At 42.0% G+C, this 144,179-nt stretch overlaps 3 protein-coding genes and 1 long non-coding RNA gene across 5 annotated transcripts in view; 2 read left to right on the top strand and 2 right to left on the bottom strand.

Moving 5' to 3' along the window:
* Positions 1-38,254: 38,254 nt before the first annotated feature.
* On the top strand, positions 38,255-43,411 carry lhfpl5b (LHFPL tetraspan subfamily member 5b). The gene is made up of 3 exons (XM_034172293.1): positions 38,255-38,895; positions 40,743-40,979; positions 43,228-43,411. The coding sequence occupies exons 1-3, from the start codon at positions 38,487-38,489 to the stop codon at positions 43,236-43,238; spliced, it is 657 nt and encodes a 218-aa protein (XP_034028184.1). The 5' UTR covers positions 38,255-38,486; the 3' UTR covers positions 43,239-43,411.
* Positions 43,412-43,470: 59 nt separating this feature from the next.
* On the bottom strand, positions 43,471-97,910 carry srpk1a (SRSF protein kinase 1a). 2 transcript variants are annotated; one of them, XM_034172292.1, is made up of 16 exons: positions 97,810-97,910; positions 97,142-97,196; positions 80,932-81,059; positions 76,493-76,601; positions 76,280-76,367; positions 75,954-76,041; positions 67,108-67,214; positions 65,763-65,928; positions 62,718-62,743; positions 62,360-62,582; positions 61,879-62,271; positions 61,611-61,711; positions 55,585-55,692; positions 54,209-54,278; positions 50,206-50,298; positions 43,471-44,684 (listed from the first exon to the last, which is right to left on the bottom strand). In XM_034172292.1, exons 1-16 carry the CDS (start codon positions 97,820-97,822, stop codon positions 44,500-44,502), a joined length of 1,953 nt encoding a protein of 650 aa, XP_034028183.1. In that variant the 5' UTR covers positions 97,823-97,910; the 3' UTR covers positions 43,471-44,499. The 2 variants fall into 2 exon arrangements, with proteins under 2 accessions (XP_034028183.1, XP_034028182.1); XM_034172291.1 differs by having other exon boundaries at positions 61,879-62,274.
* A 611-nt stretch (positions 97,911-98,521) lies between these two features.
* Positions 98,522-103,357, top strand: LOC117511640. The gene is made up of 3 exons (XR_004561013.1): positions 98,522-98,537; positions 102,044-102,053; positions 103,072-103,357. It is a non-coding gene; the product is annotated as an uncharacterized LOC117511640 (long non-coding RNA).
* A 38,308-nt stretch (positions 103,358-141,665) lies between these two features.
* The window catches only part of elapor1 (endosome-lysosome associated apoptosis and autophagy regulator 1), a 62,333-nt gene continuing 59,819 nt past the window's right edge, over positions 141,666-144,179 (bottom strand). Inside the window, exons 20-22 of the mRNA XM_034172295.1 lie at positions 142,229-142,407; positions 141,901-142,066; positions 141,666-141,818 (exon numbers count right to left, since the gene is read on the bottom strand). Of these exons, the coding sequence (XP_034028186.1) occupies positions 141,732-141,818; positions 141,901-142,066; positions 142,229-142,407 (432 nt within the window). The 3' untranslated portion in view covers positions 141,666-141,731. The remainder of the gene's footprint in view (positions 141,819-141,900; positions 142,067-142,228; positions 142,408-144,179) is intronic.

Consider the following 144,179-nt stretch of genomic DNA (forward strand, 5'->3'; position numbering starts at 1 on the left):
CTAATAAAGTTGCCGGTGAGTGTATACACCTATAGAATATCGTATAACCATGAAATCAACTGTTACACGACATCATGTCTGCAATAGTAGCAGGCACCCAATGCCAATGAAAAGCAGACGTACTTCTTATGCCTCCTACACAAGCGAATGTCATGCGCTTAGGTACAGCTTATACTTATCCATAGGGAGCTTCCCCACATTTTAACACTACAATCAGTCATTTACATAACATAAGACCACAACAAAAACAGCATAAAACATTTATCTCCATAGTCACGTTCCTCGTCCTTTCATCGGAATCTCTGAGGACCCATAAAGCCTTGACCCATCTGAAAAGTCCTCAGAGTATCCTTAAGTCATGACACACACGGTGAGCATGAACAGAAAGTTCTGCCTGTGGAGAACTGATTGATGACTTGAGACATGACATGAAGATCTTATAAGTCAATACAGAACAGTTTATTGCACCACTTTATTGCATGACTGCTTTTTACAATCTAGCCTGTTTTTCCACTGTGATTTCTTTGTATGATTTTCAAATAAAACCTTTTTTTCACGGTCTTCAGAGAGTATTTTTACAAAAAAAAAAAACATCTTGCAATTGTGACTGATTAAATCCCTGAGCTTTGGATTGTGAACAAAGATGAGCTGAACACCAAAGCTGTTCCTCAGATTAACTCCATACATCATGTGGAGAATCAGGTGCCAACATTGTCATGTATTGTCCTTTCACACATGTAGCACACAGCAGGAGATTGTTTGTGACACAGGTTCAGATGCACTAGCCAGATTTAGCCAGTTTAGCAAGTGGCTGGTATCTGGGTAGAGTATGCAAGAGGCAAACGATGATACACTTTGGGATTAATAAAGTTCTTCTTATTCTTACCCATTCTTCCCATTTGTTGAATTTGTCTAACAATTTAGCCTTACCGACAAAACATCCAGAATCTCACCATCTCTCCAGATATGCATTTTTGTTGGTGTCTATGTGTAAATGGACCTTCTTCTTCATCCTCGGATGTCTGTGTTATCCCAGGTTTGAGTCACTTCCATGACAGTAACATCATCAACACTTGCACTAGCTCACTGTGAATCCTAACGACAAGGATGTCAGTCCATCTGAATCTTATATATTTATGTTTTCACATACAGCTCCTTTGGGTAATATCTAGACACATTTAGGGTGCAGTGCACGTGTGAAAGATAAGACTTGTACTGGGTCAACATGAGTCTAATAAAGTTCTTTGATCCCAAGTCATGCTATCAACTATTTAGCAGCAGCTACTACTTCATTTGATGAAGCACCTCTCCTTTTGTCTGTGTAAAGCAGAAACAGCTAATGGCTCAATGCCCAGTGGTCTGAAGCAATTTAAAACTAAACTGGTTTTTCTACGCTCCTTTCCGCCATACGACTATTATAGTGATAAATCACCTCACAAGGCTCATTCAAAGTATAAATCCCAAGACAAGAAACCTGGGTACAGATAATATACAGTAACACCAAATACTACTCAATGTAAATTGTTACAAAAATGAAAGAGCATATTATTTGCAACCACTGTGATTCAATGGAGTCACCGAGTGTTAGTACACAGTCAATTTACATCAGCTGGTATCATCCACAATCACTGTTTCATCATGTTTGATGGAAATGTGTGTTTTTAGTAAATCTGAAGCCTTCCTAAAAAAATATATATATATATATGTGTGTGTGTGTGTGTGTGTGTGTGTGTGTGTGTGTGTGTGTGTGTGTGTGTGTGTGTGTGTGTGTGTGTGTGTGTGTGTGTGTGTGTGTGTGTGTGTGTGTGTGTGTGTGTGTGTGAAGGAGGGAGAGGAAGCAATATGAACGGCCGAGCACAAAGGAGTGCACAGCGCGGTGCAATAACTGTTGACACCCAGCGGCCACATAGTCTAAATACTGAGAAGAATTGCACTCTTCATTTTTACACCCAAAAACGAAGCGTGCTCACACTGATGTACTGGTGTTGTCTGGGTGCAGAATGTGAATGCATCATAGATGAGCAAGACCTGGTGTAAAAGCCATTCTGCTATTCAAAAGGACTCAGGTATCGCATATTGGGTTCATTATGCACATAAACTCTGCACACAGGTGTGTGCATGCATCATCAGACCATGAAACTGAACTAAAACAAAAATTAACAACAAAATAAAAGTAATACGTTATGGGAAGATGCAAAATTAGATGTCTTTGGCACTAGGTTTCTGATCCCTAGGTCATGCTGGAATGGCTTTGTGTCAAGCAAATGGAGCAAGTGTCATCCAGCTACAGCAGATAGTTACTTTTGAGAGGTGGTGAGGGGCCGACGGTCTCTCTGGATGGTTATATCCAGGATCATAGGTGGTTTATTGGGGTTGGGTATGTAGCAACACGTAGCAACAGCATGTGATTCCAGACCTGACTGACCTATTTATGCCATACCTTTACCTTGCTTTTATTCAATTCAGTTCAATTTATTCATTTTATATAGCGCAAACTCACAACAGTGTTGACTCAAGGCACTTCACACAAAACATTAAAAAAAACAAAATTAAATGAATTAAAAGATTTAAAAAAAACAATAAAAAAATAAAATGCATAGTAACACAATATGCTAGCCATAATAAAGAGAAAGCAAGTGTGTCTTAAGTCTAGACATGAAAGTCTCTACAGAATCTGACTGCTTTATTGACGCAGGGAGATCATTCCACAAAACAGTTGCACGATAACAGAAAGCTCTGTGACCCACAGACTTTTTATTCACCCTAGGGACACAAAGTAATTCTGCATCCTGCAAATGCAAAGCCCAGGCCGGTACATAGGGTTTAATTAGATCAGCTACGTAGGGAGGTGCCAGTCTGTGAACAATTTTATAGGCTAGTAGCAGAAACAAAATCTGATCTCACAAAGACAGGAAGCCAGTGAAGAGATGCCAAAATGGGTGTAATGTGGTCAAACTTTCTGCTTTGTGTCAAAAGTCTGGCTGCAGCATTTTGAACCAATTGGAGAGCCTTAATGCTAGACTGCGGTAAACCAGAAAATACGAGTAGAATATTTCAATATTCCAATCTAGATGAGACAAATGCATGAATCAGGGTCTCGGCATCAACAGGACGGGACGAAATCCTGTTTATGTCTAAAATCCTGTTTATTCATCTCTGATGCTAGCAGTCTGGAGGTCAGGTGGAAAAATGGCAGAAATTCAGTTTTCAGAGACTACAACCCCTGGCAAAAATTATGGAATCACCGGCCTCGGAGTATGTTCTTTCAGTTGTTTAATTTTGTAGAAAAAAAGCAGATCACAGACATGACACAAAACTAAAGTAATTTCAAATGGCAACTTTCTGGCTTTAAGAAACACTATAAGAAATCAAGAAAAAAAGATTGTGGCAGTCAGTAACGGTTACTTTTTTAGACCAAGCAGAGGAAAAAATATGGACTCACTCAATTCTGAGGAATAAATTATGGAATCACCCTGTAAATTTTCATCCCCAAAACTAACACCTGCATCAAATCATATCTGCTTGTTAGTCTGCATCTAAAAAGGAGTGATCACACCTTGGAGAGCTGTTGCACCAAGTGGACTGACATGAATCATGGCTCCAACACGAGAGATGTCAACTGAAACAAAGGAGAGGATTATCAAACTCTTAAAAGAGGGTAAATCATCACGCAATGTTGCAAAAGATGTTGGTTGTTCACAGTCAGCTGTGTCTAAACTCTGGACCAAATACAAACAACATGGGAAGGTTGTTAAAGGCAAACATACTGGTAGACCAAGGAAGACATCAAAGCGTCAAGACAGAAAACTTAAAGCAATATGTCTCAAAAATCGAAAATGCACAACAAAACAAATGAGGAACGAATGGGAGGAAACTGGAGTCAACGTCTGTGACCGAACTGTAAGAAACCGCCTAAAGGAAATGGGATTTACATACAGAAAAGCTAAACAAAAGCCATCATTAACACCTAAACAGAAAAAAAACAAGGTTACAATGGGCTAAAGAAAAGCAATCGTGGATTGTGGATGACTGGATGAAAGTCATATTCAGTGATGAATCTCGAATCTACATTGGGCAAGGTGATGATGCTGGAACTTTTGTTTGGTGCCATTCCAATGAGATTTATAAAGATGACTGCCTGAAGACAACATGTAAATTTCCACAGTCATTGATGATATGAGGCTGCATGTCAGGTAAAGGCACTGAGGAGATGGCTGTCATTACATCATCAATAAATGCACAAGTATACGTTGATATTTTGGACACTTTTCTGATGTTTAAGGATGATGAAATCATTTTTCAAGAAGATAATGCATCTTGCCATAGAGCAAAAACTGTGAAAACATTCCTTGCAAAAAGACACATAGGGTCAATTTCATGACATAGGGTTAATGTCAATGAGCAGATGTGATTTGATGCAGGTGTTAGTTTTGGGGATGGAAATTTACAGGGTGATTCTATAATTTTTTCCTCAGAATTGAGTGATTCCATATTTTTTTCCTCTGCTTGGTCTAAAAAAGTAACCATTACTGACTGCCACAATCTTTTTTTCTTGATTTCTTATAGTGTTTCTTAAAGCCAGAAAGTTGCCATTTGAAATTACTTTAGTTTTGTGTCATGTCTGTGATCTGCTTTTTTTCTACAAAATTAAACAACAGAATGAACATCCTCCGAGGCCGGTGATTCCATAATTTTTGCCAGGGGTTGTATAAATGTGGTTTCACACAAAATGTGGACTGCTGGTAATTTATCATTAAGCACAACCTGAACATTGATACAAAAACACATTACCAACACTAATCATACACTCCAACCTGAAGTGAAAAAGATAGCTCACTCACTCTGTCAGTGCACAGAGAACACCACAGCTCATTTCCAGTTAGTGTCAAGCTTTTATGTCACCTTTAAAAGTGCTGCAGGCAACAGGTCTTGGTGTGTACTTCATTCAAGAATTGGTGCGTGAAGTTGAGCTCAAACACCTTAATTGTGCCACATGCATGTTGGTCAGTGAACAGTCACAACAGTGGATGCAACAGATGTTAATCCAGCTGTTGTCACTACAGCAGAAACTCTGTAATGTGCTTCCTCCCTGCAAACCTTTCCCAGGGCACCATCACCTCCATCAGTGTCATCTGGGTGTTGATGTTATGTCCTCTGGGCAAGTCAACTCTGAGCTGACAGTAAGAGACTGATTCATGGAAATCTGTCCTTATATTTGGCTGTAGTCTGAGTTTTTCTTCAGTTTTGATAAAGGAGAGGGTCATCTTTTAAGGATTTGGGGATTTTCAGATGTTGGTGTCCATAGTAATAATGTCAGTAACTGTGTTGAGTACCTTTGTCTTACCACCGAGGCTAATTCCTAGCTTGTTACTTTATGTTCATAAATAATCAGAAAACAAACCCCTGAATGCAGGCAGCCAGACTCAAAACTCATGACTTATTTACAACTAAATGTCAGGTGACAATAACACTGGTCAACACTATTTTTCTTGCATGGAGTTTTTCAACAGATTTTGGGTAATTTGGGGGCGCTGAATCCAAATCTGCTGTTAGTTTTTGCCAATCACATCATGTTTTTGAGATATGAAAACATATTTCTCATACCAAGCAATGATGCAAAGCTGCAGTCTCGCACACATCTAACGATATTAACGATATTATGGCTCTTGTTCACATTTCACAAACCTGGTTTAACCCCCTACCACCCGGCTCATTTTGGCTTGTCAGTATCTCACAAATAAAAAGTGAATTTTCCCATCGATGGGATATACAGTGACTTGCAAATGTATTCAACCCCTTGGCATTTCAATCAACTTGACATTTCAGGCATTTTAATTTGTTTAAGGCATTTCAAATACAAAAGGTAAATCAGGCTTCTCAATATAAACATTTCTAAAATTATCTTCTTTAGACTCAAAATGAAAGTAAATCTCTGCAACTTGATATAAATTAATTAAAAATATAAAAGCTAAGATGATGGGTTGCATAAGTAATCAGCCCCTTTGGTCTAATACCTGTAAATAATCAGTTTAATTGCCACTTTTCTTCAAACAAGTCAAGGGATGGATACATGAACATTTCCAAGTCACTGAATATGTCTTGACCTTTATTTACATCAGTTATGAAGAAATACAAACAGTATGGCACTCTATGGTAAATCTGTGTGGAGTAGACAGTTCTCAAACACTGAGTGCAAGAAGGAGAAGAGTGAGGAAAACCACCAAGACACCCAGACAACCTAGAAGATGTTACAGGCTTCTGTGGCTGTGATTGGAGAAATTGTGCATAGTGCATATTTTGCATTCTGTATCCCCAGTTATACAACTTCATGATGAAGTGGTATTGAGGAGGGTTTTATAAAAAAAACAAAGACCTGAAAGTTCAGCTACAATTTGCCCGAAGGTACTTCTGAGATGCAAGCCTGGATTTGATGTTTTGGTGAAAGAAATTCCTTCTCTCTGGTTTTTCCTTACCACTGCTGCTCTGGGGGTTGGTAAGGTTAGACCTTACCTGTGTGAAGCGCTTTGAGGCAACTCTGTTGTGATTTCACGCAATTAAAAAACTGAAATTGAAGCTGTATAACTGGAGATACAAAATGCAAAACATACATGCCAACAAAGAGAACATGCAGGATGTAATCAAACAGAATTCTTTCATCAAAGCCAATATTAGTCCAAGAGAGTCATGCTCAAAGGATCTGTCAAAAAGTCAAACAAAGTTCAACTCTCTGAGGCAACCACACAAAATTTGTCTGGCAAAACTCAGGAGTCACAGATAGGTATTGTAAGTCTGGAACTGGAAATCTAATTTGGAGAATATAAACTACTGGAAAACACAAAGGTAAAAACAACTGACATTTCAGCAACTGGGAATACAAAAGGTGGGGTTTAAATGAACTGGGAGGTGATTAATGATACCTCATACAAGAAGTACAGAGAACACAATGTCAAAGTAAAACAGGAAGTGAGCTTATTAGGCAATTTGAATTTAACCGCAATTAAAACGACACTTTGAATATAATCAGGACTAAATAAACACTAAATAGAAACTTTGAAGCCAGATCTAATTAGGCATTTATAAATAAATACTAAAACAGACAGCACATAAATGAACCAAGGCTAGAATCACTTAAGTACATCCAAAACTAGAAGCATCAGTGAAGTGAATCATGACAGGCTCGTGGACTAACTGTCAATAACTACTGGCTTTGGCTCAGAGAGTATCCTGACATGGACTTGGCATCCCATCCAGGTGCACTCACAGAATCTCATCCGCTTCACTCTACAGTCTTTTGGGGATAAACACAGGCCCAACAGGCCTCAGAGTGTGAATAGAACAGATTCTGTCTTACATCCCACGTTGCAAAGCAGCTGGCTCAGTGTAATAGGTCTGTGTTGATCTGTCGACCTGAAGATTGGTGGTATGAGTACAGGTATGACCATACGGGGCTACCTTGGACAAGACACTTTATCTGCAGTGTCCCAGTTAAATCAGTTGTAAATGTGGACTAGCTGCGGCTGGGAGATAACAACCAATAGACCACAGTCCCATCCAGAGGGAGTCACAGACTCTCATCAGCTTCATCCTGCAGAATTCAGATATAAACCCTGACTTGTAAAGGGTTACTCTGTATCCTGACCTCTCCTTTTCAGTCACCTTTTAGAGGTACTTGGACTGCTATAATGATTTGGACTTTGCTATAAAATACTGACTTACAACAAAAAGGACCTTCTGAAACTGATGTAATGTGATTTCGGTTTCATTAGTTATGCCATTTTTCAAGCTAACATAAGTTGCTGGTCCAGAGGGGATTCAGTATTGTTGCTTGATAAATGACTCCAAGTACCGCAGGTTCCCATCTGTGCTTGTATGGACCTCCTGTCTTCCATATTTTCAATTTCCACCAGCTTTCCCCACAGGTGATTAATCAAAACAGCCAATCAAGAGCTAGGACAGGCAATCTCTTGCACATAAACATGTTCATCAATAACATTTAGTATGAATGGAATTGGGACACAGCTATAGATAGAAAGAGGCGGGGGAGAGAACATGCTGCTAAACTCGTACCATTTTGCAGTCTATGGGATGAAAACACATGGAGTGGGGGCTGAATGTGCTGTAAAAATCTTTCACAGTCCAATTAACAGCAAGAATTTCCCCATAACACCCCACAGTGCCGCCTCACCAAATTTTACTGTTGAGGGAGAAAATTTCTTCTTGCTATTATGCAGCTACAAGGTTATATAACCACTGGAGCATAACTTACGCCAACACAAGACATAGTCATGCTGATCAAAACAATAACATCTCAAAGCTACGTGACACCAGAGGACACATGCACTGCTCACACCTCTCCACTGGTCTCTTGACAGACATAATGATGAGGACGATGACATTTCCAAAGGGCAGTGCACATCATGATTGAAATGATCGGTTTGAGTGTTTGAATCAGTGCAGAGCATCTCATAATATGCAGACAGGGGCCAGACCACAGTCAAAGTTCAGAGCCCCGGGTCTCTGTGCTCTGCCAAGTCAACCAGACAAGGTTAAATGGAGAGAATACAGATGAGATGCGCTGCTGTGATAAATATACCTCATCGTAAAGTGTGTTCTCGTGTAGCCGCAGCCCTCCCTGATATCTCATGCAGCACGCTGGGAGTGCTCAAATGAATGTACACCAAGGCCATTTGTCAGCTGTGTTGGGAGAGAGAGTGTTTTTACAGAGATTTAGGACTGACTGATGACCATGTCTACCTGTTTGATATCATGTTCACATTCTCACACAGTCACTGGGATCACATCCCAAACAAGGAAGGGAATCTGCAAGACTCCAAGGGAATGAATGCAAATTAATTTGTGAATATTCATGAATGCAAAACCATAAAGTGTGTCCTAAGGCTTTGGTTTTGCTCTAGGTCATCTTCTCACTCTGGACAAAAGTGAATTTCATTGGCACATTTAGAATGCAAACACTGTATCAGCAAGCAGAAGCTGACCAACTAATTAATGTTACTGAATGTGGAAAAAAAACTCAGAGTTTAGCACTTCTTTTTACCATTGAACAGGTGAAAACGTCATTAGAAGTGTTCAGCTGCACAGGTCACTTCAATGTGAAGCTAAACATGTATATGTTTACCTCAGAAAATGTAAGTATTCAGTTTGAAATGACCAGTTACACAGTTAGCTGATTACCTTAGCCTTGCTATCATCATCTGTTGTGGCTGTCCATAGAATGCTAATAAGTTGAGTGCTAAGTTGGAGCTCATTCTGTAATGATGCAGTCCAGTTGTACTCAGAAATAAAACAAAATTCCCAGTGACACCCCCATGAGCATGAACAGTAAATGAAACAGCTAAGAAGCGTGTGTGTCATCTGGCCTCTTCTATAAGGTTCCTTTGTTGGACCATGTGTTTTTATTGCACTCTATACTCCAAAATCATGGAGGAATTCAGCTTTTTTCTGACATGCAGTGTTGTGTGGAAATTGGAATGCATTTACCTCTGGTGTGTTGTTGTTCCCAATCACAACTGATGACTTCCGAGGAAAGTGGAAGGTGCCATATGACCCAGGCCCTCCTCCACAGTCAAGTCATAATCACTCATAGTGGAAAGCCACTGCAGAAGAAGACAGTTAGGGTAAAGCAATGCTGATTGTATAATTGATCTGTCTACAGTGAGGTCACTGATGATGTAGCCCACATGAAATCCTGTGGTGTTATCACAGAGTTACCATTTCAAGGTATATACAACAGTGCACAAAACATCAGAAGTGGCAAAAGTGGCATGCCATAAAATAGGAATAATGCCCAAATAGTGGTGCAGGTTGATGTCTGGTACTTTTTGGGACCATTTTTGGTAGATGTCTGGTTGACCCTGCCCCTCCGCAGCTGTTCGGCAGACACACACACAGAGGAGTGACCTCTTGCCTGTGGGGCAATAGGAGACCGTAGTCTCGTGTGAACCCTCCGTGATATCCCAGGATTCAACCACTTACGGGGACCGCCATTTAATATATACACAGTATATACAATATATACTTCACATGGATAAATGGTGTACGTTTTTCGGCTGTAATCATCAAAGCAGTTGCAAAGTTTTTTTTTTCAGTACCCAGTGGACAAGAAAAGGCGAGGAGGTGAGAGACGTTGTGTCGGTAAGTGTTAGCCTACACAGCTAACCAGAGTAGCTCTGTTCTCTCGCCTGCAAAACCGCATTGACACGTTTGTGCTCCAGATCAGAAACAAACCTCAAGACGTCCACTTTCCACGGCATCGCCACTTTTTTTTTTTTTTTGCATTTTCACATTGTTTGCATGTAATTTGCCCAAAACCCCATTGAACATGTTGTGGCTTGTACCATGGAAGTAGAGAAATTACGTCATATGCGTCATATTTTACCCCTTTAGTGCCCACCCCCAAACAAGACTGCGCTGCCCTATTTTTGGAGGGAATGTTTTAATAGCCCCCCAGGGTCACATACTGCTCCCTACTGACTGCTACTGCTTCATCGCTGGTGTTTCGGCGTGCAACAACAGAATGGGTCACGCCTTACTTCGAAATCTACACAGCAAGTCCAAGAAGCCCTGTCTCTCTCCCCTGTCATCTGTTGGAGTTTGCTGCACCCCAGCAATACCAGGCTGGTAGAGAGAAGGGAGCGTTTGACTCCATCAGAAATATCAAGATTGTGGTCATATCTGTCCTTGGCCTGTGGTGAGAGTTCATTATAATACTGGTTTGACACCATGACACCAGTGGTGAGCTCTTGTTATTTGTATCTTTATTTGTTTGTTGGATTGTTTGTTTGCTAATGTGATGTTTGCATTCTAAATTAAAAACAATGTGCTGATTAAATTCGTTTGTCTCAAGTGAAAAGATGACCCTTAAAACATCAAATAACAGAGCTTACATTGTAATTTCCCAGAAATCTTCTTTAATGTATGTAACTCGGGAGGGTTCAACAGCCTCTTCAAAGAATACTGCAATACAGGGTTTATGCAAAATACACAAAGGGTCCATATCATCATCAAAAGAAATCCTGTGCTCTGCAAAGGGAAAAACACTGCAGCGCTCCCACACGGTGTAATTAACGCTGGGTTTCCTAATGCAGCGGTAATCATTTTATGGTAACACATGTGAAAACAGTCAGAACATTCTGGTCTCTGTCTTTATGTTTCTACTGAAGTAGAAGAGCAGTGCACTTCCTTTGTGCATGTTCAGAAAACAAAGACACACTGCCCCCTCTTGGGCAATCTGGACCATCAACAGAATTTCTCTCGCTCATGAGTGCTCACAAATAGAGAGAAAGCACTTTGAGGCATTTTCTGTATTTTTATTTATTCTGTTTTGGACAAAACAAGTGTGGAAGAAGTTTTATTCGAGCATCACCATCCACATTACCATATTTTGAAGGCGGCACAGCTGGTGTCCCACATGCAGTATGTGATTGTGCAGACTGAAATAACAAGACACGGATGTGTGAGTGCACTCCTGCTTTCTGCAGCCACTCCACACAGACACACATTCTGACAGAAATGGGATGAAAGCAAAATTGGCCTCGAAGCTACCCAGACAAGCATCTTGTAAAACGGTGCTATAATGAAGAGGGGAAACATTAGATTTGGATCAGCGAGGTGAGGATAAGGTATGGGTTCTTTCGAGAGAGGAGGCTGTTGTTTTTGAGAGAAGCAAAAAATAAAATTAAATTAAATAACTATGTGGATGTCCTGGAGCATTGTTCTGTGCAGAGCATCGACAGTTATAAGAACACCCACGATGAAGTTCAGGAGGTATACAGCCAAAATACAGCCAAGGTTCAGAGTGAGTTGGGAATATTTATGTAGTCATAGTAGAGCTTTTGCTAACATTTATTTTCCATTATCAAACACATGTACAATATATACAGTTACAACAGAAGTTTTGATTTATTTATTTATTTTTGGCCATTTTTCAGAGAATGATAACACAAAAACTTTTTTTCACTTATGGTTAGTGGTTGGGTGAAGCCATTTATTGGCAAACAATAGTGTTTACTCTTTTGAAATCATAATGTCAACAGAAACTACCCAAATGAACCTGATCAAAAGTTTACATACCCCTGTTCTTAATACTGTGTATTGCCCCCTTTAACATCAGTGACAACTTGGAGTCTGTTGTGGTCGTTGTGCCACTGAATATGTCTTGGACTTTATTTACATCAGTTATAAAAAATACAAACAGTATGGTACTCTATGGTAAATCTGCGTGGAGTAGACAGGTCTCAAAAACTGACTGTGCAAGAAGGGGAAGAGTGAGGAAAGCCACCAAGACACCCAGACAACCCAGAAGTTATAGGTTTCTCTGGTTGTGATTGGAGAAATTGTGCACAGTGCAAATTTTGCATTTTGCATCACCAGTTATACAGCTTCATGATAGAGCAGGATTTTCTTAAAAACCAGACCTGAAAGTTTAGCTACAAATTGCCAGAAGGTACATCTGAGGTGTAAGCCTAGATTTGATCTCTCCTGGTGAAAGAATATCCTTCTCTGCTCTACTCCACCGTGAAGCTAAGAGTTGCAGTAACATGTTGCAGCAGTACAAGATGGTAGTTGTTTTATTTTTCAATTTAAAATCCTCCATACATTCTCTGTTAGGGACAGTCAGGACTGCAGGTAGCCCAATTCAGTATCCGCAACCTTTTCCTCCTCAGCCATGTATGTGCAGAATGTGGTTTTTCATTGTCTTGCTGAGAAATTGATGTACATCCCTGAAAAAGATGTCATCTTGAAAGAAGCATGTGTTGCTCTAAAATCTCAGTGCACTTTTCTGTGTTCATACTGTCATCACAGAAATGACCTTTGGCAAGGGCACTGACATAACCCAATACCATGACAAACTCTGGCTTTTAAACTTAATGCTGATAACAGTAGGAATGGTCCTTTTCACCTTGGTTCTGGAATCTACAGTGTATAAAAACGTAATACTGGAATATTATGTCATCTGTTTGAAATAACATTATTATTATTATTATTATTATTATTATTATTATTATTATGTCCAAGGTTGGGTAGGATTACATTGAAAGAATACATGTGGATTACATGTATGTATGTACATACATTTGGATTACTTGTAATCTGATTACTTTTGGATTACATTTCAAAGTAATCCTACCCAACCCTTATTATGTCATTACTGGCCCTAAATTGCCCCTGTCCCAACATTTATTGAATGTGGCCTGAAATGCTGAAATTGATGGACCGTTAACAAATGAAGTTGACCACACACAATATGAAATATCTTGGGTTCACATTGTCTGCAATGTAGAGTCACATGCCTACATAGAGTGAATACAAAAATCATGGTGGTGGTGGTCAGGTGGTGGGGGGGGTTGTGGCATGTTTTATATTGTCACATTTTTTGATTTGGGGCTGTATGTAGTTTCTAACTAACAACATGATTTTTTATTTCACTTTTTTATAAGTTACTGAAGAGCCATTTATATTTATTTTATTTCAGTTTTTAATTTGTGAAGTATTTTGTGAACAAGTATTTCAAGCTACATGCAATTCAAAACACACACACGCAAGGGATGACTGAGAAAAGCCTGATGCAGAAAAAGTAGGGTGTGATTCTCCATCGTTTGCATTCTGTTACGGTTGGGGACCGGGTTTAGGAGTTAGACTCAAATGCAGGAGCAGTAAGGCAGACAAGGAAGTATAACCAAAGGTTTACTGAACAAGGGGGACTGCGCAGTAGAAGAACTAAACCAGGAGGGCCTTGACTGATGGGACAGACAGGGCAACAGGACCAGAACCAGGGACTGACAGGACAGAGACCAGGCGAAGCGAGCCTATGGAGCTACTGGGACTGGATGAACAGCTTGGAGCGATGGCATGGCACAGCTGGGAACCCGTGGCAACTGAGTTCCAACCCAGAGGAATGTGGAGGGTCTTCAGGAGGAAAGCAGCAGATGTAAGCTGTGGTAAGCAGTAGATTATGGCAAAAAACCAATGACACGTCTGGGGTTAAATCTGGAACGATGATGAGATGAGATGAACATCAGCTGTGAACATCCACTTAGCGGAAATCCTGATCAGCCATGAGACGCCGCTCAAACAAAGCCACATGCAGTCTTGACAGATGGGGTGGAGCCCATGAGCAGCTTGACAGTCTGGAGCCGAGCCCTGACGTCACACAAAGCATACGAACCCAGCCACCAGCAACTTCACCCAGTAACTCCACCTCAGCTTTACCTGAAACACAGACAAACAGAAACCAGCAGACCAAAGGTGAACCACAACAGCACCTCCTCCCCCCTGCGCCCTCAAAGGGAGACCCCCGGGAGACTCACCAGGCCAAGCCAGAGGCAGACATCCCACAGGAGAGAAGGCAGAGCTGGGCGAAACCCCAAAGCCTCAACAAAGACAGGGCGGGAGACGAAGACAGGGCAAGAACCATGTGACCCCGTCCAGAGCCCACAGCGGAGAAGATGCCGTACGACCCTCCAGGGGCCACGGTGAACAGGATCTGAGGCATGTGACTCCTCCAAGCCCACGACAGGAACACGGAGGCTGTGCACCTGATCAGAGTCCATGGCGGAAACAGGATGGAACCTCACAACCCTCCAGGGCCCACGACGGAGAACAGGTGCCTTGTGACCCTCCTGGGCCTGAGATGAAACACTTAGAGGATGAGGTCTGATTGCATTAGAGGTCTGACTGGTAGGGACAAAAACCCCACTCAGGGAAGGTGGAGCGGAACTCGACCAGAAGACATGACTAAGGGATAGGGATAGGCCTAGGCTGGAAGCAGGATTCCAAAAGCTAGGCAGTCAGGCGAGACATGGAGCAAAACACAACCAGGGATGAGGAAACATGACTGGGGCTAGAATAACTACCCATGCTACCCAGAGGACATTCGCATTCAAACCCTGGAGGAGCCGAGGGAAAAAAATCAGAAGTTCCAAAAGAATAACCCACACTACCCAGAGGATATTCACAATCAAACCCTGGAGCAGCCGAGGGGGGAGAAAAAAATTAAAAACATAGGGTCCAGAACAGTAACCCCCTTTACCCAAAGGACATTTACAATCAAACGGGGGCCAAGGTCACCTGTGGGGTTAATCCAATGCTTCCCAGAGGACATTCACAATCAAACCTCGGGAAGCATCCCCATGACGTAGGACAGCGAGTTCCACGGTCACCTGCAGGAATGGGAAAACAAACTGTCCTGAATAAGGAAATGGAAAGCCAGGGAAAAAAAGCATAGAACTGGTCTGGGAACCAGGGGAGAAAAACCCTAGGGACTGGTCTGGGAACCAGAGGACAACAAGAAAAAGAACTTGGAACTGGGCTGAAACCCAGGGGAGAGGCACAGGACCCGGACACACAACCGGAAGACATGACTAGCGACCGGAACAGAGTAGACTAGGAACAGACTTAGGATCTACGAACCAACAGACGAAGGAACTAGGACAGGCTAGGCACTGACTAGAAAAAAATCACTAGGAAACTACACACAGGAGACTAGGAACTAGGACTTGGAGACTAAGACTAGGGCCCCTTACCCCTTATCCCTTCACCTTACCCCTTCAAAACAAGGGGTAAGGTGAAGGGGTATGCCTCTAGCCCTATGAATTGAGACACCCCTCCGCCTTATGGGGAAAAAAAACTGCCCATCTCAAACTGCCGTCTTCACTGTTTGTCAACATGGCAACCGAAGTGAAACTTGTTGCAGTAGCCTGTTTGCTCTTTTTATTTTGCCTTTCTGCATAAATGCAAAGAAATAGCAGAAGTTGCAGATTTCTTTCATGCATCACAATCATGTCGGAGAATTTTGTGGTATTAATAATGAATTTAATTAATGAATAATTTATAATAATAATAATAATTAATAGTATTATTAATTGATTAATTAGTAATTAATTAATGTTAATAATACTAATAATAATTAATAAGCTATTGTAAATAATAGTAATAATTAATATTGATAATTGATTAATCATTAATCGATTGATTTGTAATTAATTAATTAGTAATTAAAATAAATAAACACTTGAAATATATCAGTCTGTGTGGAATGAATGTATACAAGTTTCACTTTTTGAATGGAATTACTGAAATAAATCAACTTTTTCATGATATTCTAATTATATGACCAGCACCTGTATGTATGTTATGGGCTGCATCTAGTTCTGTTATCCTTATATTTCTTTTTCAAATTCTCCCATTTTTCCCATCCAGCCCTATTTCCTTTAGAAATTTCCTTGACAAATAAAAGCAGTCTATACTGTATATTTTCCACCTTAAGCTTATTAGGAGACGAGTGTGCTCAGGGCTCCCTGTTTGTTTACAAAATACACACGTTACAGACCTTGAAATCCAACAGCAGGGATTGATATTATCCAAAGCTTTATGAACATAACTTGCTTATCTTTTATCATGATTTTCTCCATTGTGAGATATAAAAGTGTCTTATCGTAGCATTTGTGTGTATATGCATTATAACGCCTCAGCACACAAGCGAAGTTACGATATTCTTCAGAACGACAATATACGAAACATGCATCCAGCAGCATACACGTTGCTGTCATAGGCAATTGCCTGTAAAGTTTTTTGGCAAGTTACAACTTTCTAAACAGTGTAATTTGTAACAAAAGCCGCTTACATTTCTGCGACTCTTTCGGCACCATGTTTGTTTCTTTGGAGACAGCGGTAAGCTCCTCCTACCCCTCCAAACACAGTGTGCATCCAGATTCCCTCCATTTGAAGGGGTTTGTAGCCCTCCACCTACCCCTCCGCCTCAGTCCAAAAAGAGAATTGAGACACCCCTCTGTCTCTCGTGCCCGCGCAAAACAGAGGGGAAGGGGTAAGGGGAAGGGCCGAGGGGTAAAATTGAGATTCAGTCTAGGAGACCAAAAACAGACTAGACTAGGAACTAAAGCCAATACTGCTCCCACTGGGTCGTTGTTATGGCCATAATCTTCTGTTACGGTTGGGGACCGGGGGATGTGGTGGAGCCCATGTGCAGCTTGACAGTCCAGAGCCGAGCACTGACGTCACACAAAGCAGACGCACCCAGCTACCAGCAACCTAATCCAGTAACTCCACCTCAGCTTCACCTGAAACACAGAGACAAACAGAAACCAGCAGGCCAAGGGTGAACCACAACACATTCTAAGAAACCAGCATCTCAACATTGCACCCAGTGAGTCAAAACTTCATACATTCTCCATAAATGATGGTTTATGTATAAATGTTGAGTGAGAAAGACGTTTTTGCTTTCGCTATATACAGTAGTGTTCAGAATAATAGTAGTGCTATGTGACTAAAAAGATTAATCCAGGTTTTGAGTATATTCCTTATTGTTACATGGGAAACAAGGTACCAGTAGATTCAGTAGATTCTCACAAATCCAACAAGACCAAGCATTCATGATATGCACACTCTTAAGTCTATGAAATTGGGCTATTAGTAAAAAAAAAAAAAAAGTAGAAAAGGGGGTGTTCACAATAATAGTAGCATCTGCTGTTGACGCTACAAACTCAAAAGTATTATGTTCAAACTGCTTTTTTAGAAATCCTGTGAATCACTAAACTAGTATTTAGTTGTAAAACCACAGTTTTTCATGATTTCTTCTCATCTGCGAGGCATTAATTTTGTTGGTTTGGAACCAAGATTTTGCTCATTTGCTAGTGTGCTTGGGGTCATTGTCTTGTTGAAACACCCATTTCAAGGGCATGTTCTCTTCAGCATAAGGCAACATGACCTCTTCAAGTATTCTGACATATCCAAACTGATCCATGACCTGGTATGCGATATATAGGCCCAACACCATAGTAGGAGAAACATGCCCATATCACTGACTGAATGCCACATTACTATTATTGTGAACACCCCCTTTTCTACTTTTTTTTTACTAATAGCCCAATTTCATAGCCTTAAGAGTGTGCCTATCATGAATGCTTGGTCTTGTTGGATTTGTGAGAATCTACTGAATCTACTGGTACCTTGTTTCCCACGTAACAATACGAAATATACTCAAAACCTGGATTAATCTTTTTAGTCACATAGCACTACTATTATTCTGAACACTACTGTACATACAAAACCCCTTCCATGGGGTCATGTGGACTTGTGACCATGTTATTTGAGTTTAATCACTGGTTAGGGCCCCTTCACACATAGTGCGAAGTTTGGACGAAGTGCACATTTAGTGCACGTGATGAAGGAATCGTGCAAACCGTGTAATGTTGTCCCTGCCTCCAACGCCTCATACACCTATTGCTACAACTATTTGCACACACAAGCACCTGAAAGACAAAGTGTGCACTGTGTGAACCCATCGCACCCTCTCACGGCAGGTGTCGGCCAAATTCCAGGTGACACACATGAACATCTAACACCGCTCGCATGGCACTTAGAAATTGTGTGGCCAATCACACTCTTGGCACGACAGCAGACTGCAGAGAATCACTTTCGTACATGCAGAGAAATTTGTCTAAGTTCCACATGAGTGTGGCTTTGGTGTGTGCGCTGAGATGACAGGAGGTGTGTCCTCCCACTGAAGCAGCTGTGGAAATCTGTGGATCTGGACATTCTAGCTGGACAACACATACTGTGTTTGGACGGACATGGACAAACAACTGCCAACTGTGATATGCGTGTGTCTGCTGTTATCAAGTGGACATAAATAAAAACATAAATCAACAAGCTGCAGTGAGCGAGCGCGTGCACGGCGCGCACATGAACAGGCTGCTCTCAGGTTGAAATGGACAGTCAGATCAGAACACGTAGCAGGCGATCTTACTTCACGTGAGCTCTGTTCTACATGATGCGGTGTCCTGCAGCACATCATCCACAAGACACGCGCGGCCAGTTGGAGACACACCAGCAGATGTGGACATGAATGAGACGAGCGAACTGCTTTTCATTCATGTCATTTCATGGCTGTATGTCTGTGACAATGGGTCATTAACAGAAGAACAGACAGATCGTATTTGTATTGCTCGCTTGATAAATGTGGTGTTTTTATATGGTGTGTGATGTTTATTTTTTTGTAATACTTCCATGTCCTTCCTGATATGAGGCAGATTCCTGCAGCTTTCAAAAAGCAGCTCTGTAGCTCAGTTGTAAAGTTTCTGACTGGCAACCAGAGTTTTTCGATGGCACAGGTTTGCGTCCAGTGAGTTGTATGTGTTTGTTTTGTTTTGTTTTTTTTCCACATAAGCAGTGCAATGTGGTCCCACAGGTACTAGCAGGTTTTGTGTCTCAGCTGGCACTGTATTTCTACCCGAAAGACACCGGAGCATGCATGAAGTCTCGTACCAGGTTCGTGCACACCTGACGTCGGCTGTTTTGCACTGTTTCACCGGTTTCATCCAAACGCTGTCCAAACTTGGCACTATGTGTGAAGGGGCCATTAACAACTATTTATTTCTTGGGATTAAGCAGTTTATTCAGGAAATGCATGCACGCTCTCTCTCTCTCTCTTACACCATTGTCAGGGTGCTGCCATACCCATCACCTCCCCATAAATGGTTCTTCATAAATACACTTTAATGAATTGGTTTCTGACAGTTAGTCTGAACTAATTTAACTCAATAACAGTGAAACACAACTAAAATGTGGTTTGAAAATTACTTAAAGCAGGTCTTCACAATTTAAACCAATCTATCCTTGATTACAACAGTTTGTTTGTTTTTGCTTTTGTTTTGTTTTTTGTTTTGTTTTTGTTTTGTTTTGGGGGGGGTTGTATTTTAAGACATAAGACATTTTATTATGACATAAATCTCTTTGTCATTGGAAAAATTTGATGTACTTTTGGTTAAAATAATTTTGAACAAATGTAGTTACTGTAAAAGCATTTAGAATAATTTTGCCTCCCTCTGTGTAAAGCAGTTTGAACTATTTATCTAAACTGAAACTGAAAATGAGCAAACCCACACATTGAGGAAGCAAGTCTTTTGGCTTTCTTGATAAATAACAAACATTAAGTGAATTATCAAAATAGCTATTTTTCTTTTCATCAATTAATCATTTAAGTGCGAAACTAGAAAATCTGCTCAAAAGGTTTGCACCTTTATTTTTTAAAATATATCCAATATTGATTAAATATTAAATTTTTAGTAGATACTGGATAAACTTATTAAATTAAATAAATTAAACAGTGAAGTTTGGGTAAATCTTGTTATTAGCATCAAACCTCCATCACTGGACATCATCTTCCTCAGAGACAATCACAAAAGAAAATCAGTGACTACTATTAAAAATTAACAACAATAATAATAATATCCATCCATTTTCTATACCCACTTACTCCAGTAGGGGGTCACGAGGGGTTGGGGGGTGGGCTGGAGCCTATCCCAGCAGTCACAAGGCGGGACAAACAGGGCGCCAGTCTGTTGCAGGGCCACATATAGATAAACAAACACATTCACACTCGCACGCACATCTACAGACAATTTAAAGTTTCCAATTCACCTAACTTGCGTGTCTTTGATTGTAGGATGAAGCCAGAGCACCCAGGGGGAACCCACGCAAACACGGGGAGAAGATGCAAACTTCACATAGAAAGGTCACAGGTGGGAATTGATCCCACAACCTTCTTGCTGTGAGGCAACAATGCTAACCATTAAGCCACTGTGCTGCCAATAATAATAATAATAATAATAATAATAATAATAATAGGATGAGAAGCCTCTAATTAGCACTGTGACCTATATCCATTGGAGTAAACTGAGTGAAGATGATTTTGGAAACATTCCAGTGGAAACAATACAAATCAATATGTTAAATAATAATAATAATAATAACAACAACAACAACACAAGAAAATAGCACACTGTGATGATCACGTGTCTGTCACAGTTTTCATATATGATGATGTACTATGCTCTGTCTTTCCCACCAGACCTCGTTGGACTGCAACTGCATCAAGGAATAAGCACGTCACTCATTTTATGAAAGCTGGCAATAAATGAAATAAAGCTGCAGAGGTTATTGGAACCGCCAGAGGCCATTTTACAACAGCTCTCACACCTCAGATTGGATTATAGAGAGAATTATGATGAAGCAAGGAAGCAGAACTTCCAGTGGACATTTAATGGTGTGTGACCAAATCCATTCATACACATTAAGGCCTGCAGCAGTGGCAGCATGTCATTGTATGTATCTGCTTTGTACAAGCCTGCAGACATGCAGGTGAGCTGGACTTCAACTGCTTAAAAATAAGGATAAGAACAAGAAGAAGAAGAAAAAAATCTATTTTGTGCCTTTCAAGAGACCCAAGGATACTTTATGAAAAGGGGAATCTGCAGTTCTTCTTCTTCTTGCATATGAAGCAGCTATGCAGACTCCCACAGGCAGCTCTCTGTGGTAGGATTGGGGTTTGTTTGGTTTGTGGTTGCATTTTCAGGTGGGCACACGGTGGGGCACTTAAGGATAATATGCTGCATAGTTTGTTCCAGGGAGCCACATATGCAGGCTGCAGGTGATCACAGACCCCAGCCATGCATGCTGGCATTTAAAGATCCAGCCCTATTTGTAGCTAGTTCAGGGTTACCCATTCTTTACAGGGTCGATCTGCACCTGGTGGAAACTCTGTATTTGGGATGATGGTGAATTGAATAGGTTGGGGGCGGGGTCTGCTGCCAGCCAGCTGAAGCCTATAATTACCAAAAAAGGAAATACTGCAGCAGTAATATAAGAAAGGGAAGGTGCATGGCAGACAAAAGTGGACCACCTAAATGTGTAAGACCACTCACTCACTCACTCATCTTCAACCGCTTACTTTTACTTTAAATATTTAGTAGATACTGGATAACTTTATTAAATTAAATGCTAAACAGTGAAGTTTTGGTAAATCTTGTTATTGTCATCAAACCTCCATCACTGGACATCATCTTCCTCAGAGACAATCACAAAAGAAAAGAAAATCAGTGACTACTATTAAAAATTAACAACCGTAATAATGATATCCATCCATTTTCTATACCCCCTTACTTCAATTAAGGGTCGGGGGGGCTGGAGCCTATCCCAGCAGTCATTGGGCATGAGGCGGGGCACACCCTGGACAAGACGCCAGTCTGTCATGGCCACATATAGACAAACCTGTTCGAACCCAAATGCACACCTACAGACAATTTACAGTTTCCAATCCACCTAACCTGCATGTCTTTGGATGTGTGAGGAAGCCGGAGCACCTGGAAGGAACCCACACAAACACGGGGAGAACATGTAAACTTCGCTACACCACTATGCTGCCCATGTGTGAGACCCAACATTTCAAATTTAATGACTACTGATGGGATGTGAAATTGTTTAGAAAAACCTACATATTTGAAGAAGCCTCATTCATTTTACCTGATTTAACAGAGTGAAAGAGGAAACACCTTAAATAATTTCAAATCAAGGAAAGCCTTGATTTATGAATGCTTAAATAGGCAGAATGAAAGGGTTACCTGAAACATGATTTATTGTATGAACTCAAGGAGTGCTTTTTTGACAACTGCACCAGTGTCTCCTAAGATAATAAAGACAAGGAATCAACCACTCTGCCAGATAGCCAGCATGAATAATTTAACTAAAATAACTAACTTAGTTAAAATAATGAACAGCCTATTGGTGTCTGACCACACTGCCTTGAACATTGTCAGGAAAAATCATAGCCTCCTCTTCTGTAAAATATAACCATTAATCAAGTCTGGCTGTTATTTTGTTGAAGACCAGGCTAGCTGTACGGAATATATCTCAAGAATTTATAAGTTGTTTATGTTTGGGTGCATTTATGAAACTGAGTCACAATCAGCCTGGATTACTCACAAATCCCAGTTTAATCCCCTATCAAGCTTTTGTGAAATGTCCCTTGACCTGTTATTTGCAATGCAGGTAAAAACAAGGAGACACACTCGTGTCAAGCATCATCAGCAAGTAATTAGTATTATATAATACCCCTAAATAAATGCATGCCATTTTATTGGTGGATGGTATGTCATCGATTGTACGTGGGATTAATTATTTGTCTCTTTTTATAGGAAAATAGTCCAGAGTGTGTGTGTGCGTGTGTGTGTGTGTGTGTGTGTGTGTGTATATATATATATATATATATATATATATATATATATATATATATATATATATATATATATATATAATGGCTGAGTGGATCCTTGTCATTTGATTGGTGCTTTGTATGTCACATGACACAGATTATTCATCCCATTTGTGATTTGTGTGCATTGCATTTAGCGTGCAAATTTGGTTCCATATATTTGGTACCATTGCACTCTGCACACACACACACACCTACACACTCGCACACGCACGCCCACATGCACGCATGTGCACATACACATACACAATATCACCATTTCCCTCAAATACTGTTCACAAACCAGTCTAAATCTGTGATAGTGAGCACTTCTCCTTTGCTGAGATAATCCATCCCACCTCACAGGTGTGCCATACGAAGATGCTGATTAGACACCATGATTAGTGCACAGGTGTGCCTTAGACTGCCCACAATAAAAGGCCACTCTGAAAGGTGCAGTTTTGTTTTACTGGGGGGGATACCAGTCAGTATCTGGTGTGACCACCATTTGCCTCATGCAGTGCAACACATCTCCTTCGCATCATCCATGAAGAGAACACCTCTCCAATGTGCCAAACGCCAGCGAATGTGAGCATTTGCCCACTCAAGTCGGTTACGACGACGAACTGGAGTCAGGTCGAGACCCCGATGAGGACGACCAGCATGCAGATGAGCTTCCCTGAGACGGTTTCTGACAGTTTGTGCAGAAATTCTTTGGTTATGCAAACCGATTGTTCCAGCAGCTGTCCGAGTGGCTGGTCTCAGACGATCTTGGAGGTGAACATGCTGGATGTGGAGGTCCTGGGCTGGTGTGGTTACACATGGTTTGCAGTTGTGAGGCTGGTTGGATGTACTGCCAAATTCTCTGAAACGCCTTTGGAGATGGCTTATGGTAGAGAAATGAACATTCAATACACGAGCAACAGCTCTGGTTGACATTCCTGCTGTCAGCATGCCAATTGCACGCTCCCTCAAATCTTGCGACATCTGTGGCATTGTGCTGTGTGATAAAACTGCACCTTTCAGAGTGGCTTTTTATTGTGGGCAGTCTAAGGCACACCTGTGCACTAATCATGCACTAACCAGCAAATGCTGGACAAGTTGGGCCATGCCCAGCTCTCCACAATTTGTCTTATACTCACTTGACTGGTAAGCACTGAAAGCCGAGATTGGCATGTCCCAACTTGTCCTCTAACACTCCGAAACGGAGGTGTTCCTTTGTCTCGCTTCATCAGCGAATCGGTCGTGACGCGCAAAGCCTCCACACGGCTTTCCATGACAAAATCTCTTGTTAAAAGTGAAATCTGACGGAAAATGGTTGATGTCCAGCTCTTGTGATAACCAGAGAAATTGCACACGACAGTCCCGGCTCCACACAGCCATCCGTTTAGAAATGATGTGGTGGTTTCTGCCTCTCGATGGCGGCTCGGAGCGCGGCGCGCCGTGCGCCATTGTGGGCCGTCCTTAAAGCTGTAGTAACTGTTGTGTGTTGGAGGGGGTTTGGCTGGGCATTTTGGTGTTTTTTTCTTTTCTTTGCTCTCCAGGTGGTATGCAAACTGATTTATTGTCTGTGGAGGAGGTGCTGGCAGAAGAGTCCTTCACCCTCATCAACGTAATGTGCAGCACCTGTGGATGGTGCTCACGTGCAACCTTAAAGACTTTCAGCTGAAGCAGATAATGAGATGGCGTTCTGCATTTAAGCCATGTGTGATTCAAGCAGAGTTGCCGGGAACTCGACCTTGTGATGTTCGTTTGTGAGACGCTGAGGACCGCGCCTGGGTTTGACACATCGTGCCTGTGAAGGAGGACGGGTGAGGGACACATGCTGTCAGCACACATCAGAGGTGATTGATTGTCTGAATAATTGTTAACAGTAACTTGGTATTTTGTTACGCAGTATATTTGAATATTGATGAGAATTGTGCAGCTCGCTTCTCACTACCGTGGCGTGCGGACTGATGATCCTCCACCTGTTGTGAGAAGCTGCTCATTTACATAAAGCTTAAATTCAGACCTGAATGTGTTGCTGATAGTGTGTGCCTTTGAAGGATATTAGTTGTAGCTGCTGACTTACCTCACCTTTTCTATCCTTCGCAGAGTCGGTTTGTCGTGTCCACCTGGGGGGTGTTTGGCGGTGAACGTGGGTCCAGAAGCGCCGGGCTTCGATCCTTTTGGGCGCTGGAGAGCGTGCCATCCTTCACTCCGCCAGACTGACGCAGTTTACGTTTGTACACTTTGTATTGCACAGAAGGGGGAAAAATAAAATTGTTTTGTTATTGGAACCGCTTTCTGGTTGTTTTAGCGCTGGGTTCCGTCAGACGCAGGTCCGCTCCTCAACCCGCGTCGACACATAACAGTAACACTCCTTATTCTCTGTGAAACCCGTAAAATTTTCACCGAAAGCCAGATAAATTTTTCGAATGGTTTCCAGCTGCCTGTCTCTAACAGTTTCTGAAAAAATTCTGATGGAAAAAAAGCCCAAATCATTCTGCCATTTCCTCGCAATGAAACAACGATGAGAGGGGTGGAGCAGTGCTCACTCAAAGCCTGCCCACAGGCGAATGACGCAACCGACAGGCGTGGAAAAACTCACGCATGCGCACGAAGGTTCAAGCTTGGCTGACGTAAAAACATATGAATCAAATCCATATAGTTTTTGAAAAAAATAAAAAGGTACGATACTTTTCTAACAGACCTCATATATCTGTTTTACACACTGTCCCGGTCCGCCGCTAAGCCGCAAATCCCTGTCAGTTGCGGATATCAGCGGTTAATGGCAGATATACAGCGCATAGAGTGAGCATGTATTGTGTATGAATTGAGTATATATGGAGTATGTAAGGCGGATGTCATCCGCATTCAGATTTTTGAACAGCTCAAAAATCCTGGCTGCGGACATGTGCCTCTGCGGATGATCATGGGTGTGTTCGGATGACGGCTGAGTCATACAGGCATGTTACACGGATATTGCAGATGTTTGGTGAATATGGGCCAATTTTGTGCGCAATCCATACGCCAGTGGGACAGGGCCCTTAGAATGAAAAGCTGGAATAATTTCTGACGTGATTTTTTTTTTCATTACACTGAAGATTTACACATTCTTTTTTTTTGTAGTACACGTGCGCACAAGCGCTGACCCGGTTGGAATAGAACTCACAAGTGGCGGAAGTATAATAGATAATACAATTAATGATTACAATCTGGTAAATCAAACTACAGGCTGGACAGAAAATAAGTGATAAACAGAAAACAAACCCCTTGACTAAAGGAACACAAATAGATTATCAAACGCTGAAGATCAGAGAGGGAGGCATGGATACCGGCATGAGACAAAAACTGTAACAGGAGCCCAGGACAGGCAGGATCATGACAGAACCATTTGTCCTGTATCATAGCTACATTTATTACATTTGCAGAAAAAATGTGTGAAAATCAATTTAATATTCAGAAAGTTACGATGGATTAAATGCGCTGACACTTGATTGCACTGCCAAACAGCACTGAGTAGAGTATGACCGGTCTAAGATGGCGGCCTCACGGCTCTTTAGAGCTTAGGCAGTAGCGGTCGATGGTGCATCTACTCTTAATAATGTCATTGCTGAGAACACCTCTGGAGTGATTTACATGACATTTTGTGGGCGTTAGTGTGCACGCTAACTCCCTATGGAGTTGACTTTGTCTCATTAACACCTGCGAATGCAAAGAGGGTGATCTACAAATTTTCCTTAATTTGCACAACTATCGTTCTTAAGACATAAATATTGTTTTTGATTGATGGAGGGCCTTTATTGAAAATGCACAAATTGTACGTAAGACAATAGGATCTTAATAATTAATTAAACAACTGCAAATTATAAAGAACACAATACTCATACGGCCGAGGGTATTTTAGCACTGCGTTATATTTATATTCAACAGAGTGCCGTGCCTAATAAAGCTCTCAGTGCATAAGAAGAAGAAAACCTTTAAACACTTTATCCATTTGCTGATGTTTGATTCTGCATGATGGAAAACTAAAATCAAAGTGGGTTCAGGGTAATTTTCTGTGTGCATCTGGGATAACTGCGGCTTTAACACTGACCTCACCTTTGGTCTTCATTTGGGAGCAGAGCACTGTTTCAGCAACATGCTGATTTATCTTTTATCTCATAATCCCAGGTTGTAAATGCAACAGGATGGGATGTAAGAGCTGATATCTTAACACAGATAGATGTATTACAGCAGAAAACAAATGAAGGCTTTCATTCTCCCACTGGGGTATGGCTTATCTGTGTTTGTGCGTCTGCGCAAAACCTTCTAGGAATAGTCCTAGAAAAAACCTTCAGACATTTGTTCGTTTTCTGAAACAAGCAGAGCAAGCTGCAGGCTTGATGGCAGCCAAGCTTGAAAGATCATCCAGACTCCTCAAAGAAACATGTATCAGGGATTATGCTTCATTACAGCAGCATTCTGTGCAGCTCGACCTTTTTTCCCCCCTCAGAATGGCTTTGGTTGACTTTTATACAACTCCTCTTCCTCTCACTCCTGCTGTTTCCCTCTTTACTGTTCTGCAGCCGGCAGCTGATTTTCCTCCTTGATCTATAGTAGAACCTTCAGGCAGTCTGTTTTTCACTTCACATGAATCTATGACATGTAAGCGGCCTTCGAGCTCCTTGTCACGTGTACCGATGTAAAGTTGAAGGCCACAGGTGGCTGCAGGCTGTGTTCAGCCGCTCCAGCCACCTTTACACTTCACCTGTCAACTCAAACACACCACAATAACACTTTTAGCCCTTTAAAGCGAGGAGCCATACAGTGTTTTATTATTTTATTATTTTTACCCACGAGCGAGTATGTGTGTGTGTGTGTGTGTGTGTGTGTGTGTGTGTGTGTGTGTGTGTGTGTGTGTGTGTGTGTGTGTGTGTGTGTGTGTGTGTGTGTGTGTGTGTGTCTTGTATCAAAATACATCAAAAACTAATTAGTCTGGAATTTTAATCAGATTTTACATATTAGTTAACTCCCAGCCAAGAATGAACCCATTAACCTTTCGGGTCCAGGGGACAAAGGTCATGGTCACAGTGCAAGGTCAATTTTTTTGCCAGGTGCGAATAGGTGGAAAAATTTATGAAGGTTTGTAACTCTTGAATCAGAGGCAAGAGACCCGTGGTTACTATGAGACAGGAATAGGAAGTCATATGTGCTGCGGGCCATTGCCATTGCATTTGATCTTGCAGTTCAAATTCAAGGTCACTCAAGTGTTGATCATTTATAGTGGCTACACCATGCCAAATAGGCGCATGCTTGGTATTAGATGTGAATTTATGTGAAAGATGAATTAGGGATGGCACAATACCAATACAATACTGATACTGGAACCTTCAGTATTTGCAGATATGATGCCAATCCAACACCCTTTTCCCTGTCTTAAAACAACTAATCATTAAAAAAAACACATTTGTCTGTATTTACTGTATATGCACTTTGCTAACATATCCATCCAACAAAACATCACATCAAACTGTGAAATATATATTCTACTACCCTAAAGGAGAATATATAACAACCAATCTATGCATTTCCATCAATAATGGGCCGATACTGACATATACATATTCAAGGTCAAACCCAGATTTCTGTAATGAAGAAGAATACACTTTCATCACTGATGGGCTTTGCACTCACTTGAGTGTCTCTATATATACAATTACAACACAATATTTCCAATACAATATTACAATATATTACATTAAACATTTTAGACCCTGTGATTGACTGGCGCTCTGCCCAGGGTATACCCCGCCTCACACCCTATGACTCCTGGGATAGGTTCCAGGGTGTACCCCACCCCACCTCCCATGACACTTAATTGGAATAAGCGGATATAGAAGATGGATGGATTATACATTAGATTACAAATACAATATTACAAGATATACAAAATATATGATTTCTAATTTTAAGAAAAATTGTTAAAAATGTCTCCTTTTAAAGAAGCAGTTGAACCATAACAGTTTAAAAAAAAAAAAGGACCAGTGGGGAGAGAGAGATTTAAGGATGCTTTTCTTTACCATCCAAGTCATTGATGGCACTGCTCACCTTTGATTCCACCGTTTGTGAGAAATCCTTTTATGAAAAATTTGCTTCAGAAGAAATGAATGCAAAAGCCCTCACAGGAGTTACAAAAATCCACATCACATTTAAAACACCAACAAAATAATACAACCAAACTACTTTGTAATCATTGATATATTAGTTTTCCAGCAACTGAAGAGAAATGAACACGCAGTACAGAAACAGCTGAATAAAACCAAATCAGGCAAAATAAATAACACAAGCATCATGCATGCTAGTGGATGCACAGCCCCTGCACTGACTGCAATTGTTCATTCACTTTTATTATGTTCATAGGTTTCATTATGTTTCAGCATCAGAGGGAGCAAATCAAGTGGAGCATTTTGCAGCAACTGCAGACTACAAAACAATGTTCCAAAACACGGGTGTTGCAAAGGTTGCAAAACATTGTCAGACCATGTTTTGTGTTTGCCATCACTAATTTGCAGTACCAAGGAAAGGCTTTGGTGTCATTGTCCAGTCATATGTTCTGTCCATTCTTTAATTTGGTTTTTACTTTCCATTCTGAGAATGTGCCCATGTACCGGGCGTCATGATTCTCCCCACAGTTGATAACGTAAGTTCTGAGCAGACACATGAAGCTAGGCACTGGCGGACCAAGCACATGGGATGATACCAGTTTTCTATATCCATCCAGCATCCAACTATCCAGCAAGTGGCAGACATGTCTATGGGATATTACGTACAGTAGAACACATACACAATGGTTCAGGCCACTTTTTGCGTACACTAAAATTATGTAGGTACATATACAAACAGGTAGGAGGGGAAAAAACAATCAGCAACATGTTCTCATCCAAAATCATTCTCAAAAACAGCCACTCAAAGGGTCCTCAGCCTTCTGTTGCACATGCCAATGAGGCATGACTGTTCCACAAAAACAACCAGTTTGCTCCTAACATCATACCAGTAAGACTTATCAAAAACAATGATGATTCTTTGGGCAAACAGGAGTAGGTCTTCAGTGGTGGTGTATCTAAGATTCAAATCTGATCTCACTGTTTAATTGTCCACATTATATACAGCAAGTGACCAGATCTGATCTACGTATGTGTCTGTGTGACAATCCTCACTTTCCGTCTTGTCCACATTGGTTGCTATAATGTGTCATCAGCCCTCCAGGACATCCGAGCAGAGAAGGTGCATGTTTACAGCTGCATATTTGCAAAAAAAAAAAAAAATTGGAGCATCACTGTAATCTCTTGCACCATCTTGCTCCACTTTCACATCACTTCCACATTCCACAGTGACACCAGACCCACTTACAGTATGCAGAATGTAATATGTGTAATATTAAGCCTTAAGCATGTTGGATATGTGCAACACACACACTACAGCTGAATATAGCTGCTGCTCAATCATTCCACAATATTTGCCATTGATAATTACTTTTATTCCACATTCTGTGTCTTCTATAACTGTTTAGAAAAATGCAATTTGAATTGGATTTCAAATTGCATTTTTGCAGTCTCTGACCTCTCTGCTTCCAGAGACTGGGGACTCAGAGGCGGACTCATCCATTACCCAGGCCGAAGTCACCGAGATGGTGGCAAGGGTCCTGGGGTGGATGAAATCCATCCTGAATACCTTAAGTCTCTGGATGTTGTGGGACTGTCTTGGTTGACACGCCTCTGCAACATCGCGTGGTGGTTGGGGACAGTGCGTCTGGATTGGCAGACCAGGGTGGTGGTCCCTCTGTTTAAGAAGGGGGACCGGAAGGTGTGTTCCAACTACAGGGGGATCACACTCCTCAGCCTCCCCGGTAAGGTCTATTCCAGAGTACTGGAGAGGGGAATTCGACCAATAGTCAAACCTCAGATTCAAGAGGAGTAGTGTGGTTTTTGTCCTAATCGCGGCACACTGGACCAGACTCCATCGGGTGCTCGAGGGTTAATGGGAGTTCGCCCAACCAGTCCAAATGTGCTTTGTGGATCTGAAAAAAGCTTTCGACCGTGTCCCTCGAGGTGCCCTGTGGGGGGTGCTCCAGGAGTACGGGGTCCGGGATCCTTTGCTAAGGGCTATGTATGACTGCAGCAGGAGCTTGGTTCACATTGCAGCTAGTAAGTCAAACCTGTTTCCAGTGCACATTGGCCTCCGCCAGGGCTGCCCTTTGTCACCGGTTCTGTTCATTACCTTTATGGACAGAATTTCTAGGCGCGGCCAGGGTGTAGAGGGGGTCTGGTTTGGGAACCACAGAATCTCATCTCTGCTGTTTGCAGACGATGTGGTTCTGTTGGCTTCGTCAAACCAGAACCTTCAGCGTGCACTGGGGCGGTTTGCAGCCGCGTGTGAAGCGTCCGGGATGAAAATCAGTACCTCCAAATCCAAGGCCATGGTTCTCAACCGGAAAAAGGTGCTTTGCCCTCTTCAGGTCAGTGGAGTGTCCTTGCCTCAAGTGGAGAAGTTTAAGTATCTTGGGGTCTTGTTCACGAGTGAGGGACAGATGGAGCGTGAGATCAACAGACGGATCGGTGCAGCGTCTGCAGTGATGCGGTCGCTGTATCGGACCGTCGTGGTGAAGAGAGAGCTGAGCAGGGGGGCAAAGCTCTCGATTTACCAATCGATCTACATTCTGACCCTCACCTATGGTCATGAGATTTGGCTCATGACCGAAAGAACAAGATCGCGAGTACAAGCGGCCAAGATGAGTTTCCTCCGCAGGGTGGCTGGGCGCTCCCTTAGAAATAGGGTGAGGAGCTCGGTCACTCGGGAGGAGCTCAGAGTTGAGCTGCTGCTCCTCCACATTCAAAGGAGCCAGCTGAGGTGGCTCGGGCATCTTTTCCGGATACCCCCGGACGCCTCACTGGAGAGGTGTTCCGGGCACGTCCCATCGGGAGGACGTCCCGGGGAAGACCCAGGACACGCTGAAGGGACTATGTCTCTCAGCTGGCTTGGGAATGCCTCGGGGTTCCCCCGGAGGAGCTGGGGGAGGTGTGTGTGGATCGGGAGGTCTGGGCGGCTTTGCTTGAGCTGCTGCCTCCGCGACCTGACCCCAGATGAAGCAGAAGAAAATGGCTGGATGGAATTGGATTTCAAGCAATATATGAATGAAACTTTAAAAAATTGTTTTTATGTGGCTTTTGATTTATGAAACGTGCAACATGGAAGCAGATTTATATCAAATATGCATATAAATCTAATATTTCCTGACAGTATGAGCAAAGTCTAAAACAACTTATCCAGAAGTAGTAAGCCCTATATCTGCCCTGAGGCCCGTTGGTGCTTGTTTGTGAATTCCAAACATTAAAAATGAATGAGATCTTTGTTTTTGAAATCTGCGTCACTTCGTTCCCACTCTAGGCTCAAAGCCACAGTCCACTGGATGGTAGGCAGACACTCTATCCACCTGCTGGCCTCCTTAACACTATCTTAGAAAATCCTCCACTGCTTTTCTGAGGTTGCACATCTCAAACTGCCTAAGTAGTCCACAATCACAGCACACACACCATAAAAATTAATAAGTAAACAATAAGGCCTACACATCAGCCAGCACAGAAACAACACAGCAACAGAGGAGGAGCTTTACCAGCATCACTATCAGTATCACTGCAGCATCTCTGCTGCAAAACAGTAATTACAACTGCCCAGAGGGTTATGGGTAGTAGCCTACCAAAATTCTGCAAAGTCTACACCATCAGATGAAGGAACAATGATCCTTTGCAAGTTGTTTACAGGCCACATAGAGGAGTTGAGGATGCCACAGTCACTTTGATGAACACGGTCCTTAAACATCTAGAAGGAAAAAGAACCCATGCTCAGCTTTTATTTATTGATTTTCCATCTGCTTTTAATGCAATCTAACCCCACATTTTAACGGAGAGACTTTTAGAGCAATTTGATTGACACAATAACAGGACACAAAGAGTGCAATTCAATGGCACATTGTCTGATCAGATCCATTTGTCCATTGGTTCCCCTCAGGGTTGCTTGCTGTCCCCTCTCTTGTTCATCCATTACCATTATACAAACATGTGTCACAGCAGCAGGAAAGACAGATTTATTTTAAAGTACACAGATTACTCTGTTATCGTGAGTTTGCTTCATGAGAAGGAAACGCATCATGTCTCAGTCACCCAGGACTTTACTGAATGGTGTGATGGGTTCTTTCTTTTGAAACAAAAGGCTTGAATACTGTCTTTAGAAGACTCCCCAGGGCTCAGGAACCCACTCTTATAAAGGGTCAGACAGTAGATTGTGTGTAGAAATATGAATATCTCAGCACAATCATTGATAGCAGTGCATAGTGCATCCAGAAAGTATTCACAGTGCTTCATTTTTTTCCCCATATTGTTATGTTTGCAGTGAATTTAGCCACAGACATATCTAGAATCAAAAGTTGCCTTAATTTACCTCTTTTAACAAAGACCTGACTCTCCGGATATTTGGAATGTGCGACAGTGGACTGACTCTGTGTTATCACCCTGCACCAAAATCCTCCCTTTTTACAAAGTGACCAGTCTTCCCAAACATTCCCTGACCAAATCTGCAACGCCTCTGGAAAGCTTCAGTAAACAGAAGCTCTATATGTCTATATGTCATTCACTGTATCTGATGTGTTTTTCAAATAACTTTCTTGTGGGGAGAAACCTGACTCAAGTGGCCATGTTAAAACATTATTCCAAAATGGATGAAATTCTTTTTTTTTTCCCTCAACATTCTACACACAATACCCTCTAATGACAATGTGACAAAGGTTTTATGAGATTTTTGCAAATTTCTAAAAAAAAATAAAAATAAAAATCAACAACAACTAAGAAATCACATGTGCATAAGTATTCACAGCCTTTGCCATGAAGCTCAAAATTCAGCTCAGGTACATCCTGTTTCTACTGATCATACTTAGATATTTCTACAGCTTAACTGGAGTCCACCTGGGGTAAATTCAGTTGACTGAACATGATTTGGAAAGGCACACACCTGTCTACATATAAGGTCCCACAGCTGACAGTGCATGTCAGAGCACAAACCAAACATGAAGTCAAAGGAATTGTCTGTAGACCTCTGAGACAGGATTGTCTCAAGGCACAAATCTGGGGAAGGGTACAGAAACATTTCTGCTGCTTTGAAGGTCCCATTGAGCACAGTGGCATCCACCATCCTTAAATGGAAGATGTTTGGATCCAGCAGGACTCTTCCTAGAGCTGGCCACCCGTCTAAACTAAGCGATCGGGGAGAAAGGCCTTAGTCAGGGAGGGGACTAAGAACCCAATGGTTACTCTTTCAGAGCTCCAGTGGAGAGAGGAGAACCTTCCAGAAGGACATCCATCTCTACAGCAATCCACCAATCAGATTGGTATGGTAGAGTGGCCAGACGGAAGCCACTCCTGAGTAAAAGACACGTGGCATCTGGAATTTGCCAAAAAGCACCTGAAGGACTCTCAGACCATGAGAAACAAAATTCTCTGGTGTAATGAGAAAAAGATTGAACTCTTTGGCGTGAATTCCAAGTGTCATGTTTGGAGGAAACCAGGCACCATCCCTACAGTGAAGCATGGTGGTGGCAGCATCATGCTGTGGGGATGCTTTTCAGCAGCAGGAACTGGGAGACTAGTCAGGATTGAGGGAAAGATGAATGCAGCAATGTACAGAGACATCCTGGATGAAAACCTGCTCCAGAGTGCTCTTGACCTCAGACTGGGGCATTCATCTTTCACCAGTACAATGACCCTAAGCACACAGCCCCGATATCAAAGGAGTGGCTTCAGGACAACTCTGTAAATGTCCTTGAGTGGCCCAGCCAGAGTCCAGAGCTGAATCCGATTGAACATCTTGAGAGAGATATGAAAATGGCTGTGCAAAGAGGAATGGACAAAACTCCCCAAAGATTGGTGCACCAAGCTTATGGCATCATATTCAAGAACTAAAAAACTTTATTTTCATGTTGTCATTGTGAGCAGAACTTTCAGGAAAAATGAATTTCATCCATTTTGGAATAAGGCTGTAACATAACAAAATGTGGAAAAAGTGAAGCGCTGTCAATACTTTCTGGATGCACCATGTTTATAAAACTCCAGCAGACACACACTGCACTGTTCAATCTGCATGAGTCATTCAAGCACCTTCAGAACACCCTCAGCAACACCAAACATAATCCATCCATGTGAAGGGTTTTTTTTTATTGTTTTAATTGACAAAATTGCTGCCTACTCTAGACAGATTCACAGTAAAAATAGCAGTAAAACAGTAAAATACCGTTTGTATTTCTTAATGGTGTAAATTAATTGATGTAACTCCAAGACATATTCAGTGACTTGTAAATGTTCATGTTTCCATCCCCTAACTTATCTAAAGAAAACTGGCTGTAAAGGTTATCCATCCATCCATCCATCCATCCATCCATCCATCCATCCATTTTCTTCCGCTTTATCCGGAGTTGGGTCGCAGGGGCAGCAACTCAAGCAAAGCCGCCCAGACCACCCGATCCACACACACCTCCCTCAGCTCTTCTGGGGGAACACTGAGGCATTCCCAAGCCAGCCGAGAGACGTAGTCCCTCCAGCGTGTCCTGGGTTTTCCCCGGGGCCACCTCCCGATGGGACATGCCCGGAACACCTCTCCAGCGAGGTGTCCAGGGGGCATCCGGAAAAAATGCGTGAGCCACCTCAGCTGGCTCCTTTCGACGTGGAGGAGCTGCCATGGGGTCATGGCCATGGGGGTCAGGTGCAGAGAGGATTGGGTGTAAAAGTTATGATTTGTATAATTAATGATCTTTATACAGTTGTCTGGTTATTTATGAGCACTGAAAATGTGGGGACAGGGATGAGATATACTTTATTGATCTCACAGTGGAGAAATTATGTTTACACTCCAGTTACCTCAGACAGCAATTAGTCCACAATTATTACTTGTTTACCGTAATAATGGCACACATCAGAATTAAAAACAGCACATACACATTTGACATTGTTTATGTGCACTAAGTTAGAAGAAGTCCATTATTTGAATTGAGGCAAGTGGATGAAGGCCAGGCAGCAACCCTGAGATGCGCCGCCGTCAACTTGGGGGGAGGAACGGGAGCTGCAGCTAAAACTGCACCGCCCCCGCAGAAGGGGAAAGGAGTGATGCGAGCAGGCGCGGGGGTGGGGAGTGTTGATGGGGGATGGGGGGGACGGGGGACGGAATGGAGCATGCTTCAGTCCTGTGAAAAGCAGTTTATTGTCTTTGTGAGTTGAGATAAGAAACAGCCATATGATCCCCAGGCCAAATAAATTTCTCTGGAGGGAAAACAGTCGGGCGATTTGACCTTCAGGCTTGATAAGCCTGTAATGTTATGGTTTGAGCAGTGAAAAACACTTTTAACAGTTCCACTTGAACAACCAAATCCCAATTATGAATGAAGAATATTCCCAATTATGAATTAAGAATATTCACCGGCCTCTGAAATCTTCAACTTCAACTGCAAGGCATGCATCTGCTCCAAGATGTCATCCAATTTGCGTCTGAGTTCAAGAGACATCGCAGTCTGAGAATGCACTGCCTTGTCAACCTCGTTAATCATGACGGACAAGCGAGGTGCCGTAGTTCTTGATGCCGCCGTCTTGCCAATTTTCCGGTAGATCAGGGGAGCACATAAGCCAAAAAGTACTAGCTCTGCTACCATAAGACCAAAAATGAATAAATCCTTGACGTCCTCAACGGAGATAGGCACCAAGCATGCCACATGCTAGGAACTCCAGGAGTCACTGCCTATGTTAGACAAATAAGATCATAGTTCTTTGTGCTGCATTTGATACTGTGGATCATCATATTTTACTTGATAGGCTGGAGCATTACTTTGGGATTACTGGAAGCGCCCTTGTGTGGTTGACGTCATACTTGTCTAGTCCTTCTCATTGTGTTTTATACGATAACACTACCTCTAATCTTAGTGAAATGAAATTTGGGGTTCCGCAGGGATCTGTCTTGGGCCCCCTGCTTTTCTCCCTTTATATAGCACCCCTTGGGCATATATTGCGGCGTTTTGGGTTTGCCTTTCATTGCTATGCTGATGATACTCAATTGTACATGCCAATAACTGCTGGTAATCTCATTTCTATAAAAACACTCGAGGATTGCCTTGCTTCAGTGAGAGGCAGAATTCTAGTAACTTCCTACCCCTAAACTCTGATAAGACTGAAATGATGGTTCTTGGTCCAGCAAAATATTGGCATCAATTTGACCAGCTAGCGCTTGACCTGGATTCGTGTGTCATACATCATACAGATAAGGTGAGGAACCTTGGGGTGATTTTTGATCCTGCATTGTCCTTTGGCTTCCATATTAGGGATATTACGAGAAGTGCCTTTTTCCATTTGCAAAATATAGCAAGGATTTGTTCCATCCTGTCTATGGCTGATGCTGAGACACTGATCCATGCTTTTGTTTCTTACAGATTGGATTATTGTAATGTCCTACTCTGGGTTACCGCAGTCCAGTATTAGGGCTCTTCAATTGGTTCAGAATGCTGCTGCCAGACTTTTGACACAAAGCAGAAAGTTTGACCATATTACACCTATTCTGGTATCTCTTCATTAGCTACCTGTCTCTGTGAGATCAAATTTCAAGTTTCTGCTATTGGCCTATAAAACTGTTCATGGACTGGCACCAGCCTATCTAATTAAACCCTATGTACCAGCCCAGGCTTTGTGTTCACAGGATGCAGGACTGCTCTGTGTTCCAAGGGTGAAGAAAAAGTCTGCGGGACAGAGAGACTTCTCATACTGTGCCCCTGTTTTTTGTAGAATGGTCTCCCGGCCCCAATAAGACATTTAGATTCTGTGGAGACTTTTAAGAACAGACTTAAGACACATCTTTTTACTCAGTCCTATGGTTAGAATGTTGTGTTGGCATCTTTTTTAATTCTTTAATTTTTTTTCTTTATTGTGGTTTTTTGAACTTTTAATTGTGCTTTTGATCATTTAATTTTATTTTAGAGTGTCCTTCAACTTGAGGCGACGCTGTCGCAAATTGGCACATTATAAATTGAATAGATTGAAACTGAATAAATTTAAATTTGAATGTGTCATGAATGTTAATCCTCTTGTACCTTCTTGTCTTTATATATTTATCTGTCATTTACACTAAATGTAATCTGTTAGTCTGATGTCAGAGCTGTCATTAATGAGGGACTGAGGGTGCTGTCCAAGGTGCTGAAACCTGACAGCAGTCTTTTATTGTCCAGCAGCCAGTCAGCTGGTATGTGTATCTACAACAATAAGGCCCACTGACTTTGGAAACTGACACGTATTTACCAAGACAGCAAGTTCCAAGAAAAAGACCAGACTGTTTTTTTTCTCTCTCATTTATTTATTCATTTTTTATATTTGTGGAGATGGATTTGTTACCAGCCCAGGAAGCTGCTAAAATCTACCACACTAATTATGTGAGGAACTCCAGAGCCATCGGTGTCATGTGGGCCGTGTTCACCATCTGCTTCACCATCATCACCATGGTGGTCTTCATCCAGCCCTACTGGATCGGAGACAGTGTCGACACCCCGCAGGCTGGTTACTTTGGCCTCTTCCACTACTGCATAGGCAACGCATTGACCTCGGAGCTGATCTGCAAAGGCAGCGTGCTGGACTTCGGCTCCATCCCATCACCAGCTTTCAGGACTGCGATGTTCTTCATTGGAACATCCGTGCTGCTGGTGGTGGGCACTATGGTCTGTTTTAGCCTCTTCTTCTTCTGCAATGCTGGCAATGTCTATAAGATCTGTGCCTGGATGCAGCTGGCATCAGGTAAGACATTTACACCTTCTGAAACAGTTGTGTTGAAGGAAGCATAACTGATATTTGAGACTTGGTAGAAGTATTGGTTGGGATTTTATTAATCCTTCTGTTATTCTGTTGTGGCACAACTACAGTACAATTTGAACTCTGTGAAGTGGAATAAACTTGGCCATACATCTCATGCTTTAATTATTAATGTTACTGCTGTAATAAATAAATACATTTTAAAAAAAGAAGAAAAGAAACAGAGTGATTCTTTGTCAGCATCTCCAAGCACACAGTGTCAAGTGAAGGTCCAAATCAAGGAAATGGCTTTTGGTGGAAAAATAAAAGGGTAAATATTATTTAGTACGTGATTTGGGGTTAAAATCCTAACTCGCATCAAATGCTAGGATTTCTGGAAAAGTACTGAAGGCAAATGAGAACTTTTTAACTTTGTATGATAACAGAAATTTTCCTCACGTTAGTACAAATTTCACTAATTTCATAACAATTTAAACACAGACTATATTTGAATATAAAAAAATTCACACAAAAACACTGATTGTGAAGTTCAGGGGAAGGTGTTAAATTCATCCTGTCACAACTCACCTTCACACCTCTCACATTTCAGCCACGGTTTGTTTGTACCATCTGCTGCTCCCAGTAAATAGGAATCCAGTTTCAGCCCAAAGCCTGACACATCTGGTGGTAGACCGATTACATGTAACAAGATCAAGTACGTTATCTGAGCTGAAGCTGACTCTGGAACACAAAAGGGCTTTTAAAAACTAGTACTAATGTAGAGTACTAGTGTTTGATCCTTACTCTGGCTACTTCCATTTTTGATTTTGTTCAGGGTCACAAGATCCAGTATGGACCACATGATGATTTGGCACAGGTTTTACACTGGGTGCACTGCAGACACATGAAGAATGAGGTATGGGTGATGTTCCACCATGGGCCTTTTGTTTGGGAGGCACTAGCTGCTTGTGCCACACTGTTGCATCCTACAACATGATGCCCGACACTGCTAATTCAAATTACAGTCCTTTGAGCAAGAGGGAACAATCCCCGAGTAACCAAAGCAAATTGTTTTTTGTTTTTTTACCCTCTTGAGAAATTTGATCAACGTATGTTGTGCAAACATTACTGGGTGATTCTTAGACTACGGGCACTTATTATGTCCTTTGATCATATTTTATGAAAAACAGAAAAAAGGGGAAATTTCACACTTTTATAGTTATCTTTACAATGAAAGTGTGTTACGAAATTTGTTCTAGTAGTCTATGATGACTTTTTCACCTTTTTTCAGCATCATTATATGCAAATATTGCCGTTTTGTGCTTGTCCCACACCCAGACTTTTGAACTTCAATGATAAAAATGAATGGTAAAGAAAAGTTTTTTCTAATGTTTTAAAATATCTCTGAATAAAATATCAGTAAAATAATCAAAACATAATTGGGGTATTCAATGTCATACAACTGTTGTGATTTTTTTTTAACAAAATGTAGTTGTCCCACACTATTGCCGTAATTTCCACCACGAACACTGTAATGTCCCTTTAAACAGTTTGTATGAAAGATTGTTTGGGTAGTTTCTATGGAGACAAACAGTGACATCAGAGCACATGTATATAGTGCCAAATCACAACAAACAGTTGCCCCAAGGTGCTTTATATTGTAAGGCAATGGTGTGGTGGAAATTACATTTACAAGGCAAATAGTGCCCGTAGTTAAAGAATCACCCTACTACGAGCATCCTTTTCTCACATGCACCGTAAACATTCACTTTACACAGCTGCAGGCTCCTCTCCCTGATCACACAGTGCTTATCTTTTGCACACCAATGACATTTCTTATTCCTCCTCTGCAGCTGTGCTAATGGGAATGGGCTGCATGATATACCCAGATGGCTGGGACTCCCCAGAGGTAAAGAGGATGTGCGGCCAGAAGACAGATAAATATTCTCTAGGGAACTGCACAGTGCGCTGGGCCTACATACTCGCCATCATCAGCATCTTAGATGCTCTCCTTCTGGCTTTTCTGTCCTTCACTCTTGGAAACCGCCAGGACAAACTGCTGCCAGACGACTTTGAGGTGGAGGGAGCAGGTAGGCTATTGAAATCGAGGCAAAGTTGTGTATAAGGACCAAAATCAGAAAATGCAGATATGTTGAACAAAGTAGCCCTTGAGCTTTGCTTCAGCACTCAGTATTATACAGTTGAGTTCAAAATAATTGCAATTGGTTTAAAAATGTGAATAACGCTCAAAATCCCCAAAATAGCTTTTATTTCCATTTACACACATGCATTGGGAGCACTGCACATTCTATTCAAAAGAAACATGAATCAATTCTGTTATTCACAGAAAATGAAGAAAAAGGAATATTAGGCTGCTCACAAAAATTGCAGTGGCTGCATTTTTTTTTTTTTTTTTTTGTGGAAAAACAGGTGTAAAACACCAGATGGCCCTTATTTAAGGAAGAAAGCAGCAAATGGTGTGCTGGTTGTCTGCATTTCTCTCTGAAAATCTGAGTAAAATGGGTCGTTCCAGACAGTGTTCAGAGGAACAGCGTACTTTGATTAAAAAGTTTGGATAGGGGGAAGATTGGAGAGGGGGAAACATAGAAAGACATATAGAAAATGACCGGCTACTCAGCTAAAATGATCTCAAATGCTTTAAAACGGCAACACAACCAGAAAACTGCATGTTGTGGAATTGGAGGCACTGACCCAAAATGAAATGCTTTTTCATTTCAATTAAGGCCCATTTTTTTTTTTTTTCTGTTCAAAAATTCTTGTAAAAACCTTGTAACTTTTAGAATGGCCTAAGCAGCGGGTCACCCCTCTGAGTCTGGTCTGTTTGAGGTTTCTTCCTCATTATCATCAGAGGAAGTTTTTCCTTACCACTGTCGCCTGTGTGCTTGCTCAGGGGGGGTTGGTTAGACCTTACTCGTGTGAAGCACCTTGAGGCAGCTTTGTTGTGATTTGATGCTATATAAATAAAATAAACTGAACTGAATTCAAATGGATCAAAGAACAGCCAGCCAATGATCAACTCCAGGGTGATCAAAGAAGGACCAAAGTTACCCATGAGTACTGTAACAATTAGAAGATTCCTATGCGAAAATCTATGGACAAGAAGACCCCAAAAAGTTCCATTGTTGAAAAAACGTGTGCTCAACAGGTTACAATTCACCAAAGAACGCACCGACTGGCCTAAAGCAAAATGGCGCAACATTTTGTGGACTGATGAAACAAGACTTTTGAGTCCAGGGGCCACACAGAGTTTGTCAGGTGAACCTCAAAAACCGAATTCAAGCCGCAGTACACTGTAAAGACTGTGAAGTATAGTGGAGCAAGCATCATGATATGGGGATGTTTCTCATACCATGGTTTCAGGCATATTTATCCCATACGAGAGATCATAGATCAGTTTGAATACACCAAAATACTTGAAGAGGTCATGTTGCCTTATGTCCAAGAGGAAATGCCCTTGGAATGGATGAAAAGACAACACACCAGCAATTGAGCAGCATCTGGGTTCCAGACCAACAAGATTAATGTCATAGAGTGATGGTGACCAGCCCAATCCTGGGACCTTAATCCAACAGAAAACTTGGGGTGACTTCAGGAATGCTGCTTCTAAGGCAAAACTAAGAAATGCAGAGTAATTGTGGAATGTAGTCTAGTCATCCTGGGCTGGAACACCTGTTCACAGGTACCAGACAGGGGTGGGAGAAAGTCATCAAGTCACTCTCAGATCACGAATCAGCAAATCCCAAGTCAATAATGATCACTTGTTTGCAAGCTGACTTGAGAATGACTTGACAGTGACTTTGTCCCACCTCTGGTACCAGATGTTGGTCAATTCCATGCAACACAGATGTTACGCAGTTCTCAGAAACTGGATATACAACTAAATATCAGTTCAGTGATTCTCAGGAAAGATGAATCTTAAAGCATTTTTCTTTTTATACAGTCATTGCTTGAGTTTGTAAAGAAAAATGCAGACAGTGCTTTTTTTCTTTTTTTTTTGAAATGTCTAATATTCTTTCTTTACTTTTTGTAAAGTATAAATTTGATGTTTCATGTTTTGATTTGAAATAGAATGTGCAGTGTTCCCAATGGATTTGCGTGTATGGAAATAAAAGGCGTTATAAAAACTGAGCTTTACTTATTTTTGTAAACATACTTATTTTGAACACAACTGTACAATTGCAGAGTATAACATACAACTGAGAATAAAGAAAATATTTAGTATACTCCATATTAGAGGTCATTTTACAGGTAACCAAGTGTTTTTAAAAACAACCAAATTTCATGTTTGCTACATTCAAATGTATTCCTCTTTAACAGAAAATTCCTGACTCACCAGAGACCCAGCGGACCAGGATATGATGCCACAAGTCACACCAATCGTGGGTCAACTATTGTAAAATGGCATTACTTTGTACTTATTGCATGTTTTAAATCTTCAAAGATGTGGAGGGATGCAGCGTTTGGTTACTGCTTCATAAAGCTAACCAGCAGGTAACTGCAAAAATGTCAAATGTCTAATAAAACCAACAGAAACAAGCTTGACAATCATTCCACATATTAACATGTTTTATTGTATGGCGTGTTACAGTTTTTTGTTTTGTTTTGTTTTTAAATCACAAAGTCTACGCTCAGGTTTGACACTGGTGAGAGTGTAGACTATGTAGGCCTCAACAGTTAATCTGACGTAATACATCTTGAGACACCACACAAAGTTTTACGTAAAAACTGCAACATCACTGAGCATGTTGCCAAACATACAATTTAACACATCTACCATGTGTTTTAATAAAACACAACTACCCAGCTGTTCTTTTAGCTAAGATATAGATTTCTTAAAAACTGTACAACTCTTTGGTACATATATATACAGTTTATTTACTTTTTCTTTAAATTGGGCTTAACATGTCATTTTGTTGAAAATGTTTAAACCCTATATTCCTGAATAGATGTATGAGAATGCCAGCCTCCCATGAGAATGAAAGACCTCATTTATTACAAATGCCTAACCACACAGAAGTACCAGGTGACTGAAGATTACCATGACTAAATAATGACCTATAGAACAAGCACCCATCTGGAAGAATGCCGTAAGCATTACCGCACTCAGTGTAAGTCAGCCCAGTGTGTTACCTCTTAAGCCTACTTTACAAATACAAAATTTCATCAGAATAATAATAATAAAAAAAACTGTACAAGGAAAAATGAAATATCTTTATGGGAACAGAACAAAATGGGAGCACTGGAGGCTACATATCCTTGATTTTTTTATGTTTTAGTGCAGGAGTAACAAACAAGGATGATGACTTTTGCAGTACAATAACAGATTTGCTTAAACAGGAGGGTGAACACACCACAGCAGCTAAAAAGACCACAACATGAGCCACAGGATCCTGGTCTCATCAGAGAAAGAATAACTAACAAAAAGAAAAGCAAACATAAAAAGAAGCATTCGCTCAATAACAAAACTAACCCAAAACAACAAAACTAAATGGAAATAAATATTCATGTGATATGCCCACATTGAAAAGTGATCTGTTGCAGTCTCTGGAGAGAACGAGGGAAGGGAGTTGCAGTGACTGGAGGTGCCCACTAGAGGGTGAGCCAGGGGTGGCGTAAGCACTCTGCGGCTGTGGCTCTCTTCTCTGGGACCAACTCCAGCATGGGAAGCAGGAAGTCTGTGAAGCACTCTGCTTCTTCGCGGGGCCACTCGTACTTGTCAATGAGCACCTCCAGCAGTCCCCACGGCTTCAGCTTGGTGATGTGTTTTAAATCACCTGCACACAGGCACGCACAGCTCAGCTGACCAGCACTGTCCAATGTGGAATTTCAGCATGCAAGCGTCAAATATGCACACTGCAGCACAGTCAACAGAAAATATTTCAAACATAAACAGTTGCACAACAATGCAACATAATGATAATGTTTGCTGTCAAACACCATGAGGATGAATTGTTTAAAGGGGTCATACTCTAAAATTATCACACATAAATACAGTTGTGGGTTTCGTGTAGGGATGTGCCATGTCAACCTGGGTCAGATCAATGAACAATATGCAATTTAAATCCCATACCCTTAGTTTTTGTTAGATGTTAAGAATTACCAACATTTTTGGACAGGTTTGAACTTCATTTAAAAAGTGAAAATCAAAGAATTTTTTGTGAACTGTTAATGACATCCCACAGTCCTCCTGCAGTACCTTTGAAGCCTGCCTGGGACAACATTTTGGGAATCACTGCACTACATGATGACACACAGGAATATAATAGACACATAAGCATAATGCAGAACCATACTACAGAAAAACCACAGAAAAACAGCGGACACGTTATGGTGTTTGTCTCCATAGTCCACTCCATGCAAAGGAGAACAGGAGCTGCACACCAGGTTGGTTGCATGCAGTGTGTTTTAAAAAGTGAGGAAAGCTCAAAATCCTTATAATAGTTTTTTTTTTATACACACAAATGCATTGGGAACGCTGCGCATTCTATTCCAAACAAAAACATGAAAAAACTATCAAATATACAGAAGTGTTCAGAATAATAGTAGTGCTATGTGACTAAAAAGATTAATCCAGGTTTTGAGTATATTTATTATTGTTACATGGGAAACAAGGTACCAGTAGATTCAGTAGATTCTCACAAATCCAACAAGACCAAGCATTCATGATATGCACACTCTTAAGGCTATGAAATTGGGCTATTAGTAAAAAAAAAAGTAGAAAAAGGGGTGTTCACAATAATAGTGTGGCATTCAGTCAGTGAGTTTGTCAATTTTGTGGAACAAACAGGTGTGAATCAGGTGTCCCCTATTCAAGGATGAAGTCAGCACCTGTTGAACATGCTTTTCTCTTTGAAAGCCTGAGGAAAATGGGACGTTCAAGACATTGTTCAAGACAGAAGAACAGCGGTTTGATTAAAAAGTTGATTGGAGAGGGGAAAACTTGTACGCAGCTGGAAAAAATTATAGGCTGTTCATCTACAATAATCTCCAATGCTTTAAAATGGACAAAAAACCAGAGACGCGTGGAAGAAAACGGAAAACAACCATCAAAATGGACAGAAGAATAACCAGAATGGCAAAGGCTCACCCATTGATCAGCTCCAGGATGATCAAAGACAGTCTGGAGTTACCTGTAAGTGCTGTGACAGTTAGAAGACGCCTGTGTGAAGCTAATTTATTTGCAAGAATCCCCCGCAAAGTCCCTCTGTTAAATAAAAAACGTGCAGAAGAGGTTACAATTTGCCAAAGAACATATCAACTGGCCTAAAGAGAAATGGAGGAATATTTTGTGGACTGATGAGAGTAAAATTGTTCTTTTTGGGTCCAAGTGCCGCAGACAGTTTGTGAGACGACCCCCAAACTCTGAATTCAAGCCACAGTTCACAGTGAAGACAGTGAAGCATGGTGGTGTAAGCATCATGATATGGGCATGTTTCGCCTACTATGGTGTTGGGCCTACATATCGCATACCAGGTATCATGGATCGGTTTGGATATGTCAAAATACTTGAAGAGGTCATGTTGCCTTATGCTGAAGAGAACATGCCCTTGAAATGGGTGTTTCAACAAGACAATGATCCCAAGCACACTAGTAAACAAGCAAAATCTTGGTTCCAAACCAACAAAATTTATGACTCGCAGATGTGAAGAAATCATGAAAAACTGGTTATACAACTAAATACTAGTTTAGTGATTCACAGGATTACTAAAAAAGCAGTTTGTACATAACAGTTTTGAGTTTGTAGCGTTAACAGCATATGGTACTATTATTGTGAACACCCCCTTTTTCTACTTTTTTTTTTCTTTTTTACTAATAGCCCAATTTCATAGCCTTAAGAGTGTGCATATCATGAATGCTTGGTCTTGTTGGATTTGTGAGAATCTACTGCAGTGGTGTCCAAACTATTCCACAAAGGGCCGAGAGGGTGCAGGTTTTCTTTGCAGCCACTGACTTCAGCAGGTGATTTCACTGATTAACATCACTTTGAGCAGGTGAGATGAGTTCTGCATTTTTCCTTTATAAACTGAAAAATGCTTGAAGATTTATCTTTCCTGTGAATCACTGAAGTAATATTTAGTTGTATAACCAGTTTCTGAGGACTCCTTCACATATGGGTTGCATGGAGTTGACCAACATCTGGTACATGTGAACAGGTTTTCCAGCCCAGGATGACTGGACTACATTCCACAATTCCTCTGCATTTCTTGGTTTTGCATCAGAAACAACATTTCTGATGTCACCCTACATGTTCTTTTCTGAATTAAGGTCCCAAGAGTTGGCTGGCCACTCAATGTTAATTTTGCTGGTCTGGAACCAAGATGCTACTCCCTTGCTGATGTGTTTTGGAGTCATGGTTTTATTGAAATACTAATTTCAAGGGCATTTCCTCTCAGGCATAAGGCAACATGACCTCTGATGTATTCAAACTGATCTATGATCTTTGGTATGGGATAAATAGGCCTGACACCATAGTACTTAAAAGAAACATCCCCATATCATGATGCTTGCTCAACCATGCTTCACTGTCTTCACAGTGTATACTATGGTCTGAATTCAGTTTTTGGGATTTGCCTGGCAAGTTGTCTGTGGCCCCTAGAGTCAAAAAGAAAAATCTTGCTTACATCAGTCCACAAAATGTTGCACAATTTCTCTTTTGGCCAGTCACTGTGTTCTTTGGCAAATTGTAACCTCTTCAGCACGTTGGTTTTTCAACAGTGGGACTTTGTGTGAGCTTCTTGTCCATAATTTGGCTTAACATAGGTATCTTCTAATTGTTACAGTACCCACAGGTAACTTTAGACCTTCTTTGATCACCCTGACGTGGATCACTGGCTGGCTGTTCTTTGATCCATTTGAATGGCAGTTTTCTGTTTTCTTCCACATCTTTCTGGATTTGTTGTCATTTTAAAGCATTTGAGATCATTTTCTGCATTTAGTTATACGTTTTCCCTCTCCAATCAACTTTGTAATCAAAGTACATATTCTTATTGTCTTATAATATTATTTTGTCTTCACTTTCTGTAAAGTAATAAATTTAATTAATTTTTCTTTGTTTTGATTTAGAATAGAATGTGCAGTGTTGCCAATGCATTTGGAAATATGGAAATAAATGGTATTTTAAGGATTCTAACCTTTACTCCCTTTGTTTTTTAAACACACTTATTTTTTGAACACAACTGTACATACATACAGCTATAGAAATGAATGTCTTGGGTGCATGCGCTGGGAAAATCATCTCATGCGTAGGAAAGAATCAAATCAAAACGTGGGAATGGATTACATGTTATGCGCACAAAACAGCATTTTGAGTGCTATACGTTTATTCTATTTATCCTCCCTATGGTCATTTTGAAGCTATGGGTACCTTCATGTGTACACCTTTGAAGTCTAGTCCTTTAAAAGCATGCTGTCTTTATCTTTCTTTTGGCTGTTTGTGTTCATGATTTCAACAACGAAATCATCCATTTGTGTGCACCTTGCATAAATTTCTTTATAATGTGCAGTGGAATTTCACATTGCATGTGATGAATGGTGCTCCCATCATATCAATTATCTTACTGCAAAAAATACCATAATAATAATATAATATATCCATAATCCATAATATAATTTTTAGTCTTTACTGCCAATCCACAGTTACATGTTTATCAAAGTCCCATTATGCTATGACAGTGCATGCTGGAAATAAAATTCAGACGTCTCATTTAGGACTTCTATAACCCATGTCCATCTATGAGCTGGTGGCAGACGCCCACATGTAATATGAATATGAAGACATGAAAAATGCACATGGATCAGATCTTCTCAGATCTGTTTCAGACTTAAATCATGTGGAAACAAATCAGATAAGCAAGAGAAATTTCCCAATCATAAATGTGTAGTTCTGCTGTCTTATTTAATCTGTCGGCTTCTTAACACTGGAATTTTTGGAGTGTGCATTATGTACATATATGTGAACAAGCTGACTTTGACAACTCTGTGCATGTACAGCACATAGGGCACTGTGTGCCAAATCAGAAGGCTAAGCAGATCTCTCATTTCATCTTATGTGCAACATAAAATGTGTGGAGCATTTAATGTGAATTTGTTTGTGAATGTGTGTCATTTCACAGCAATTGATCATTTTCCTATCTGACTATGAGTAATTTTACTCTTATTTTGACCACAAAATCAGTTTATATTGATGTAGGGGACACATTTATAATATTCAACAGCTAAACAGTGCACTTATTACAAAGCTTGTACCTTTAGCAACTGCCTTTATATTTTAATGACAGAGAAATCTTGAGGACTGTAACAGCACTGACAAAATCTGGAAAAACTCTCAGTATGCATAAGCCATATGCTTTATTGTTCACATTTTTGTGAAAAACTGGATCATACCTGTGCCTCTATGCACTGATAGGTTCTGAAAAAAGTTGCCTGTCATTAAAGTTATTAGCTCAGTAACATAACTGACTCACATTAAACATAGCAGACACAATATCTCAGACACCTAGATTGAACAGATCAGACTCTCCTTGACACCATTTGGAATTTCCCTCCAAGGTAAAAGACTGTGGGAGCCACCTATCAGCTAAGCAAAGAACTGAGGGAGGTACTGGTCTTCAGAAATGGACAACATATTATGATACCTTGGGAGACATTGGTAACACAGAAAAATATTTTACAGGGGGAACTGCACCCCTAATGTAGCGGAGTGTGAATTCACATTATTCAACTTAAAAAAAAAAAAAAAACTGAATATATTAAAACTTAATCACGGACAGGAGTCTGTATCGGGTTCGTTTCTCAGAATACCATTTTAAATCATGTTTACACTGATTACTGACCTGAAGAAGAAGGGAGGACAAAAACTGTCCTAATCTTTTGAGGGTTCTATCAGGCGGAACCCAAAATTATCAATTAGTGTAACGTGACTCTTGACATCCTGACAGTGAATGAATGCAGAGATGAGATGACAATATGAACCTGATTGCAGAGACTACCTTATATGAACACAGAGAAAAAAGAATTTCTATGGAACAAAAATTTGAGTTTCAGGCCAAAACCATTTAAACCCACATATCACATATGGGCAACTTAAACAAAATAACAACAACAAAAGCAGGTGTAACTACGCTGTCTCCAAAAGGGAGGAGGAATTCAGGTATACGCATAAAGTCGGATGTGAGCACCAAGACGTGCAAATGTAGCCTATGCGGTATCTATAAGGGCCCTGGTGACCAACAGGAAACTGCTGAAAGGTGTACAAAAGACCCCTTTAATGTTGACAGTGTGGGCTTTTAGTTTTACCTTTCTTGGTGAAAAACTCCTTGGAATATTTTCCGGTCAATATGAGTTTGCGTGGGACACTCCCCAGCAGCTCAATGATCAACGCTATATGGTCTATACAGAGTGGCACACAGCAGGCAGTTTGCAAGAAGAGGGATTGGGGGTGCAAAACAAAAAGGAGAGACAAAAGTTTCATCAGACAGTGTTTCAGTGTCATGCACACCCTGGGTGTGTGGATGGATGACTGAGTAAGAGAAGGTTCTGTCAGAAAACAGGCACAGCAGTTGCATAGCTGGAGAATAAACCAGGTTGTCTACATTATATTTGTTAAAATGCTAAGGAATCTTGAAAAGGACAAGAATAGTTTTTGTTCAATATATCACTTGCTCAAAAGAAACAAGCAGCATCTAATTCCCTACAGCACCACATAAATGTCATTTGACATAGTTATAAACCATCTTCTAATTTGGTTCTCAAATGAATGTGAACAACTTCCATTTTGTCACCACAGTCATGAAAGGGAGACTGGTATTTTCAACTTGGGCTCTGTTTTTGTTTTTGAGTTCTTCTTTTCACTTGGGACAGAAACTATTTTAATTGGTACAGTATTGGTTTAGAACAAAAACACCATCTAGCTAAAGACACAGTAAAACTCTTCTTGTCACCAGGAACAAGCCCCTCATCTGCAATCAACTTGAAATGACTCAGTGGAGAGCAGTGCCACCAAATGGACTGGAGCTTCAGAATTTTTTTTTTCTTTAAGTAAAATTTCTTGACATTTAATAAAGTAAACAAGCACACAGTTACCTCAGAAGGATTATCTCCATGCTACTACACACGTCTGACATTTTTTTTGCCTCTTCAATGGTGACAAGAAGCAGATTCCTGTTTAGCTTCCTCCACACAATTACATTATGAAGCCATTTAGCCACCAACAGTGTTCGCATTTTAAATCAATACGACACCAATTAGATTTTTTTTTTTGTCTCAAATGAAAAGATGAACTGAATAACATCCAAAAGATGAACTCCGGTTGACAAATACTGCAGTTACACTTTAAGACACTGGCTGAACAAAACAATCTTGCGGATGGCAAATTTCAGTCCTGTTCACATATATGCATCATGTACATATATGTGAATAGGCTGACTATGACAACCATGTATGGACCTGATTTTGTACATCATCTCCTTTGCAACTAATTTAAAAACACAAATTAAAAAAGAAAGCCAAGATCCAAAATGAATCAAGAAGTTGAGTGCTGAGCCGATTCTTCTCACCAGAAAAAGCAGCTTAATGCAGCTGGATGTTTTTTGGGAGGATTTTTGTGCAAAATATGTATTGGCCTGCACACACATCAACAACCTTAATAGGCCTGATTATGCTGACAGGAAGCTTCTCCTTCATCCTCTCATCCACTGCTCCCAGGGTGGGCCACAGCTACGACGTAGCATACCTCTCTTGCTGAAGTATTCCTGTGAGTATTTCCCACTTAGTGCAAAGTGGCGAGGGATTTTACCAAGTAACTCAATCATGAGTGCAAGATGGTCTGGAAATAAGGCACATCACATGTGGATTGACACACGAGGAGGAAGAGAAGACACAACAGTCACACCCAAACCATTTAGAGGGAACAACAGTAAACAAGAGGTTGCGAATGGGGGATGGAGGAGGAGAGAGATGACAAGCAAAGCCATGAATGAATGCAATGAAGAATGACAAGATGTCTGAGGATAAAAACTGATTCCTTTTGCACATAAAAAGCAGTACTTCTCTCTCTCACACACACACACACACACACACACAGACACACACACACACACACACACACACACACACACACACACAGAGTATATATATATTAGGGGTGTCGGAAAAAATCTATTCACGTCCGACTTGCAATTCTTATTACGATTCTGAATCGATCCAAAATGTCCAAGAATCAATTTTTAAAAACCTTTTTCTTAAACATTTTCTTACTTACTCGCTGCGTGTACTGTTTGTCAGGCAACAGCTTCCGTACTACAGCGTCCCCACGAGGGGAGGGTCTGGCGTGCTTCAAACACTCGTGAGCTGCAGAGTTCAGTGGCTGTAGTTTAGCATCTGTAGCTTAGCATGGTGGACGAAGAGCTAATTCAGCCAGCACCGTCTTTGCTGAAGGCAAATGTTTGGGCACATTTTGGATTTTATTATTTGCTGCGTAAGAAGGAGCTTGACATGACTTATGCAGTGTGCAAAATCTGCAAAATAAAAGTCAAGTACTTCAGAAACACTTCAAATCCGCAAGCCCACATGTTACGCCATCACCCGGAGCTGAAAGAGGGGAGCAGCGGTATCTGCTGACTACTGACCAGCGCTTCGCTAAACTGCCAACCAACTCTGAACGAGCAAAGCAGATAAGTAAATTTACATCCAGAATCACTTGATTAACCTTGTAAAGCTGCATTTTCTTAAACGTAACATTTTAAGTAATATAACTATTTCTCAAGAGTTCTTTGAATCAAAAATCGATTCTGAATCAACTCGTCACCCCAAGAATCGGAATCGAATTGAATCGTTAAGTTGTACAATTCACATCCCTAATATTATATATATATATATTTATTTATTTTGGTACCTTCAAACTAGACTAAACACAACTTTATGGTGATATTAGACAAAAATCGAGTTGTTTGTCCACAGCAAAACATCAAATCATGAGCCAGACATTTAAATTTGGACATAGCTGAGTGTTCCAGAAAAAAACTCTGTGCACCACTTGATTAGCCGTAATCCTCTTCTTTGCATCAGCGGGAAGTAATACCAAAATGCAGCAGCACAGGAGTAAAAACAGCCATTTAATAAGCTTTAACAGGCTCTCATTCTGAACTGGTCTACTTATTGAGGGAGTTTACTATGTCATCAATATTTAATATTTGGGTTTCTCCTTGAAAAGTAAAATTTACGTCAAGGCTGCCACTTCTGCCAAGAACCGTCTTCAAATATCCAACCAAAATTAAGCCAAAATCTTGTTGACAGCTGCCACAAGTATCATATCAAATGGGAGGGACAGTCAACCAAATATTAGACATGATGTATGTATATTTTTTTGCTCTTGTTGATTTGAGGAACAACAAAATAAAAACTTATGCATCAAGTTTGTTTTTTAAAATAAATATTATGTAAACAGTTAAAATAACCGAAAGCCCAATATAGGCGTAAGATTCATGCCCACGAGCATATTGCAAACCTCTGAACAACTGTGTACAGAGACAGAGGAGAAATTGTGAATAAGTGTTTTGAGAGCACATTCTATATAAATCTATTATTTCAGAAACTTAAAATAAGAGATAAGAAAATCTGATTAAAGAGTCACACAACAGAAGCAGCAGTGGAACAATATAATACACCAAGAACATAAGTTAGTGGGCGGTTCAGTGATGAACCAGATTCAGAGCTGCATGCTGATATACTGAATGTCACAGACAAATGCTGCCGCAGAATCAAATCAATGCAGAACGGTCAAGCTATGCAACAAGTCACAATGAGCATGGAGGAGGACAAGGAAAGGAGAAGAGTGTGCGAGGAAACAGGAAAGCAGATGAGTAAGGGGATGAGACTGTTCCATCTACAAGACAACTAAGGGTTCACATTTTAAGAGGGGAAATAAACACAGGAATGTTGGAAATAATATCAATAGGATTCTTCCTTGCTTAACTTTCTGGCAAATTTTGAAATATTAGACCATTTCAATTGCTGTAATGGAGAGCCTCATTTCAGTATTAAGCATAAGCCAAGTACAGCACATTTTACTGAGAAAACTGCAGAATGTGTCATAACAGTCACAACTTGCCATGCTTACAGTAATAATTCATAAAACATGATTAAGGGCAAATTTACAATGAGAAAATGTTTGCACAACAGCATTCAGTTTACTGAGCAATGCAAAAATGTATCAGTGCAATTTGCATTTAAACAATACAACTTAATGTAGTGCCAAGAAGTAATATTGTTCTAACTGGATAAATAGAATTCTAGGCAATACCTTCATCCCTGGAATAATCCTCGCCAGAATGTGGTTCAAATAAATAGTCCCCTGTGGCGAGCTCAAAAGCCTGAGAAGACAGCAGGTCCAAAATAAACATAATCACAAAGATAAAAAAAAAAAAAAAAAGAAGAATGGGGTGCATGTAGGGAAATGTGTACCAAAACTGATCATGCTACTGAGGTTGTTTCCTGTTTGCAGGAGAGTTGATCATTCATACATACATACATACATACACCATCTGCTTCTCTGGGATCGGGTTACTGGGCAACACCTGTAGCAGGGGACCCCAAACTTCCCTTTCCCAAGCCACATTAACCAACTGCAAATGGGGGATACTGAGGCATTCCTAGGCCATTGTGGAGATTTAATCTCTCCACCTAGTCCTGGGTGTTCCCTGGGGTCTCATCCCACGTGGACGTGCCTGGAACACCTTGGTAGGCAGGCACCCAGGGGGCATCCTTACCAGATGCCTGAACCACCTCAGCTGGCTCCTTTCAACGCGAAGGAGCAGCAGCTCAACTCCGAGCTCCTCACAAATGACCGAGCTTCTCACCCTATCTCTAAGGGAGACACCATTTCCATTTAAATCTACTCTTGAGTTTTTTTTTTTTATTTCACTCTTCTAAATGAGATTATATAAATAATATCAGTTATAATCTTTACTGCCATATTAAAACATAAAGGTAGACATATAACATGTACAGGTACCAATTAATTAATGGTACTGGTTTCATATTTCTGTTATGTTTTAAGTACTGATCTCTAAAAATAAATAAATAAATAAATAATATATTTTTTAACAGTGATTTCAATCATACCAGCCATGCTGGCGGAGTCCAACCTCTACCAAAAACAAGTCCAACATACTGCAGAGGACCTGAATGCAGCTCTCATTTTGTCAGTACAGAGTTCTGATGGGCCTGAGGAGGAACCCCCCCCCCCCCCAATACTCCTGCAGCACCTCCCACAGTATCTCATGGGATACCTGATCATATGCCTTCTCCAAGTGGCTGGATCTCATCAACCCCGGGGCTTTGTTTGACTACCTCAGTGACTTCCACCAGGGAAATGGAGGATGATTCCCATCAGCTTCCAGCTCTGACTCTACTGCAGTCTGATACAAGAGTTCCTCAAAGTGTTCCTTCCAGCACCCAATTACCTCCTCAGTTGAGGTCAACAGAGTACCTATCCTTACTGAATACAGCTTGGACGGTTCCCCATTTTCCTTTCCCGAGATGCTTCATGGTCCTCCAGAAGCACCTTGGTGCCGACACAAAGTCCTTCTCCATAGTTGCTCTGAACATCTCCCACACTCACTGCTTTGCCTCAACTCACAGAGTTTATCATTATTTACATTCATGACAATTTCTTACCATGCAGGCTGTGCTCCATATATCTGCCGGAGTGCTGTATCCAGAACCAATCAGTACCTCTAGAGACCGATACTGCCTTGTCTGGATGTCTTCGGTAAAGTGCTTATGCTGAGAAAAAGAGCGATGTTCTCAATCTTTTGAAAAGTTATATAGTATCAGACTGTTTCTGTGGTGTATCTTATATCACAAGATATAAAGAAATTAATGGACAAACATATTTAAGATTCAGGTAAGCAAGACTTGCAAACTGAAAAAGTGTAAGCTAATTAATCCCACACCCCAATGGTACGACTGTACATTCCCTGTAAAGTTTGTTCTTTTTCTAATTATGTTACATTACAATGTGGTGCACTGTTACTCGCAATAGCGTGGAAACTTATTCATGACCGTGCGTAATGGTTCCTGATAATTCTCCAGGAACACGTGACATTAATCGTAATATGTGGTAACAGGTTGCAGCAGTTCCTGAAGACACCTGACGCCTCTGCCTCAAATCATTACATTTGTGATCTGCGGCCAAGAATGTGTACTTCGTGGCATCCGTGACTTGTCGTCATTATGTGTAATCGCACCTTAACATAGTGACGCTGCTGTTTGTGTCGCAGGATGCTGTTTTACTGCCGCTGTGAACTATCTCCACGACACTGTTTTTACACACTGCTTGAAAACTCAGATGTAGTTCTTACAATGGATAAGGTCAGAAGATGTTATTTTCAGGAGATAATGGAGTTTCTATTTAACGTGCCCAAGTCATGGGAGAACTTGAGAAGCTGAAAGCTGAGACGCAGTCTGACATTATTCTCCGACCGTCGATCGCACGTGATCCATGCGTGAGGACTTATAGTGGACCTGGGCATTGTTCTTTGGCTGGTGATCACGGGTGATGGGTGCATGGCAACTCTTTGATGGTGCAGACTTTACATATTTATTTTATTCTACATGTAGGCGAGAATCCTGTTCAGTTTTTTTTCCCCCGTGGAGCTGGCAGGCTTTACTTTTATTTTACTTTGAGAGAGTCTGTCAGATTTTGGATCCTGACGTGTGCCGAGCTGCACCCTGTTTTAACGTGCATGCGGACGTTTTAGATTTTTCATAGTTGTACTGACAGCAACACTTATAAGTGTGCAAAGCCGAGCGTCTAGCATAAACTGTTTTTAACAGGCTGTGTTTATGATTAATGGCTGTTCAAGTCTTCTCACGGTTGCTCCTTTTACTGTGATTGCATGAAAATTAACAGTTATCACTTAAAAATAAGTCAAGAGTAAACTCTGGAATTAATCTGTGCCTCCATTCTTAACGTTATCAGACACTTTCCATTCAGGTGTATGCTGGGACATCTCTCAAAGCTAAGTCACCACTGTCGGAAACACAAGAGTATTCATGAGTACTTTGTTTTCGGTCGTCTCTGTAGCTGTTTGTTGAGAATGTCATATACTTTGAAACCAGTCACGGAAGTGGACAAAGTAATCCTGGTGTATCTTCGGATGGTCATGAACAACCTAATTCTAAATTGTTATGATTTCAGTCCGCACTCAGATTTCAGTCAGCACTTTAAGAAAGAAAAAATAATCTCTTACGTGTACGGGGCATTCAGAAAGTATTCACAGCGCTTGATTTTTTTTTTTTTCCACATTTTACGTTACAGCCTTATTCCAAAATGGAGTAAATTCATTTTTCCCCTAAAAATTCTACTCATAATACCCCATAATGAAAAGAGTTTATTTTGAAATTTTTGCTAATTTATTAAAAATAAAAAAAAAACTAAGAAATAACGTGTACATAAGTATTCACACCCTTTACTCAATACTTTGTTGATGCACCTTTGGCAGCAATTACACACTCAAGTCTTCCTGAATATAATTCCACAAGCTTGGTGCACCTATCTTTGGGCAGTTTTGCCCATTCTTCTTTGCAGCACCTCTCAAGCTCCATCAGGTTGGATGGGGATCGTCAGTGGACAACCATTTTCAGATCTCTCCAGAGATGTTCAGTCGGATTCAGGTCTGGGCCCTGGCTGGACCACTCAAGGCCATTCACAGAGTTGTCCTGAAGCCACTCCTTTGATATCTTGGCTGTGTGCTTAGGATCACTGTCCTGATGAAAGATGAACAGTCACCCCAGTCTCAGGTCAAGAGCGCTCTGGAGCAGGTTTTCATCCAGGATGTCTCTGTACATTGCTGCATTCATCTTTCCTTCAATCCTGACTAGTCTCTCAGTTCCTGCCACTGAAAAACATCCCCACAGCATGATGCTGCCACCACCATGCTTCACTGTAGGGATGGTGCCTGGTTTCTTCCAAACATGGCGCCTGGCATTCACACCAAAGCATTCAATCTTTGTCTCATCAGCCCAGAGAATTTTGTTTCTCATGGTTTGAGAGTCCTTCAGGTGCCTTTTGGAAAACTCCATACAGGCTGCCACATGCTTTTTACTAGAGGGGCTTCCTCTGGCCAATATACCAAAAAGGCCTGATTGGTGGATTGCTGCAGAGATGGTTGCCCTTCCGAAAGGTTCTCCTCTCTCCACAGGGGAATGCTGGAGTTCTAACAGAGGGACCATTGGGTTCTTGGTCACCTCCCTGACTAAGGCCCTTCTCCCCCGATTGTTCAGTTAAGACAGGCGGCCAGCTTTAAGAAGAGTCCTGCTGGATCCAAACGTCTTCTATTTATGGATGATGAAGGACACTGTGCTCACTGGGCCCTTCAAAGCAGCAGAAATGTTTCTGTCCCCTTCTCCAGATTTCTGTTTCAAGATAATCCTGTGTCGGAGGTCTACAGACAATTTCTTTGACTTCATGCTTGGTTTGTACTCCGACATGCACTGTCAACTGTGGGACCTTATACGAGGCCTGTCCATAAAGTAACGGTCCTTTTTATTTTTTTCAAAAACTATATGGATTTGATTCATATGTTTTTACGTCAGCCAAGCTTGAACCTTCGTGCACATGCCTGAGATTTTCCACGCCTGTCGGTTGCGTCATTCGCCTGTGAGCACGCGTTGTGGGAGGAGTGGTCCAGCCCCTTCGTCGGATTTCCATTGTCAGGAAATGGCGGAATGATTTGGGCTTTTTTTCCATCAGAATGTTTTCAGAAACTGTTAGAGACATGCAGCTGGAAACCATTCGAAAAATTTATCTGACTTTCGGTGAAAATTTTACGGGCTTCACAGAGAATAAGGAGTGTTACTACAGCTTTAAGGATGGCCCACAATGGCGCACGGCGCGCCGCGCTCTGAGCTGCGATGTCGAGGCAGAAACCACCAGATCATTTCTAAACGGATCGCTCTGTGGAGCCGGGACCGTCGTGTGCAATTTCTCTGGTTATCACAAGAGCTGGACATCAGCCATTTTCCGGCAGATTTCACTTTTAACAAGAGATTTTGTCATGGAAAGCCACGCGGAGGCTTCGCGCGTCACGACCGATTCGCTGATGGAGCGAGACAAAGGAACACCTCCGTTTCGGAGTGCCAGACAACAAGTTGGGACATGTCCAGCTGTCCACAATTTCTCTTATACTCACTCGACTGGTAAGCACTGAAAGCCGAGATAGGCATGTCCCAACTTGTCGTCTGGCACTCCGAAACGGAGGTGTTCCTTTGTCTCGTTCCATCAGCGGCTCCGTTGTGACGCACGATGCCTCCGCACGGCTTTCCATGACAAAATCTCTTGTTAAAAGTGAAATCTGCTGGAAAATGGCTGATGTCCAGCTCTTTGCAAATCTTGTCCAAGCAACCGAATTTACCCCAGGTGGACTCAAATTAACAGGGATGAAAGTAGTGAAACACAAAAATAGTTGAAACCCAAAATTCCCCCCCCCCCCTTTGAAAATTTTGGAATTCTAGAAGCTAAGTGAGTGCAGCATCCATTTTGGTGAGAAAAAAAAACCACCTTTCCTCATTCAAAATCACTCCTCTAGTTGTACTCTGCTCTTACTAGGATGCAGCAGTTTTCTGGCTTGGCAGATAGTTCTGGAGGAAATCACTGAAGAAATGAACAAATTGAAAATATGGTTTGACTGAAATAAATTGTCATTAAACTTAAATAAAACAAAACTAATGTTATTTGGGAACTGCAGAATGAAAGAGTAAGTACAAATACAGAGACTAGGTGTGAATTGAATGGGTTAATGAAAATAAATTCCTTGGGGCAATGACAGATGAGAAAATCAGTTGGAAACCACACATCAAAAATATACATACCAAATTATCAAGAAGCATTTCAGTGTTTTGTTTTGGTTTTTTTTTTTAAATAAATAAAAAAAAGCAAAACATGTTCTGGATCACAAATCACCCCGCACTTATTTCTTTTGTTATGTTCAATATAAACCTTCAAATAAATAGTTAAACAGTAAACATCCAGGAGCCACCAGGTAAGTTTAAGATGTACACTTTGATGATCACTGTGAAACTACAATATATAAATAAAAATAAATGAAAAAATTATTACAATTTGCAATACATTTTACATCAATAAACGCTGAGTCAATTATTATACTGAACACAAATACACACACAAACATGCTGACAGGCGATAGCTTAATGCTAACGTTAACACTGAAAATGCCAAAGACATGCTAACGTGTTAGCATCACTCCCGCTTTTAAGTTATAAAATACATCTATCAACTGTTTCAGAAGACCATAACAGGTCAGTTTAACATAAAAAGGTAAGTATTACTCACAGACATATGCTGTTTAGGGTTTAACATGCAAAAATGAAGAGAATGCGAAATAAAAACCAACAGCTTTGCTTCAAGGGCCCCTTGCTGCCCAACAAGATGCCTGATGGAAAAAAGCGGAAATCCACCAAAAAGTGGACATTTTTCATCCCCGAATTAAGCTGTAGAAACATCTCAAGGATGATCAGTGAAAACAGGAAGCATCTGACCTCAATTTTAAGCTTCATGGCAAAGGCTGTGAATACTTATTTACAACTCCAATACCAATGAAGTTGGGACACTGAGTGAAATGCAAATAAAAACAGAATAGAATGATTTGCAAATCCTCTTCAACATATATTCAGTTGAATACACCACAAAGACAAGATATTTAATGTTCAAACTGATAAACTTTATTGTTTTTGTGCAAATATTTTCTCATATTGAAATGGATGCCTGCAACACGTTTCAAAAAAGCTGGGACAGTGGTATGTTTACCACTGTGTTACATCACCAGGATTTGCAAATCACAACGTCACAACTTCATTGGAATTGGGGTTGTACATGTGATTTCTTAGTTTTTTATTTTTAATAAATTTGCAAAAATCGAAAAAAAAAAAAAAAAAAAAAAAAACCTCATTATGGTGTTATTGTGTGTAAAACCTTGAGTAAAAAAATTAATTTGTGTATTTTGGAATAAGGCTGTAATATAAAAAAAGTGGATACCATACAGCGCTGTGAATACTTTCTGGATGCACCGTAAGGAACAGAGGTGAGAATCTAATAGCTCCAAAACACAGAACCAGTGCTCTTGAGCATATAAATTTCTCCCTGCTAAACCAAACACTGATTCATTAAGTTGTGTTTTCAGCTGATCAAAAGAATTAATCAGCTTTTGATAAAACAACACATCCAGGACCCGGGACATGAGGAATGAGTGTGGAAGCACTGCACCTAAAGTGAGATGTATGCAGAATTTCTTAATACTGAATATCTGCTAAAAAAATAGTCTTGTCCAATCCACTTTTCTTTTTCTTTTTTTTCCCCCACAAAAATGATGTATAATCCTAGCCTGCCCTGTCGAGCCCAGTCTTGAAGTTGTGCAATGTCTTAACAAGAGCTACAGTTGCAAGTTTCATCAACATCAACTGATTTCTTTGTGGAGTTACTATATTCACTTCTTTTCAGAGACTCAGCATCCTGATGGCCACAATTAGAATCAAAACATAGCCTTCATCAAAGTTGTCCAATGTCTTACAGAGGTGACTTTGTGTACCAAGTTACACCTTGATACACAATGTCTTTAAGATTTCACATTACACAGACACTCACACAGAATCAAGCCTTTGGTGACAGTTGCAAGATTACTTACCACCCAGCAGGCATTTCCTAAGTCTGCAATCTTGACCTTGATCTTGTCTGCATTGTGCGGTTCGAGGGGGTTAATTAACATGGATCCTGCTGTCAACTTGCCTATACCAGAGGAGAGAAATAAACAGCTATAAAAGCAAATCTTAAATTTAATATCTGAAAGTTCCTGACAGGTCTTTAACAATACTTCCAAAGTAGCCTGAGTGAGAACAGATAACTAGCACACCACCACTTAGCAGGTAGCGGGCAACATGCTTTGTGTAACTGACCATTTCTCAAACTCTCATGGGCTCCATATTGACAGTCAGGCCCGTCCTCCCCCACCTCCTGATAAATGCTTTGTTCGAGTTCTCCCTCCTCCAGCCCACACAAGAGACGTCCCTCAGTCAGCCCACTGCTGTGAGCACCTTTGCCTTCAATCTCATGGTCCAGCTCCTTGAGGTCAGGAAAGTCCATACCATTACAGATGGCATGAACAATGCCCTTGCCATGCTGCTCCTCCTTAGTAGCAGATTTCTCTGCGAGTTCTGTGTTTCCATTGTGATGGTCTTCATTCTTACACTCGCTCTGCCGCGGCACCACCTCCACATAGGAGAGGCCATTACAGTTCAACTCTGATGCCTCTTCAGGTCCCACACTCATGAGATCTGGATTCTTTCCCACTTCTCAGGTGACCAGAGAAGGACAGAAGAAAGATTTAATTACTATATTACAGCCTTGATGAAATAAACTCAGAAGCTAATTACTTACCTTCGACTTCCTCATTTTCTAGGTCCAGATAAGACACCTGTCTGAGAGGAGCACAAGCTCGTCCTTTAGGTGACTGTGGGTCCTCTTCCTCATCTTCTTCATCTCGTGGCTCAGTGGTCTTTTCCATCTCCTCCAGGTCCATGATGCACTTTTCCAGCAGCTCCGCCTGACGCTTCTGCTTCTTTTTTAACTTTTTCTTCTTGTTCTTGGACATTTTTACTGTCTGTCAGAAGAACATGGCAAACAAAAGGACAGCTGCAGTGTTTTGGGACAGATCACACACACACACAGACAAAAAAAAAAGCAAAACAATGCCCTTGGAAATTATATTGGTGGCGGGGGGGGGGGGACAACTTACCTGTTTTGGTGCAGGTGCTGTGCTTACTGAAACAAGAATATCAAATAACTAAATGAGTAAAAACTGTTAAAAAGTATACAATTGTATGCACAAGTTTGGGAACCCCTGATAATTTTCATGATTTTCCTTTATAAATCATTGGTTGTCTGGATCAGAAATTTCAGTGAAATATATCATATAGTAGACAAACAGCGACATTTGAGAAGTGAAATAAAGTTTATAGGATTTACAGAAAGAGTGCAATAATTCAACAAAATTAGGCAGGTGCATAAATTTGGGCACCGCAACAGGAAAAAAAATACAACCCCAATTCCAATAAAGTTGGGATTTTGTGTGAAATGTAAATAAAACACAATAAAGACAAATATTTAATATTCAAACTGATAAACTTTATTGTTTTTGTGCAAATATTTGCTCATTTTGAAATGGATGTCTGCAACACGTTTCAAAAAAGCTGGGACAGTGGTATGTTTACCACTGTGTTACATCACCTTTCCTTCTAACAACACTTAATAAGCATTTGGGAACTGAGGACACTAATTCTGAGTGTCATGATTGGATATAAAAGGGGCATCCCCAAAAGGCTCAGCCGTTCACAAGTAAAGATGGGGTGAGGATCACCACTTTGTGAAAAAAAAATAACAAAAAAAAAAACAGTCCAACAGTTTAAGAACAATGTTTCTCAACATTCAATTGCAAGGAATTTAGGGATTCCATCATCTACAGTCCATAATATAATGAGAAGATTCAGAGAATCTGGAGAACTTTCTACACGTAAGCGGCAAGGCCGAAGACCAACACTGAATGCCCGTGACCTTCGATCACTCAGGCAGCACTGAAATAAAAACCGACATCACTGTGTAAAGGATCTTATTGCAGTAACTCACAACAACTTCAGAAAACCATTGCCAGTTAACACAGTTCGTCACTACATCTACAAGTGCAAGTTAAAATTACCATGCAAAGCGAAAGTCATACATCAACATCCAGAAACGCCGCCGCCTTCTCTGGGCCCAAGCTCATTTGAAATGGACAGACGCAAAGTGGAAAAGTGTGCTGTGGTCTGATGAGTCCACGTTTCAAATTGTTTTTGGAAATCATGAACGTTGTGTCCTCCGGACAAAAGAGGAAAAGGCCCATCCACATTGTTACCAGCACTAAGTTCAAAAGCCAGTATCTGTGATGGTATGGGGGTGTGTTAGTGCCCATGGCATAGGCAACTTACACATCTGCGATGGCACCATCAATGCTGAAAGGTACATCCAGGTTTTGGAGCAACACATGCTGCCATCCAAGAAATGTCTTTTTCAGGGAAGTCCCTGCTTATTTTAGCAAGACAATGCCAAGCCACATTCTGCACGTGTTACAACAGTGTGGCTTTGTAGTAAAAGAGTGTGGGTACTAGACTGGTCTGCCGGCAGTCCAGACCTGTCGACCACTGAAAATGTGTGGTGCATTATGAAGCGCAAAATACAACAACGGAGACCCCGGACTCTAACAACTGAAGTCGTACATCAAGCAAGAATGGGAAAGAATTTCACTGACAAAGCTTCAACAATTAGTGTCCTCAGTTCCCAAATGCTTATTGAGTGTTGTTAGGAGACCCCAGACTGTTAAGAAGAAGAAGACTGTTGAACAACTGAAGTTGTACATCAAGCTGTATTCTGGTTGAAGGTATTTTGGACCATTCATCTTTACAAAACATCTCAGGTTTGTTGGTTTCTGAGCATGGACAGCCTGCTTAAAATCACACCACAGATTTTTAATAATATTCAGGTCTGGGGACTGAGATGGCCATTCCAAAACGTTGTACTTGTTCCTCTGGATGAATGCCTTAGTAGATTTTGAGCAGTGTTGAGGGCCGTTGTCTTCTTGAAAGATCCAGCCCCAGTGGAACTTCAACTTTGTCACTGATTCATGAACATTGTTCTCAAGAATCTCCTGATACTGACTGGAATCCATGTGATCCTCAACTTTAACAAGATTCCCAGTACCTGCATTGGCCACACAGATCCACAGCATGATGGAACCTCCTCCTAATTTTACTGTAGCTAGCAAGTGTTTTTCTTGGAATTCTGTGTTCTTTTTCAACCATGCATACCACCCCTTGTTATGTCCAAATAACTCAATTTTAGTTTCATCAGTCCACAGCATCTTATTCCAAAATGAAGCTGGCTTGTCCAAATGTGTTTTAGCATACCTCAAGCGACTATTTGTGGCGTGTACACAGTAAAGGCTTCCTCTGCATCACAGCATCATCTTGTGCAAAGGGCGCTGTATAGTTGAACGATGCACAGAGACACTATCTGCAGCAAGATCATGTTGTAGTCTTTGGAGCAAGTCTGTGGGTCGACTATGACTGTTCTCACCACCCTTCGCTTCAGCTTATCTGAGGTTTTCTTGGCCTGCCACTTCGGGCCTTAGCTAGCACTCTGCCTGTGGTCTTCCATTTCCTCACTATGTTCCTCACAGTGAATACTGAAGCTGAAATCTCTGAGACAGCTTTTTGTATCCTTCCCCTAAACCATGATATTGAACAATCTTTGTTTTCAGGTCATTTGGGAGTTGTTTGGAGGCTCCCATGTTGCCACTCATTAAAAGAGATGCAAAGAGGGTAAACATTTGCAAATGGCCACCTTAAATACCCTTTCTCATGATTAGAATCACCTGTGTAAGGAGGTCAAGGGTCACTGAGCTTACCAAACCAATAATTAGTGCTCCATGTATTCAAATCAATAAAATGTCAAGGGTGCCCAAATTGTTGCACCTGCCCAATTTTGTTTAAATAATTATTGCACACTTTCTGTAAATACTAGAAACTTCATTTCACTTCTCAAATATCAGTGTGTTCGTCTGCTATATGATATAATTAACTGAAATTTCTGATCCAGACAACCAATGATTTATAAAGGAAAACCATGAATATCATCAGGAGTGCCTAAACTTTTGCATACAACTGTAGTTTTATATATATATATATATATATATATATATATATATATATATATATATATATATATATATGTGTGTGTGTGTGTGTCATACTTGCTGAGCCAGAGGGAGGAGGAGCCCCAGCTCGCTGCCACTCTGTGGCCTCAGCTGCAATTTTCCGGACATAAAGCTCATCGACACTCATCAGAATATTCTCAGGTTTGATGTCTGTATGGATGATCTGACACTTTGAGTGCAAGTAATCCAGACCCTGGAGAACCTGAAACATGGTCAATGACTGAATGACTTTTAAAGTTGAATTGAAATAAATGGAATAAGCAAAATATATGGATAAGCAGAATTTACCTTTTCTATGGATTTTACGCAACGTGTTTAAAAGGATGATGCACATTCAGTGAACATTATACTTAGTAAACTATTGAAAATTCAAAGTGAATTCAATCAACACAATGAGGCACCACTGTATCAATAAAACTCCCCAAATGAGTCTACTGCAATATACTACTGAATCCCTTCTACTAAGGGGGGGGGACTCTTGGCTAGTCCTCTCAATCCATCTGTCATGACTGGAGACGAGTTTACCCTGTTGACAGAACAACCTGCTCGTTTGTTCATTGTTGGCACGTGTTAGCCCAGTGAGGGCAAAGCATTCTGTTTATCTCACACAGCCTGAAATATATTCAGCAATCCCTGAGAGTAAACAATGAATAAACTACAAGAGCACTCCACAGACATACCTCTACCTATATGTGCAAGGTTATTTAGCACAACCACCCACATACACACCCCATCGTGAGAGCCAATCTGTACCATGTGACCCACAAATGTATACACAGATTAATGACCCAAACCGACCTGAACCAAGGAGGCATTGTATTGTAATTAATATTTCACAGTTGTAATGAGTGCAGAGATTTAAAATGTAGGTTATGCTGCAGAATGCACACAATATCAGGTGGCGGGCAGTAAATAAATGGTAAACTGACTGCATTTATACACCACTTATTCACCTGAATTAGATGCTTAGACGTCTCACATTTGCCCATTCACATATTAGCATGCTATTAATATGCAAAGCACTCAACTGCACAGTGGGAGCAACTTTGATATTAAGGACCTTGCCCAAGGGACCTCTAATTTTCTTGTCTGACAGGGATTTCAACAGTGGTTGAAACCCACGGCTTTAACTTCTAGACCCAATAAAGTTTTTTTTGTTGTTGTTGTAATTCTGCTACATACATTACCAAACTTTGTTCTGACACATACAACACCGATAAAAATAATGTTTGCCAATTTTAGGTCAGGCTTAACCTGTTCAGCAAAGCCTGGATCATTATATCTCAAGCAATCTTGCAACAAACAGATGTGGGTGAAAACCAGCTTTGGCATATTCAAGAATGAGGTCATCAGCATTCAAAGAGTGAAAGTCTCAAATTACCTGCCGTATGATGCTCTTTACACACAGCAAAGGCAGGCCTTGGTAGTTAGACTTTATTATCCATTTTAACAAATGATGTCCCAACACTTCAAACACCATACAAACATCTGAGAAAAACAGCAGTTAAGATAACAACATCTGAAAACGAGTACACACATTGCAAAACCTGTGACTAATTCACCTACATTGAGTTGTTAGGGATTCTCATGTTATAGCTACAACTATGTTACTGGCTTTTTGTGATAGGTGGAGGTGAGCTTAGAACATACAAGGTTGAATTCCGCACACTCAGCACGATCTATATGTTACATGCAGACAGTTGTCAAGATAAAGCTAGCCCTCTGATATCATGCAGCCCTCATCATCATCTTGAATTAATTTTTACCTCAAAATATATCCTTGTAGCATAAATTTTTCACAGCAATAACTGATGATTTGAACATCAGTTTTGTTTCAATTATAGCAGGGACTGTATCCGTAACATCCTGTGTATATGCAGTGTGAAGTGCACAAAAACATACATGTGGGCATATGCTATACACAAATATTACCTCATTTGATAAAGTATCTTCTGGTAAGCTTAGCAAAAAAACAAAAAAAAAAAAAACCTTTTTGTCAGTCAAAATTACAATAATCTCCCAACCACCTCGCTGTTTTATTTTCTGCTGAATAGCCATTCAAACCAAAAACGGTGGCAACAAAGCATCGTAGCTATGGCCTGTGTCGGACTCGGAGCGATTCAAGATACCCGCAAAGGATTACATGGAAGGAGTAAACTTTATCCCATCTTTGAAACCACTATGAAGTACAAGCGGTGGATTCGAGTGGTGCTTGTGGTGGACCAAATTTCTCCCACAAACATGTCAAGAAGGACAAATACATCTATTCCAAGCATTATGTTGGTGAAGCAGGGCCAAGTATTGAGAATCCGGAGTTCCGAACCTTATTCCAGCCACGTTTATCCCTAAGCAAGTAAGTTATGTTTCCCACGGGGCAGATGCTACATGTCTAAAAGAGTGACTATTATTTTGGTATTTTCTCTAAAGTTATCAGTGGTATAGTGCTCATAGTGGTAGACATCGCATCAATTAGTGCGCCTGAATCACGCGTGCTTGATATGTAAGTAGCCATAATGTTAAAGCACATTTTAAAGCTATACATAATACCGTAAAACTGCAGTATTTTTGCCCATGGTTATCATACTGCCAAATATCATACCGGCTCATGCCTAGTAGGCAGTATACATACAGTAGTGTTCAGAATAATAGTAGTGCTATGTGACTAAAAAGATTAATCCAGGTTTTGAGTATATGTGTTATTGTTACATGAGAAACAAGGTACCAGTAGATTCAGTAGATTCTCACAAATCCAACAAGACCAAACATTCATGATATGCACACTCTTAAGGCTATGAAATTGGGCTATTAGTAAAAAAAAAGTAGAAAAGGGGATGTTCACAATAATAGTAGCATCTGCTGTTGACGCTACAAACTCAAAACTATTATGTTCAAACTGCTTTTTCAGCAATCCTGTGAATCACTCAATAGGGATGGGTATTGATAACACCCATCCCTACTGTAGGTATTATCCCTACATAATACCAAGACTCGGACGGAGTTTGAGAACTTGCTTGCCTCTACTGGTGGTTGGCTCTCACTGCGGTATTGTATCACTTCCTGTTCTGGAGCACAGCGGTGTTTTGCTGTATCTGTTAGCTGTTTAATCTGCACAGTTAGATTGATCTAGTTAACTAGATAACAATTTGTTTCATAGTGTAATCTTCACGTGCCTTAACTAAAGCACTCCCTCTGCTGAATCACCTCTAAATTATTTACACATTATTCACTTCGTGTGTTTTTAGGAATCTGCTAGCTTAGCGCAGCTACTAGCTCTTAGCCAGTTTAGCATGGCGGCTTCTCCTGTCTCTCCCTCACTTTTCTGCCCTGGGTGTGAAATGTTTAGTTATTCCTCGGCCTCCTTTAGCAGTAATGGTACTTGTAATAAGTGTAGCTTATTCGTAGCTTTGGAGGCCAGGCTGGGCGAATTGGAGACTCGGCTCCGCATCTTGGAAAATCCTACAGCTAGCCAGGCCACTGTAGTTGGTGCGGACCAAGGTAGCTTAGCCGCTGTTAGTTCCCCTCCGGCAGATCCCGAGCAGCCGGGAAAGCAGGCCGACTGGGTGACTGTGAGGAGGAAGCGTAGTCCTGAACAGAAGCCCCGTGTACACCGCCAACCAGTTCACAGCAGCTCTCATTTCTAGAAATCTGGCCAACTTTCTTAAATCCTCCAAACCGTGACTATCCAGGGTTGGGACCAGGAAGCAGAGTTGTAGTCTTACACACCTCTCTGCAGCTTCTCTCCCCCTGCCATCCCCTCATTACCCCATCCCCGTAGAGACGGTGCCTGCTCCCAGACCACCAATAAACAGTAAAAATCTTTTTAAGCATAAAAATTCAAAAAGAAAAAATAATATAGCACCTTCAACTGCACCACAGACTAAAGCAGTTAAATGTGGTCTATTTGCGCAATATCTCTAAAATTAGAAAGGTCTTGTCTCAGAGTGATGCTGAAAAACTATTTCATGCATTTATTTCCTCTAGGCTGGACTATTGTAATTCATTATTATCAGGTTGTCCTAAAAGTTCCCTGAAAAGCCTTCAGTTAATTCAAAATGCTGCAGCTAGAGTACTAACAGGGACTAGAAGGAGAGAGCATATCTCACCCATATTGGCCTCTCTTCCTGTTAATTCTAGAATAGATTTTAAAATTCTTCTTCTTACTTATAAGGTTTTGAATAATCAGGTCCCATTTTATCTTAGGGACCTCATAGTACCATATCACCCCAATAGAGCGCTTCGCTCTCAGACTGCAGGCTTACTTGTAGTTCCTAGGGTTTGTAAGAGTAGAATGGGAGGCAGAGCCTTCAGCTTTCAGGCTCCTCTCTTGTGGAACCAGCTCCCAATTCAGATCAGGGAGACAGACACCCTCTCTACTTTTAAGATTAGGCTTAAAACTTTCCTTTTTGCTAAAGCTTATAGTTAGGGCTGGATCAGGTGACCCTGAACCATCCCTTAGTTATGCTGCTATAGACTTAGACTGCTGGGGGGTTCCCATGATGCACTGAGTGTTTCTTTCTCTTTTTGCTCTGTACGCACCACTCTGCATTTAATCATTAGTGATTGATCTCTGCCCCTCCACAGCATGTCTTTTTCCTCCCTCAGCCCCAACCAGTCCCAGCAGAAGACTGCCCCTCCCTGAGCCTGGTTCTGCTGGAGGTTTCTTCCTGTTAAAAGGGAGTTTTTCCTTCCCATTTTTGCCAAGTGCTTGCTCACAGGGGGTCGTTTTGACCATTGGGGTTTTTCCGTAATTATTGTATGGCCTTGCCTTACAATATAAAGCGCCTTGGGGCAACTGTTTGTTGTGATTTGGCGCTATATAAATAAAATTGATTGATTGATAGATAACATTTTATCGATATCGATGCCATTATCGATTCTGCTTATCGATCCGATTCCTTATCGATTCCCTTATCGATACCTTGTGAATTTTGTACTAAAAGTAGGCTTTACAGGTTTTCTATGTATTTCCTTGAGTCTTAAAGAAATAAATATAAAATTAGTCACTGTATCCTTGATCTCTGGACATAAATAAAAATAAACAAAACTGTGTTTCGCTTTGAAGTTATTAATTCAGACTGGATTCTATCGTTCTATCTTGACTTGTCAGAGAGCTGCGCAACGTTTGGAGCTGTGTGAACAGAACGGAGGACGATTCTCGTTTCTTTCTCGCAACGAGACAGGAGTCCCAGTTAGTAACTTTAATCCACACAAAAGTGAATCACAACTCATATTCAGGGATGAAAGTGGTGAAAAACAAAAAAAGCTGAAACCCAAAATTACCCAACACCACCTGTACGAAAATGTTTCAATTCTAGAAGCTCTGAAATGCAATCTGGGACTATTCCAGAGGATAAACTGGAGTGAGTGCAGCATCCATTTAGGTGAGAAAAAAAAAAAAAAATACAACTTTCCTTATTCAGATTCATTCCAGTAGTAATCTGCTGTTACAAGGATGCAGCAGTTTTCTAGTTTGGCAGATAGTTCTGGAGGAAATCACTGAAGAAATTAACAAACGGAAAATATGGTTTGACCGAAACAAACTGTCATTAAACTTAAATAAGACAGGGATGAAATGGAGGTGTGAGAGTCACTAGGTGTTCACAGGAAACATATATTTCTGTATGTATTTATTTACGTATTTATTTATGTTCATTGTTAGTTGCTATTATATATTTTCTGTTGTGTTTCTATTCAGGTTCTTTTTGTCTCTTTCTCTAAAATTGTATATACACCCAACAAAAATATAAACGCAACACTTTTGGTTTTGCTCCCATTTTGTATGAGATGAACTCAAAGATCTAAAAGTTTTTCCACATACACAATATCACCATTTCCCTCAAATATTGTTCACAAACCAGTCTAAATCTGTGATAGTGAGCACTTCTCCTTTGCTGAGATAATCCATCCCACCTCACAGGTGTGCCATATCAAGATGCTGATTAGACACCATGATTAGTGCACAGGTGTGCCTTAGACTGCCCACAATAAAAGGCCACTCTGAAAGGTGCAGTTTTATCACACAGCACAATGCCACAGATGTCGCAAGATTTGAGGGAGCATGCAATTAGCATGCTGACAGCAGGAACCAACATTCCACAGGCCACAATTGACAACCTGATCAACTCTATGCGAAGGAGATGTGTTGCACTGCATGAGGCAAATGGTGGTCACACCAGATACTGACTGGTATCCCCTCCCAATAAAACAAAACTGCACCTTTCAGAGTGGCCTTTTATTGTGGGCAGTCTAAGGCACACCTGTGCACTAATCAGCAACTTGATATGGCACACCTGTGAGGTGGGATGGATTATCTCAGCAAAGGAGAAGTGCTCACTATCACAGATTTAGACTGGTTTGTGAACAATATTTGAGGGAAATGGTGATATTGTGTATGTGGAAAAAGTTTTAGATCTTTGAGTTCATCTCGTACAAAATGGGAGCAAAACCAAAAGTGTTGCATTTATATTTCTGTTAAGTGTAATAATCATTAGATTATTAATATATAAGCAAAAATAAATTTAAGGAATATTACAATTTGAAAACAAATGCACCCAAATGTGATGACGGCTGTAATTGCTAAATGCTAACTTTTAACATTGAAAATGCAATAGACATGCTAACGCGTTAGCATCGCTCCCATTTTTAAGTTATAAAATACATCTATCAACTGTTTCAGAAGACCATAACAGGTCGGTTTAACATAGAAAAGGTAAATAATACTCACAGACGTATGCTCTTTAGGGTTTTAGAGGGGGAAAATTAAGCGAAAGAAAGAAATAAATGAAGCAATCGATCGAAGCATTGCTTCAATCTGCGAACCACTGCTTCGATTGGTTCAAGGTTCAAAGCAAAGCCGCGCTGCAGAAAAGTTGATTAAGGACCTGCTGCAGGGTCTGTAATCAATGTAGAGAAATGGTAATTTTCCTGACAAACACCCGCCAAAACAACAGCCACTCTGAAGGACCGATAACATAATCGTTAAGCACAAAGCTTATTGATGTCAGTGGATCGAATAATTTCTTAACGACACCCGAAAGGAACCGGTTCTCGATACCCATCCCTATCACTAAACTAGTATTTAGTTGTATAACCACAGTTTTTCATGATTTCTACACATCTGCGAGGCATAAATTTTGTTGGTTTGGAACCAAGATTTTGCTCGTTTACTAGTATGCTTGGGGTCATTGTCTTGTTGAAACACCCATTTCAAGGGCATGTTCTCTACAGCATAAGGCAACATGACCTATCCAAACTGATCCATGATACCTGGTATGCGATATATAGGCCCAACACCATAGTAGGAGAAACATGCCCATATCATGATACTTGCACCACCATGCTTCACTGTGAACTGTGGCTTGAATTCAGAGTTTGGGGGTCGTCTCACAAACTGTCTGCGGCCCTTGGACCCAAAAAGAATAATTTTACTCTCATCAGTCCACAAAATATTCCTCCATTTCTCTTTAGGCCAGTTGATGTGTTCTTTGGCAAATTGTAGTCTCTTCTGCACATGTCTTTTATTTAACAGAGGGACTTTGTGGGGGATTCTTGCAAACAAATTAGCTTCACACAGGCATCTTCTAACTGTCACAGCACTTACAGGTAACTCCAGACTGTCTTTGATCATCCTGGAGCTGATCAATGGGTGAGCCTTTGCCATTCTGGTTATTCTTCTATCCATTTTGATGGTTGTTTTCAGTTTTCTTCCACACGTCTCTGGTTTTTTTTTGTCCATTTTAAAGCATTGGAGATCATTGTAGATGAACAGCCTATAATTTTCTGCACCTGCGTATACGTTTTCCCCCCTCCAATCAACTTTTTACTCAAACTACGCTGTTCTTCTGAACAATGTCTTGAACGTCCCATTTTCCTCAGGCTTTCAGAGAAAAGCATGTTCAACAGCTGCTGGCTTCATCCTTACATAGGGGACACCTGATTTACACCTGTTTGTTCCACAAAATTGACGAACTCACTGACTGAATGCCACACTACTATTATTGTGAACACCCCCTTTTCTACTTTTTTTAAATAGCCAAATTTCATAGCCTTAAGAGTGTGCATATCATGAATGCTTAGTCTTGTTGGATTTGTGAGAATCTACTGAATCTACTGGTACCTTGTTTCCCATGTAACACTAAGAAATATACTCAAAACCTGGATTAATCTTTTTAGTCACATAGCACTACTATTATTCTGAACACTACTGTAAATATTGACAAGCATGTCATCGAGCAAGCGTACACTGTTGCGTGGCCTCTCCCCTCCACACGGAGACCAAACGGAGTAATTTAACATTTTTTAAATTTTATTTTATTTTTGTCTTGGTGGATCATGGGATTTATTTTCATTGTGTGCAGAATGCTGAAGAAACAACTGATGCCTGTGATAAACGCTGATGTGAATGAATGAGATGCTGTGAGTTTTCCAACTTTTAAAATAAGTTAATTTTCTTGTTGTGGCACAAAGCAACGGTGTTCTCTGGTTCAGGCAGAGAAATACACCCGAAGCAGACAAACTACAGAGGGACTTTTAAAATGCTACATTTCTTTAGCCATGACAAGGAAGTGAAGTATTTACAGACGTCATTTTCCAAAATCAAGACGCTTTATGTGGATACGTTCCCATCAAGCTGTGATGATGAATCCAACTGAAAGGATTGCACGATTAAGACTTTATATTTACTCCACGTATGCATGGTTTTAATCTTTGAAAATGTCTGAACTGTTCACATGAGGACTGCAGCTTTCAGTTGTGCAGCCAATCAATGGACAGTATCAATGGACACATTTCAAATTATGAGTAACTTACAAGAAATGTGTGTCAACAATCGCATCACTTACCGACAACTTACGGTCCGCATATGCGGGACGTATGAGTCATATGCTGGCATGCATCAAAAATGTTGTGCACGCACAAAATGTTTCAATGTACTCGCTGTACTACGATGTATATCAGCATGCTTCAACATGGTCTTAACTTATACAAAACCTACTCATAACTTAGACGTATGCTTGTGAGTCAAATTGCTTTGTGAGTCAAAAGGTTCTGCAGCTTTTCAAGAAGAAAGGTTTTGCTGTTAAAAATCTTTTGAGAGTCAATAAGTTTTGCTTTCAGAAATACTTTATCCTCATCTTGAAGGCACAAGCTCATACAAAACACACACAATGCTTCTGGGGAAAAACGGTCACTCCCAACAGAAAACACATTGATTTGCAGTCACTTTTATACTTCAATTTTCCACTATTTTCTCCCCTTTCACCATCATACATATAAACTAGTTCAAAATACACAAAGTTGATGATATTAAGATATTTTTGATGATGTTTGCTAATTGTTGTGCAGCTGTGAATCAGTCCTGCATAGAAATACATTGCAGCAGTGACCTAGCTTGGCTTTGATTTTCCCCAGAAACAGTTCCACTCCTGAAATACAGACAAGGTCTATCCATAATAAGTGATGGTTGAGATATTCTTACTGTGGGTTAAAGGCCCAGTGCTACCCACTTTGACTTTCCGGAACAATTCAAGCTCAGTTTTTTTATTTTTAACAAGTGTAAAAGTGAAAGCTATTTTTCACCATCTATTTGTAGACACTGATTAGGCATTAGACAGTACAGCTCTAGCAGTCTATATACTGTAAATGTCTCATATATTGACAGTGTGATTGTGTGAGACTGTCACCAGTCTGGATCATCAAGTGTTACAGGGAGGACCGATGTCATTACATCCAGTTCAACTTGAAGGCAAAACATTTTGACTCTCAAAAGATTTGGATGTGCAAAACTTTTCAACTTAAAAACAAAACGTTTTGGCTTGGAAAACAATATGCCACACAAGCAAATCTTTTTTATATTAACTTTTAAAAAAAACTACCATGATTTTTGTTCTCAAAACTATTTTTTCCTTGAATTTTTTTAATTATTATTTTATTTATTTGCATTAAAAAGACAAAATTCACTCCATATATATGAACAGGTAAACATCCATTATAAGAATCAACGTTTCAGTTATTTTATTAGGGAAAAATGGTAAAACTCATCTGGTTCCAGTGCTTTCCTGTTTTGTAGACTATAAATGACATATCTATGGGCTCATAGGGTTATGGAAAACTGTGATGGCAATTTTTCAGTCTTTTCTAACATACTGCAAAGACTACATCCTTATTTAAAGAAATAATACATTCAAATAAAAAATGCAGACAATTATGAGTTGTAGCTATAAAGGATACGTGTTCCATTGACACCAGAGATCTTGAAGTCATCCAAAAGCTGGACTACCATCTCCCTATTGGGATCATTTGGGTCTGAGTTTCTTACCTGGGAAGAAAAACAAATAATGTAAAAGGAACAAAGTATGAAATAACTATTAGATATTAAGCGATAAACTGGATCAATATGGGACCGGCATGCAAAACTATATGCAGTCACATAATTGTGCCTGAATACAGAACAGTAAGGCTGTCATGCTGAATGTGGTGAGCTCCCATTTTGCAATGACGTCTGGAGTGACTGTGACTCACTCCATATACTGCACACAATTATATCAGCTACTTACAGATTTGAGGAGTTTAATCTCATCCACAGCTGTCTCGGTATAGTGCTCTGCACTCTTCACCACTTTCATTGCAACAAATCTCTTTACCCTGTAAATGCAGATGAAATAACCTTTATTTCATAAAAGCCATGATTGTTGTGAAACCACAAGTCAGTTTATCTGTACACAACTGCAAGCCTACACTAAGAATATAGTCAAGTGTTTTTCCCATACTGGATATCCCAGGCAAGCCACACAGTGGAGAAGTGGCCCCAGCCCAATTTCCGGATTACATGGTATTTCCCATTATAAAGGTCACCAACTTTCACATGGTGGTAGCCACCTAAAAGAAAGGAAAAACATAAAGCACATTTTTACAACAGTTAGGATACATAGTTTCAAATTATTGTTAATATTTATATCACTTAAATCAGAGTACTGTAATCAAAGTATTGAAATTGTCGACAACAGACCTGAAACATGGACATCTTTCCAATTATTGTTGCAACTCTGTTCCCCCACAGTAGTGTTTCCAGGGTGTACAGATAACAAAATGCAGAGATTGCATACACACTGGCAAGTAATTATGCTAAACATCGAGTGATCAATGGATCACGAAATGTACGAAAGACAGTCAGACTCAAGAGGTATACAAGCTTGACGATTAGCCAGCATATGCCGACAGCCCCGTTTCCACTGAGTGGCTCAGGTCGGTACTGCATGGTGTGGTGCGGGACAATGAGTAATTTAACTTTTTTTTTAATCTTGGTGGACCATTTCCATTGTGTACAGAATTGAGTCGATTGATGGCTGTGGTAAACGTTGCCGTGAATGAATGAAGCGTTGTGACTCTTTAAACTTTTAAAGTGCCGGTTGCTTTCTGATCAGGTCATCACAGACCCGATCAGACCTGAATAATGAAGCGCTGATCGGTGATCACACAGACAGCGACGGCGCTTTAAAAGTTTCAATCATCACAGCACTATCGTCTGACCAGGTGTGATCAGAAAACAACAAAGGCATCCTCTGAGAAAGGCACCTGGAGCAGAAAAACCCCAGAGGGACTTGCTTTAAAATGCTACATTTACAGCCACTACAAGGAATTAAAGTATTTTCAGATGTTTTCAAAAATCAGGCTTTATGTGGATACGTGCATCAAACTGTGATGATGAATCCGACTAAAACGAACAGGTAAGATTTATATTTACTCCATGTGTGAATTAAAGTCTGTTTGCATGAGGACTAGGGCTGAAACGATTCGTCCAGTAACTCTAATGCAATTACAAAAAATGTTTGAGGCAAATTCTGTGCCTCGAAGCTTCGTTTAACATTGTAGTACATTTGCAAGGCCTGTGTGTAGCGCTGTTAACGTCCCCAGAACAACAAACAGATGAAGACAAGAGCATGCATAAACCACGTAAGCAGTAATTAAATTAGCACAATAGCTACAGCTTTCCAACGTGACACACAGAGTGAAATAAAGCCTTTTTAGGAGAAAAAACAGTCCACGTTGATCATCTGAAATAGCTTACTGTGCATTTAAAGCAAGGCAGTGTGTTTGTTTTTTTAAAAACACGTTTCAGCCGCTGCCTGCTCTCCGCTCTACGTGGAGAGTGACTATTCACGCGGCGCCCAGTGGCTGCCTCTCTCTGACCGGTGTGAGCGGCTCAGCACTGCCCTCACAGCTCCCACTTAGGTGTTCTTTCAGCATTCATCAACTTTCCCAGTCTTTTGTTGCCCCGTCCCAACTTTTTTTGAAATGTGTTGCAGGCATCCATTTCAAAATGAGCAAACATTTGCACAAAAACAATAAAGTTTATCAGTTTGAACATTAAATATCTTGTCTTTGTGGTGTATTTGATTGAATATAGGTTGAAGAGGATTTGCAAATCATTGTATTTTGTTTTTATTTACCTTTTACACAACGTCCCACCTTCATTGGAATTGGGGCTGTATTTAATTTGTGGACAGGTACATTAACTATTGCTGGTTTGCGCCAATATGTTCAACCACTGCAATTTCCACCCCGCGTGCGGCAGTGGTTAGAAGAGCAGTATCGAAATAAAAATTTGCACAAATCATTTTCTCATCAAGATGAACAATTTTGTCACATTTTTATTTTTGGCATACTGTAGAGGACCACCCTAGTGCAGACATGTCTTTTAACCACTAACTTACTGAAGAAAGAAGCAGAGCAACTCAACTGAACCTCACACAGCGTCCAGTCCCACAACTACCTGATGCCTGCTTTTCTGTCCATGGTCCTGGCATCCGAATCCCCAGATTTTGTCGCTTTTGTATTGTCTTTCTGCAGATTTTGACTCATTTTGTTTGACTTGTTGCAATTACAAAGCAAGGTTTTGTTTTTAGTTTGACCGCTTTACAAGCAACTCACACCAATTTACGGCAGCACTGTATAAGCATACGATTGTCGGAAATTGTTTTAACGACATCTAATATGCGCTTTCAAAACAGACTGACTTATATCTCATGCAAAACACTTTGGCAGAAACGTCAATGTGTAAATATGCAAAAATGCGCAATTCTCACATGCCTGTAAGCAGTGGTGGGCACAGATAACCAAAAAATTAGCTTCGATAACAGATAATCAGCTAACTGAAAAGTTATCTTTTATAAAGCTAAACCAATAGTAAGTCCCTTTTGGCTGCTCCCTTGTTTGCACTCAGGGTTGCCACAGCAAATTCAAGGTGGATCTGCATGTTGAATTGGCACAAGTTTTACGCCGGATGCCCTTCCTGACGCAACTCCACATTACATGGATAAATGTGGCAGGGGTGGGATTTGAACCCAGAACCTTCTGAACTGAAAACAAGCGCATTAACCACTTGGCCACCACCCCTGCTATAAAGCTAAACCAATAAACCACCCAAAAAATTATCGGAAACTATAGATAACTGATAACTTCCAGTATTGTCTCCGGTAAATTTGCAACTACAAACAAGCTGATTTAGAGTTTTAACACCACCTTCGCTTCTGGTAGCATCAAAGGCAACCACAGAATCAAACAATGAGTCAGCACTTCTGTCTTTGTGCATCCTGACCCCTACTGGAAGCTTACATACATACATACATACTTACATACATTACATAGCTTCCTGCAGCGAAGCAGTTGAGAGAAGCAGCGAAGCTTAACTCTCTACTCAATAACAGCATTGCCATGAGGTGGAGGTCTTGGAAAATATAGCAGTGCTGACTTATGGTTTGGTTTAGAAATAAAATAATACTGATAGAATACCTCCATTAATGTCAGTTCTGTCATTTGTACAAAGTTAAAATAAAATATATATCTTTTAATGTTGAATAATGCATGAATTCTGAAGTTTTGTAACAAACAGACAGATGGCAAAGGATTATGGGTAAAATGTGCCTCCACTAACACTGATTGGTTGATTCATCATTCTATGTAAATCAACACGTTAATGTGAGGTGTGTCGTGTGTTGGTGTTTACAGATAAATGTGCTTTTGCAAAATATGCCATTTTTTATTTGTAAAAAAAAGGCATTTTCAAAAAAAAAAAAAAAAAGCCAAGTTGTAATTAGATAACCATCTGATATAACCGGTGTCAAAATAAATAGAACACTGCCAACTACTGGACACTTAGTACTAGAGCGAATACTGCCATGAATACTACTGGCCAGTACATGGCAGTAGAGACCGTGAAAACTTGCCAAAACAAAATTCCAAATAATCCGTGTCTGCTAAGTTTAAGATGCGTGGAATTTAATAAATGCAAACTGAATTTCAGACATCTTATATATATTACTCTGGAACAAACACGACAGTGTTTGACATAAGGATTCTAAAGCGCAAACAGGAATCGATTGCAATTATTCCAATTGAAAATAATGGAGGAGCAACCTGAGTTTCTTCTGGCATTTTTATTTAAAACAAACACAATAACAACGTCTATAAACCCAGAGATTATATTCACGAGAGTTTTAGGCACAATATACAAAGAGTTTAATGCTGTTGTCCATGTGGAGCCTGATCAGAGCGACTCAAATGCATTTCTTCTGTTGTGAATATACTCAGGTACCCATAATGCACCTGAGCACAGCTTTTCCACACTAAAACCTTCAAAATTAGTGCATTACTTTAAAACTAAAACATATATCTGATATTTTCACTTTATAAAACTTCAGACGTGACGTTAATTTAAATAACTTGTCCGAAATTAGTTTGGTTCAAATTCATCCATAAGTTAAAACTGTATGCCTCTGGATGACTTGGGTGATATTGCCAGCGTATCAGTATGGGGTTAAAAGAAATGAGTCTTTTTTTCTTTTTTGTGACCAGGTCTCCTTTGCCTGCAGAGGATAGAGTATTTTTTTTTTCTAAAACCAGCTCTCCTCTGTTTACAGAGTATAGAACTGCGTATCTACTACAAAACATTTAACAAGTAGGTACTTAACTGATTTTAGATTTCATAGATGTTTGTAACTATTCAGCTTTGTTTACCACGTCTGCAAAAATACGTTAGTGGTCTAAAAATTATCAGACCAAAACTTATCGAAAGATAATTAGTCCGATGACGGTTTTCAAAGTTATCTGAAAAGCTAATCCGATAATGAAAACATTATCTTCGATAATTAGCTGTTAGCAGATTAGCGGAACTGTGCCCACCACTGCCTGTAAGTAAGCTGACACTCACCTTTGCAGTAGTCATTAGGATCCTCCTGCTCCTCATCATCAGACCCAAGAATCTCCTCTGGCTCCTCTGGTTCCTGGGGAGACAATTCTGGCTGGGGTTGCTGCCGTGTTCTTGGATTGACTGGCTGCCTGAAAAACAAAACACATGCAGACTAACTGACACAGTTTTAAGCAGCAACAAAGTAAAGTCCCTTCTCTATACATGGGCAGCATGGTGGATTAGTGGTTCACACTGTTGTCTCACAGCAAGAAGGTCATGGGATCTATTCCCACCTGTGGCTTTTCTTTGTGGAGTTTGTATGTTCTCCCTATGCTTGCATGGGTTCCCTCCGGGTGCTCCGGTTTCCTCCCACATTTAAAAGACATGCAGGTTAGGTGAATTTGAAACTTTATAATTGCCCAGGTCTCCCTTATAAAAGAGATCTCACTCTCAATGGGATGAACCTGGTTAAATAAAGGTTAAATCAAATTAAATACCTTCAAATGTTGTCTGTCCTTTGAGCATCATATTTGCCAGTCACCAAACCTTATGGGCAATGATAAAGTCCACTGCAATCACATAGCCACTAAATTAAATTGGTGCCTTTGAAGCAATTCCCACAACTAACTGCAAGTGTACTGCTGAGAAGGATTAAGAGAGCTAAACAAAACTGGCCTACATCTGTTTTAATGACACCAAACATTTACAATCCTTTGTTTACTGTTGCCAAGTGACAGGGAGTGTGGAGGCACTGCCATTAGAGATACTTTTAGCGATAAAAGCATTGAGGCGCACAATGCCTCTACAGTGTCATATTTGATTATCAAGTTTTTGGGAGTTTTTTCCACAATGGAGATGAAGAGAGGCAGTTTATTACCTTCCTATTAAATCAGATGAACACAACACACACTGCACCACAAACATTACACTGAACACTTAAGGATGCAATACAAGACAGACAAAAAACATTCATAATCTTTTACAAATAAAGTTATTTCTCAATGTAATAATTTCAGTTAAAGTTAACCTGGATGTGGCTGGCTTAGACTTGGGACCATCCCCCTACTGGGGTTCTTAGATTCATTGTGTGGCCCGCAGCATTTGATGCATTGTGTGCGGAGGTGATGGTCTACTGGCTGATGGTCTACTGGCTAATGGCCCAGTCACACGGCAATTAACGAAGGGCAACGAAGCCCTGACGAAACAAGAAATCTGGACTTTCGTTGACTTTCGTTGGCATCGTTTAACCTTCGCGCAGCTTCATTCCTGCAGCTGTCGCTTCGTCAGGATTTTTCAACTGTTGAAAATTTTGAATGAAGGGCAACGAAAACCTCAATTCGTCTGCGTTTCGTTTTGCTGTCGTTCTTGGCGTTTTTTAATCGTTTGTTTAGTTTTTGTAACGTTATTGTTTAATTTGACTTTGTTGGAGCAGCTAAATGTTCTGCACATAGTGCAGAAGCCAGTCTGTGAGCGCTGAGGCTACTGCTGCTTCATGTACCATCATAAATTACAGGGCAAACTCAGCCTGGTTGCTTGGATTTTTTTATCTGTGTGGGGGGTCAGCTTCAATGGGCTAAGCTTATATAGGCCAGAATTAATCTTTTGTGTGGATAGAATTAATTATTTTGCCACAAGCAACTGCTGAATTTGAAACAACAAAAAAGTTGTGTAATTTCCGACGGTACTTGAATGCAGCATTAGCAGCAGCTGCTGCGTGTGCTTATTATTTTCTATTAAATATAACAATATGAGTGTAGGAATGACAATCCAGTCGTTCTGTACATGTGGCAACAGGAAGATGAATCAAAATGATTATACAAGGTCTGTTAGAAAAGTATCCGACCTTTTTATTTTTTTCAAAAACCTGATGGATTTGAATCACGTGTGCTTGCATGAGCCAACCTTGAACCTTCGTGTGCATGCGTGAGTTTTTTCACGCCTGTCGATTGCGTCATTTGCTTGCAAGCAGCCTTTGTGTGAGGATGGGTGTAGTCTCTCGTCGTTTTTTCTTTGCAAGGAAATGGCGGAACGACTGGAGCAGCGCGACTGCATCAAATTTTGCCAGAAACTGGGCGACAGCCAGGTGGAAACCATTTGGATTATTCAAACGACTTTTGGTGACGATCCTCTGGGCATCACACAGATTAAGGAGCAGTACAACCGGTTTAAAGACGTCTGCACAACGGTGGAGAGCGCGCCGCGCTCCGGGCGGCCATCAACATGCTGAAATGACCGGATCATTTCCAAAGTGAATGCTGTGGTGATGTGGGAACGTCGTGTGACTATCCAAAAATTGCGGAAGAGGTGGACATCAGCACTTTTTCGGCACATTCCACTGTGACAGAAGATTTTGCCATGAAAAGAGTTGCAGCGAAATTCATCGGCACAAAGCTGAACGCACAGCAAAAGCGCATTTGTGTTGAAGCCTCACAGGACATGTTGTGACATGCCCACCTCTTCCACCATTCGGAAGATTCAGACAGCTTTCGGTGACTTTTCAGTCGTGTGACTATCCGAGAAATTGTGGATGAGGTGGGCATGTCACATCATGTCCTGTGAGGCTACAGCCAGCTATTGCGTGAGCAATCCGTCCATGAGGAGTGGACGATGGACATGTCCTCTCACTGGCGACCTGTCCATGAGGAATTTGTGGATGTTGAAGCTTGGCTGGCATGCCTCTTCTTCTGTGGTTTTAAAGCTTCACTGCCAGCAAAGTCCAGCTGGATGAAGAAAATCTAGCAATGCAGGCACAGTGAGGCAAATAAGTACCTAATCCACTAATGATTTTGCAAGTTTTGCCACCTACAAAGAATTGAGAGGTCTGTAAGTTTTATCCTAGGTACACTTCAACTGTGAGAGACAGAATCTAAAAATAAAATTCAGAAAATCACACTGTATGATTTTTAAATAATTTATTTGTGTTTTGTTGCATGAAATAAGTATTTGATCACCTACCAACCAGCAAGAATTCTGGCTCTCACAGACCTGTTAGTTTTTCTTTAAGAAGCCCTCCTATTCTGCACTCTTCACCTGTATTAATAGCACCTGTTTGAACTCATTATCTGTATAAAAGACACCTGTTCACACACTCAATCAATCACACTCCAACCTATCCACCATGGCCAAGACCAAAGAGCCAATTAAGGACACCAGGGACAAAATTGTAGACCTGCACAAGGCTGGGATGGGCTACATGACAATAGACAAGGAGCTTGGTGAGAAAGCAACAACTGATATTATTTTTATGTTATGTTTATTTGTTATGATTATTTATTAGAAAGTGGAAGAAACACAAGATGACTGTCAATCTTCCTCGGTCTGGGATTCCATGCAAGATCTCACCTCGTGGGGTAAGGATGATTCTTAGAAAGCTCAGAACTAACAGGAGGACCTGGTCGAGGACCTGGTCAATGACCTGAAGAGAGCTGGGACCACAGTCACAAAGATAACATGAATAGCACACTATGCTGTCATGGTTTAAAATCCTGCAGGGCAGCAAGGTCCCCCTGCTCAAGCCAGCACATCTCCAGGCCCATTTGAAGTTCACCATTGACCATCTGTATTATCCAAAGGAGGCATGAGAGAAGCTCATGTGGTCAGATGAGACCACAATAGAGCTTTTTGGTATCAACTCCACTCACCGTGTTTGGAAGATGAGAACAACCCCAAGAACACTGTCCCAACAGTAAAGCATGGGGGTGGAAACATAATTTTTGCGGGTGTTTTTCTGCAAAGGGGACAGGACGACTGCACCATATTGAAGGGAGGATGGATGGGGTCATGTATTATGAGATTTTGGAAAATAACCTTCCCTCAGTGAGAGCATTGCAGATGGGTCGTGGTTGGGTCTTCTAGCATGACAATGACCCAAACACACAGCCAGGACAACTAAGGAGGGGCTCCGTAAGAAGCATTTCAACGTCCTGGAGTGGCCTGGCCAGTCTCCAGACCTGAACGCAAGAGAAAATCTTTGGAGGGAGCTGAAACTCAAAACCTGAAAGATCTGGAGAAGATCTGTATGGAGAAGTGGAGCAAAATCCCTGCAGCAGTGTGCAAACTTGGTCAAGAACTACAGGAAACGTCTGACCTCTGTAACTGCAAACAAAGGTTTCTCTACCAAATATTAAGATCTGTTTTTCTATTGTATCATATACTTATTTCATGCAATAAAATGCAAATTTATTAATTAAAAATCATCCAGTGATTTTCTGATTTTTTTTTGGTTTGTTTTTAGATTCTGTCTCTCACAGTTGAAGTGTACCTATAAAACTTACAGACCTCTCCATTCTTTGTAGGTGGGAAAACTTGCAAAATCGACAGTGGATCAAATACTTATTTGCCTCACTGTATGTACTGATAATTCCCCCTTGGCATAGGGTTGTGCAATTGCGGAGGCTTGGTGTACAGCAGCACAGTGCTGTGTAGAATAACCTACAGTAGTGAGTGTTGTGTTGACTTGCATAGAACACTGCGTCCAGTGCTCTACGCAGAAAGTCCATGAAAAAAAACTGAACATGTTTAAATTTCTGTGTCCATTTTGTGGACCCTTTTGCATCCCTCTGCGTATTCCCACGTAGGGGTGCATAAACTTGGCATACTCGGTATGCCGCATTACACAACTCTAAGTTGGCCCGGTGTGAAAGGGGCTCAAGTGTTTGGTTTGAGACCAGAGGATCCTAGATTCAAATCCCAGCCTAACTGGAAAATCCCTATGGGCCCTTAGGCAAGGTATCTTTGTAAAGCGCTTTGAGCTTTTGATTCACATGGAAAAGCACTATGTAAATGCAGTCCATTTACCACTGTGATGATAGACAGACAGATAAGATAGATAAATCTCATAAATAACGCAACCATCAAAAAAAAAACACCACAAATTAAAGTGCTGCACAGTGTAAGCAAAGAAACTACTCGTACTGCACGTAGGCCCAGCTGTCTCTGGAGGTGAAAATTGGGAGCTAAAAAATTTAATTAAAAAAAAGACCATCACCAGATCAACACCGCATAATAATGCCAAATAACACCACCAGGCCAACTGAATTCTAAATAAAGTGTTGTGAAATGCCATTATCAGAATGCAGCACTTTCAAATGCCACCAGCTGTAATATAAGTCATAAATATAACACAATGCTAAAATACTCTCGGCCGTATGAGCATTGTGTTCTTTATAAATTACAGTTGTGTAATTAATTATTAAGATCATATTGTTTTAAGCACAATTTGTACATCTAATATATAAAGCTGACTGCATGTGCATGCGTGTTCGCTATGTATAGCCACAGTAATTAAGCAATGAACACCAAACTTGGTATTTTGACTGGGGGCACCAAGGGGGAGGTCACTGGGGCCCTTAGATTGAAAGCCTACGTGCACAAACACACACATGGTCAGCCTTAAGCCTGGGTCCCACCAAATAATGAAGGATGAATAAGGAGCCACGCATGGGTGTGCCAGCGATTATTCGAAGAATGACCCACGTTTTCATCTATCACGTATCCGCTATGAGGGTGCCTCTGTGTGCCTCTCTGTACCCCGCATGTGCCACGTTGCAGCCTCTAGTGAGCCACGACTCTAATGACGACAAGGTCATTAGAGCCTCAACTGGCTTGCATCAGCCACACTAAGCCACGTCGTGCCATGATAGAGCCATGTTGGCGCACAGTTAGGCATGGGTTTGGTCCAAACCTCCAGCCTTCCCACACCTGGTCCCTTTAAAGTGCGGGTTTTCAATTCACAGATTCACAGCAGCATTTAAAGATGTCACATTTTTAAATGCAGTCCAGAAATAGATGCTCCAGTACAGTCCCGCGGTTGTGCGTCAGGCTGCTGTAGACCTGTAATGCACCAGACCAGCTAGAACTGAACCACGGGTTCCTGGAGCGCAACCTCTGTGCTCCTCGTTGGCTCCGTGGCTCGCTGGCTTTATTTCTTCTGCAGCTTTAAACACACAAACTGTGATCCCACTATAAACTTTTTGTTTGTCCATTTATTTCTGCAAAAACGCTCTTTTGTGCGCACGCTGCTGTTGTCCTTTCATGGAGAGCCGCCTCTGTGCTCTTTCTCACTGGCTTCCTTTCCATCCGTGGCTTGCTGGCTTTATTTTTTCCCTGGCTTTAAACACAGTCATTTTTACACTGATTCCACTTTTAACTTTGTGTTCATCCGTTTATTTCTGCAAAAGTGCTCTTTTGCGCACGGTGCCGTTCTGCATACAGAATGAGGTGGCCGCTTTATTATATACACCTGTGGATCATTGCTGATGATCATGCTCACTGTCACTCTCAGTGGCTCTTACTGGGGTTGCAGGCTGGTCACAGTGGGATCTCCATGGTCAGAACAAAGATCTTTCTTGGTCGCCATCACCCTCAATCAGTTGTGCGACCGGTTAAAAGATACATGAATCTCATAATCAGTCTCGTTCGCTCTCACAGGTCCCACACTACTCCCAACCTGATCCTACTGGTCCTAATAGGCTCTCAACTGACTCTGTATTACTGATCATGGACATTAACATATATTTCACTCGCACAATTTAGTCGCAATGCGCTCTTGGTGTAAACGCAAATAACAGAGTGGAGACCATTTTGTCTCCAGTGTATTTTAAACTGGAGACCAGCCAAGACTTATGAGAGTTGATAACGTGATGGTCTTGTAGGACTTATATAGGTCTCAGTCCCGTATAAACGTGCATAAATAACATTTTCAATGCAGACCTTGTAGTTTACTGTTTTGTGGGTCTGCTGCTACATTCCCTGCCCAGTTAGTAGCAGTAATGTGCTTACAGGTTTACCCATTACCAATAATGTTAAAAGAACATGACACTACATCATAGCAATCATAACTTCTGTAGAAAAGCTATCAGTTTAGTGTCACATACTGATGATGATAAAGCATTTTGACTTGTGAATAACCGCAGTGGATACATAAAGTTTGTTAAAGTTGCTTCAAACAATATTCTCACATCTCCTTGAAATTGAATGCAGTAGCTACAACATACTCATAATAAAATACAGTCTGACTAGGGCTCTATATTGTTTCCTGACGTAGAGATCGCCTCTCCCACAATGTAGAGGTCCAGAGGGGCTAAGTTCAGAAGTACTTCTAAAACCTGTCCTGAGGACACTTGCGATGTAAAGGCATGTCATTCTTTGAACATGAGTCAACATAATCCTGGCAGTCCCGTGCTCCACTCTGGTCCACCAAACTATCGCAGCATAATTTAGCATGGGTCTTAACACCAAAGTGTAGCTCCATCTCACCACATTGGTACTAACTCCCCATCTTTGTCCGACAATACGACGGCACTGTTGTAAACTGAGAATTGCCTTATGACATTTCTCAGTTGTGTCTCTTCTAGGGCTGAAATGATTAGTTGAGTAACTCGAATAATTCGATTACCAAAAATGTTCGAGGCAAATTCTGTGTCTCAAAGCTCCGTTTATGTTGTAGTATATATGCCAGGCCTGCGTGTGGCACTGTAACGTCCCCAGAAAAAAACAGAACAAGACTAGAGCATGCGCTTAAGCCGTGTAAGACATGGTGTAAATGCTAATCCATTTAGCGGCAAAAGCTACCGCTTTCCAACGTGACACACAGAGTAAAATAAAGCCTTTTAGGAGAAAGAAGGTCCACGCTGATTATGTGAAATAGCTTACTGCGCATTTAAAGCAAAGTAGTGTGTTTGCTTTAAAAAAAAAACAAAAAAAAAACACTGTTTTGTCTGCGGGCTGCTCTCTGCTCTACGTGAGGAGTGACTATTCGCGCGGCAGCCAGCTGCTCCCTCTCTCTGCCGGGTGTGAGGGGCTCTCAGCACTCCCCTCACACCAGGTGGGTCACAGCTCCATCCCCGGCCACACTGACAAATAATCCACTCTTTCTTCTGTGTTTAGCTCAGACTAGACTGGACTGTTGATGTTGTTTAAAAATGCAGAAGTACTTTTTATCCAACTGCTCAATTAATCACCAGAATAATTGATAGAATACTCAATTACTAAAATCGACAGCTGCAGCCCTAGTCTCTTCAATCAATCAATCAACTTGTTTCTTATATAGCGCCAAATCACAACAAACAGTTGCCCCAAGGCGCTCCACATTGCAAGGCAAGGCCATACAACAATCATGAAAAACCCCAACGGTCAAAACGACCCCCTATGAGCAAGCACTTGGCCACAGTGGGAAGGAAAAACTCCCTTTTAACAGGAAGAAACCTCCAGCAGAACCAGGCTCAGGGAGGGGCAGTCTTCTGCTGAGACTGGTTGGGGCTGAGGGAAAGAACCAGGAAAAAGAGATCGATCACTAATGATTAAATGCAGAGTGATGCATACGGAGCAAAAAGAGAAAGAAACAGTGCATCATGGGAACCCCCCCACAGTCTACGTCTAAAGCAACATAACCAAGGGATGGTCCAGGGTCACCCGATCCAGCCCTAACTATAAGCCTTAGCGAAAAGGAAAATTTTAAGCCTAATCTTAAAAGTAGAGAGGGTATCTGTCTCCCTGATCTGAATTGGGAGCTGGTTCCACAGGAGAGGAGCCTGAAAGCTGAAGGCTCTGCCTCCCATTCTACTCTTACAAACCCTAGGAACTACAAGTAAGCCCGCAGTCTGAGAGCGAAGCGCTCTAATGGGGTAATATGGTACTACGAGGTCCCTAAGATAAGATGGGACCTGATTATTCAAAACCTTATAAGTAAGAAGAAGAATTTTAAATTCTATTCTAGCATTAACAGGAAGCCAATGAAGGGAGGCCAACACGGGTGAGATATGCTCTCTCCTGCTAGTCCCCGTCAGTACTCTAGCTGCAGCATTCTGAACCAACTGAAGGCTTTTTAGGGAACTTTTAGGACAACCTGATAATAATGAATTACAATAGTCCAGCCTAGAGGAAATAAATGCATGAATTAGTTTTTCAGCATCACTCTGAGACAAGACCTTTCTGATTTTAGAGATATTGCGTAAATGCAAAAAGGCAGTCCTACATATTTGTTTAATATGCGCTTTGAATGACATATCCTGATCAAAAATAACTCCAAGATTTCTCACAGTATTACCAGAGATCAGGGAAATGCCATCCAGAGTAACGATCTGGTTAGACACCATGCTTCTAAGATTTGTGGGGCCAAGTACAATAACTTCAGTTTTATCTGAGTTTAAAAGCAGGAAATTAGAGGTCATCCATGTCTTTATGTCTGTAAGACAATCCTGCAGTTTAGCTAATTGGTGTGTATCCTGTGGCTTCATGGATAGATAAAGCTGGGTATCATCTGCGTAACAATGAAAATTTAAGCAATACCGTCTAATAATACTGCCCAAGGGAAGCATGTATAAAGTGAATAAAATTGGTCCTAGCACAGAACCTTGTGGAACTCCATAATTAACTTTAGTCTGTGAAGAAGATTCCCCATTTACATGAACAAACTGTAATCTATTAGACAAATATGATTCAAACCACCGCAGCACAATGCCTTTAATACCTATGACATGCTCTAATCTCTGTAATAAAATTTTATGGTCAACAGTATCAAAAGCAGCACTGAGGTCCAACAGAACAAGCACAGAGATAAGTCCACTGTCCGAAGCCATAAGAAGATCATTTGTAACCTTCACTAATGCTGTTTCTGTACTATGATGAATTCTAAAACCTGACTGAAACTCTTCAAATAGACCATTCCTCTGCAGGTGATCAGTTAGCTGTTTTACAACTACCCTCTCAAGAATCTTTGAGAGAAAAGGAAGGTTGGAGATTGGCCTATAATTAGCTAAGATAGCTGGGTCAAGTGATGGCTTTTTAAGTAATGGTTTAATTACTGCCACCTTAAAGGCCTGTGGTACATAACCAACTAACAAAGATAGATTGATCATATTTAAGATTGAAGCATTAAATAATGGTAGGACTTCCTTGAGCAGCCTGGCAGGAATGGGGTCTAATAAGCATGTTGATGGTTTGGATGAAGTAACTAATGAAAATAACTCAGACAGAACAATCGGAGAGAAAGAGTCTAACCAAATACCGGCATCACTGAAAGCAGCCAAAGATAACGATACATCTTTGGGATGGTTATGAGTAATTTTTTCTCTAATAGTCAAAATTTTGTTAGCAAAGAAAGTCATGAGGTCATTACTAGTTAAAGTTAATGGAATACTCAGCTCAATAGAGCTCTGACTCTTTGTCAGCCTGGCTACAGTGCTGAAAAGAAACCTGGGGTTGTTCTTATTTTCTTCAATTAGTGATGAGTAGAAAGATGTCCTAGCTTCACGAAGGGCTTTCTTATAGAGCAACAGACTCTTTTTCCAGGCTAAGTGAAGATCTTCTAAATTAGTGAGACGCCATTTCCTCTCCAACTTACGGGTTATCTGCTTTAAGCTACGAGTTTGTGAGTTATACCACGGAGTCAGACACTTCTGATTTAAAGCTCTCTTTTTCAGAGGAGCTACAGCATCCAAAGTTGTCTTCAATAAGGATGTAAAACTATTGACAAGATACTCTAACTCCCTTACAGAGTTTAGGTAGCTACTCTGCTCTGTGTTGGTATATGACATTAGAGAACATAAAGAAGGAATCATATCCTTAAACCTAGTTACAGCGCTTTCTGAAAGACTTCTAGTGTAATGAAACTTATTCCCCACTGCAGGGTAGTCCATCAGGGTAAATGTAAATGTTATTAAAAAATGATCAGACAAAAGGGAGTTTTCAGGGAATACTGTTAAGTCTTCTATTTCCATACCATAAGTCAGAACAAGATCTAAAATATGATTAAAGTGGTGGGTGGACTCATTTACTTTTTGAGCAAAGCCGATAGAGTCTAATAATAGATTAAATGCAGTGTTGAGGCTGTCATTCTCAGCATCTGTGTGGATGTTAAAATCGCCCACTATAATTATCTTATCTGAGCTAAGCACTAAGTCAGACAAAAGGTCTGAAAATTCACAGAGAAACTCACAGTAACGACCAGGTGGACGATAGATAATAACAAATAAAACTGGTTTTTGGGACTTCCAATTTGGATGGACAAGACTAAGAGACAAGCTTTCAAATGAATTAAAGCTCTGTCTAGGTTTTTGATTAATTAATAAGCTGGAATGGAAGATTGCTGCTAATCCTCCGCCCCGGCCCGTGCTACGAGCATTCTGACAGTTAGTGTGACTCGGGGGTGTTGACTCATTTAAACTAACATATTCATCCTGCTGTAACCAAGTTTCTGTTAGGCAGAATAAATCAATACGTTGATCAATTATTATATCATTTACCAACAGGGACTTAGAAGAAAGAGACCTAATGTTTAATAGACCACATTTAACTGTTTTAGTCTGTGGTGCAATTGAAGGTGCTATATTATTTTTTCTTTTTGAATTTTTATGCTTAAATAGATTTTTGCTAGTTATTGGTGGTCTGGGAGCAGGCACCGTCTCTACGGGGATGGGGTAATAAGGGGATGGCAGGGGGAGAGAAGCTGCAGAGAGGTGTATAAGACCACAGCTCTGCCTCCTGGTCCCAACGCTAGACAGTCACAGTTTGGAGGATCCCAAAAAATTGGCCAGATTTCTAGAAATGAGAGCTGCTCCCTCTAAAGTGGGATGGATGCCGTCTCTCCTAACAAGACCAGGTTTTCCCCAGAAGCTTTGCCAATTATCAATGAAGCCCACCTCATTTTTTGGACACCACTCAGACAGCCAGCAATTCAAGGAGAACATGCGGCTAAACATGTCACTCCCGGTCTGATTGGGGAGGGGCCCAGAGAAAACAACAGAGTCCGACATTGTTTTTGCAAAGTTACACACCGATTCAATGTTAATTTTAGTGACCTCCGATTGGCGTAACCGAGTGTCATTACTGCCGACGTGAATTACAATCTTACCAAATTTACGCTTAGCCTTAGCCAGCAATTTCAAATGTCCTTCGATGTCGCCTGCTCTGGCCCCCGGAAGACAATTGACAATGGTTGCTGGTGTCGCTAACTTCACATTTCTCAAAACAGAGTCGCCAATAACCAGAGTTTGATCCTCGGCGAGTGTATCGTCGAGTGGGGAAAAACGGTTAGAGATGTGAACGGGTTGACGGTGTACACGGGGCTTCTGTTTAGGGCTACGCTTCCTCCTCACAGTCACCCAGTCAGCCTGCCTTCCCGACTGCACGGGGTCTGCCAGGGGGGAACTAACGGCGGCTAAGCTACCTTGGTCCGCACCGACTACAGGGGCCTGGCTAGCTGTAGAATTTTCCACGGTGCGGAGCCGAGCCTCCAATTCGCCCAGCCTGGCCTCCAAAGCTACGAATAAGCTGCACTTACTACAAGTACCGTTACTGCTAAAAGAGGCCGAGGAATAACTAAACATTTCACACCCAGAGCAGAAAAGTACGGGAGAGACAGGAGAAGCCGCCATGCTAAAACGGCTAAGAGCTAGTAGCTACGCTAAGCTAGCGGATTCCCAAACAGGGAATCCGACACTAGACAGGCTGTGGAGCAGCACAGGTAACGCACGACAACAGTGCTAAAAAATAAAATAAAATAAAAATAAAAATCCACTGGACAGGCTGTGGAGCAGCACAGGCAACGCACGACAACAGTGCTAAATAAAAATCCACTGGACAGGCTGTGGAGCAGCACAGGTAACGCACGACAACAATGCTAAAACAAAATAAAAATCCACTAGACAGGCTGTGGAGCAGCACAGGTAACGCACGACAACAGTGCTAAATAAAAATCCACTGGACAGGCTGTGGAGCAGCACAGGTAACGCACGACAACAGTGCTAAAAAATAAATAAAATAAAATAAAATAAAATCAAAATCCACTGGACAGGCTGTGGAGCAGCACAGGTAACGCACGACAACGGTGCCAAAACAAAACAAAAAACCACTAGACAGGCTGTGGAGCAGCACAGGTAACGCACGACAACAGTGGTAAAAAATAAAATAAAAATCCACTGGACAGGCTGTGGAGCAGCACAGGTAACACACGACAACAGTGGTAAAAAATAAAATAGAAATCCACTGGACAGGCTGTGGAGCAGCACAGATAACACACGACAACAGTGCTAAAAAATAAAATAAAAATCCACTGGACAGGCTGTGGAGCAGCACAGGTAACACACGACAACAGTGGTAAAAAATAAAATAAAAATCCACTGGACAGGCTGTGGAACAGCACAGGTAACACACGACAACAGTGGTAAAAAATAAAATAAAAATCCACTAGACAGGCTGTGGAGCAGCACAGGTAACGCACGACAACAGTGGTAAAAAATAAAATAAAAATCCACTGGACAGGCTGTGGAGCAGCACAGGTAACGCACGACAACAGTGCTAAAAAATAAAATAAAAATCCACTGAACAGGCTGTGGAGCAGCACAGGTAACGCACGACAACAGTGCTAAAAAATAAAATAAAAATCCACTGGACAGGCTGTGGAGCAGCACAGGTAACACACGACAACAGTGCTAAAATAAAATAAAAATCCACTGGACAGGCTGTGGAGCAGCACAGGTAACACACAACAGTGCTAAAATAAAATAAAAATCCACTAGGCAGGCTGTGGAGCAGCACAGGTAACGCACGACAACAGCGCTAAAATAAAATAAAAATCCACTAGGCAGGCTGTGGAGCAGCACGACAACAGTGTTAAAAAATAAAATAAAAATAAAAACGAAAGCGTTAGCAAGCTAGTTAGCTTGCCAACGCTGATGAAGGTTAGCTGATAAAAGTGCTCCGTCGCGATGCTTCGACCGTTAGAGGTCTTCTTTAGGCGTTGGAGCACGGTGAAAAAGTAAAAAAAAGTAAAAAAGTAAAAAAGTCTTGAAAAAGACTGTTAATTCAAAGAACTCAAACAGCTCAGTTCAAACAGCTAACAGATACAGCAGAACACAGAAAATTGCAACTGTTGCAAATTGCAAAACGGAAGCCCAGTTAAGTTTGTTATCTAAATAGACACCAAGAAACCTAACCAACCCAGATACGTCTTAGCTCGGTACCACCTAATTTTGGTAGAACTAGACCAAGTTTGCTTCTCTTATTTGTGACAAGGACTATAACTGTTTTGTGTGGATTCACAGACAAAATGAGAGCATTCTGCATGAGTTCTGAAAGAGTCCTCAAACAGAATCCCTCAATAGAGATAGCTAAATCATCGACACATCCTTGGGTGTACTGTCTGATATTATTTAACTCAGTGAGAAGGCTGTCCACAAGTAACCAACAAAGAGGAGAGATAACCCTCAAGGACACCAGTGCTTCACTACCATCGTCACTATGCTGTCACCAAGTGAAGTTGTTCTTCTACATTGAAGCATGGCAACAATCCATATGGTTACAGTGCTGTTCACATGTCTGGACTGCAGAGCTACTTTGATAGAATCAACTGATTATCAATTGCACCCTGAATATCAAGAAAACGACCTAATCCGTACTGTCGATGAGACAGGGTTCTCTCAATTCTCATAACAATATCCTGCAGGGCTGTCTCTGTGGCAATCCCTGCTTGATATGCAAGTTGCCTTACACTGAGTGTTGACGTTTTAAGGACATCATCTCTGGGACAGCTATCAATTAGTCTCTCCAAAACTTTCAAAAGGAATGACACAAGACTGATAGGTCTAAATGCTTTAGCTTTTTTGTAAGAAGGTTTGCCCGACTTGGGTAGAAAAATCACCCTGGCTTGTCTCCACGATTTGGGAACATAGCCGTTAGCTAGACATGTTTGATACATCTTAGTTATAGTATTGATTAGCACATCCAAGTCCTTCTGTAGAAAAGCAGGGAAAAGCCTATCAATTCCACTAATTTTGCATGGGCACCTTCCTGGCTAAGGCCCTTCTCTCCCAATCACTCAGTTTAAATGGGCGGCCAGCTCTCGGGAGAGTCCTGGTGGATCTGAACTTCTTCCCTTTACGGATGATGAAGGACACTGTGCTCGCTGGGACCTTCAAAGCAGCAGAAATGTTTCTGACCCCTTCCCCAGATTTGTGACCCAAGACAATCCTGTCTCAGAGGTCTACAGACAATTCCTTTGACTTCATGCTTGGTTTATGCTCTGACATGCACTGTCAACTGTGGGACCTTATACATAAACAGGTGTGTGCCTTTCTAAATCATGTCCAATCAGCTGAATTTATCCCAGGTGGACTCCAATTAAGCTGCAGAAACATTTCAAGGATGATCAGTAGAAACAGGATGCTCCTGAGTGCAGTTTTGAGCTTCATGGCAAAGGCTGTGAATACTTACGTGATTTCTAAGGGTTTTTTTTGTGTGGTTGTTTTTTTTTGGGGGGGGGGGGGGTTGTTTTGTTTTGTTTTTAATAAATATGAAAAAAATCTAAAAAAAACAGTATTGGGATATAAGTGGATGAACTTAGCCGTATTTTACGCAATTACAGCAGAGAGGTGATTTGAAGGGCAAGAGTCATTTCATACCTTTTATTAACTGTTCATATCAGTGGATACAGATCAGTATAAAAAGGCACTGCATATAATTAAAAGCATGTATTTTGTGAAGGAGCAAGTGCTCTTTAAAACAACTAGTGCTGTTAACTGAATACACAACAAATAATCTTGACAGTGGTTCCTATGACATGACTGGCACACCAGTTGCAAAGCTAGCCTGCCAGTAATGAGACATTTCAACAAAATGGCCCTCCCTTGATCCCTGAAGAGATCATGTATGCGTAACTGGAGATATTACACAGATGCCAATGTTAAACTTAACATAACCCTAACCTTTTTGTAACCTTGTGCCTAAGTGTTAAAACAGAGCTTTTTTTCTATTAAAATTTTTTTTATTAAAAATACATTCAACAAGCAAATGGTGAGGTGTGTGTTAAGTTTTAACAGAAACACCAGGCCACAATAAATAGAGGTAACATGAGGAAACAAACTTTCCTTATCTCATTCAGTGTCAGTTACCATAACCGGACCACTACGGAGCTACTGTGCAAACATGGCGACTGTATCCTTAAGTCAAGCATTCTAGAGCAGCCATTTGTGTTTACGTCAGCTGATATGTCAGGCACAATTTCAAGAGACACTACAAAAAAAGATATAGTGTAAGGAGACTATATTCTCCTTACTGTTCACACTTAACACTGACCATGTACAAAATGAAATAAAGTAGCAGTGCAGAAGTAAAGTAGGAGTAAATGTCTGGGCTGCATCTCAAAACCACCATGATCAACTCCAACAGCTTAGAAAAAAATACATGCAAGTGTAAACATGTAAAACAGCTGATCATCTTGAAATGTGACACTCACTTTTTGCTGGATTTCTTGGCTTTGGCCCTCTTCTTCCGCGCCTGCAGTGCCAAAACTGTCAAGTAACAACAATAACAATCCTCTCTGGATCAGCAGCTGATAAACGAAATGTTAAAAAGTCTGAATGTATAAATCACACGTCTACCTTACGTTTAGTTAAGAATGTCCTGCTATTTAGCACGTTTTGCTAAGACTGTCTGATTGGCAGTTTTTGACGTTTAATGCAATAAGTGTCTGTCAGGCACAGCCTTCGATTCTAGAAGCATCCACTTTGGTTAAAGTACATCACCTGAGCAAGCTTTTTTTTTTTTTTTTTTTTTTACCAACACTGTAGTTAGAACACGAAATAATGTGAAACACTGATGTGATTACATGGCCGGGGACCGCACGAACCGTCGATTAATATCGGTGTTTTAGGCGGTTTGTACAGAGCGAGAGGGAAAAAGCTCAGTGCAGCTAGCTAATCCTGACATGTCCCACTAATGCTAAAGCTAGCGTCTGGAGAGCTAACATAACCCGACAGTGCGTGACAGACGTTTAAAAAAAACCGAAGTAGATAAACGTTACACTCGCAGACAGACTTTAACTGTGACGTCAACAACCACATGGCCAAATGCCAGAAAACGTGTGTACTGCGTGTCGCTGTACAAATAAAAAAATAAAAATACCTTTTCTCTCCATGTTGGCTGGACCCGTAGCTTAGCTGTTAGCCCAACGCCAGCGAGCGAATGCTCCGCGCATGCGCACTGGCTGGTTTTGCTTCCCCCCCAAAAAGCTTCCACTTGGTCAACAATTCCTCTTTTCTTCCTATCCATTTTTACCTCCGCCAAGGAGGTTATGTTTTCGGTCGGGTTTGTTTGTCTGTCTGTTTGTCAGCAGGATAACTCAAAAAGTTTTGAACGGATTTTAATGAAATTTTGTGGAGTGGTTGTAAATGACAAGAGGAACAAGTGATTACATTTTAGTGGTGATCCGGATCACGATCCGGATCCAGGAATTTTTTTAAAGGATTCTTCACCATTGTGGGATGGGGGAATTTTGACATTCTAGTTTCTAACTCCACAAAAACAAGGCAGAAAGGCTTGAAAAAAATTAGGGTGTAATATAGTCAAATGTTCTATCAAACAACAAAGTTTGGTGATCGGATCCGGATTCCGGATCTGGTGATCCAGAATATGCAAAAATATAGGGAAAATAGAAAATGTCAGTGTGAGGAGACAAATGAAGCTAGAGATGCACAACTAACACCAAATTGTAGCTGAATCTGTACTGATTCAGTAAGGTGTCATCAGATTTGATGTAGCTTCAAATGTTATGGAGCTAGATCCAGAAGAAAACCGCCATTACCGAAAAATCGTTTTTATACAATAACTTTTGAACTAATAAAGACATAAAAGTGATTCCAAGTCCTAGTGTATCATAGTTTTGGTTGTAACACTGAATTGTTGAATAGATCACTGTGCCAAGGAGGGAATCTCTTTAGGGTCAGTGACCCTATGGCCTTGTTACCTCCGCCAAGGAGGTTATGTTTTTGGTCGGGTTTGTTTGTTTGTTTGTCTGTCTGTCTGTCAGCAGGATAACTCAAAAAGTTTTGAACGGATTTTGATGAAATTTTGTGGAGTGGTTGGAAATAACAAGAGGAACAAGTGATTAAATTTTAGTGGTGATCCGGATCACGATCCGGATCCCGATGCTAACGCATTAGCATGTCTATGGCATTTTCAATGTTAAAAGTTAGCATTAAGCAGTTACAGCTGTCATCACATTCGGGTGCATTTGTTTTCAAATTGTAATATTTCTTAAATTTATTTTTACCTCCGCCAAGAAGGTTGGAAATGACAAGAGGAACAAGTGATTAAATTTTAGTGGTGATCCAAATCACGATCCGGATCCCGATTCAAATTGTAATATTTCTTAAATTTATTTTTGTTTATATATTAATAATCTAATGATTATTATATACAATTTTAGAGAAAGAGACAAAAAGAAATAGATCACTGTGCCAAGGAGGGACTCTCTTTAGAGTCAGTGACCCTATGGCCTTGTTTAGAGAAGTGTTTCATAAATGTTAAAAAATTCATATATTTGCAGTTTAGTTGAATAATAAATAGAATTTTGTCTCTTATTTGTTTTTGTCTATAAGCACATGCAATATCAGTATCAGTGCTCAGATTACAGGAGCTTCTGTGAAAGGTGCAAGTTGCAATAAACTGTGATGCCAAGCGCTAAGGATACATGCTATCTACTTGCTACATGCTACTTTTTTTTACTACTGAGCAAACATCATTGCTGGACTTTTTTAGGTTCAGTGATTCCACGGCGTGTGATGTTATGGCATCAGTGACCCCATGGCCTTGGCGGAGGTTTGCCCTCTCTGAGTGCTTCTATTTTTTATTTTAAATATGAAGGTTTTATTGATTTTATGTGCGACAACTGATGAAGTTCTTTTTTCTAAATTACATCTTATGTAAATCAATGTTATACTAACGTGTTGAGTCAGGCAGCTATGGAGAGGGTCAAATGTATTACTGTGAATTTGTGATTTAAATGGCTTTTTTGTACTATCATGTGTAACTTAGGGCTCAAGAGTGAACTAAACGTTTCAAATTAGACGGGTCCTCGGATATTATAATCCTGGGTTTCCGGATCAGCCCTGGGTTTTTTTTAAACAGGCTTTGCATGTTTGTGGATTTTATTTTTATTATATTTTATATTATATTATATTATATTTATTTTGTTATATTTATTTATTTTTACTCCGAGGCTTTGTGCCCACTAAAATGCATTGAGTAAACCAATAGAAAAATGAGTCTATCGCCTACAGTTTGTTAGCATGACAACCCAAAAACAAAACTCGGTGCCATCTTTTAACATGCCAAATTAAAAAAGCCTATGGTGAGGATAAACCCTTCCATATCTGATGAATGTTAATGCACCAAACAAATAATAGCTGTAATAAAATCAATTCAACAGCTTTGTTGCGCATATCTAATATCATATGTGTCCACCACCTGCTGGATGGCTAGTGGATTCTGTATTGATGATGGATTAGGAGCAGGTGTGGTTTTCAGTGAGACCCAGGGCCCTATCTTGACAGTGTGATATAAATGCTTTTTGGGAGTGTCAAAGGTGTGCATGCTGTGCAGGTGGCACATAAAGTGAGCGCAAAACTGTGTCATGGTGGTCATGTGGTCATGAATTCATTAATGGTATATAGTATCTTAATTATTAAATAATGTGTTAAAGTAGTTCTAACATGAATATGTTAGTAACATTAATAAGTTATTGCTACTATAAACATATGGGGGGATGTACACTACCCAGATGTAAATAACATTGAATTTTCATGGTAAGTATTAGGGTCTGCACTTAATTAACAAGAATTCCAAATCAGGGCTACAGTGTTTTTCAGTAATGGAAGTGTTTGAGCACCAACAGTTGTATACGTACACTCAGACCTCCAATGATCTTCTTACCCATGTCAGCTGTCCTATTGGCTCTGTTGATGCAGCAGACCGCTAGTTCTATAGCCTATGGGTTGGCACAGAGACACGTCACTTCCGGCGAAGTGGTGAATCCAAAGGTGAGAATTCGTACTTCCGTGACTGGCCACCCGATGAAAACACGTTCTGGCTGCATTGATTGTCTATTGAAATCAGCTGATTTTGTTTTGTCTCTAACTTGCTTCTAACAGCCAGCTGATGGCTATCATTGTCTGGAACAGTGAGATTTATACACCAAGATGAGCTGAAATGAACCATTGTAGATTAAATTGACTTTATTGATGAGTCTGACCCCTTTGAAAAGTGACCAAATTACATGCATTTGTATTGCGTTCGATGATGTTTTCAGCGGCCAAAAACGGCCACCAGAGGGCGCTTGGGTAAAGTCCGTGGCAACCCATAGCTGTCCAGCCACATCTCTGTAAAAATCAGGCAATAACAGTTGATAGGGCTGAGCCAGGTAAAAACTGCCATTTTTTCGTGTCAAGGTTTTCTCAACGGATTCCTGTACTTTGGACCATACTAATCAAAATAAGATTTTGTGCCATCTTGAAATTTGCCCGGAATCCAAGATGGCCACCAAAATCCAAGCTGGCCGCCAGGATACTTAAAATTGGTCCTAAGTGGGTGGAACTTGTCTAAAAATCTGTTTTTATTGCATGATTTGGTGGGTTGTGATGATAGAAATAATATTCAGTGGCTTACAATCGTAACCAGGCGTTGTCATTGTACAAATCCAAGATGGACGACGGGCACGGTCCCATAAACTTCAAAGTGTCATATCTCCTGTTCTAGAAGGACTGCGGCCATAATTCTGGTGTCTGTACATAGGTTTTCATGGCCAAGGAATCCATTTCTGACAGTATTTTGCAAATCTGACCATTCAGTCTATCAGAAAATCCAATATGGCTGCCAAAGCCAACACCTCCGATAAGGGGAAACAGTCAGAGACTTACTAGGCAGCATGCATGACATTTGATTTGCAGTCCAGGGTATAGATTAATTAATTCAGAAAGAATAATTAATTTAAATTAATAATTATGTTTATTTTGTATAAAAGTAGATAAATTGTCACTCTATGGTGGCCTATTTTCCATTTAGTCTTTGAATGATGATAGGGGCTGTCATTGCAGCCTCTGAATGTCAGAGAGTCCTGTTGATTCAAAAACTGTCAACTGATACCAATATAAAAAAGTTTGTAATGTCAACACAAGGCTTTTGAGATCATAGGACACTTTGTATGCATAAAATAGCCCTAACATTATGCTGTTCTATCAAAGGTCCAAAGGCTCTTGAGTATTCAATGCACCATACTTTTTTGATTTTCAGCCTGTTGGCTATAAACATGCACTGTCTCCTTATTCACTAATGTCAAGATCACTGAAAGTATCACTTTCAGAGCTTATAAAGTATTCAGAAATTTCATCATCAGAAGCATTTTCCATATCTGTCCCCTCAGTTTCAGATGTTTCATCATCACCAATGCACTCATCGCCAGAAGTGTTTTCTACTTCTTGTTCCTCATCATGAATTGGTTGATCAGTCTCTTCCATGGTCTCATCTGCACAATCAGTTGAACCTGTAATTAATGTTAAAATTTTGAGCTCTTGAAACAATAGATGATAGTGGCTTGGCTCATCAAAAGAAGAGGAAATCCTTGAAAGAAGCTGCTGTTGCTCCATCCAGAAAACAAAGTTATGGTATGTTTATGTATTATCTTTATGCAGATCCTAGCCACTTTTTCATTTTTCTTCTCCTAAATTTTCATGTTGCTCAAAATTTTAACATTAATTACAGGTTCAACTGATTGTGCAGATGAGACCATGGAAGAGACTGATCAACCAATTCATGATGAGGAACAAGAAGGAGAAAACACTTCTGGCGATGAGTGCATTGGTGATGATGAAACATCTGAAACTGAGGGGACAGATATGGAAAACGCTTCTGATGATGAAATTTCTGAATACTTTATAAGCTCTGAAAGTGATACTTTCAGTGATCTTGACATTAGTGAATAAGGAGACAGCGCATGTTTATAGTCAACAGGCTGAAAATCAAAAAAGTATGGTGCATTGAATACTCAAGAGCCTTTGGACCTTTGATAGAACAGCATAATGTTAGGGCTATTTTATGCATACAAAGTGTCCTATGATCTCAAAAGCCTTGTGTTGACATTGCAAACTTTTTTATATTGGTATCAGTTGACAGTTTTTGAATCAACAGGACTCTCAGACATTCAGAGGCTGCAACGACAGCCCCTATCATCATTCAAAGACTAAATGGAAAATAGGCCACCATAGAGTGACAATTTATGTACTTTTTATACAAAATAAACATAATTATTAGTTTAAATGTATTATTCTTTCTGAATTAATTAATCTATATCCCTGGACTGCAAATTGAATGTCATGCATGCTGCCTAGCAAGTCTCTGACTGTTTCCCCTTATCGGAGGTGTTGGCTTTGGCAGCCATATTGGATTTTCTGATAGTCTGAATGGTCAGATTTGCAAAATACTGTCAGAAATGGATTCCTTGACCATGAAAACCTATGTACAGACACCAGAATTATGGCCGCAGTCCTTCTAGAACAGGAGATATGACACTTTAAAGTTTATGGTACCGTGCCCATCGGCCATCTTGGATTTGCACAATGAAAACGCCTGGTTATGATTTTAAGCCACTGAATATTATTTCTATTATCATAACCCACCAAATCATGCAATAAAAACAGATTTTTAGACAAGTTCCACCCACTTAGGACCAATTTTAGGTATCCTGGCAGCCAGCTTGGATTTTGGCGACTATCTTGGATTCTGGGCAAATTTCAAGATGGCACAAAATCTTATACAGGAATCCGTTGAGAAAACCTTGACAGGAAAAAATGGCAGTTTTTACCTGGCTCAGCCCTGTCGATGATGAATGACCTCTATGTTGTGAGTTACAGTTTGATTTATTCTGAAGCAGCGGTTTAGATGTGTTAGCTTTTAGCCTAGCCCACTTGCCTAGCTTCCGCTCATGGTGTCTCCTTTGCTGTCACTTGTGTCAACTGGGACTGAATCTTGTTAAGACTGATCATTCTGAGTACTGTAAATTTCCCTGTACAGAGAGCAGTGTGATGCCCCATATACTTGGTGCAATCCTATCACAGTCCTCCTAGTAATTTTATGGTAATCATTTCAAAAACCCACACAGCTTCAGGGAAGAAAGCTTCCTGAAAACACTTGATGACTGAAATGTGACGTTATGTCCATGGAAGCACATTAAGATTATATTTATTAGATATAAAGCAGTAGATTGAGTCAAAGTATTTTCAGTGTGAATGGTCGTGGGAATGTTCCAAACTGATACGCTTGCATCCTATCCAGGGTGTACCATACCCATCGTCCTATGACTGCTGGGATAGGCTCCACCCCCTATAATTGATGTAATCTGGTATAGAAAATGAATGAATAACAACTATTTATGTAGGACTTTCCCAGGAATCAAAGCCTTAAACAAAATAAACTCCAAGAATAAAAGAATAAATGCCAATATAAAAAGTACACTACAACAATGCAAAAAAACAAAATTCCCAAACTTAAGAACTAATAATAGAGAAAAGGTGCAACTGATATATGTTTATTTCCTTGCAGGACCTTTCAAACAAGTAAAGGTGCCACTTATACTATAGTGCAATTTATATATGTGTTTGTTTCTCTTCAACATGCATTTTTTTGACTGGAGCAGTTTCTACTCAGGGAAAATATGGGATTGTACAGCACATGGATGCTACAAAAGGGAAAGTTTGAACCCTGAACCGTCAGCTTTCATTCTCTTCTTAAGCTATATCATGTGAAAAAGGATTTCTGATGTTCATTTTCATGACATTGTGCCAAATTGCCAATAGTAATTTTTTTTGTTATTATTATTCTTTTATTGAGAAAAAAGTCTGCACAGTCACAAGATCAGCAGCACAAATAGCACAGACTGACTGGCCTGTGCAAAGGCTGTTTGTCATGCATAGAAAATGAATCCAACTGGTGACGCAGACTGCCAGCGGAGGCAGAGTGGAGGCACGCCAGGGGAAACGTGCCACAGGGCAGAAGATCACAGGTACCAGCTGCATGACATTTTTCTAAAATGTTTCATGGGTCTTGTTGGAACAGAGAAGCGGAAGCCTACGAGAGTGTTTTCAAGAATCTGATTATCACAAGATGATACGGGAATACAGTGTATTGCGCCTGCAAAAATCATGTGAGCGTCAAGAATCCTAATTCCCACACAACAAAGTGTACTTAACCTATTTACTTAGTTACACAATGAGTATGTCACGTTTCAGTCATGGAAAATTCAGACAGGTATTGTGTTTTCAAATGGGGAACAATACTGTTAATCCCAAGAGGCTCAGCCATGCAGCTCTGAGCATACCTGATCCCATCAGATTTCAGAATAGAAGCAAAGTACATCCTGGTTAGTACTTGATTTGGGAATCCCAAGAGATATGGGTGTGTTTCTCCATGTTGAATTGGTGTTGCATCAGAAATGACATCTGGCCTAAAACCTGTGTCAATTCCCAATGTGGACTTCTATCGGATCCACTGGGCAGCCGAAAGACAACCACAACTGTCAATACCAGGATACAGAATCTTCACTGTGAGGCTTCTGCCATTGTACTCCCTGCTTACTAAATATTCACTAACTGTCTCTGGGCATGATCCAGCATGCAGCTGCAGGAGTGCTGAGGACCTCAGCAACTGGAAAAGCCCAAGGGGGCGCCCACATATCAGATGGCTGCAACAGACAGATGGTTAGTTTTAGGAAGTGGAGATAGATTAGTTGGCTGCCTGGGTGGTTGCCATCCAGGTCCCAAACAGGTTTCTTCATGTGGTGACACGCAGTGCGTGATCCCAAATCTGGCTACCCCAATAAACTGATTGATTGATTGAAGTTTATTTCAAACATGTAAGTAATTAAGTAAAATAAACACATATTTATACATCAGGGGGAAAATAGTCAGACAATGAAAAGCATAAAGCAAAAGAAATGGTCAGACACTGACAAATAGACGTGTCTAACAATGTTGGATGTGTTGTGGAGGTCAGCATCCCAGCAGTAATGAGATAAGACAACAGAAAACTGGAAATTCTTTTCTCTCACACTCCTTTTGAGCACCATGTGCTGAAAGGCCAAATGTCCTACACTGTCACATAAATGTGTTTAATGGGATGTATTGTAATGGGATCAGTTCCATGTACCAAGATTAGAGGAAGTGATCCTGACACAGTTTTGGCCAAAAGTTAAAATTTTTTTTCAATCTATTTCAGCCCCCCCCCACACACACACACACACACATGCACACAAGGCCAACCGACCTAAATGAACATGCTGAAACTCAAAAAGACAGAACCTGTTGCCAGACATTTTGACACCCCCCAGAGGGCCCCACAGGTGGGGTAAATCCATTTTTTCTTCTTTTTTAGTTGCCCTGGTAAGATTGGCCACAGCGAATCACCCACTTTCATCTCACCTTATCTTCGGCATCTTCTTCTGTCACACCAGCCACCTGCATGTCCTCCTCTCCTGCTACTTCTGGACATCTTCTCTACGTCTTCTTCTTCTTCTTCTTTATTGCCCAACGAGGAGCCCAATTTACACCGACACCCTGTTAGACAACAGGACTGGTGGCAGTCGTTGTTAACCTAGACCTCAACCAATCCAATATGAATATTTGATTGGTGTTCTGCATTTTTGCTTTGGCAAAATTTACACCGGATGTCCTTCCTGTCAATACCCGACTCATTTATCTGATCTTTGGCCTCATACTCCAAATACACAGGCTTGTGCACACAGTGTGGCAGGGATTTGATCAAATTTCTGTGTACACCTTTCCTGTTAATACCCAGGCTTGGGACCAGCACCCCAAATGCACTGGCTGTAAGTTTGGTGCAGTATATCCAAAATATACAAAATCTTCCTCATATGTAAGAAGAAGTAATAATGTACTACCCTCATAGACTTAAGTAATGGGTATAGATTTCAGAAACAAAACAGTACTGTGCCAAATATAGAGTTAGGGTAATCTGACACATTTTAAGAAATTTGGAGGCCTTTAAAGGCCCTGTCTGCAGTCTGATCATAGTCTTGTTAAACCTTATACAAACTCATTTGGGACATCCACTTCAAAACCCACCCACCTACAAAACTAACACAAATCCTATATTTTTACTTCAAATGAAAGCTATAAGAATTATTTGTAAGAAACCATATCATGAACCAACAAATCCATTGTTCGTGCATATATTGCATATACTGAAATTTTTGGATTTGATTGATTATATCATAATACAAATTATGTTCAAAGCACAAAATAATCTTCTACCACAACATGTCCAGGACCTGTTTAAAATGAGGGACTCCAGTTATAATTTCTGAGGAACATTGTTCAGAAATCAAAGATTCGAACTCCTGTAAAAAGTCATTGCATTTCTGTTAAAGGTGTAAACATTTGGAAAAATTGCCTGGATAATATAAAAGGCTATGGTAGGCTTTAAAAAGCTCCACAGAAACTATTTGATTACTCGTTATATGTTAAATTAGGTTTATTGCTTTTGTCTTGTTTTGGTGTGCTGCTGCTTGTACGTTTGTGTTTTTGAAATTGTTGTTCAGGGATCAGTTTATACTTGTATTATGTATATATACTCAACAAAAATATAAACGCAACACTTTTGGTTTTGCTCCCATTTTGTATGAGATGAACTCAAAGATCTAAAACTTTTTCCACATACACAATATCACCATTTCCCTCAAATATTGTTCACAAACCAGTCTAAATCTGTGATAGTGAGCACTTCTCCTTTGCTGAGATAATCCATCCCACCTCACAGGTGTGCCATATCAAGATGCTGATTAGACACCATGATTAGTGCACAGGTGTGCCTTAGACTGCCCACAATAAAAGGCCACTCTGAAAGGTGCAGTTTTGTTTTATTGGGGGGGATACCAGTCAGTATCTGGTGTGACCACCATTTGCCTCATGCAGTGCAACACATCTCCTTTGCATAGAGTTGATCAGGTTGTCAATTGTGGCCTGTGGAATGTTGGTCCACTCCTCTTCAATGGCTGTGCGAAGTTGCTGGATATTGGCAGGAACTGGTACACGCTGTCATATACGCCGGTCCAGAGCATCCCAAACATGCTCAATGGGTGACATGTCCGGTGAGTATGCCGGACATGCAAGAACTGGGACATTTTCAGCTTCCAAGAATTGTGTACAGATCCTTGCAACATGGGGCCGTGCATTATCCTGCTGCAACATGAGGTGATGTTCTTGGATGTTGGCACAACAATGGGCCTCAGGATCTCATCACGGTATCTCTGTGCATTCAAAATGCCATCAATAAAATGCACCTGTGTTCTTCGTCCATAACAGACTCCTGCCCATACCATAACCCCACCGCCACCATGGGCCACTCGATCCACAACATTGACATCAGAAAACCGCTCACCCACACGACGCCACACACACTGTCTGCCATCTGTCCTGAACAGTGTGAACCGGGATTCATCTGTGAAGAGAACACCTCTCCAACGTGCCAAACGCCAGCGAATGTGAGCATTTGCCCACTCAAGTCGGTTACGACGACGAACTGGAGTCAGGTCGAGACCCCGATGAGGACGACGAGCATGCAGATGAGCTTCCCTGAGACGGTTTCTGACAGTTTGTGCAGAAATTCTTTGGTTATGCAAACCAATTGTTTCAGCAGCTGTCCGAGTGGCTGGTCTCAGATGATCTTGGAGGTGAACATGCTGGATGTGGAGGTCCTGGGCTGGTGTGGTTACATGTGGTCTGCGGTTGTGAGGCTGGTTGGATGTACTGCCAAATTCTCTGAAACGCCTTTGGAGACGGCTTATGGTAGAGAAATGAACATTCAATACACGAGCAACAGCTCTGGTTGACATTCCTGCTGTCAGCATGCCAAATGCACGCTCCCTCAAATCTTGCGACATCTGTGGCATTGTGCTGTGTGATAAAACTGCACCTTTCAGAGTGGCCTTTTATTGTGGGCAGTCTAAGGCACACCTGTGCACTAATCATGGTGTCTAATCAGCATCTTGATATGGCACACCTGTGAGATGGGATGGATTATCTCAGCAAAGGAGAAGTGCTCACTATCACAGATTTAGACTGGTTTGTGAACAATATTTGAGGGAAATGGTGATATTGTGTATGTGGAAAAAGTTTTAGATCTTTGAGTTCATCTCGTACAAAATGGGAGCAAAACCAAAAGTGTTGCGTTTATATTTTTGTTGAGTGTATATATATATATATATATATAGTGAGGAAAATAAGTATTTGAACACCCTGCAATTTTGCAAGTTCTACCACTTAGAAATCATGGAGGAGTCTGAAATTTTCATCTTAGGTGCATGTCCACTGTGAGAGACATGATCTAAAAATCCAGAAATCACAATGTATGATTTTTTTAAATAATTTGTTTGTATGTTACTGTTGCAAATAAGTACTTGAACACCTGTGAAAATGAATGTTAATATTTGGTACAGTAGACTTTTGTCTGTAGTTTTTCACCAGGTTTTCACACACTGCAGCAGGGATTTTGGTCCACTCCTCCATACAGATCTTCTCCAAATCTTTCAGGTTTGGAGTTTCAGCTCCCTCCAAAGATTTTCTATTGAGTTCAGGTCTGGAGACTGGCCAGACCACTCCAGGACCTTGAACTGTTTCTTACAGAGCCCCTCCTTAGTTGCCCTGGCTGTGTGTTTGGGGTCATTGTCATGCTGGAAGACCCAGCCATGACCCATCTTTAATGCTCTTACTGAGGGAAGGAGGTTGTTTGCCAAAACCTCACAATACATGACCCCATCCATCCTCCCTTCAATACGGTGCAGTCGTCCTGTCCCCTTTGTAGAAGAACACCCCCAGAGTATGATGTTTCCACCCCCATGCTTCACAGTTGGGACGGTTTTCTTGGGGTTGTTCTCATCCTCTAAACATGGTAAGTGGAGTTGATTCCAAAAATCTCTATTCTGGTCTCATCTGATCACATGACCTTCTCCCATGCCTCCTCTGGATCATCCAGATGGTCACTGGTGAACTTTAAGTGGGCCTGGACATGTGCTGGCTTGAGCAGGGGGACCTTGCTGCCCTGCAGGATTTTAAACCATGACAGCATCATGTGTTACTAATGTAATCTTTGTGACTGTGGTCCCAGCTCTCTTCAGGTCATTGACTAGGTCCTCCTGTGTAGTTCTGAGCTTTCTCAGAATCATCCTTACCCTACAAAGTGAGATCTTGCATGGAATCCCAGACCGAGGGAGATTGACAGTCATCTTGTGTTTCTTCCACTTTCTAATAAATAATCATAACATTTGTTATCTTCTACCAAGCTGCTTGCCTGTTGTCCTGTAGTCCATCCCAGCCTTGTGCAGGTCTACAGTTTTGTCCCTGGTGTCCTAAGACAGCTCTTTGGTCTTGGCTGTGGTGGACAGGTTGGAGTGTGATTGATTGAGTGTGTGAACAGGTGTCTTTTATACAGGTAACAAGTTCAAACAGGTGCAATTAATACAGGTAAAGAGTGCAGAATAAGAGGGCTTCTTAAAGAAAAATTAACAGGTCTGTGAGAGCCAGAATTCTTGCTGGTTGGTAGGTGTTCAAATATTTATTTGCAACAGTAACATACAAATAAATTATTAAAAAAATCATACATTGTGATTTCTGGATTTTATTTATTTAGTTTTTTTTAGATTATGTCTCTCACAGTGGACATGCACCTAAGATGAAAATTTCAGACGCCTTCATGATTTCTAAGTGGGAGAACTTGAAAAATTGCAGGCTGTTCAAATACTTATTTTCCTCACTGTAATCTTTTTGTTTGTTTGTTTGTTTGTTTGTTTTTTTGGTTAAAGTGGTAGGCATTTACAAGCTTTGCTTCTGCCTGCACCCTTTTGGCCGCATGGATACACTGCTGGATTATTTGAATCATGAACACTGCTTCCTTTGCTCCTGCAGAAACAGGAGCAGTGAGGAATCTGGCCCTGGCATTGATGCAAGTCTCCATTTTTGGAGCAGAGTCTGCATGTTTGAGCTTTTTCTATGATATTCAACCAAATGGAACATACAGTATATCCACTGTTCTCTCAGACACACAGGTCAAGGAAGACATAATTTTAGAGGTGGATATCATCAAAATCTGCATTTACTCTTCTGTGTGGTATGAAAGAAGATTCACATGTACGACCCCAATTCCAGTGAAGTTGGGACGTTGTGTAAAATGTAAATAAAAACAGAATACAATGATTAGCAAACCCTCTTCAACATATATTCAATTGAATACATCACAAAGACAAGATATTTAATGTTCAGACTTCTAAACCTTATTGTTTTTGTGCAAATATTTGCTCAAAAAAGCTGGGACAGTGGTGTGTTTACCACTGTGTTACATCACCTTTCCTTCTAACAACACTCAATAAGTGTTTGGGAACTGAGGACACAAATTGATGAAGCTGTTGTGAAGGTGTCGTAGCACGGACCCACAACAGGGGGCGCAAATGAACGGACAATGAGTAAGCCAAAAGGTAACAATTTAATGTTGTGATATTACACAACGAAACGTGTCTTAATGTTCACAGTCAATAAACACCAGGTGACGTGTGGGCAGGCTCGAAGATAGAAGACGCCCGACGAGAGAGAAGCCGCGTCCCACACGGCTTCCACCACCAACGGCCTGAAGAACACCGGAGCCACCAAGTCCCGAGTCCCCAGGTGGCCTCTGTCTTCAGCTGTCGACCCTGGTACTGCTGGCAGAAAACAGAAAGATGATGTGTGAGTGTGAGTCCGCACACTCAGTGATTAACAGTCCAGACACCGTTAGGAGGGAGCACCTCCACCTCCAACATCACACACACTCGTGCAGCTCCTGATCAACCACTTATCTGGGACGGGGTGCGAGGTGAAGCCGTCACTGTCACACCAAACGCCAATCCTCCAGACAAGGCAACACTTCAGGAAAACGGCTGCAATAGAAGTTCAGTTGGTTACACAATGTGTCAGTCAGCAGAGAAATTACCTTAGTACTGGTAGTCGATTTCTCGGCGGGGAGGTGGAGTTGCAGTCCGGCTTATATGGTGGTGTAGATGAGTGACAGCTGGAGTAATGGGTGACAGCTGTCACCTCCTCTGGGTCTGGCGCCCTCTTGTGCTTGGAGCCCGCACTCCAAGCAGGGCGCCCTCTGGTGGTGGTGGGCCAGCAGTACCTCCTCTTCAGCGGCCCACACAACAGGACCCCCCCCTCAACGGGCGCCTCCTGGCGCCCGACCAGGCTTGTCCGGGTGACGTCTGTAGAAATCGGCCAGGAGGGCCGGGTCCAGGATGAAGCTCCTCTTCACCCAGGAGCGTTCCTCGGGTCCATACCCCTCCCAGTCCACCAGATATTGGAACCCCCGGCCCTTACGACGGACGTCCAGGAGCCTGCGGACCGTCCAAGCAGGCTCCCCGTCGATGAACCGGGCAGGAGGCGGAGTAGGGCCAGGTGCACAGAGGGGCGAGGTGTGGTGTGGCTTGATACGGGACACGTGGAAAACAGGGTGGATCCGCAGTGAAGCTGGGAGTCGGAGCTTCACTGCGGCCGGGTTGATGATCTTGAGGATGGGGAATGGGCCGATGTATCTGTCCTTTAATTTGGGTGAGTCCACACAGAGGGGGATGTCCTTTGTTGACAGCCACACCTCCTGCCCGGGCTGGTATGTGGGGGCCGGGGAACGTCGGCGATCCGCATGGGTTTTGGCCCTCGTCCGGGCCTTTAATAGGGCAGAGCGGGCAGTCCGCCACACCCGGCGGCACCTCCTGAGGTGGGCCTGGACCGAGGGCACACCGACCTCTCCCTCCACCAGCGGGAACAATGGGGGCTGGAACCCCAAACATGCCTCAAAAGGGGAGAGGCCGGTAGCAGACGAGATTTGGCTGTTATGGGCATACTCGATCCAGGCCAGATGGTGACTCCAGGCCGCCGGGTGCGCGGAGGTGACGCAGCGAAGGGCCTGTTCCAACTCCTGGTTAGCCCGCTCTGCCTGGCCGTTGGTCTGGGGGTGGTACCCGGACGAGAGACTCACGGTGGCCCCCAGCTCCTTACAGAAACTCTTCCACACCTGTGAAGAGAACTGGGGACCACGATCTGAAACGATGTCCGATGGTATCCCATGCAGCCGCATGACGTGGTGGACCAGGAGGGCCGCCGTCTCCTGGGCCGTCGGGAGCTTCGGGAGGGCCACGAAGTGGGCTGCCTTGGAGAACCGGTCCACTATCGTGAGAATAACGGTGTTGCCCTGGGACGGCGGGAGGCCCGTGATGAAGTCCAGGCCGATGTGAGACCAGGGACGATGAGGCACTGGCAGGGGTTGGAGGAGTCCCGTCGTCCTCCGATGGTCTGCCTTGCCCCTGGCGCAGATGGTACAGGCCTGGACGTAGTCCCGGACGTCGGTTTCCAGGGACGCCCACCAGAAGCGCTGCTGGACTACTGCCATGGTCCTACGCACTCCGGGATGACAGGAGAGCTTGGACCCGTGACAGAAGTCCAATACGGCAGCTCTTGCCTCTGGTGGGACGTACAGTCTGTTCTTGGGGCCAGTCCCCGGGTCCGGGCTCGTTGTCAGGGCCTCCCGGACGGTCTTCTCCACGTCCCAGGTGAGGGTGGCCACGACAGTGGACTCGGGGATGATGGTCTCGGTGGGGTTCGACAGCCCCGCTTTGGCTTCTTCTTCGTGCACCCGGGACAATGCATCTGGTTTTTGGTTCTTGGTCCCGGGGCGATACGTGATCTGGAAGTCAAAGCGCCCGAAGAACAGAGACCAGCGGGCTTGCCTGGGGTTCAGCCGCTTGGCGGTCCGGATGTACTCCAGGTTCCGATGGTCCGTGAAAACCGTGAAGGGCAACGATGTCCCCTCCAGCAGGTGTCTCCACTCTTCAAGAGCCTCCTTCACCGCAAGAAGTTCCCGATTGCCGACGTCATAGTTCCGTTCAGGTGGGGTCAACCTGCGGGAATAAAAGGCACAAGGATGGAGGACTTTATCAGCCTCCACGCTCTGGGACAGCACGGCTCCTATCCCTGAGTCAGAGGCGTCCACTTCTACTATGTACTGGCGATCAGGATCAGGCTGCACCAGAACTGGTGCAGTCGAGAACCGGCGTTTCAACTCCTGGAACGCGGCTTCGCACCGATCCGACCAGGCGAAGGGGACCTTGGTGGAGGTCAGGGCAGTCAGGGGGCTAACTACCTGACTGTAACCTTTAATGAACCTCCTGTAGAAATTTGCAAAGCCTAGGAACTGCTGTAGTTTCCTGCGGCTTATCGGTTGGGGCCAATCTCTCACCGCCGCAACCTTAGCCGGATCAGGGGCGACGGAGTTGGAGGAGATGATGAACCCCAGGAAGGACAAAGAAGTGCGGTGGAACTCGCACTTCTCGCCCTTCACAAACAGCCGGTTCTCCAACAACCGCTGTAGGACCTGACGTACATGCTGGACATGGGTCTCAGGGTCCGGGGAAAAGATGAGTATATCGTCCAGATATACGAAGACGAACCGATGCAGGAAGTCCCGCAAGACGTCATTTACCAAAGCTTGGAACGTCGCGGGGGCGTTAGTGAGGCCGAACGGCATGACCAGGTACTCAAAATGACCTAACGGGGTGTTGAATGCCGTCTTCCATTCGTCTCCCTTCCGGACCCGAACCAGGTGGTACGCGTTTCTAAGATCCAATTTTGTGAAAATTTGGGCTCCATGCAGGGGCGTGAACACTGAATCCAACAGAGGTAATGGGTATCGGTTGCGAACCGTGATCTCGTTCAGCCCTCGGTAATCAATGCATGGACGGAGTCCGCCGTCTTTCTTGCCCACAAAAAAGAAACCAGCACCCATCGGGGAGGTGGAGTTCCGGATCAGCCCGGCAGCTAAGGAGTCCCGGATGTAGGTCTCCATTGATTCGCGTTCCGGACGTGAGAGGTTGTACAACCTACTGGACGGGTACTCAGCGCCCGGGACCAAATCGATGGCACAATCATACGGTCGGTGCGGGGGAAGAGTGAGTGCCAGATCTTTGCTGAAAACGTCAGCAAGATCGTGGTACTCCTTTGGCACCGCCGATAGATTGGGGGGAACTTTGACCTCCTCATTAGCCGTAGTGCCGGGAGGAACCGAGGATCCTAAGCACTCCCGGTGGCAGGTTTCGCTCCACTGCGTCACAACCCCAGACGGCCAATCAATCCGGGGATTGTGCTTCACCATCCATGGAAAGCCCAAAATCACTCGGGAGGTAGAAGGTGTTACATGGAACACTATCTCCTCCCTGTGATTCCCAGACACAACCAAAGTCACTGGTTGTGTCTGATGTGTGATTAATGGAAGCAGGGTGCCATCTAGTGCTCGCACCTGCAATGGTGCCGGCAGAGCCACCAGAGGGAGCCCTACTTCCTTTACCCATCTGCTGTCCAGCAGATTCCCTTCAGACCCTGTGTCTATCAGTGCTGGGGCATGAAGGGTTAAATCCCCAAAAAGGATTGTTACTGGGATTCGTGCAGATTTGCGGGGTTTTCCCGCGTGCGTGTTATGACCCACCCTTAGCCCAGTTTCTAAGGACGGGCGTTGTAGTTTGACCGTTTTAGGGCAGTCCTTCTGCATGTGCTCGCAAGAGCCGCAGACAAAACACTCCCCGCGGGCCAGCCTCCTTTGTCTGATTTTTGATCTTAATTTGGCCCTGCTCGTGTCCCTAGCCTCCTCAGCAGGGGGAGCCGTAGCCACACGGAGCTCTCTGGCAGTGAAGCGTGGGGACGACGTCACCTTGTCGGAACCGGAAGGGGGAGGGACGGCTCGTGCCCGGTCACGCCCCCCGGCCTGCTCTCGACGATGCTCATTTAAACGGTTGTCTAAACGTATAACCAAATCGATCAGCCCGTCAAATTCCTGTGGTTCATCCTTGGCCAGTAGGTGCTCCTTAAGGACCGGGGACAGTCCATTTACAAAGGCGGCGCGGAGCGCAACGTTATTCCAGCCGGACCTCGCTGCCGCGATGCGGAAGTCGACTGCATACTCGGCTGCGCTACGGCGCCCCTGTCTCATCGACAGCAGCACGTTCGAAGCGGTCTCGCCTCTGTTGGGATGATCAAACACTTGTTTGAATTCCCGTACGAACCCAGTATAAGACGTCAGGAGCCGTGAATTCTGCTCCCAAAGCGCCGTAGCCCATGCGCGTGCCTTTCCTCGAAGCAAATTAATAACATAAGCCACCCGGCTAGCGTCTGATGCGTACATGATGGGGCGCTGTGAAAAGACGAGCGAACACTGCATGAGGAAGTCCGCGCACGTCTCGACACAGCCCCCGTACGGTTCCGGAGGGCTTATGTATGCTTCAGGGGACGGTGGGGGGGTTCGTTGAACGACCAGTGGAACGTTTGATACAGGCCCAGGACCAGCCAGAGGAGTGGCTGCAGCAGCGCCCTGATCGCGCGCTTCCACCCTGGCGGTGAGAGCCTCCACCCTCCGATTAAGGAGGACACTCTGCTCGGTCACAAACACTAACCGGGCCTTGAAGGCGGTTAAGATCTGCTGCAGCTCACTCAACCCGCCTCCCGCTGACGCCTGCGCTCCTGGCTCTTCCATTGGCCGTTCAAGCTGGAGTTGACGCCCCTCGGAGTCCATGACGATGGCCGAGAAATCCTGTTGTGAAGGTGTCGTAGCACGGACCCACAACAGGGGGCGCAAATGAACGGACAATGAGTAAGCCAAAAGGTAACAATTTAATGTTGTGATATTACACAACGAAACGTGTCTTAATGTTCACAGTCAATAAACACCAGGTGACGTGTGGGCAGGCTCGAAGATAGAAGACGCCCGACGAGAGAGAAGCCGCGTCCCACACGGCTTCCACCACCAACGGCCTGAAGAACACCGGAGCCGCCAAGTCCCGAGTCCCCAGGTGGCCTCTGTCTTCGGCTGTCGACCCTGGTACTGCTGGCAGAAAACAGAAAGATGATGTGTGAGTGTGAGTCCGCACACTCAGTGATTAACAGTCCAGACACCGTTAGGAGGGAGCACCTCCACCTCCAACATCACACACACTCGTGCAGCTCCTGATCAACCACTTATCTGGGACGGGGTGCGAGGTGAAGCCGTCACTGTCACACCAAACGCCAATCCTCCAGACAAGGCAACACTTCAGGAAAACGGCTGCAATAGAAGTTCAGTTGGTTACACAATGTGTCAGTCAGCAGAGAAATTACCTTAGTACTGGTAGTCGATTTCTCGGCGGGGAGGTGGAGTTGCAGTCCGGCTTATATGGTGGTGTAGATGAGTGACAGCTGGAGTAATGGGTGACAGCTGTCACCTCCTCTGGGTCTGGCGCCCTCTTGTGCTTGGAGCCCGCACTCCAAGCAGGGCGCCCTCTGGTGGTGGTGGGCCAGCAGTACCTCCTCTTCAGCGGCCCACACAACAGAAGTTTTGTAGGTGGAATTCTTTCCCATTCTTGCTTGATGTACGACTTCAGTTGTTCAACAGTCCGGGGTCTCCATTGTCACATTTTGCGCTTCATAATGCACCACACATTTTCAGTGGTCGACAGGTCTGGACTGCAGGCAGGCCAGTCTAGTACCTGCACTCTTTTACTACAAAGCCACGCTGTTGTAACACGTACAGAATGTGGCTTGGCATTGTCTTGCTGAAATAAGCAAGGACGTCCCTGAAAAAGACATTGCTTGGATGGCAGCATGTGTTGCTCCAAAACCTGGATGTACCTTTCAGCATTAATGGTTGCATCACAGATGTGTAAGTTGTCCATGCCATGGGCACTAACACACCCCCATACCATCACAGATGCTGGCTTTTGAACTTTGCGCTGGTAACAATCTGGATGGTCTTTTTCCTCTTTTGTCCGGAGGACACGACGTCCATGATTTCCAAAAACAATTTGAAATGTGGACTCATCAGACCACAGCACACTTTTCCACTTTGAGTCTGTCCATTTCAAATGAGCTTGGGCCCAGAGAAGGCAGCGGCGTTTCTGGATGTTGTTGATGTATGGCTTTCGCTTTGCATGGTAGAGTTTTATCTTGCACTTGTAGCTGTAGCGACGAACTGTGTTAACTGACAATGGTTTTCTGAAGTGTTCCTGAGCCCACACGGTAAGATCCTTTCTAAAATGATGTCGGATTTTAATGCAGTGCTGCCTGAGGGATCGAAGGTCATGGGCATTCAATGTTGGTTTTCGGCCTTGCCGCTTACGTGTGGAAGGTTCTCCAGATTCTCTGAATCTTCTGATTATATTATGGACTGTAGATGATGGAATCCCCAAATTCTTTGTAACTGAATGTTGAGAAACATTGTTCTTAAACTTTTGGACTATTTGTTCACACAGTTGTTCACAAAGTGGTGATCCTCACCCCATCTTTGCTTATGAATGGCTGAGCCTTTTGGGGATGCTCCTTTTATACCCAATCATTACACTCACAATTAGTGTCCTCAGTTCCCAAACGCTTGAGTGTTGTTAGAAGGAAAGGTGATGTAACACAGTGCCACTGTACCAGCTTTTTTAAACATGTTGCAGGCATCCATTTCAAAATGAGCAAATATTTGCACAAAAACAATAAAGTTTATCATTTTGAACATTAAATATCTTGTCTTTGTGGTGTATTCAGTTGAATATAGGTCGAAGAGGATTTGCAAATGATTGTATTCTGTTTTTATTTACATTTCACACAACGTCCCAACTTCATTGGAATTGGGGTTGTAGATGGGGACCAAATACACACATATTTCTTGTTTCACCAATTCATAGCTGACCATGTGTAGCAGCTGTACTCGCTCTCTTTCTAGATGAGGGCAAATATCTGTCATTTTGGGCGACTGGGCATGGACGTCGGGCCTCTGAAAATGCATACCGCCCTCCAAAAGCATGTTATTGTATTAGTGACTCCTACTGGCCTCTGTCACACATACACAAGAATCAACCTGCCAACCTTTACATTTACATACAACTTCTTCTGCAACTTCACCCACAGTCATTGAATTTCAATAGAATTTTGCTTATTTCATTCTATTTTATTTATTAAAGAAATTATATTGCAGTTTCTTTTTTAACATATACGGCGTTTCTTCTTAAGATAATTCTCTTACTTTGAAACTTTTGAAATGTTACTTCTTTGGTTTTGGCTTGTTTTAGGTTTAACGAGGCAGAAACAGAGACTATTATACAGTACTAGCCCATTACCTGCCCCAGAGCAGGTTTGATTCAGAGACTGAAATGAAAACTTCATCTTCACCAACAAAGCTATCACCTCCCACCAGTGGTGGGCACAGCTAACCAAAAAGTTAGCTTCGATAACCGTTAATCCCCTAACTGAAAAGTTAACTTTTATAATGCTAAACCGATAAACCTCTAAAAAAAAATGAGCAAAAGTTACAAATAAAAGCTAAACCAATAACTTTCAGTATTGTTTTCAGTACACTGTCAGCTACTGAAACAAGAAGTCAGCGTTTCTGTCTCAGAACAGCCTTCTCTCAGCAAGAGACCTGGTGACCAGAGGAAAAGGAAAGAGATGAGCGAAAGGAAGCAGGAGGAGGAGATAACTTATTTTCACACCATACAGACTTGCCAGTGTATCACTAGAGTCATGCACAGGCAGACAGTTTTGACTTATGGTTAAAATTTAAAACAAACTAATTTCAGACAAGTTATTGAAATTAACGTCACATCTGTCATTTTACAAAGTGATAATATCAGCTATATGTTTTAGTTTTAAAGTAATGCACTAATTTTTAAGGCTTTAGTGTTTAGACATTCATGCTGCAATGCATTATGGGAACATCAAACAAGAAAATTTTATTTCTCATGGTCTAAGAGTCCTTCAGGTGCCTTTTGGCAAACTCCAGGTGGGCTGCCATGTTCTTTTTACTAAGGACTAAGGAGTGGCATCTGCATGGCCACTCTACCATACAGGCCTGATTGGTGGATTACTGCAGAGATAGTTGTCCTTCTGGAAGGTTCTCTTCTCTCCACAGAGGAATGCTGGAGCTCTGACAAAGCAGCAGAAATGTTTCTATACCCTTCTCCAGATTTGTGCCATGAGACAGTCCTGTCTCGGAGGTCTACAGACAATCCCTTTTACTTCATGCTTGGTATGTGCTCTGACATGCACTGTCAACTGTGGGACCTTATATGTAGACAGGTGTGTGTGTGTGTGTGTCTTTCTAAGTCATGTCCAATCAACTGAATTTACCCCAGGTGTACCCTAGTTAAGCTGTAGAAACATCTCAAGGATGATCAGTGGAAACAGGATGCACCTGTGCTCAGTTTTAAGCTTTATGGCAAAGGCTGTGAATATGTATGTGCATAATTTCTTAGTTTTTGTATTTTTAATAAATTTGCAAAAAAAAAAAAAACATTTTTCACATTGTCATTATGGGGTATTGTGTGTAGAATTTTGAAGAAAAATAATAATTTCATCCATTTTGGAATAAGGCTGTAACATAACAAAATGTGGGGAAAGTGAAACACTGTGAATACTTTCTGGATGCACTGTATGTGTGCCAAGTTTGGCTTAATTCTCACAAAAATGTTTCTGCCTTTAACTACTACTAATACTACGTACTACTAAAGTGCTCAATAAGATATGTCACTCCCCATATGTCAAAGTATATGTGTGCCAAGTTTGACTCAGTTTTGCAGCACAAAAGTGACTCTCTTCTTAATTACTACTACTGCTAATACTAATAATATTAAAGTGCAATTGTCTGTGTCACTCCCCACGTGTCAAAGTACAGGTGTGCCAAGTTTGGCTCAATTCTGCAGCACAAAAGTGTCTCTCCCTTTAACTACTACTGCTACTACTAAAGTACTCAATGTCACTCCCCACGTGTGTGGCAAGTTTGGCTCAATTCGGAGGTGCTGTTCGGACAGGAGAACGAAAACACACACACACACATTTGTCAATTTGTATGTAGATATCCATCCATCCATCCATTTTCTTCCGCTTTATCTGGAGTCGGGTCGCGGGGGCAGCAGCTCAAGCAAAGCCGCCCAGACCTCCCGATCCACACACACCTCCCCCAGCTCCTCCGGGGGAACCCCAAGGCGTTCCCAAGCCAGCCGAGAGATGTAGTCCCTCCAGCGTGTCCTGGGTCTTCCCCGGGGCCTCCTCCCAATGGGACGTGCCCGGAACACCTCTCCAGCGAGGCGTCCAGGGGGCATCCGGAAAAGATGCCCGAGCCACCTCAAGTGACTCCTTTCGACGTGGAGGAGCAGTGGCTCGAGTATGTAGTAAGTATGTAGATATCATGACATTAAACAACAAAAAGTGAATAGGATCAAGTCATCCTGGTTGGTAGCTGCGACTCTTACTTGTGTAAAATTAGGTGAAAGTGGACGAGCAGGTACAATATGTAGTAACTGGGACCTGCTGTTCTCTGAGCACAAGCCTCATTCTGATCCTCCTTTGTAACATGAAGCCTATGAAAAGCCAGTCACAATTTTCAACAAAAGACCGTTTTGAGACGTTAAGAGACATTTTAGGGAAAATACAGAAATAGCACATGCCCAAAAAGTAATGAGAATCATACATACACTGGTGTATTTGGCAATATTTGGTTTCACTTATATATAAGCAGATATAAAGCAGTAGATAATAATAAATTTTGCAGACTATTTTTAAAAAATCAGACCCAATTTCCTCCATTTTGAAATTGGGTCAGCCAGTATTCTCCAGTGGGGACCACCCTTAAAGTAACTTCTCAGGTTTTACAGTGCAGCTTCATGGTGGAGTGGAACAGAGAAGAACTATTACAAGGAAACACATCAAATCTGACTCCAGTCTCTCACATGCCTTTAGGCAAACTGCAGCTAAACTTTGTTCCACTCGACCATGCAGGTGTACAACATTCCAAACGAGTTATCGTTTTTGCATCATCCATGTTCCAGCAACTTTTAGATGTCAACAACAACTCTGCTTGCAGCAAAGCAGCAACTCTGAACAAAGCCACAAACAGGAACCACTGAGAAGGAAGCTGGAAGTGAAATGACTTGTCGAACAGCCAAAGATGACGAACAGGTTTGACAAATAAAAGAGAGGGGAAAAAAAAAAAAGTTCTGGCTTGTTTAGTTGTCTGGTGCATCTCCAGGCAATTCTTGATGTTAAAAAAATACAGGCAACAGTTTTTGTCCACTCTGTTCTGGAATTAGTGTGAATAACACTGGATGATTTTTTCTTTCTTTCTTTCTTTGAATCAAGATGAGTCATCTTGAATCAAGACGAGGAGAGCTGATTCACCAACATCAGTGGGTTCCAACTTTATTCCTTGGAGACCTCTCTATTTGTATCAAAGAAAAGCTGAGGCTCCCCACCGCCACCATGTGTCCGGAGTCAGCAGGTACCATTGATGACTTATCTGATCAATAAATTAATAAGATTAAATCTAAGTAGTGAAATGCCACATTAACTTTAATATTTAAAAGGGGGAAACCAATTATAAAACTGCAAATTGGGAACATGGCATTAACACAGTGAATTTGTGGTACTACTACATGCAAGATGTTTCTTCAACGCCGTGAAGTGAACGAAGTGCTAACTGCTGGTGGATGTTGCCTGAGTTGTGTTGTGGGCTGCCTGCTCTGTTCTGCTGCTGCTGCTTTCTCTCCTCTCTGCATAGGTGGCGCACCTCAAGCTGATCGACACACCTGTTCCACATTCCATCAGCTCCTGTATATCAACCCCGTCTCTTCATTCCATCCTCGCCGGAAACTCACCTAATCCACACGGTAAGCTTGGCCTCGCTACTTTTCCAGGAGTAGAACATTTTTCTAATTTTTTTGGTGTTTCCACACACCTCTTGTCGGAGTCCCAGCTCAGAGCTGACATCCTCCTTGTTGCTGCCGCTCCAAGATCAGCTTTTTCTGCAGCCTGTGCGTGGAGCTCTCGCTCTCAGCAATTTACCAGCTAAGTGTTTGTCAGTTTGCTCACACTGAGCTCTGCGAGGAATATTGTACAAACTAACTGTGAACTCTTTCTAATAACAAACATTAAGAAGAAACTGAACTGAATCCGTCTGTCTAATTATCTGCATATTGGGACCAGCTGTGATAGTTTGTCACTGTTTGACCGTGAGACTCACTTCTGGAAGTTACCGACTCAGCACTCACCTATCTGTCTCTCCTCTCCAGCCTCGTCGACAGCTTGCAGGTGGCCACCTGGCTCCGGATCCACCAACCAGAGCACAAGTACACTGGACTGCGGTTCTCCTGTTTCCACCGCCGTGCGGGCCGGTCTCCACTCGGATAGGCAGCTTAAAATACTCTGAATACCTGGAACACTTCTTGCTGTAATAAATCCGTGTTTAACACATTCTTCTCTGCTCCCTGCTTCTGGGTTCGTTGTCCATCCACACCCGAACCGTAACATGAGTTTCTGGCCACGCCATGGACCCAGCGGGGGCTGATCGGTTGCAGTAGGCATTACAGATCCAGGGCGAGTACCTTGGCAAACTCCAGCAAGCCGTGGACTCTATAGATGGTCACGTAAGCTAACTGACAGACCACATCAAACACTCCGACACGCGCCTCTCAGACCTCTCCTCCCAGATGTCACAGCCCACATTTGGACACACACACTGACACCGCCTCCTGCCACTCCAGCTCAGGTTAACACCACCTCGTCCTCCGGCACTGCCTCCGCTGCATCCCTCGAACCGTTCATTTGTCACCCAGAACCGTTCGAGGGAAGTGTAGATACGTGTGCGGCATTGTTGATGCAATGTTCTCTAGTTTTTGATCAGCGCCCGTCACAATACAGCTCCGATAAGAGCAGAGTCACGTACATTATCAATTTGCTTCGGGGAGAGGCGCGCGCCTGGGCAACCACGCTCTGGAGCAACGACTCCCCGCTTCTTAATTCGTTTGCAGCTTTTTCCAGAGAATTTCGGTTAGTTTTTGATCATCCTGCGCAGAGGGATTCCGTTTCCCAATGGCTGTTAAATTTAAAACAGGGATCGTGCAGCGCTGCTGAATACGCGGTGGAGTTCCACGTGTTGGCAGCGGAGGCAGAGTGGAACAGCGTGGCACTACAGAGTGTGTTTATCAACGGCCTAAATGACGCGTTAAAAGATGAACTGGCGGTCCGGGATGAACTGAGAGATCTGGATTCACTTATTTCACTAATCATCAGGCTGGATAATCGGATGAGGGAGCGGCGCCGTGAGAAAGGCCGTCTGGCTGACCGGGACTTTTCCGCTCGCCCCTCCCCTCGGCACACACCATGTCCGCCTCTTCCAAGCTCCATCGAGCCCTCCTCAGACACGCCTGCTCCCCCTGCTGGCGAACCTATGCAGCTCGGCTGGGCCAAATTGCCCCCAGAAGAACGCAGATGGAGACTGGCATCTGGGGAGTGTCTCTATTGTAGTGCTAAGGGGCACAGCCTTAGCACCTGCCCCATTCGGCCAAAAGACCACGCTCATCCGTAGGGTCCGGGTTACGGGTGAGCCAAACCAAATTCACAGGTGTGGGTTCTAATGGCACCCAAATCCCAGCCACGCTTTATTTCGATAATGAAGCGCTCTCGGTTCCAGCTCTAATCGATACTGGGGCTGAGGGCGATTTTATTGATACCACTTTTGTGTCTAAATTCAAAATACCACTAGAGGCACTACCTTCCCCACTGTCTGTGCATGCTATGGATGGCACACCCCTTCCTACAGTCACTCACCGCACCGTTCCAGTTACGTTAGTGGTGTCAGGGAATCATCGTGAGTCCATCCAGTTCTATGTGATTCCATCTTCTTCCCCCCCCCCCCCCCCCCCCCCCCCCCCGGTTCTAGGCCACCCGTGGGTTTTTAGACACAATCCCGGAATCAATTGGCAGACCGGGGCTATAACTCAATGGAGCAAAGCCTGTCTCCAGGGGTGCCTTAGTTCGTCGGTTCCTCCCTGCGTGAAAGCCAAGGAGAAGGTTGCCACACCTCCTGACTTGACTTTAGTACCCTCAGAGTATCACGACCTTGGTGAGGTCTTCAGCAAGGATCGTGCACTCTCACTACCTCCTCACCATCCTTATGATTGCGCCATTGATTTGCTTCCTGGCGCTCCTCTCCCATCTAGGAGATTGTACAATCTCTCCCGCCTGGAACGCGAGTCAATGGAGACCTATATCCGGGACTCCCTGGCTGCGGGATTGATCCAGCCCCGTTCGTCCCCCGTGGGGGCAGGCTTCTTTTTTGTTGGAAAGAAGGACGGTACCCTTCGCCCCTGCATCGACTTCCGGGGACTAAACGCCATTACGGTCCGCAATAGGTACCCTTTACCCCTTCTCGATTCTGCGTATAAGTTCCTTGCATGGGGCGACCATATTCATTAAATTAGACCTTCGCAATGCCTATCACCTGGTGCGTGTTCGGGAGGGGAACGAGTGGAAAACTGCCTTCAACACCCCTTTGGGACATTTTGAATATCTCGTCATGCCCTTCGGTCTTACCAACGCACCAGCCACATTTCAGGTGCTAATTAACGACGTTCTGCGGGATTTCTTGAACCAGTTCCTTTTTGTTTATCTAGATGACATTTTGATCTTTTCCCCAGATCCACAAACCCACGTCAAACAGGTGCGTCTGGTTCTCCAACGACTGCTGGAAAATAGGTTGTTCGTCAAAACCGGAACTGTGTAGTTTCTGGGGTTCATCATTTCCCACAATCAGGTTAAACCAGACCCAGCCAAGGTCAAAGCCGTCATCGATTGGCCAGTACCCTCAACAGTTAAACAATTACAGCAGTTTTTGGGCTTCGTGAACTTCTACCGACGTTTTACACGCAGTTTCAGTCAGATCGCCGCTCCTCTCTCCGCACTTACCGCCTCAAAAACCATGTTTCAGTGGACTCCCCAAGCTGACTCTGCCTTCTCCATTCTGAAGGAACGATTCTCCACAGAACCGATACTTATCCAGCCTGACCCGGACCGTCAGCTCATAGTTGAGGTTGACGCTTCTGACACGGGTCTGGGTGCGGTACTATTTCAGAGGTCTGAGGGGGACAATAGGGTACACCCGTGCGCTTACTTTTCGCGGTGCCTTACCCCCGCTGAAAAGAACTATGATGTGGGTAACCGGGAACTCCTAGCTGTCAAAGGAGCCCTAGCCGAGTGGAGACATTGGCTGGAGGGGGCCGCAGTTCCTTTCATCGTTTGGACTGACCATCGCAATCTGGAGTACATTCAAACTGCCAAACGATTGAACGCCCGGCAAGCCAGGTGGTCCCTGTTTTTTGATAGATTTTATTTCACCATCTCCTATCACCCTGGAAGCAAAAACCTCAAACCTGATGCACTGTCCTGGAGTTTTCGCCTTCCAAGGACGCATCAGGGACTTCAGAGACCATCCTGCCTCGATCCATGGTTGTGGGGGCACTGACCTGGGATGTTGAGCGAGCCGTCCAGGAAGCCGTCACCCGTCATCCGGATCCGGGGGGGGGCCCGCCCGGTCGGCTTTTTGTTCCACCAGAGGTTCGTTCTCAAGTACTTCAATTCTGCCACTCGTCCAAGCTGTCATGTCATCCCAGGGTCACCCATACTCTAGAACTGTTACGTCGTCGTTTCTGGTGGCCCACGGTACAGGCTGATGTGAGGGAATATATCCTAGCCTGCTCTGTCTGTGCCCGCGGCAAGTCCTCCCACCAACCACCTGTTGGACTCCTGCAGCCTCTCCCGATTCCAGGCCACCCATGGTCACACCTCGGGATGGACTTTGTCTCAGGACTTCCTCCATCCCAGGGTAACACAGTTGTCCTCACAATCGTGGATCGGTTCTCCAAGGCAGCCCACTTTGTGCCCCTGCCAAAGTTACCAACCGCCCAGGAGACCGCCGACCTTCTGGTCCTCCACGTCGGTCGGTTGCATGGCATACCTCAGGACATTGTATCTGACTGGGGACCCCAGTTCACATCGCAGGTTTGGCGGAGCTTTTGCACTGTGCTTGGGGCTATGGTCAGCCTGTCATCCGGGTTTCATCCACAAACCAACAGGCAGGCAGAGCGGACTAACCAGGACCTTGAGGCCACCCTACGGTGTGTCTCTGCCGCGCACCCATCGGACTAGAGCCAACACTTACCTTGGGTGGAGTATGCACACAATTCCCAGGTCTCTTCGGCCACAGGACTCTCCCCCTTCGAGGCCTCCCTGGGTTATCAGCCACCTCTCTTCCCTTCTCAGGAGGCCGAGGTCTCGGTTCCATCTGTGCAGCTCCACCTCAGGAGATGCCGGCGGGTGTGGAAGACCGCCCGCTCTGCCCTGCTGAAGACCCGTACCCGGACGCAGGGCCATGCTGACCGGCATCAGACCCCCGCTCCTGCCTATCGACCTGGGCAGGAGGTATGACTTTCCTCTCGGGACATTCCCCTCCAGGTAGACTCTCCGAAGTTGGCTCCCCATTATGTCGGGCCTTTTGTCGTCGACCGGGTGGTTAATCCGGTGGCCGTCCGGCTCCGTCTCCCCCGCTCACTGCAGGTCCACCCGGTCTTCCACGTCTCCAGACTTAAGCTGGTTCATGTGAGTCCTCTGTGTCCTCCTGCTCCTGCGCCGCGTCCTGCCCGGATGGTGGACGGTCACCCAGCCTGGACCCTGAACCATAACAAGTTGGTTCCTGCTTGCTGTCGTCTCTGAAACATTCCCTTCTGAGGTGTCTTGTCTCTGTTTTTGATAGCTGTGCCGGAAAAGCTGAATACCTCAACTCATGAACTAGAATTAGCTAAGATAGCTGGGTCAAGTGATGGCTTTTTAAGTAATGGTTTAATTACTGCCACCTTAAAAGCCTGTGGTACATAGCCAACTAATAAAGATAGATTGATCATATTTAAGATCGAAGCATTAATTAATGGTAGGGCTTCCTTGAGCAGCCTGGTAGGAATGGGGTCTAATAGACATGTTGATGGTTTGGAGGAAGTAACTAATGAAAATAACTCAGACAGAACAATCGGAGAGAAAGAGTCTAACCAAATACTGGCATCACTGAAAGCAGCCAAAGATAACGATATGTCTTTTGGATGGTTATGAGTAATTTTTTTTCTAATAGTTAAAATTTTATTAGCAAAGAAAGTCATGAAGTCATTACTAGTTAAAGTTAAAGGAATACTCAGCTCAGTAGAGCTCTGACTCTTTGTCAGCCTGGCTACAGTGCTGAAAAGAAACCTGGGGTTGTTCTTATTTTCTTCAATTAGTAATGAGTAGTAAGATGTCCTAGCTTTACGGATGGCTTTTTTATAGAGCAACAGACTCTTTTTCCAGGCTAAGTGAAGATCTTCTAAATTAGTGAGATGCCATTTCCTCTCCAACTTACGGGTTATCTGCTTTAAGCTGCGAGTTTGTGAGTTATACCACAGAGTCAGGCACTTCTGATTTAAGGCTCTCTTTTTCAGAGGAGCTACAGCATCCAAAGTTGTCTTCAATGAGGATGTAAAACTATTGACGAGATACTCTATCTCACTCACAGAGTTTAGGTAGCTACTCTGCACTGTGTTGGTTTTCAGGGAATACTGTTGAGTCTTCAATTTCCATACCATAAGTCAGAACAAGATCTAAGATATGATTAAAGTGGTGGGTGGACTCATTTACATTTTGAGCAAAGCCAGTTGAGTCTAATAATAGATTAAATGCAGTGTTGAGGCTGTCATTCTCAGCATCTGTGTGGATGTTAAAATCGCCCACTATAATTATCTTATCTGAGCTAATCACTAAGTCAGACAAAAGGTCTGAAAATTCACAGAGAAACTCACAGTAACGACCAGGTGGACGATAGATAATAAATAAAACTGTTTTTTGGGACTTCCAATTTGGATGGACAAGACTAAGAGTCAAGCTTTCAAATGAATTAAAGCTCTGTCTGGGTTTTTGATTAATTAATAAGCTGGAGTGGAAGATTGCTGCTAATCCTCCGCCTCGGCCCGTGCTACAAGCGTTCTGACAGTTAGTGTGACTCGGGGGTGTTGACTCATTTAAACTAACATATTCATCCTGCTGTAACCAGGTTTCTGTAAGGCAGAATAAATCAATATGTTGATCAATTATTATATAATTTACTAACAGGGACTTAGAAGAGAGAGACCTAATGTTTAATAGACCACATTTAACTGTTTTAGTCTGTGGTGCAGTTGAAGGTGCTATATTATTTTTTCTTTTTGAATTTTTATGCTTAAATAGATTTTTACTGGTATTGGTGGTCTGGGAGCAGGCACCGTCTCTACGGGGATGGGGTAATGAGGGGATGGCAGGGGGAGAGAAGCTGCAGAGAGGTGTGTAAGACTACAACTCTGCTTCCTGGTCCCAACCCTGGATAGTCACGGTTTGGAGGATTTAAGAAAATTGGCCAGATTTCTAGAAATGAGAGCTGCTCCATCCAAAGTGGGATGGATGCTGTCTCTCCTAACAAGACCAGGTTTTCCCCAGAAGCTTTGCTAATTATCTATGAAGCCCACCTCATTTTTTGGACACCACAGGGAGAACATGTGGCTAAACATGTCACTCCTGGTCCGATTGGGGACTGGGAGTGACAGAGGAATGGTCTATTTGAAGAGTTTCAGTCAGGTTTTAGAATCCATCATAGTACAGAAACAGCATTAGTGAAGGTTACAAATGATCTTCTTATGGCCTCAGACAGTGGACTCATCTCTGTGCTTGTTCTGTTAGACCTCAGTGCTGCTTTTGATACTGTTGACCATAAAATTTTATTACAGAGATTAGAGCATGCCATAGGTATTAAAGGCACTGCGCCGCGGTGGTTTGAATCATATTTATCTAATAGATTACAATTTGTTCATGTAAATGGGGAATCTTCTTCACAGACTAAGGTTAATTATGGAGTTCCACAAGGTTCTGTGCTAGGACCAATTTTATTCACTTTATACATGTTTCCCTTAGGCAGTATTATTAGACAGCATTGCTTAAATTTTCATTGTTACGCAGATGATACCCAGCTTTATCTATCCATGAAGCCAGAGGACACACACCAATTAGCTAAACTGCAGGATTGTCTTACAGACATAAAGACATGGATGACCTCTAATTTCCTGCTTTTAAACTCAGATAAAACTGAAGTTATTGTACTTGGCCCCACAAATCTTAGAAACATGGTGTCTAACCAGATCCTTACTCTGGATGGCATTACCCTGACCTCTAGTAATACTGTGAGAAATCTTGGAGTCACTTTTGATCAGGATATGTAATTCAATGCACATATTAAACAAATATGTAGGACTGCTTTTTTGCATTTGCGCAATATCTCTAAAATTAGAAAGGTCTTGTCTCAGAGTGATGCTGAAAAAGTCATTCATGCATTTATTTCCTCTAGGCTGGACTATTGTAATTCATTATTATCAGGTTGTCCTAAAAGTTCCCTGAAAAGCCTTCAGTTAATTCAAAATGCTGCAGCTAGAGTACTGACAGGGACTAGAAGGAGAGAGCATATCTCACCCATATTGGCCTCTCTTCATTGGCTTCCTGTTAATTCTAGAATATAATTTAAAATTCTTCTTCTTACTTATAAGGTTTTGAATAATCAGGTCCCATCTTATCTTAGGGACCTCATATCACCCCAATAGAGCGCTTCGCTCTCAGACTGCAGGCTTACTTGTAGTTCCTAGGGTTTGTAAGAGTAGAATGGGAGGCAGAGCCTTCAGCTTTCAGGCTCCTCTCCTGTGGAACCAGCTCCCAATTCAGATCAGGGAGACAGACACCCTCTCTACTTTTAAGATTAGGCTTAAAACTTTCCTTTTTGCTAAAGCTTATAGTTAGGGCTGGATCAGGTGACCCTGAACCATCCCTTAGTTATGCTGCTATAGACTTAGACTGCTGGGGGGTTCCCATGATGCACTGAGTGTTTCTTTCTCTTTTTGCTCTGTATGCACCACTCTGCATTTAATCATTAGTGATTGATCTCTGCTCCCCTCCACAGCATGTCTTCTTCCTGGTTCTCTCCCTCAGCCCCAACCAGTCCCAGCAGAAGACTGCCCCTCCCTGAGCCTGGTTCTGCTGGAGGTTTCTTCCTGTTAAAAGGGAGTTTTTCCTTCCCACTGTCGCCAAGTGCTTGCTCACAGGGGGTCGTTTTGACCGTTGGGGTTTTTCCGTAATTATTGTATGGCCTTGCCTTACAATATAAAGCGCCTTGGGGCAACTGTTTGTTGTGATTTGGCGCTATATAAATAAAATTGATTTGATTTGATTTAGAAGAAAGTTAGTTGACTGGTCCAGTACTAGCTAATCATAGTCAAATGTTACAAACAGTCATCCCAACCCCTTTTTCCCAACTTTTCTTTTTGGGTTCATGAAAAACAATGATGTTTTTATTTACTTTTTATTATCCACAATGTGACTTATTAACATTAATTACTTTAATTACTAATATGTCAAACTTTTAACTTTGGCAACCTTATAGCAGACAAAACGTCTTGACCCGCTATGATCTTTGGGGGACTTGGACCTCTGGTTGGAAACCTGGGACCTACATTCATTCATTTTTTTATACCCACTTATTTCAGTTAAGGGTCATGGGGTGGGTAGAGCCTATTCCAGCAGTCATCGGGCAAGAAGTGGTGTACACCTGGACAGGCCACCAGTCTATCACAAGTCCAGCACATCTCAACAGACAAACACATTCACACTTTCACATACACCTATTATCAGTTTTGACTCACCAGTTCATCAAACCTGCATGTCTTCGGAAGTGGGAGTGAAGCTGGAGCACCCAGAGGAAATCCACACAAACACAAGAAGACAGACAAACCCCACACAGAAAGGAGCAGATTGAACATTCTTGCTGTGAAGCATCAGTGCTACCATTAAGTCACTGTGCCACCCAATCTATGACACGCTTCATACGGACCACTTTCCAAATTTCAGCAGCAGAGATGTTTGTCATATTTTCCTTTCACACCCTCCTCCTCCTCCTCACAATCAGGTTTTTTTCTCTCCAACCTCATTGTGCCAGCCACCAAAATTGACACCTCTGTGGGACACTGTGGCACCCATTTTTCTGTGACCTGACATATTTTGTCATGAACCTGTGGCAGGGGGGGGGCTGTAACCCCCAGTGTGACTGAGTCTTTACAATTGTCAGGTTGATAAACAAGCACACTGGAAGACTTAGGCACAAAATTATGTTTTAAATTTTCAACATTGTGAGTGTTATTTCTGCCAGGTTCTTTCATGTAATTTACTGCCCCTTACCAAGAACCAAACCATTGTATTCCTCATTTTTAGTTTATTAAAGGTCGTGACAAAACCCAGCCCTGTGCATACATGTCAACCTATATGGATTGTCCGGAAATTATAAGGAATTTTCAGAGTTTCAGAGTCATACGGACGTACAAATAAAGTCTTACAGATATTCAGGGTTTGGTCTGCAGCGGCTCTGTATTGAACCGTTTCTGCAGCGCGACTCCACTTTGATGCGTGAACCAATGAAGCAGTGCTTTGATTCACTAGCTCGTTGGTTCTTTGACTCGCTGCTCTTCAGAAATGGCAAGTCCGCTTCTTAACCCCTCTCAAAGCCATTAAAATATCGTGAGTCACTTTTGTGTGGATTAAAGTTACTAACTGGGTCGCTTGCCTTGTCGCGGTTAAGTAATGAGAATCATCCTCCGTTCCGATCACACAGCTCAAAACGCTGAGCGGCTCTCTGCCGCGACAGAGTCCTGTCGGAATTAATAACTTGTGTCCATCTTGTGAAGGCACACAAGGTAGCTTGTACAACACTTTTATACAATGTGGGTGTTCACAATGGGTGTGGTTTAGTCTCACATTTCTAATGTTACTGGCTCTCACCAACAGGGGGAGCTCTCGCTGTGTCTGAAACTTGGCCATATGATGGAAGTGAAACTTAACTTACATTTCTCAAAACTTCCAAACATATAACACAAACACTTGATAGCTAACATAAAATAAAGAATTAGCACAGATATTATCTAACATGAGAAAAGACATTGGTTTAAAAAAGATCCATACATTATCTCTTAAAAATGTTCATAAAAAATGTTGAAAATTTCCCTGCCTTGCAATTATAAAGAACATGAAAAAATAATAATAATTTTGGAACCGCTACCTAAATTGTATCCACACCCAAACGTTTGTCGTTTCTTCCTTAGGCTATAGTTTCAACATCAGTTTTGTATTTTTTGTGTAATCCTGCACACATTTATCTCTAATCATTACAGAAATTATTTGTGATGTATGTGCTCACAGAGCACTCTATTATTTTTAGGTTTTCAGTCAAATAGAGCAAAGGGGAGTTGAACAGGTCAGTGCTGTGCTTTCGTGTGCACAGCGTTCTTTGTATTTTCTCTTGGCAGTCATTATAGATGGTTGCTGTCTGGAGAGTTTCAACATCATATTGACAAAAGTGGGAAAACTTCAAAAGTTCCACTTCATCAGTTCACAAGGTGGAGAAATATTGACACGAACTGTCAGCAAATTGCAGCAGATAGTCTCCTGTGCAGCTTGATTAAATGCTAACCGTTTAACGTAAAGCCAACTAACTAAAGTCTGTCTGATGGACTCTGGGATAGACTACTGCCACCAACTTGACAGATCCTTTGTTTTCGCCACTTTATCAGCAGTATTGCTCAGAGTTAGCGGTGGGCACAGTTAAGCTAACCAACTAACAGCTACATAGTGAAGCTAACATTTTTGTTAGAGGATTAGCTTTTTAGATAACATTGAAAACCATTAGGTGGCCAGTTACCTTCTACTAAATTTTAGTTCCACTAACTTTAAGTTTGTGGGAAAAAAATGTAAATAAAGTGCAAAGGCCAAAAACATTTGTAAAAGTTAAAATCATCCATATTTGTTCCTGTTGGAGTTTTCAGTAATCTAGTGAGTAAAAGGGAAGACCCTTTTACTGGTCTTCCCCAGGGTCTCCTCCCAGATGGACATGACTGAAGTACGAGGTCTGTCCAAAAAGTAATGGACCTTTTTATTTTTTTCAAAAACTATATGGATTTGAATTACGTGTGATTGCATCAGCCAAGCTTGAACCTTCGTGCGCATGTGTGAGTTTTTTCATGCCTGTTGGTTGCGTCATTCGCCTGTGGGCAGGCTTTGAGTGAGCACTGGTCCAGCCCCCTCGTCGGATTTTTATTGTCAGGGAAATGGCTGAGAGACTGCCGCTTTGCTCCATGAAATTTTTTTCAGAAACTGTTAGAGACAGCCAGTTGGAAACCATTTGAAAGATTCAGATGGCTTTCGGTGAAGATTCTGTCGGTGTCACACGGATTAAGGATTATTACAACCAGATTAAAGACGGCCCACAGCGGCGGAGGGCGCGCGGCGTACCGAGCGGCCATTGACAGACTGGAACGACCAGGTCATTTCCAAACTGAACGCTGTGTTGATCTGGGACATCGTGTGACTACCACAGAAATGGCAAGAGAGCTGGACATATGTCGGCACGGAGCCGCTCATGGCGCACAACAAAAAAAACACTGTGTTGGAAGTCTCACAGGACACTACTCCGAGCTCATCACGGATGACCGAACTTCTCACCCTATCTTTAAAGGAGACACCAGCCACCCTCCTAAGGAAGCCCATTTCGGCCACTTGTACCTGCGATATAGTTCTTTCAGTCATGACCCAACCCTCATGACCATAGGTGAGAGTAGGCCAATGAAGCCAGTAGGACTACATCATCTGCAAAAAGCAGCAAAGAGACCCTGAGCCCACCAAACTGGAACCCCTCCTCCCCACGACTACACCTTGACATCCTCTCCATGAATATCACAAATAGGACTTGCGACAAGGCGCAGCTCTGGCGGAGGCCAAACCCACCGGAAACGTGTCCGACTTACTGCCGAGCACCCAAGTACAGAGACTGGATGGCCCTGAGAAGGGACCCACTCACTCTATACTCCCGCAGCACCTCCCACAGTATCTCTTGGGGTACCCAATCATACGCCCTCTCCAAGACTACTCCCCTGTTCTTCACTCAGGGTTGGCACAGCAGAGCCAAGTTTTACGCCAGATGCCCTTCATGATACAACTCCACATTACATGAAGATATGTGGCTTGAACCAGGAACCTTCTGCACTGAAGCCAAGCACACTAAATACTTGGCCACCAACCTTACTGTTTATCCATCACCCACTAACCGACCACATAAACTTTTGAGTGAGGCTCACAAGAACACTGTTGCCTCCACTAACCGTCTAGCAGGTGGCAGTACGTCTATGGGATAATACATAGACAAAATAAAGTGCCTTTTTTGATTGATCTGTTGTATCAAATTTCACCAAATGTAATAGTGATTGTCATTATATTTTTAAGTTGTTGAGTTACAATGTGATAGTATTCATTGTTTGTGAGCTACTGTCAACACAAGCTGGCTGGGATGGACTCACTCACTCACCCACTCATCTATATTTTTGCTGTCTGAGCCCTACACGATTACCAAAATAGGGAAAGATGCGTTACTTTTGCTGCATGTTGCTGAATGTTGGACATGAATGTCTCTTCTCGTCACTCCCTGGAGGAGATGTAAATATGATTATGCAAATATCTTTTTGTCTGTTTGTGGAGATTTTCCTGATCCAATAGATTAATCTCAATAGGCATTATTTACTGCATTTGTTGTGATTTATAAGGTCATAGCTGGAACTATTGTTATATTTTCTTATATGTAAATAAATCAATCAATAAATAAAAAGTACCCTGTAGAACCTCTATTTGCAGTTGCCTCACACTGGTTCTTCTGAAAACAAATCATGACTGTTTTTTGTTCTGCAGGCAGAAGTAAATCTATACAAACAACTGGACTTTGTAATGTGGAAATCTAAATAAGAATTCTGACCTCCCCCCTCCCTCCAACTGGTGGCGAGAAAGAACAGTACTACTTGTCCAGTGGAGGTGTTCACTCTGAGGTGCCCTTCTCCTCGTGTGACTCAGTCGTGCTTTCTAACACTGTGCTGATGAGGGCGCTGTTTCACCAGACTACAAAGAATGTGGAAAATAATTTTCTCGGAGATGTAATAAACTCTTCCTCATTTTGACAAGGCCTACAGTCAGGTCCATAAGTATTTGGGCAATGACTTGAAATGCAATAATAACTAGGACTGCAAGCAGTCATATACGGGCCCTCGTTCCGCGAGACTGCCTACCCAGGCCAGTGGGTGCCATTGTGACCACATGTGGGCATGTGCATGCAGGGGCAACAAGTCATCACACAGTTAAAATTTTAAACAAATCACACAATGCATCAAGGAGTTATGACATGTTGATTGTTCATCCACTAGGGGGCGCTCAGTGTACAAACAGAGAGGCTGGGTGTGTTCAGGGGCCAACTGTCATCATACATGTGAAGTTTCAAGTCAATCAGGCAAAGCATGAAGGAGTTATCATGATTTGATGTTCCATGGCAAAGGGTCAAAATGGCGGCACCATAGCGGCCACACCCTTCAACATAGAGAAAAGCTTTCGATAACTTTTGGTCAGTATCATCTTTGGATGCTGTCAAAGAAATTTGAAGTGCATTGGACAAAATCCGTAGGAGGAGTTCGTTCAAATACAACATGTGGAAATCACGCCAAAATGAGAAGAAAATGCAAAATGGCCGACTTCCTGTTTGGAGTAGACCCATGGTGCAAGAGACTTTTTTGTACGTCTATGCAAGTCACACATGTGTACCAATTTTCATCTCCCTACTCCAAAAAAACCCCTATGGGGAGGGGTTTTTGAATGTTTCAAGGGGGCGCTATTGAGGCACGTTGCCCCGCCCATGGGCGAGGCCCCTATGAATTGTAGGAGGTTGTCATGCTTGACCTGTGTATCAATTTTCATGATGATATGACAAACTTGAAGCCGTCAAAAGGAAGAACGTAATTTCATGGCGAAGGGGCGATATTTGGTACGCCGCCACACAGAAGCCGTTACTCGTAAGTTCACGGCGATCATCGCCTACGTTCAACAACTTGTTCTGCATGTTTTAGATGTGGAAGGAAGTTCATGGGGTTAACTATGTGACTTCAGTACCTGTTTTAAGTATAATGTTCCATGGCGAAGGGTCAAAATGGCGGCGCCATAGCGGCCACAGCCTTCGACATAAAGAAAAGATTTCGATAACTTTTGGTCAGTATCGTCTCTGGGTGATGTGGAAGAAATTTGAAGTGCATTGGACAAAATCCCTAGGAGGAAGTCGTTCAAATACAACGTGGAAATCATTTCAAAATGAGAAGAAAATTCAAAATGGCCGACTTCCTGTTTGGAGTAGACCCATGGTGCAAGAGACTTTTTTGTACGTCTATGCAAGTCACACGTGTACCAATTTTCATCTCCCTACTCCATAAAAAACCCTATGGGGAGGGGTTTTTGAAAGTTTCAAGGGGGCGCAATTGAGGCATTTTGCCCCGCCCATGGGCAACGCCCCTATGAATTGTAAGAGGTTGTTGTGCTCGACCTGTGTATCAATTTTCATGATGATGTGACAAAATTAAAGCCGTCAAAAGGAAGAACGTAATTTCATGGCGAATGGGCAATATTCGGCACGCCGCCACACGGACGCCGTTACTCGTAACTTCACGGCGTTCATCGCCTACGTTCACCAATTTGTTCTGCATGTTTTAGAAGTGGAATGAAGTTGATTGGGTTAAGTATGTGACATCAGGACCTGTTAAAGTAAACATAGGACATTTCCCACCACCACCGGGGGGCGCTATGGCGCAGGTGGGAACTTAAGATATGTAGAAGTTCAGGGCGGAGCCCTCATCATGTCCAGCAAGTTTGAAGGATCTACGATGAAGTATGTGTGCGTGACAGCCGTTCGAAGTGAAATGGCGTGCTCCGAAAAGCTCGCCAAAGTTTGACAACCCCTAGCAGCCACGCCTTTTGACTTAATTAGAATCTTTTGATAACTTTTGATCACCATTGTGTTGTGATGATTTTGACCAAATTTGAAGATGATTGGATGAAATCCCTAGGACGAGTTTGTTCAAATGTAAGTAGTGGAAATGGCCAAAAATGGCAAAAATTTGCTCAAAATCGAAACTTAAAATCAAAATGGCTGACTTCCTGTCGATATTTCACCATGACAGTAAGAGACTTTTATGTGCGTCCTGGCATGGTAAATATGTGTACCGAATTTCGTGAGGCTACGATGAAAAAAGCCCAATGAGGAGGGGTTTTTGAAAATTTCTAGGGGGCGTTATTTCGCGATTTTTCTGCGACCATGTGCGACGTCCCCAAATTATCGAATTTCGGATCCGGCCGGACGACTTTGGAAAGTTTGGTGAGTTTTTGAGCATGGGAAGAGGCCGAAATTTCGATTTCAAAAGTGAGAATAATAATAATAACTAGGACAGCAAGCAGTCATATACGGGCCCTCGTTCCGCGCAACCACCTACCCAGGCCACTGGGTGCCCTTGTGACCACATGTGGGCATGTGCATGCAGGGGCAACCACTCATCACACAGTTAAAATTTTAAACAAATCACACAATGCATGAAGGAGTTATGACATGTTGATTGTTCATCCACTAGGGGGCGCTCAGTGTACAAACAGAGGGGCTGGGTGTGTTCAGGGGCCTACCGTCATCATACATGTGAAGTTTCAAGTCAATCAGGCAAAGCATGAAGGAGTTATCATGACTTGATGTTCCATGGCAAAGGGTCAAAATGGCGGCACCATAGCGGTCACACCCTTCAACATAGAGAAAAGCTTTCGATAACTTTTGGTCAGTATCATCTTTGGATGCTGTCAAAGAAATTTGAAGTGCATTGGACAAAATCCCTAGGAGGAGTTCGTTCAAATACAACATGTGGAAATCACGCCAAACTGAGAAGAAAATTCCTGTTTAGAATAGACCCATGGTGCGAGAGACTTTTTTGTACGTCTATGCAAGTTACACACGTGTACCAATTTTCATCTCCCTACTCCAAAAAAACCCCTATGGGGAGGGGTTTTTGAAAGTTTCAAGGGGGCGCTATTGAGGCATTTTGCCCCGCCCACGGGCGAAGCCCCTATGAATTGTAAGAGGTTGTCGTGCTCGTCCTGTGTTTCAATTTTCATGATGATATGAAAAAAATTAAAGCCGTCAAAAGGAAGAACGTAATTTCATGGCGAATCGGCAATATTCGGCACGCCGCCACACGGATACCGTTACTCGTAACTTCACGGCGATCATCGCCTACGTTCACCAAGTTGATCTGCATGTTTTACAAGCGGAAGGAAGTTGATGGGGTTAAATATGTGACTTCAGTACCTGTAAGTATAATGTTCATATGGCGAAGGGTCAAAATGGCGGCACCATAGCGGCCACACCCTTCGACATACAGAAAAGCTTTCGATAACTTTTGGTCAGTATCGTCTCTGGGTGATCTGGAAGAAATTTGAAGTGCATTGGACAAAATCCCTAGGAGGAGTTTGTTCAAATACAACATGTAGAAATCACGCCAAAATGAGAAGAAAATTCAAAATGGCCGACTTCCTGTTTGGAGTAGACCCATGGTGCAAAAGACTTTTTTGAACATCTATGCACGTCACATATGTGTACCAATTTTCATCTCCCTACTCCAAAAAAACATTAGGACCTCTTAAAGTAAAAATAGGACATTTCCCGCCACCACCGGGGGGGCGCTATGGCGCAGGTGGGAACTTAAGATATGTAGACATTCAGGGTGGAGCCCTCATCATGTCCAGCAAGTTTGAAGGATCTACTATGAAGTATGTGGGCATGACAGCCGTTCGAAGTGAAATGGCGTGCCCCCCGAAAACCTCGCAAAAGTTTGATGACCCCTAGCAGCCACGCCTTTTGACTTAATTAGAATCTTTTGATAACTTTTGATCACCATTGTGTTGTGATGATTTTGACCAAATTTGAAGTCGATCGGATGAAATCCCTAGGACGAGTTTGTTCAAATGTAAGTAGTGGAAATGGCCAAACATGGCAAAAATTAGCTCAAAATCGAAACTTAAAATCAAAATGGCCGACATCCTGTCGATATTTCACCATGACAGTAAGAGACTTTTTCGTGCGTCCTGGCATGGTAAATATGTGTACCGAATTTCGTGAGGCTACGACGAAAAAAGCCCAATGCGGAGGGGTTTTTGAAAATTTCTAGGGGGCGCTATTTCTCGATTTTTCTGCGACCATGTACGAGGCCCCAAAATATCGAATTTCGGATCCGGCCAGTTTGGTGAGTTTTTGAGCATGAGGAAGAGGCCAAAATTTTGATTTCAAGAGTGAGAATAATAATAATAATAATAATAAACAGCGCAATTACAATAGGGTCCTCGTAGGACGTTGCCTACTCGAGCCCTAAATATGTGATTGTAGACTTTCAGCTTTAACTCAAGGGGTTTAACACGCATATTACACTAAACGTAGGAATTAATATAATTAGTTTACACTGTGGCCCCATTGTCAGAGACCATAAGTAATCAGATTACTTTTACATACAGTTTTCTTTAGACAAGTCAGGGGATGGGCAACTGAACATTTCCAAGTCACTGAATATGTCTTGGGCTTCTACTACATAAACAATTAAGAAATACAAAAGTATGATCCTCCATAGAAAGTCCAAATAAATTTTTTTTTTAATCCTCATTTGTTTTGTCCAAAATCCTATAGGTTCTGAAAATGGATAATCTATGTATGAAAATGGCTGTAATTGCTAAATAGTTTATGCAATATTTTTGTTATACCCCATGATGTAACGCTAACAGTCAACACTACAAATACACCTTTCTTGTTTTATTTCAAGTCCATCCTGTTGGTGGACAAAGATAAAATGACAAATACTGTCACCATCAAAATACATACTTATATACTTGAGTATACATCTTCAAGTTTCACTGAAATCAATCTTTCATGTTTAGTTACACACATAATAATAATAATAATAATAATAGTAACAATAACAACAACAATAATTAATAATAATTATTATTATTACCATCATCATCATAACTTAGACAAACAGAACTCATTATCCCCTTGGGTCTACAGACATAACTTCATCATGATGCACTAAATCCTCTGGCTGAGTGACTTCTCCACACTGCACAATATTTTTGACTTTTGCACAGAGGTATTACATTTTTATTCCCCTGTTCTGCAAACCTTTACAGATACAGTACAGCAAAAACAAAAACAGATGTATTGAAACACAGACATTGAACATCCAATAAAGATGACCCATTACTGTTAAACATTAGTTCTAAAAATGAAACAAAAAAATGTCTTTGGCAGCAGCAATATATAGCTTTGAAAATGGTCAAAGTCAGTCTTGTTAAAGTGGCTCAAATATGACATTCTGCTGATGTGCGTCATAATTCTCCAGTGAAAATGTTTCTTATTTTGACAAGCCAACTTAATGCATGTATCATTTAGCTTTTAGAAATTCACTCTCAGTATAGTTACTATGTCGTATGTATTCAGTAATCCAACGCTTGCAAAATAAAACAATTCAGTGATCTGTTATAATTGCAATTTGTCTTTCAGCACCTTCAGGTTTTCAAATCAACTGTGACCCAAATATTTCCTTTCTCTGCATAGGAGCTGATCTTACATGGAACACTTGAAAGGCAGCATTGGAGGTCATTTTTTCCCTCACTGACGTACAGACATTGCTTTCTTGTTTTACAAAATGTGTCATAATAAAGAAAGGCACTATAATCATTTTTACAGAGGAATATGTTAATAAATGTGGTATCACATATACAACAAATAACTGTAGGTTACTGAAAATGAAAATAAAAAAAGCAGTAGGAATAGTGTAGAATAATACACCATCAGAGTTCTGGAAAATGTGCATGGGCAAAAATTACAGGCCTAACATTAGCAACAGTTTCTCGGTGGTTATGAGACATTCGGGCATAGAAAATATCAATTTCCCCAAAGAGAGAGACTGTGGAGACTGTATTTTCATATTCTCTGTGATAATTGTGATATAACACCATATAAAAAGTGTGCAGGGCCTTTGCTTTACCCAGAAATATCTTCAGAGATACAAAAAATGTAATCACACCTTATATTAGTTTTTTCTGTGCTTGCACAAAGACATTAGTTGGTGTTTCACTAATGTAACACTGTATGTTTCCAGGATCTGTTTAATTACCATCCGAGTCCTCTTCCTCTCGCTGCAGGTTCGAAGATGATGACTTTAGCGGAACCGAGTCAAAGCCATCTGATGTCCTCTGAAAGCACAGTAATTAGAACATGAAGCCGTTTGGAATTGCTTATCGACATGAACTTTGTGCACATGGAGGGGTGACTGACCTGCCGTGAGAACGATTTCATTTTGGTGAAGAAAGACTTCTTGGTGAGATAGATGACATCGTCCTCTGCGTCCTCTCCCTCCATTATTGCACAGCTGTCTGCAGTTGGCAGCTCACACTCTTTCCCCCCTGAACTCATGACCAACTTGGAGTACTTATACTGCAACCTACAGGTGGAGGATGGTAGGATTTACAGTGCAACCTGTTAACATCCCACCTTCTTGTGCTGTTTGTTTATTACCATAAAAAGATTAGTTCATTGATCTGGTATTTGTATGTCTGCTTTTAACATGACACACTGAAGCAAATTTCAGTCTTATTTGTCTCACTTGCGTGTCTTCTTCCAGAAGTAGCAGCTGATACTGATGAGCAGAACAGCAGCGATGATTCCAGTAGAAACACCAAACTTGAGCCAGAAATCCAACGTCACACAAGCACTGACTTTTTGTGCTGGCAGGGATTCTCCTCCATAACACTGCAGCGGCTGCTGCCATACATAGGTGGTTTTCTGCAACATACATATTTGATTTATTGTAGTCATGTATTTAATTCACCACTTGAATTTGACTGAAATGCTTCCCTTAAATTTGGTGCAAAATACATAAAAAAAAAAATCTACATAAAACTTTGCCACAACATTACGTGCTACATCTGCTAGTCACTTATACCACTTTAAAATAAATGTGCAAATGCAAGAAGCCATTTCCCTTACCAAAAAAGTATAAGTATATAAAAAGGATATACGGATATAGGATATACGGATAAGTATATAAAAAGTAAACTAGAAGTATACTTGAAACATACTTGCATATACTACTTTTTGGTAAGGGTTGTTATGTACTGTCGCTGCAACATTCCATGAAATTTAAAATAACTTAAAAATAAAAGAAAATCAAAATTTTTTTGCATTTGAACAACTCTGGTCTTCAACATAAGTAAGTCCATTCGGCTGCTCCCTTGTTTGCACTTGGGGTCGCCACAGCAAATCCAAGGTGGATCTGCATGTTGAATTGGCACAAGTTTTACGCCGGATGCCCTTCCTGACGCAACTCCACATTACATGGAGAAATGTGGCAGGGGTGGGATTTGAACCCAGAACCTTCTGAACTGAAACCAAGCGCATTAACCACTTGGCCACCACTATTTAAAGCAGCTGTCTGGAGAATATACAAAAATATTGTCAGGTTTTATCACAAGGTACCCACATAGCAATACTTTAATCACTGTGTTTGTCACAATAGGGATTTTTTTATTGTGGTTATTGTTATACAACTCCAATTCCAATGAATTTGGGATGTGTGAAATGTAAATAAAAACAGAATACAATGATTTGCAAATCCTCTTCAACTGATATTCAATTGAATACGCCACAAAGACAAGATATTTAATGTTCAAACTGATAAACTTTGTTTTTTTTGCAAATATTTCCTCATTTTGAAATGGATGCCTGCAACACATTTAAAAACAGCTGGGACAGTGGTATGTTTACCACTGTGTTACATCACCTTTCCTTGAAACAGCACTCAGTAAGTGTTTGGGAACTGAGGACACTAATGTCATGATTGGGTATCAAAGGAGCATCCCTAAAAGGCTCAGCCTTTCACAAGCAGAGATGGGGCGAGATCACCACTTGGTGAACAACTGCGTGAAAAAACAGTCCATCAGTTTAAGAACAATGTTTCTCAGTGTTCAATTGCAAGGAATTTAGGGATTCCATCATCTACAGTCCATAATATAATCAGAAGATTCAGAGAATCTGGAGAATTTTCTACACGTAAGCGGCAAGGCTGAAGACCAACATTGAATGCCTGTGATTGATCCCTCAGGCGGCACTGCATTAAAAACCAACATCGCTGTGTAAAGGATCTTACTGCCTGGTCCCACTGGCGTGTAGGAAGATTTGCATATGGATTGTGCACAAAATTGGCTCATATTCGCCAAACATCCACAATATCTGTGAAACATGCTTGTATGAGTCAGCCGACATCCGCACACGTCCGCAATTATCCAGAGGCACGTTTTTCCGTTGCCAGGATTTTTGAGCTGCACAAAATTTTGGTTGCGGATGACATCCGCCTTACATACTTAATACATACTGATGCTATGCGCTGTATATCCGTCGTTATCCGCAAATGATGGGGATTTGTGGCTTGGCAGCAGACTGGGACAGTGTGTAAAATGGATATATTGCGTGCCTATCACGTCCACATCACAAACTAAAATAATTTGTAGCGAATACATACAGATTGGCCATGGATAAAGCATTTGGATTACGTCTGC

The sequence above is a fragment of the Thalassophryne amazonica genome, chromosome 6 (genome assembly GCF_902500255.1).
Source record: "Thalassophryne amazonica chromosome 6, fThaAma1.1, whole genome shotgun sequence".
Lineage (NCBI taxonomy): Eukaryota > Metazoa > Chordata > Actinopteri > Batrachoidiformes > Batrachoididae > Thalassophryne > Thalassophryne amazonica.

What these genes read in the sequence shown, in the direction of transcription:
- lhfpl5b (XM_034172293.1), top strand. Translation starts at nt 38,487, where the DNA reads ATGGATTTGTTACCAGCCCAGGAAGCTGCTAAAATCTACCACACTAAT. An exon ending in CTGGATGCAGCTGGCATCAG is followed by an intron (nt 38,896 to 40,742) that starts GTAAGACATTTA and finishes CCTCCTCTGCAG; the next exon opens with CTGTGCTAATGGGAATGGGC.
- srpk1a (XM_034172291.1), bottom strand. An exon ending in TAAAGAGCATCATACGGCAG is followed by an intron (nt 65,929 to 67,107) that starts GTAATTTGAGAC and finishes ACCATGTTTCAG; the next exon opens with GTTCTCCAGGGTCTGGATTA. An exon ending in GGATTATTCCAGGGATGAAG is followed by an intron (nt 50,299 to 54,208) that starts GTATTGCCTAGA and finishes CACTCTGTATAG; the next exon opens with ACCATATAGCGTTGATCATT.